This window comes from Delphinus delphis, chromosome 14 (assembly GCF_949987515.2).
Source record: "Delphinus delphis chromosome 14, mDelDel1.2, whole genome shotgun sequence".
Classification (NCBI taxonomy): domain Eukaryota; kingdom Metazoa; phylum Chordata; class Mammalia; order Artiodactyla; family Delphinidae; genus Delphinus; species Delphinus delphis.
Window position 1 is genome coordinate 8104889 of NC_082696.1, and position 144179 is coordinate 8249067.

The 144179-nt window shown below is 43.9% G+C and overlaps 1 protein-coding gene and 1 long non-coding RNA gene across 2 annotated transcripts; both read left to right on the forward strand.

The window, feature by feature from the left end:
• Nucleotides 1-4698: 4698 nt before the first annotated feature.
• Nucleotides 4699-15616, forward strand: SOD2 (superoxide dismutase 2). The gene is made up of 5 exons (XM_060029695.1): nucleotides 4699-4938; nucleotides 5356-5558; nucleotides 8797-8913; nucleotides 10805-10984; nucleotides 12714-15616. Exons 1-5 carry the CDS (start codon nucleotides 4916-4918, stop codon nucleotides 12857-12859), a joined length of 669 nt encoding a protein of 222 aa, XP_059885678.1. The 5' UTR covers nucleotides 4699-4915; the 3' UTR covers nucleotides 12860-15616.
• Nucleotides 15617-16764: 1148 nt separating this feature from the next.
• On the forward strand, nucleotides 16765-66096 carry LOC138414262 (uncharacterized). Its single transcript, XR_011246714.1, has 3 exons — nucleotides 16765-16958; nucleotides 19806-19945; nucleotides 66003-66096. It is a non-coding gene; the product is annotated as an uncharacterized lncRNA (long non-coding RNA).
• Nucleotides 66097-144179: the final 78083 nt, after the last annotated feature.

Genomic DNA, 144179 nt, shown 5'->3' on the forward strand with positions numbered 1-144179 from the left:
GGCCAGTGCAGATGAAAGCCAGCGCCAGAGTTAGGTGATGCAGGCCAGGATGGGGAGTGTGCTGGGACGTGCCTGAGATGGACCAAGTGCTGGCATGAACCTCTGTGGTATGTGAGGCCGTGCATCCTGCATACCTCCTCTGCATCCCTCAGGGTGGGGATGCAGCCCCTGGCGTATGCTGGCCAGAAGACGTAGCTGGCCTGAGCTCCTTGTGCTTGGTCATTGCCCTCAGTGGTCAGTGTCAGTTCATCTTGGGTAGCTCTTGAGAGTTATTCTTAGAACTGTGCCCGTGAATTCAACCTCACTCCATGATAAATCCTGGGCTATTAATTGGAATTCTGTGGTATAATGACTAACAAATCTCCCCACCCCTTACACAGAATGCCTTGCCCATGTTGTGTTTTACCTGGTGTGATGGTTAGTTTAAGGTGTCAACTTGGAGGATGTTTTGGATGAGATTAGCATTTAAGTCAGTGAATTTCTGGGTAAAGTAGATTGTCCTCTCAAATGTGGGTGGGCCTCATCCAATCAGTTGAAGGCCTAGATAGAACAAAAACTGACCTCCCTCAAGCGAGAGGGAATTCTCCATCAGATTGCCTTCACACTGGCTGCACCACTGGCTCTCCTGAGTCTCCAGCCTGCTGGGCCTCACTACAGATTTCGGTTGTGCCAGCCTCCGTAATTGCATGAGCCAATTCCTTATGATACATCTTTCTCTTGATATATACACCCAACCTAGCCGTTCTGTTTCTCTGGAGAACCCTGACTGACACGCCTGGAGTGATGATGATGGTGGGTTGTTCATCCCCCTGAAGGGGCGGACATTGCCTCGTTTTTATGGAGGGATCTTATGGAGGCACTTCCTGGACTCTAACTAGGAGACCACCTTTCTTTTCACCCTTCGTCCATTCTGTTCTGGTTTCTCAGGTTCATGGCCAGCCAGTCTAATTCTCTCCATAGACAAGGGTGGGAAAGTCAGTCAGGTGGGATGGTGCCAAGGGAAGCTCCAGGAAGCAGGGTCTTCCCTGAGGCTAAGAAGCAAATGTGATTGAAGGGGTGAATGACCCAAGGGAGAACAGAGGACCAGTTCAAGCCTCAGGGCCAAGAGCTAGGACCTGAATCATTTGCAAGAGATGAGGCCGGAGATGAATCAGGAGTTGAGAAGACAGGAATAAGCTGGGAAACAGCATAGGATGGGGAAGTTTCAAACACTGAGCTGCAAACAAGACAGGGTTGAGTTCAACTTTATTGGGTGCAAGGGATGTGGCAGAGGGTGTGGCAGCTGTTTAAAGGCACAGTGATGTCAGTGTTAATAGAGCAGTCCATTTGAAGCCCAGCTCTACTACCTACTGGCTCTGTGTGTGACCTTGGTCAAGTCACTATCTTTGTGCAAAAGAGGAATAATAAGCCACTCTACAGAGATGCTGTGTGAATTACGAGATGATGTGGAGCATTAGAACCGGTACCCAGCACACACTAAGGATCTACTCAATTACATCAGTTCCCTTCGCCCTTTGTGGATACCATCAACTGACCACCCATCTTGTTCAATAAAACACTTCCATTCTGAGCCAAGCTTCCCCTTTCCGTTCTAGTAGTTAATGTGTTCTTTGAGGATGCAATCTAATTATAATTAGCCCGATGATGTGGGGGAAAAGCTCACTTTGAAACCTTTGCTAATGATACTATATCTCTACCATCATTTTCTGTTTTAGCCTAGATCACTGAGTTCATTTTGGCAATTTAAGTACTACTCTTGGTACTATTAGCAATCCCAGTTACGCAAAGGGAAGTTGGTCCGGCAGTTCTCACTTAGATTCCTGCCTGCGTAAGATTTGTGATACAAGGGACGAAAAGGAAAAGAGAGAAAAAAGAGAGAGTGTAGCTAAAGTCATTCCATGAATGGTCAGAGCTCATAACCAAGCATGTGAAAATATGTCTTGTAGAAGGATATGTGGCAGAGACTATTTTCCAATCCACTATTCATTTTCCCTTTAGTTAAGGAATTCCACATTTTTTTTCCTTTTTTTTAAAAAAAATTGATTATTTTTTGGCTGCTTTGGGTCTTTGTTGCTGCGCGCGGGCTTTCTCTAGTTGCGGCAAGCGGGGGCTCCTCTTCCTTGCAGTGCGCGGGCTTCTCATTGCGGTGGCTTCTCTTTGTGGCGGAGCACGGACTCTAGGCTCGCGGTCTTCAGTAGTTGTGGCTCGCGGGCTCTAGAGCGCAGGCTCAGTAGTTGTGGTGCACGGGCTTAGTTGCTCCACAGCATGTGGGATCTTCCCAGACCTGGGCTTGAACCCGTGTCCCCTGCATTGTGAGGCGGATTCTTAACCACTGTGCCACCAGGGAAGTCCTCCACATTTTTTCAGACTGGAAATGTCCACAGCTAAATGACTATGTTTTCCAGCCTCCTCTGTAGTTAGGTGCAGCCTTCTACCTAAATTCTGATTGGAATTTGTTGGGTGACTCTACAGGGACAAAAGGGAGGCCCACCTTTTGTCCTTCCCTCTTCATGGAAAGAAGGTGAGATGGCTGGTGCTCTAGAAGCTTTAATGGATCATGAGGCAAATTGAGGACAGAGGAAACTGGTTCCTTGATGACTTCACGGCACTTTCATCCCAGCCCTGGACTACCTACTCCAGATCTCTTTTACGAGGGAATACGCTCTTCTGTGTTTGAGACACTGCAGCTGGATCTGTTATTAGAATACGAATGCAATTAATAACTGGCTCAGAATGAATTCCTCTCAACCCACATTTTTCCTCCTCCAGCCAATGTGTTGATCCAGACTGTGGTGGGTCTGAAGGTGGCTGTGAAGTAGTCTTGGGAAGTTTATTGAAGGGAAATCCATGATTATGGTGCCCAGATGTGGCAGATGACATCCTGAGCTGGCCAGAGGAATTTGGGACAGACTCCAGTCAACAGTAATTTAACACCTTGGGCCAACTGAATGAGTACTTCTTATAGTGGTCAACTACAAAAGAAAAAGAGGCCTGTTTGCTGAGTGTAAGAAATTTCTCAATACCTCCTGTAACCCCCAAACCCTTGGTCACAATCCTGGTTACTCTTGCAATTGGGGTCGTCTTCTGGAAGGTGTAGCTGATGAGAGATATGATGTTAGAGACACTTTTACTTGACTGCTAATGTCACCTCCCCACACCCCAGTCTTTGTTGCATGCTCAGAAGGGCATGTGGGGGGAGCGTGGTCAATTTAAATCTCGAGGTGTCATCATTAGTACAAACAAGAAGTACATCGATGCGGCCTGACTGGGCTCAGTGTCCTAATAGTGATATTTTGTTCTCACTGGAACAAGCCCTTTTATTAGTGACTGACCTGTCACTGAATTCTGTTGTCCCATCCTTCAGAATGCTTTCCTTCCAGTTCCCACAGCTATTACCCTAAAACCGGCTCTTAGAACCTCATGCTAGGATTCATGCAACAGTTTTCTAACTAGCCTGCCCCTCAAATCAATGCCAGACTTGCTCGCCTGAAAAACTGCTTTCAATGTGCTTCACTTCAGCTAAAGTGCTTTTCGGTTTCCTGTTACCAATCACATGTTTGAGTTTTAAGGACATCCATCAGCTGGTCCCAACTTGAATTTCCTCCTGCATCTGGTGACATGCTCTTACATTCACCTGTCAGGAAGCCCCGCCCTTTCTGTGAAGCCCTGCTCCGTGGTTCCCCTTTCTGTCTCCCTTGTCCTCCCAAAGCTTAGTCATCCTTGGGGCAGGGGTGGGGTGAGGGTTGTGAAGGGGGTGGAGGAAAGTAACTGAAACTCTATTCGGCACCTATTATATGCTTCCTTTCATTTTATTCTATTCAGTAAAGGCCCAACTCAGGCCAGTAACAGTGTAAAGCTTTCCTAACTTCTTTACAGGGAGGATTTACACAATTCAGGATTGTTTTGTTAATTGTTGAGAAAGCGTTTGATACTTACAGCTCATTAGATATAGGACACTGCAGGAAAGAATCCTCTGTTGTACTTCTTTTATATTCTCCCAACAAGCACTGAAGACTTGACTGCTAAGGCCTGGTGATCAAGAAAGTATGAACTTTGGGTTCTAACCCTGACTCTTTCACTTATTAACAGTGTGACCAGGGCAACGTGCTCATCAAGCTCCTTGAGCTCATTAACCGTCACCTGGAATAAATGATACTTCTCCTGGGGCGAAATAAAGATAAATGTATGTAAACCCTGCAGCGCAGTCCCTGACACGTCGTGAGCGCACGGTAACACTATTATCAGGCCTGGCGGAGATCCCAAGGTCAGTTCACTGGGAAAGAAAGGTCACTCCGGGCAGTGGTTGGAGGGACACTGGCCCTACAACCATACCAGCGCCAGGGCCCGCCTTCCTGGGGGACCTCACAGGCCCGCTGGGGCGCTCCGAGGCCTCTCAGGGAAACACGAGTCTTCCTTCCGGGGGTGGGGGCGGTCACCGGACCCCGAGGCTGCGCCTCCGCAACCGCAGGGAAGCTGCGAGGACTCTGCTCCCAACAATTCCCTCGCACGCAGGCGCAAGCTGAGTCTCCACCTGCGGGCAGCGCTGGGAGGTACCTTCGTGGGGCGGAGCCTGGGGCCGGACCATCTCACACGGCGTGGGGACGGCGGCCTTTCCTTTGGCGATACGCCCAGAAGCGCGCAGGGAGGCACCGCGGTTCGTCTGGCCGCTGCGGAAAGTGCCGGGTCTCCCTTCCTCGCGTTCCCTGGGCCCAGAGCGCGGGCTCGGGGCCCTTCGCCCCCTGTGCCCCCGAGTTGGAAGCGGCGAGCGCAGGGGGCGGGGTCGAGGCGGGCGCAGGGGGCGGGGCCGCGGGGGGCGGTGGTGTACTTGCTGCGCAGCTCGCAGCTGAAGCCCGTCCTCGGCTCTCAGCGCGGCTCTGCGGTTCGAGCTCCAAGAGGCCTGCCGGCTGCGTCCACCATGTTGTGCCGGGCGGCGTGCAGGTGAGGCGCCGGGCGGCGTGCGCAGCGGGGACGCGGCCCCGGCCCCACGAGCGAAGAGGCGCGGGCGGTGGCCTCGGCGGGTCGGCGCGGTGGCCGCCGCTGTCCCCCACCGCCTCCCGCTCTGCCTAACTTCTCGCGCCGGCCCCGCGGGGTCCAGGGCACCTTCGGGGACCCGGCGTCGCAGGGCGTGGCGAGAGGCCGGGCCTGAGGGCAGGTGTCCGCTGAGCGCGTCCAGGTGCCGCCGAGGCGCTGGACCGCAGCGTTAGTTTAATGGCAAAGACTGGACAGCGAGGGGGCCAACGACTGGAAGGCCCCCCAGGGGTGCGGGTCCTTCTAGCCGGGTCTGCGGAGCCGGGCACGCGGCTTAACGGTTGCTGCCCGCGTCAGCTGATCGGGCTGTGTTTGCTGTCTTTCCAACGCAAGCAGGAAGCTGGTGCCGGGCCTGGGGCCTCTGGGCTCCCGGCGGAAGCATAGCCTCCCCGACCTGCCGTACGACTATGGCGCCCTGGAGCCCCACATCAACGCGCAGATCATGCAGCTGCATCACAGCAAGCACCACGCGGCCTACGTGAACAACCTGAACATCGCCGAGGAGAAATATCGGGAGGCGCTGGAGAAGGGTGGGTGACGGGCGGCCGTACTTCGAGAAACCGGTTACAGGGAACCGTGGAGGCGAGGCGGGTCTGCGTAAAGCCCCACCCCTGCTTTCAGTAGGACCGCTGCACGTGTTCGCGCGTTGACTTAGGGAGCAGAATTCACAAGGAGAAGAGCCGTTTCGCGGGGGAACTGAGACAGGCTTGTATTTATTTGCTAATCTTTGGAATTAAGTGAAAGTATAATACGGAGTTGGTATTTGTTTTTTAAAGGAGCTCAGGTGACAAAACCAGTCGTGCGTGGACTTTTTTTGTGTTTTTCATCTGGGGGCGTGTATGGGAGTCTTAACTTTTCTGTACAAAATAGCATTACACTTCGAATCTGTTAAGGTTAGTAATGGTAGTGGTTTGCACGAGGGAAATAATTGACAGGCGTGTTTCCAGGCTATATGTATGGCTGAAACTGCTCAGGTAAAAGTGTATTTTTTTTCTTAAATATGTTTTTATCGAATTTCAGTCCTGTGAAATTTGTTGAGCGAATTTTAGACTGACATCTTGTTGAGTGGGGACATCTAGTGGAAAAATGTAGTATTTCAGTCTGTGTGTGAGGTAATAGGTAAACAAAAAGAAGAGGAAGTTACCACATTCTCCAAGATTTACTTGTGATCATCAGAGGGACCGCAAGTACGGTAAAGGAAAAGGTTCTGAGTACGGGAAGAGGTTCTGTGATTTAGGACAAAACAAATGCGGGAAGAATGTGGTAATGGGGAGAGGCTGGGATAATTCCCAGTTGTGAAACTGTTTCCTGCATGACAACATCTGACATCCGTGAACCCTTCTCTTCAATATTTTAAAAACAGCTTAATTTCAGTCCTTGTGCAATCAAAGCTTTGCTTGTTTAATGAAAGCCAATGGAAAAAAGGCTTTACTATTTTATATTGTACTGTATTGCCTATAAGTTAATGAATGTCTGTAGAGCTTTCTTTTATTTAAAAAATAATTTTAAAAATCATTAAGGAGTTAAATTTTCATGTTTGAAAATTTGGGAAAAATAACATCATCAATCTTACCGCATTTAAGTAAGGAAAATAACATCATCAATCTTACCGCATTTAAGTATGTAGATACTTTTCAAACAAAAGTACTTAACTTTTATTGTATTCAACAGAGAAAACTGGCCGTGAAGCCAGTGAAAATGTTGAGCTTCAGAAAAGTGTTCTTAAAAGCAGATATTAACCCCCCCAAAATTTCTATTAAAATTTGAAAAATGATTAAGTAAACTTTAAGAGATTGTGATTAAACTAGTTCTCAAGAAACATGTTTCTTTCCCATTAGAAATATTTAGTTATTGTTGACTTATTAAAAAACAATATAAAGCCTACATTTATTTTTAGGGTGATTCTCCAAGAAAAATCAGTAAGGGAAACACTGATCTGTCAGAAAGTTATTTTATAAACATAACAACGACAACAAAAGTTGACATCTTAAACAGAACTCTCAGAGATTATCTGTGTATTCAGATATCATTGGTCCTCTCCGCCTTTCTGAATTGCTAAAAACTGGAGGTTTTATTGTTTCAGAAAGCGACATTTCTTTTTTTTTTTAGAAAGCGACATTTCTTACGTGTGTTCTTGGCATGTGTCCCAACAACAGAAATAGGGAACTTGTATTGCTATTATGTAAGCCGCCCAAGGGCAGAGATCTCAGTGGTTCTCTGTGCCCTTCACTTTGCCTCTTGGTATCTTGTGAGTCATAAGAACTTAATACTTAACTGAATAAGGGAATTCCCATTTTTCCTAATAGTTCCGTTAGTCTGTAGCTTCTTGAAGGCATCAAGAAAAATATTTTGTTTTGCCTCCATGTTTAGCAAGGTAGTAAAAACAGCTTCCAATATGACATTCTTTTTAAGTATAGAGGTCAGAATTATCTTTCTGTGGAGCTCCGTTCGGCATCCACGAGTGCCTGCTGCACGTGAGGCAGCCCGTTGGCCCTCAGGGACGCGGCAGTGCACAAAAGTCCTGTCCTCGCTGGAGCCTCCCTCCTAGCGGAGACACGTGAACAAGTCAATGTGGAGCGTGCGGGGCTGAAGTCCTACCGAGAAAAACAAAGTAGGGGAAGTGGTCTGGACGTGGGGCGGGGATTGCCCATCTTACATTGTGGTTAGAGAAGCCTTCTGATGAGGTTGACATTTCAGTGGAGACTTGAAGGAGAAATGAGGGAGTGAACCATGAGACTGTTTCCAGGAAGTGTTCCAGCAAAGGCCTCAGTGGTCAGTGGAAGCCCTAAGCCGGGAGCATGCCAGGCCTGTTGCCTAAGCGCCAGGAGGCCGTGGTGGCCGGAGCTGGGCCAGCGAGGAGGTGCAGAGGGTCGGATGACGTGCACCTCTGTACCGATCGTATGGACTTGGGGTTCACTCTGAGAAGCGCAGCCTGCAGAGGGGTTTGACCAGACGTGTGCCGTGATCAGTGGGGGTCTAGAGGAGCCCTCTGGCCACTGTGTTGAGAATAGACTGTAGCGACAGGAGTGGAAGCAGGGGACCAGTGAGAGACAGGGGCACGAGTGCGGGGCGGAGGTGCTGCTGGTGGCACCATGGGCAGGAAGAAGGGGTGAAGTTCTGGGTGTTTTCCAGAGCTGGCTTTGCTGGTGGGTGTGCTGGTGGGCTGATGTGGGGTGTGAGAGGACTAGCGTGAAGAATGACCGCGTCATCAAAGATGTCCTGAGAAAACAGCTGGCACTCACTCAGGTGGGGAAGGCCTTTGGATGAGTAAGTTTGGGGTTGAAGATCAGGGGTTCAGTTTTGAACAAGTTGAGTTTTCTGTTAATGTAACGTTGAAGTATTTCCCGGTGGATGGTTGTCTATCTAGAAAATGGGAGTTGAGCATTTTCCATGTGGTCTGTATACGGAACCATCTATTTTATAGCATTCCACTATTTTCTGTCTTTTTATTTCATTTACTGAAATCTTTTCTACCCAAGAAACCCGAGTTCTTTGAAGCCCAGGAGTGAATTTTCTACTAGCTTTGTCACCCCTGCTGGCTTCTCACTAGTTGTTTGGTACATTATTAACTGAACTGAAAATCCACTGGGACAAATATTTTGGGGAAGGTTTTTTTTTGGGTAGAGTCTTGAAATTGTGAAATTTTGGGACCAATAGGGGTGTTACAATGGTCCAATTATCTAATATTTTACAAAGAAAAAAAATAGTGTATAGAATGGTCAAAAAAGTAAGAATTTAAAAAAATGTGTTTTTATTTTAACCTTTCAGGTGATGTTACAGCTCAGGTAGCTCTACAGCCTGCAATAAAGTTCAACGGCGGAGGCCACATCAATCATAGCATTTTCTGGACAAATCTGAGCCCTAACGGTGGTGGAGAACCCAAAGGTTGGTTTAGATTGGTGCAACGTTAGCTACGTCTTGTGCACGATAGGATTGACTTGATTTTCTTAAGTTACCTTTAATTCTCCCTGAGGTGTCATAATGGCATGTGTTTCACAGCAAGCAGTACGACAAAGTTGTAACTTTCAAAGGGACACGTGCAAGAGTGGAGAATACATTCAGGGAATTATATCGTCAGATTTTATACACACGCACAGTATCACATACAGTGTCACCTTTCTGTTGAAATGTACTGTACATTAGGGAAAGACTGAGAAACTTTGTTTTTAGAAAAGGTGAGCTTTCACTTACTAGCTCTAGGCCCTGGAACAAGATGTTAGCCATTCTGTACCTTACCTTCTTCATCTGTATGCTATGGGGATAATAATAGGGCTGTTTCAAAAATTAAGTGTTATTATAGAATAGTGCCTTTTGCTGTTGTTTACTACTCTTTCTAACTGATAAAAAGTCAGTTGTCCCGGAAAATCAGGTTTTCCAGGACAACTGCAGGTAACAAGGGAGTACGGAGCCGGTGATCTTGTCCACTGCTTGTTTACTTGACCTCCTGTGGAGCACGCAGAGACCCAGAACTTTAATTATCCTCCCCACCCCAGGGAAGGTGTGGGGTGTAAATATAGCTCTCCTCCTTTGTTTCTGCTCTTCTGGCAAGTACCTTAAGTTTCTGTGGCATTTTTTTGTTTTTAATCATGTTCTAGAAGGCATCTTGTGCACTTGAAATAAGCAGTTTCATTTAGAAGTAAAGATGAATGGGGGAATAAGTATGGGAAGCTGGACAATTCATTTTTTCTGAGTTAGGTCTTCAGACCGTGACTTAATGCTTTTGAAGTGTTGTGAGTTACCAGAATACCAGATACACCTGTATTCAGCCAACAGGTTTTGGTACTCTGCCATTTTGTGTTATCCGGTACCACTTTATTCCATCATTTGTGCTTATAACAGATGATTACTTTTAAGCCAGTACAGTAAGAGAAGTGATATTTTGGGCCTAGTTGACTTAGTTGATGTGCTCAGTCTCGAATTGTATTCTGTATTGCTGCAGAATAAAAAGGGTGGTAACTCTTAAAGTGCACCCTTAGTTCATTAATAGGCAACATCACTTTTTTTTTTTTTAAGATGTTGAGGGTAGGAGTTTATTAATTAATTAATTTATTTTTGCTGTGTTGGGTCTTCGTTTCTGTGCGAGGGCTTTTTCTAGTGGCAAGCGGGGGCCACTCTTCATCGCGGTACGCGGGCCTCTCACTGTCGCGGCCTCTCTTGTTGCGGAGCACAGGCTCCAGACGCGCAGGCTCAGTAGTTGTGGCTCACGGGCCCAGTTGCTCCGTGGCATGTGGGATCCTCCCAGACCAGGGCTCGAACCCGTGTCCCCTGCATTAGCAGGCAGACTCTCAACCACTGCGCCACCAGGGAAGCCCCAACATCACTCTTTTTAAAATGATATAATTGAGATAGGAAAGATCTAGGCTGCCTTGGAGAAGAAGCAAATCTCACCCATAACATTTTATTCCCAAATTGAAACATAGAGTAGGTAGGGTAGAAGTCAAAGTAAAATCTTCTGTTGATGGGAAAAAAGAAAGCTAATGAAAAATATTATTTCTTTCCTTATGGAAACAGCACTGTGAGTGAAGAAATCCCTTTAACATGTTTCAGCAACAAACATGTAAATTAAAATTGTGAGATGTTATGACCCTGGTGTCAGGACAGGAATAACACTGTTTTGTAGGCTCACTGGGTCATGTAGTGTTTTCCATGTGTTTCTAGTTGTGTCTGGGGCCATATGACAAGAATATTGGGATATATTTTATATAATAAAAGATTTTATTGTAATTGTTGCCATCTGTTCATTTGTGAGTGGTTTTGGGGTTTTTTTTTTTAATAGGGGAGTTGCTGGAAGCCATCAAACATGACTTTGGTTCCTTCAAGAACTTTAAGGAGAAGTTGACCGCCGTATCTGTTGGTGTCCAAGGCTCAGGCTGGGGCTGGCTCGGTTTCAGTAAGGAACAGGGACGCTTACAGATTGCTGCTTGTTCTAACCAGGATCCCCTGCAAGGGACAACAGGTTAGGCTTAAGAATTATTACACGTTTATTCGGGAGAGATGGTTCACTATAAAGCATTTACCGTGAAATATGGAAGACTAGCAGTGTTTAAACCTACCCTGAGCACGTACTAAATTGAACAGATCTTAGTAGATGATACCCAGAGTCTTGTGGGAGCAAAAATCTTTCCAAGTCCTTGATATTTTATAAAATGAGCACGTGTAGTTTTACAGATATGTTAACAAAACATGTTTTAAACATAAACTCTGCTTCATTTGACAGAGAATTCGTATCAGCCTACATAATAATTATATGCACTAGAATAAAAAACTAAAATTAGATAAACAACATGAAGGAGGAAAAGACACATAGTCTGAGTCTGACTTCAGAGCTTGGACTCTCAACTCCTCTGCTGAGCACCTGTGGTCAAACTGCGACCAGAGCTCAGGTTTCCAGACATCTACCTTCCTGAGGATTTTTTGGCGTAGGAAAAGATTGGGCTTAGAAGCTGCAGGCTGGGTTCACCAAATCCTTTTTTATGTTGAGCCAGATGGAAGTAGAAGCTCTTTAGGAAATAGTCATAAGGATCCAGCAGTTTGCTGGAACTTTGATGTGAGGTGATACCTTAGCATCAGTCAGCAGTAGGTCTCAGCCATGTTTTCTACCTCTATACATGTCCGGAGACTTGCTTACGTGACTCACTAACCTGGATATGTTCAGATTAGCCAGAATCTAAACAGCTCTTTAGGGAAAGTGAGATGCCACAGAATTTGGAAAAGCAACCAAAGATGTGTGAGCCCTGAGTGCTCTAAGAGCCAGGTACCTGACCGAGGAGGCTGTGATTGGCAGGTCAGTCCTAGCAACACCTTCTTCTCTCCTGCTTGAAGAAAGCCCATTGGAATAAAGATAAATGAAAGTTATGGTGATTTATCTAGGGGGAAAATCATGTATAAATTTTGTTCCCTTAATTATAAGTTATTAGTGACGCACCTCACAGTTGATTTAGACATGCTGGTTGGTGCTTGTTTTCCTAGTGGAGCGCTTTCAGTTGGAGAGGTTTCTTAAATGAATGTTTTATAGATTTAACTACTTCTTCACACACTTTTCAGAAACTAAATAATGTATGTTTTTCTTAAGCCTTACTCAGTTTTCCTTGTTAACTTAATTTTTATTATGTCTCATAAACGCTCTTTATTTATTTATTTGCAGTAGAGTTGCTTTACAGTGTTGTGTTAATTTCTGCTCTACAGCAGAGTGACTCAGCTATACGTGTGTATAATCGTAAACGCTTTGTATTCTCTGTGACTAACATCAGCCCAGGAGAGCAGAGCAGGTTTTCCATAGACTCCCCCAAATGCTCAACACCTTTGGAAGGTCCTCAGCCACACCCACAAAGAGAACACACCCTTCCTGAGACCCCTAGGGAGGACCACTGAGAATTGGCTCTTGGATAAATCTGTTGATATTTTAAGAATAGCAGTTAAAATACTGTGGTTAGTTGATTTTTCCAAGTCTGTTTTAATTATTTTTACTATTTATCACATTTTCTTCCAAAGAGTAAAGTTTAAAATCTTTTTCTAGGATATTTATTCTTATGCAAATTTCCTATTTACGTAAGAAACTGAAAAATGGATGAGAATGTTGTAAAGGGTAGTTTTGTGTGCATAGGAGAATTAAAGTTTAAAGCGAGAAGATGCAGTGTTGTAGAGTGAAATTCATAGCTTTTGTTTCTTTCCCTTCTTTCCAATAGGTCTTATTCCACTGCTGGGAATTGATGTGTGGGAGCATGCTTATTACCTTCAGTATAAAAATGTCAGGCCTGATTATCTGAAAGCCATTTGGAATGTAATCAGCTGGGAGAATGTAGCTGCGAGATACACGGCCTGCAAAAAGTGAAACGTCAGCCTTACCCTGAGTGCATCTGGCTCTTTATGACTATGTTTGTAGTAGTGCAGAGAACCACGCATACCAGTAAGCTGCTCCACTGTAGTGTTTCTGAGTGTGGCTTATTCAAATAGTTGATAAATATAATTTACTGCTGTGAATAATCTCTTTTAAAAGCTTGTTATTAGGCAACTGTTTGAAAATGTTAAATGCTTTGTATAATTTAATCTTTTGATTGAACATTTTCTTCAGAGAGCTACAATAGTTAGGAGATTATAATTTTCATCATAAAACCATGAAGGATGTTTCATCCCTGTACTGTTGGGGTGTCTAAGGAAGCCTTTCTAATCCTGTTCTATTGCAGTTACAGAAAATCTGGTCTTTTGCCCCATTTGTTTAATAATAAAATATTAAATTTATTTCCCAAGGGAAATATTCAGTTTTCTATTGAAAATTGCTCTTTTTGTAGGTAATCCTCTGTCCAGTATTACTTCGGGTGGGCATCACCCAGTGGTCTTTAGTTACTTATGATCACAGGTTCTGCAGGGTTAACACTAACCATTTTGTCATTAAAAATATATATAACTTGATTGCTAATTGCGAATTGCTTTATTATGAGAAGGAAATAGTAGTGCCTCTGAATTTTTCTGTGGACAGAAAAAGACTTTTGTGAAATTTTGTCCTCAAACATAGAAATGTGTGTTGTCTAAGTGCTCAAAGTGGACAAATTAGGGCCTAGTTAATAAAGTCAATGATAGGGAAGGGCCACAAATCTGCCAGCCAGACGCTTGCCCCTCTTCTTTTGGGCCTGCTCGTGAAGCATCCCTCTCAAGAGAACCAGACCTGGGTCAGGGCCTGCGTTGCCAAGTAATGAAAGACACGTTGGTTTCAGGATGCAGTCAGGAGCACGCCTCTATGAGGAACATTTGTTTTCAAAGATTTGTTTTTGAGTTATTTCATCCATTTTGATGTTTTTTGTTTCTTCTAGAAAATGTACAATCGCTATAGAAGCTTTATATTGTTTTATTGGTTTTTCCAGTAAAGGGAAAACCGTATCCCTAATAGAGTGACAGGGCAGTCAAGTTCCATTCCTGTTGGGTTTTTGCGAATGGAGCTGTTCAGTGCAGCAGGGTTCTTTCTGTACTTGGCTTCACAGTGTTGGGTGTTCCGTGTTCTTCATCATCTTCTCTCCTTTTTTATCAACTGGACATTTCCTAATATACTTTACAGTTCTGTCACTGAAGATTTCATTTGTTTCTAATCTGACGATTACAGGTAATGCTATTCTGATACCCCACACAGGTTTTACCTTCTATTGGAATATTTTCTCTATGTAGGTTTTTTCTTAAACCTATTTTAGTAACAGGGTGTTTTCTCAAGTTTATTTTTTCATTTAAAAAAATTTCCCCCTAACTTTATTATCCTATTTTTTTTTCATGGAAAAATGGAGTGACTTAGCAGTTTCAATATTAAAGACTGAAGTTTTAAAAAAAATTTAAATTCAAGGCACATTTCTTTTAGAATTCAATTAGAAAAGTATTTAGGCTTTCTGAATTGTCGACAGCGTTGATGAGACTAGTGTTAACTGTGTATGTGTGTGTGCTTGTGGATTGAAAACACTTCAGAGACTATGATTGCCATCCTTTCTATACCACAGTAAAATGGCTTTAATGGGGCACAACTGAGAGCCGTGTGACTGCTACTTACATATACCCTATACACGCATATATATGCCTGTGCATATAAACAAGGCAGCTGTGTGGCCGCTGCTTACGTATATCCTATACACGCATAGATATACGCCTCTATGTTATAAACAAGGCAGTGAACTCTGTAAACAGACCATTGAGAAAATAGGACCTTTTTGAAAGATGGGCTTTTGAATACAAGTAGTCTTCTAGATCATGAACTACCAAAGATATGCAGAGACTACTGACTTATATAAAGCTTTTGGACTCTCATTAAGCTTTAAGATAAAAAAAAAAAATCAATGTTGAAATTTCTGTGGGGCTCTAATTTTGCTTTGATTGTATCATGTGAGAACAAGGGAAAGCATACTGTCCTCCACTGCACTTTTGGATTTTAAGAGACTAAGATAACATACAGAGTAGAGATTTTAATCATCCAGCAGAAAATGAGACTCTATAAGATTCTGTTTAGCCCTGTTTTTCATAATAGAAAAGAAACAGAAAAGGTAAAACAACCGTTTCTTCTGGAAAGAGCAAGTACTGTTCACCCAGGAAGGATTTTTTGACTGAATCAGCAGTGCCTGCTGTAGTCATAGACGTGCTTCAAAAATCGTAGCATGATTGGTGCTGCAGGGGAACAGGATGCAGAACAAATACTGTCTGTGAAATAGTATCTGTTGCTCGAACTGTTGTGTAATAATTAAACTTTGATATTGAGAAGTTACAATTTTATTACACACCTCAGGTTCATGATTCTACAATGAGGTTTGAATTTTTGTGGAGTGCCTTTAAAAAGTAACATCAAAATCATAAAATTAAGATTGATGTGTGTTGTCAGTCATATCTAAAACTAGGTATAAATACAAATTTTGTTTCTTGTTTTAATTTCAGGGGAACTACTGTTTGGGAAAGCTGTTCGGTAACTGTTTTATAAATTACTGTCTCTCTTTTTCAGTCACACCCTAATGATCCCAGCAAGCTAATGCCCTCTGTTCTAAGGTACGCATGGTACATACTAAAAATCCTGTGAGGTCCTGGAGAGTTTTCACTTAATTATTCATTAAAGAAGCATTTATTTTCATATTGTAAGTGTGAAACTTTTTGATTATTAATAAAAGAATCTGTTAACCATCAAAGGAGGTCTGTGTTAAGTGTGTGTGTCAAAAACATTTATAATCTTGCAATGCTTTATCATTTTTACTGTAGGAAAGGAATAATAAATAATAGGTAGTTGAAATTTTACTCTAAAAACCCAGAAGGCTTACGAATTCTACCTCTGGGAGGAATTCTTTTGTGCGTGGTTCTCATGACTGTGGCTCCACCTTCTGGAGACTGTAATTTGGAGGGTCTCCATGGTTCATCTAGGGGAGGTGATGGGCAGTTTCCTCTACTTGGAGAATGCATAGCTTTCAAGGCCTGATTTCTACCAGTACAAGTTTGAGAGGTCTGAAGGTTATTTAAAAACTCAAACGGCGAAAAACTTTTTTAGTTTGATTCCATTGTTTCTTTGGCAATACATTGGCCTTAAAAACTTTGTGGGTTTCTAACCCATTTGCAGCCAGTTTTATATGCCAATATCCACAATAAACATCCACAATGAAAATTTTTTACTAGATATCCTAGATGTGAGTAAGTTTTTTTCTAACATCTTTATTGGAGTATAATTGCTTTACAGTGGTGTGTTAGTTTCTGCTTTATAACAAAGTGAATCAGCTATACATATACATATATCCCCATATCTCCTCCCTCTTGTGTCTCCCTCCCACCCTCCCTATCCCCCCTCTAGGTGGTCACAAAGCACCGAGCTGATCTCCCTGTGCAATGTGGCTGCTTCCCACTAGCTATCTGTTTTACGTTTGGCAGTGTATATATAAGTCCATGCCACTCTCTCGCTTCATCCCAGCTTACCCTTCCCCCTACCCGTGTCCTTAAGTCCATTCTCTACGTCTGTGTCTTTATTCCTGTCCTGCCCCTAGGTTCTTCAGAACCATTTTTTTTTTTTAAGATTTCATATATATGTGTTAGCATACGGTATTTGTTTTTCTCTTTCTGACTTTCTTCACTCTATGACAGACTCTAGGTCCATCCACGTAGATGTGAGTAATTTTTATCCTTGCTTCCTTACCCCGTCAGCGTAAGAGCAGCTACCTTGAGCTAAAGGTAGTTAAAACAATAAGCTCGTGGGGGAAGCCCACGTCCTTCATCTTTGCTTTGGGGCTGAGACTTGAGCATTTGCTCAAAGCCTTTTTCAGTCTTAACATCTTTTACTGTTTGGGATTTAGAAGTAGTCAGCTTTCCCAGGCTTTCAGGACCCAAATTTCTGAACTGTATTTCCTTTCATTTCTGCTTGCAGATCGGCCAGTTCTTTCCTGAAGGCACCAATGACATCTTGCTAAAGGGGGAGATAAAAGCCAACACACAGGGTCAGTCTGGTTCTTCTCGAACATTCTAGAGCTGCAGTGGCTGTGCCTTTCACATTACCGCGGGAAGCAGGTTTACCGCATGATCTGCCACTGGGAAACACGGCTTTCCAACTTTTCAGCTCCCGATACCAATGTTCTCACTGGCCACTAAGCCAATGCCACATAGTTTGAATTTATTTATTTATTTATTTTTCGGTACGCGGGTCTCCCACTGCCGTGCCCCCCAAACCCCCGTTGCGGAGCACAGGCTCTGGACGCGCAGGCCCAGCGGCCATGGCTCATGGGCCCAGCCGCTCCGCTGCACGTGGGATCCTCCCGGACCGGGGCACGAACCCACGTCCCCTGCATCGGCAGGCGGACCCTCAACCGCTGTGCCACCAGGGAAGCCCTGAATTTTTTTTTTTTTTTGGCTGGGACTACCCACTTCAAGGTCCTAGTATTTGAATTAATTTGGGTAACAAACAAACTGCTGCTTTGACAACAAACTCCAAATATATAATGGCTCAAATACAATAGATTTTTTTCACTCAGGAAAGTGTATATGTGTTTCTGGTTGGCGCCGGAGCTTTCCTCCTCGCAGTGATTCGGGGGTCCAGGCTCTTTAGCTTTTACTGCTTTGCCGTCCCAGTAAGTGCCGTCTGAGGAGCTCATGTCACCGTCATTGAGCCTGTGGAGTGCAAACCAGCATGCGGGTCACGTGTATGAAGTTTTATGGGCCAGGCCTGGAGGTGGCGCCTGTGTGTATGCTGTTTTACTGGTGACCACGGTGCACCTAAACACAAGGAAGGCTGGGAAGAGAGCTTAGCTCTGCTCCTGTGCCCAGAAAGGACAAGAAACAGCCAGTCTCTCTACTGCTCCGGGATTCTGAGCAATCTGTTTGACCTCTCTGTGTGCCTCAGCTTCTCAGCTGACCATAACGGGTTTCTGTGAGTTTACGGGGTCTGGCATGAAGTGAGCACTGTTAAGTATAGCTATCATAGAAGTTGTTTTACATGGCTTCTCAATTTTTATCTTGTCTGATTCAGCCACCCTGCAGGGAAGGCAGAGGGGATACAGACTCAGGGACAGATTCGTACCTGGGACTCTAGCGGCCTGTTCTGGGGTCCTCTACCTGCTTTAGTGTGCTTTCCACAACAGTGCGTTATATTCTGAAAGAATACCTTGATGTGTACGTTCTAAGTCGGGGCCGGGGGAAGTGTCTTCATTTAGGAAAAAGCTGAAATACCCAGATCTGTTAAATCAATTCCACCAATGTTTTTATTTACTTCTCCATCTACATGTTTTAATTACACCCTTTCATTTCCTCCCCAGTACCAAAACATAAAACTGCTTACAAAGCAATTTTTTCCTAAAAAGCCTATTTTTATTTGGTTAAGCCTTTCTGTGAGAATGCCTGGGAGAAGCCAAAAGTGAGATTCCCCCCATCCCCTACCCCAAAAAAACAAACCAAACCAAAAAAAAAAAAAAAAATCAGATGGGAAAGGATGTGTGGCTTTAATTTCTAATTTTGGCCTCTCACTGTTGTGGCCTCTCCCGTTGCGGAGCACGGGCTCCAGACACGCAGCGGCCATGGCTCACGGGCCCAGCTGCTCCGCGGCATGTGGGATCTTCCCAGACCCGGGCACGAACCCGTGTCCCTTGCATCGGCAGGCGGACTCTCAACCACTGCGCCACCAGGGAAGCTCCCCATTTCTTCTTTTTCCTAGAAAATTCATCTTCTCCAAGTTTGCTGGGATGGGGAGTGAAAAATTTTGTGTCTCTATTGTACCCCTTGAATGTATCCCTTCCTCTTAAACTCCCCATTCGCCCAGGACACATCTGAAACCCAGAGAGCCATCTGTCATCTGCTCTGAGTCTCAGGTTTAATTCTAACGCAGGCCTCAAGGTTAAAGGGCCTGTTTGCCTCGGTCTCCAACAGCCTTTAAAAGTCAATCCCCATAAAAAGTTTTATTCTTCCCCTGTCCAGAGGAAGCCTCAGGATTTTTTTTCTTTTACCCTAAATATATTTGCTCTACACCAGTAGGTGGCAGTATTTCTATGCTTTTCTCCCCTCCATGCTCTGCTATAAACAGGACTTATGGGAAAGCAGAGTGGGTTGGAACAGTATTAAGGGTTCCCCTCCCCACCCCAAAGGAGCCCATTACCTTGTTAGTTTTGTTCATTTGAGAACAGATAATCTTTCACTTTTTAAAGTTTTAAACTTTAAAATTCTTTTTATTTTGAAACCATCTCAAATTTACCTAAAAGTTGCAATTATAGTACAAGGCCCTTAGCTTTTTCAGAATATTTTGAGTTAGTTGCTGTTGTGAGGCGCCAGCACCGCCGAGTACTTTGTGTTTCCTGCAGACAAGGGCACCTCCTCCATGCTCTAGATGGCCTTCAAAGTCAGAACGTTGGCAATTGTGCGTCACTATCGCGTAACCCTCAGATACCGTTCAAGTTTCACTTTTTGTTCCGGTGATGCCCTCTACGGCAGACGGACCCAGTCCAGAATGACCACTGCATTGAGTAATCATGTTCCCTCCCTTAGAAGCTGCCACGGTGTAGTTAGAAGTTCCCTGCATCACAGAGCCTGTGGAAATGGTGATTCAGGGAAGAACACTCCTTTCTTTGTTCGCGAATCTGATCCATATGGATAGAGTATTTAGCCTACATGCAGAGTCTTGTAGAGGCTCCAGACAGGAAGCCTCTAAATTAGCCAGCAGCGAGTTTTTAAGGTATGCCGATTTCAATCAGTTAGCAGTTCTCTTTCTTACTCACAACAAAATAATTCCCTTTAGGCAAGAGCTCAGACTTCATTTTCCTTTTTTTTTTTTTTCCCCAAATCCTTTGTTCTGATTTATTTAGGTTACCGGGATGCCATATTCAGTTTTCAGACATTTTCACCAACTGCAGTTGAGGACAACCGTGCGTGGGTGTCAACCATGATGTTGCTTTTCGATTTGACTCCCTCTACTTCCTGCCAAGGAGTTTCTTTCTACGAGAAGGTAATCAGATTTGTGCAGGTTCTATGTCTCAGTTCTTTTTTCTTTAAATATTTCACTTGTTCCCTCCATCTATTTCTCTTGGGAAAATCCACTATTCTCTAAGATTTAGTGTAATGGTGCCTTCTTTTGACACCTTAGGCCAAATTGGTCATTCCCCTGCCCTCTATCTGCCCCTCTCTCGGTCCTGGTACTCGCTGGTCTATATTGTAACAATTTGCTTCTAGATCTCTTCTCTCCACAAGGCTTGGGGTTTATCCAGGGTGGCAATCGGTCTCTATTCATTTTGTATCACTAATGCCTACGACAGGGCTTGACATCTAGCAATGGTCAACTTCAACCGCTCTTTCCTTTAGATATTTCTTCTCATATTTTAGTCTAACATTTTTCTCAACTTAGATGTCACATGTTTTTAGTTGTGGAAAGTGGAATAGAAAGCATTATCCCATAGGCTGATGGCATGGTTTTATTATCAATAACTAGGAGCTGTCTTAATAGACATCTAATTATTGTCAGAGAACATAAGATAGTCTCTTTGAAAATCTAAACTGTCATTTTATTTTTTTAAATTTTATTTTAAATTTAATTAATTAATTAATTTATTTATTTTGGGTGCGCTGGGTCGTAGTTGCAGCAGGCAGGCTTCTTAGTTGCAGCTCACGAACTCTTAGTTGTGGCATGCATGTGGGATCTAGTTCCCTGACCAGGGATCGAACCCAGGCCCCCTGCATCGGGAGCGCAGAGTCTTAACCACTGTGTCACCAGGGAAGTCCCTAAACTGTCATTTTCAAGGCTTGTTGCTAGCGACTCTACATAGCTCAATTGCTTTAAACTTCTTGAAAGTTAAAATGTTTCAAGACATTTCTAGCTCTTTACTAAGATTTTAAAAAATGGCTACAAACAGTGTTTGGTAAGATTCATTAAAGACACTTGCCTGGTGAGAATTATCGCGGGTGTTCACGGCCTACGACTTGACTCTAAGGGTCCATTAGTCTGCAGGCTGAAGCAGACCTAGCACTGCCCTCTGGGGAAGACCATGTCTCCTGCTGCCTCCAGGGCTGCCTCCTTGTAGAGTGAACGGCCTTCTGCTTGTGCACCTTGTAGTTTATTCTCTAAACCTACCCCCCACAAGCCAACTGACAAAGTGAAGGGGTGTGGACCTGCCTGTACTTTGTAATATGTAATCTGCACTTCAGATAGTTCTCAGAGTAAAACCCCAAACTCTCTGCTGACCAATATTTATAAAAACCAAGAAGTAATATTTATAGGAGTATGTCTGAAGCATGATGCTCGGTACCTCCCATGGAAATCATAAGTGGAAGGTTTTGTGCTCTCACTGTCATTCTCATCTGCTTCCTCCTCCTTGTTATTATTACGATAAAGGTGACGCAATGCACCTGTTCCCTAGGTTTTGCCAGATCCCCTAGCAGTCATTCTTGGACTGGGTGGCCCGCTGATGTGCCGTCCACACACACCGCATTCGTTTGGTGTTTCCTAGATGGGCGAGCCGTATAAGACAGTGGTTGAGAGCTTGACCTTCGGAGACAGGTGTTCCTGATTTGAATCCTTGCTCTAATCCTGGGCATTCCCCTTGCCGCCTGTGTGACCGCTGGCAAGTTACCTGATCTCTCTAAGTCTCCGCTTCCCCTTCTGCAGCACAGGGTGAGAACACCCTTGACAGGGTGTCGGCACCGATTAAACAAATAATTCATGCGCAGCATTTGGCACAGTGCCTGACCCCTAGTAAGTACTCGATATATTTTCAAAAACTATTTTAACGTCGTTATTAACTGCACATTGGTGTGCCGTCATTGGCCCACGTGGGGGTAACATTGAAAGACAGAGGTCCCCTGTGGTGTTGCAGTCGGGATTTGCGGGGGGAGCGGATATCCAGGGGAAGATCACTCGCTGAAAGCCTTGGGGTCGTGTGGGCTCCTGGTGGCTTCCAGGAATAGCCAGGAGACCAGCGTGGCTGGAGAGCGAGGGGCTGGGGGCTGGGGGAGTAGTTCACTTAGGCCTGTGGCCTCTGGAAGGATACTGGCTTTCACTCTTCCTGAGATGGGAGCCGATGGAGAGTGTGGGTGTGGAAGATGCTGTTCATTGCATCGCACAGTTTTCTCCTCCTCCTTTCCTTCTTCCTTCCTTCCTTCCTTCCTTCTTTCTTTCTTTCTCCCTCCCTCCCTCCCTTTTTCTTTCTCTCTCTCTTCCTTCCTCCCTCCCTCCCTTCCTTCCTTCTTTCTTCTTTCCTTCCTTCCCTCTTTCTCTCTCTCTTTCTTTTTCTTTCTCCCTCCCTCCCTCTCTCTCCCTCCTTCTTTCTCTCTTCCTTCCTCCCTTCCTTCCTTCCTTTCTTTCTCTCTCCTTCCCTCCCTCCCTCTTTCTTTCTTTTTTCTTTTAAATAAATTTATTTATTTATATTTTTGGCTGCGTTTTGTGTCTTCATTGCTGCACGCGGGCTTTCTCTAGTTGTGGCGAGTGGGGGCTACTCTTCGTTGCGGTGCGCGGGCTTGTCATTGCGGTGGCTTCTCTTGTTGCGGAGCACGGGCTCTAGGCATTTGGGCTTCACTAGTTGTGGCATGTGGGCTCAGTAGTTGTGGCTCACAGGCTCTAGAACGCAGGCTCAGTAGTTGTGGCGCAAGGGCTTAGTTGCTCTGTGGCATGTGGGATCTTCCCGGACCAGGGCTTGAACCCGTGTCCCCTGCATTGGCAGGCAGACTCCCAATCACTGTGCCACCAGGGAAGCCTCTTTCTTTCTTTCTTTCTTTCTTTCTCCCTTCCTTCCTTCCTTCTCCCTTTTCTCTCCTTCTCCTTCTCTTTCCTCTTCCTCCTCAATGGGAAACTTTTGTTCAAGTTGCAGTATCAGGTCAACTAAGTCCCTGGACAACTGGTGGGTCTTCAGAACAACTATGGGAAGTGTGACTTGTGTGACTTTTCAGGTTGTGTTCTTTGTGTTGACAGCCAGAAATCTAGTCTACATCAACTTTCTGATCAGAGCAAAGGCCCCTTTTTGGCAGTAGAATATCAGGTTGATGGCCTGTCTTGGTTATCTGTGCAACGTCCTCGCAGCAGTAGGTGACTTCAGAACTCATACCATAGTTGGTTATTACTTTGTAGGCTGCGTGATTGTGTGGTTACGAATGATTTTCTCCACTAGACCATAAGCTCCATGAAGGCAGAGGCCATGGTGCTGCTTTAAAATTCAGCACTGCATCTCCAGAACCCACTACACTGTCCTGTATACTTAATAAATAATGCTTGAATGAATGAATACATTAAATCAGTATGATAATTTTTATTTTCTTTACTGCTGTAATGCTGGAGCCAAACATTATGAAACCTTTGTTCAGAGAGCCATAAGCAATTATATTGTTGGATAAAAATCTATATATTTAAGAATACATTGCAAGACTGTATTTTCTGCCAGCAAATGTGGGCCAGGGGTCCCAGCTTTGGTCATGATTTAGCAATTGTCTGAAATGTCCCTGCTCTGCCAATCTGTTGGAAAGGCAGATAAGAAGGTTTCAGAGGAATGGTAAGATTTGATAAGAAAACCCATTTTTCTGTGTGTAAATAAAAGAATTCAGGAGACTCAGTTAAGTTTTTTTTGCGGTACGTGGGCCTCTCACTGTTTTGGCCCCTCCTGTTGCGGAGCACGGAGTCCGGACGCGCAGGCTCAGTGGCCATGGCTCACATGCCCAGCTGCTGCGCGGCATGTGGGATCTTCCTGGAGCGGGGCATGAACCCATGTCCCCTGCATCGGCAGGCAAACTCTCAACCACTGCGCCACCAGGGAAGCCCTCAGTTAAGTTTTTTTATATTAAAATTTTTTAATATTTAATATGAATATGTAAAAATATAAACCTATATAGAAATCTCATTTTTTGCAGATCTTATACAACTATAAAATCAAATAAACATATCATTTAGTGCCAACACAATTATGAAGCCAATGCCATTCCAGTGGACAGCATCAGTGAACCTGGGTCATGCCTCCCCTTGTGAACATCTCACTGCCTGCTCCGTGCTCCTGTCTTTCGCTTGGCAGGTTCCACATCATTCTCTGAGTTAATCCAATTCCCTGAGTGTCGCCCAACACTCTCCTTTTCTCAAAATATTGCAAAATATATATTCCTTCTGCCATCTGCAATGCAATTTACCTTTTACCTTTACTGGCTTAAAAATGCTTTTTTGGTGGCTTCCCTGGTGGCGCAGTGGTTGAGAGTCCGCCCGCCGATGCAGGGGACACGGCTTCGTGCCCCGGTCCGGGAAGATCCCACATGCTGCGGAGCGGCTGGGTCCGTGAGCCATGGCTGCTGAGCCTGCGCGTCCAGAGCCTGTGCTCCACAGCGGGAGAGGCCACGACTGTGAGAGGCCCGCGTACCGCAAAAAAAAAGGCTTTTTTATCTCTTAAGTCCATTTCTGCTAAGCTCACCAAACAGTAAGTTCTGTTACCCGTTGACCGTGTGATCAATAAACATTATGGCAAATAAAATCATCTTGCATCCTCAGACATATAGCAGACATCCCAATAGCCCAGAAAGCACTTACATTAAAATTTTCTGCATTACTACTGAAATGAAAAAATTTTTTACTAATTGTATAGAAAAACTTGAGCGTATCCAAAAATGTATCAGAGGACAGTAACTTAAAAACATTAGGCTAAATAGTTATTTACTGCCTGTTTATTTAGACCCCAAAATCGATTTGGTATGTTTTCTTTTTGTGTGTGTTGGAAGAGGTGGGGTGTGTGTGTGTGTGAGATGGAGAGTGAGAGAGATCGAGAGAGAGAGAGAGAGAGATAGAGAGAGAGAGAGAGAGAGAGAGAAGAGTTACTCGTTAAGCATTGGGTTGGTTGACCAAAACGTTCATTCGGGTTTTCCGGTAAGATGTTTTGGAAAAACCGGAATGAACTTTTTGGCCAACCCAATATAATTGTTTAAGCTGGTCTTTAAATTTTGATGGGTACATAATCTCTTATAGAGATCTTTGAGGAGAAGCAGGCAGAATGTTTGCCTCTGGTTATTTTCAAGATTTTTAACATTAAGTTGGAATTCTTGAGATGAAAGTTACTATGTAAAATAAATAAAGAGTTGAGAATGCATGTCCTGGGCAAATGCCCGGACTATTGTTTTTTATTTTCCACTTAAGTCAAATATTTAAAAATTTTGTTTGGAGATGGTGTTTATCATCTTGATATATTCTAGACTATTCATCAGATAGTTTTGTTTGGAGATGGTGTTTATCATTTTGATATATTCTAGACTATTCATCAGATAGTTTTGTTTGGAGATGGTGTTTATCATTTTGATATATTCTAGACTATTCATCAGATAGTTTATCTAAAACTTATTGGTGTTTATTTAGATTATAATAAACAGGTTAGTTATCTGTTTTTTGGTCTTTTGTAATAGTCATGAAGCAGACTTCAGTTACAGTGTCAAGTTAACTTTTTTCTTGACTTTACACAAACATTTTCTGAAGGGTTCTGTGAATTCTTCAAAAATACAATATACACTTTACTACTGCCAGAGAATGTGTGTCTTAAATTTGAGTATTTGAACTCTCACATCTGTGAACATTTGAAATGCATTTATGTTTCAAAATCAGATTTTGAAATTAACATGGAATCTGTATCTTGAAAATGTATGAGAGTCTCAATATTTAAATGCCCATGTTAACAAAAAGTGTAGGGACTTCAAATTCAATTTTGTGTTTTATTTTCTAGTTCTATTTATAGAGCAATTCTAGTGGTTTACAAATAAAATATGTTAGCTTTTAAGTAGCCAAATACACAGATGTTAAAATTTGGTTTTTAAATTTAATTCTGACTTTGATAAAGAGCAAAGCTGTATTACAGAAAGACCATGAAATAGAGAACTTAAAATGTGAAATCTTATTTCATATTCCAAATCCATGACTACTTGGAGACACCCATTTTTATTTGATTACTTTTAGTTTTCAACCAGATGTTTGGTGTTATGTATGCCTGGCTGTAGTGCAGCATAGCTAATAGGCCTATTTACTTATATGGAGTGTTTGCCATTGTGATATCCTCAGTGTAATGCCTGTTTATCGCAAGTTTTGCTCATGATTTTTTATTAGGTCCTAATGGTTATTACAATAGCCTTTAAAATCTTATCCTAAACCTTAACCCCAAAGCATTTAAGTTTCATTGCCACAGGGAGATACTGTTAAAGTAATTTTGGTAAAGTGTTGTCATTCCCCAAACAGTGATTTTTTTCCTTCTAGTTAAGATTATGGTAAGTAGGCTGTGTGTGTGCACTTGCAGTTATACAATGTTTATTGTGAATATCACTATTTAATTTGTTGACATATTGTAGAGTACAAAAATATAAGCTCAAAATGTTGTTATTTGGGAGGGATCAAGATGGAGGAGTAGGAAGACCCTGAGCTCACCTCCTGCCATGAACACATCAAAACTGCAGCTACAGGACTTCACTGGTGGCGCAGTGGTTAAGAATCAGCCTGCTAATGCAGGGGACATGGGTTCGAACCCTGGTCCGGGAAGATCCCACATGCCGCGGAGCAACTAAGCCTGTGTACCACAACTACTGAGCCTGTGCTCTAGAGCCCACGAGCCACAGCTACTGAAGCCCGCGCACCTAGAGCCTATGCTCTGCAAGAGAAACCACTGCAATGAGAAGCCCGCACACCGCAACGAAGAGTAGCCCATGCTCACTGCAACTAGAGAAAGCCTGTGTGCAGCAACAAAGACCCAATGCAGCCAAAATTAAAATATAAATAAATAAATAACCCCCCAAAACACAGCTACATATTGAGCAACTCTTGCTGAGAATCACCTGAAGACTAGCAGATGGCTTTTCTACAACCAAGGCTGTAAAGAAAGAACCACATGGAGTCTGGTAGGAGGGGAGGAGAAGCAGTCTATTCAGGACCCACACCCCTAGTGGGTGACCCAGAAGAGGAGGGGGATATCACAGGCTCGGGGATCCTCCCTAAGGAGTGAGGAGCTCGAACCTCTAGTCAGCTTGGAGACCTGGAGCCAGCTCAGAAGTGTGGCTTCAACCCCTCAGGACCCCAAGCATGCCCCCAACCCAGGTGGAGACTGCCATCACACCAGGGAGAAGCCCAACTCCATTAGGGCTCCTGCTCTAGCCCCTTGGGCCCCAGCCCCACCCTGCAATAGGAGAAGCCCAGGCTCACACCTGGCTCCAGTTCTAGCCCCTCCAACTCCAGCCTTACCTCCCACCAACGTGGAGGCTGGCAGCACACGCAGGGAGAAGATGTAGCCTGTGCTCATTTCAGCTCCAGCACTCCCATCAAAGCCACTGGGCACACATAGACTCCATACAGATGCTCCCACACAAGGACACACCTTTCAAACCAGGATATGTAACTGTTTTGCCTAATTTCATAGAGACAAACATAGAAAGTTAAACAAAATGAGAAGAGGGAAGGTTATATTTCAAACAAGACTATGTTTCAAACAGTCAGAGCTGAAGAATATAATAACTGAAATGAAAAATACATTAGAAGGGATTAACACCAGATTAGGTGATACAGAAAAACACATAGTGACCTGCAAGATAGATTAGTGGAAATCACCCAATCAGAAAAGTAAAAAGAAAAACAAATTTAAAAAATGAGAATAGTTTAAGGGACCTCTGGGACAATATCAAGTGTACTAACATTTGCAGTATAGGCATCCCAGAAGGAGAAGAGAGAGTGAAAGACACAGAAAATGTATTTGATGAGATTATGGCTGTAAACTTCCCTAACCTGAAGAAGGAAACAGTTACTTAGGTCCAGAAAGCACACCAAATAAAATGAACCCGAAGAGACCCCTACCAAGATATATCATAATTAAAATGGCAAAAGTTAAGGTACAGAGAAAATTTTGAAGGCAGCAAGAGAAAAACAAAGAGTCACATACCAGGGAACCCCCCCATAAGGCTATCAGCTGATTTCCCAGCAGAAACTTTGCAGGCCAGAAGGGAGTGGCATGATATGTTTAAAGTGCTGACAGGGAAAACCTACAACCTAAGATACTCTACCCAGTAAGATTATCATGCAGAATTGAAGGAGAGATAAAGAGTTTCCCAGACAAGCAAAAACGTAAAGAGTTCATCACCACTAAACTGACCTTACAAGAAATGTTAGAAGGTCTTCATCATGTGAAAAAGAAAAAACTCTAACAAGAAATAAGAAAAAAATAGAAAGGGAAAAAAATCTCACTGGTAAAGGCAAATATACAGTAAAGGTAGTGGATCAACCACTTAAATAAGTAAGTACGAAAGTTATAAGACAAACTTTGTAAAGTCGATAACTACAATGAACATTTAAGGGTAGACATGAAAATGTAAAATATGACATCAAAAACACAAAATGTGAGGGAGGGAGCGTAAAAATGTAGATCTTTTAGAATGTGTTTGAACTTAAATGACTATCAGCTTAAAACAAGTAAATACAGTGTAGGTCAACATACATAAACTTCATGGTAAACACAAGTCAAAAATCTACAATAGATTCACAAGAATTAAAAAGAAAGGAGCCAAACATAACACTAAAGAAAATCATCAAACCACAAGGGAACAGACTAAAAGAAGAAGAAAAGAACAGGGAAGAACTACAAAAAAAAACAACCAGAAAACAAGTAGTAAAATGGCAATATTACATATCTATCAATAATTATTGTAAATGTCAATGAACTAAATGCTCCAATCAAAAGACATAGGGTGACCAGAAGGTAGACAGCAGAAGCAAGAAGAACTACAATCCTGCAGCCTGCGGAACAAAAACCACATTCACAGAAAGATAGACAAGATGAAAAGGCAGAGGGCTATGTACCAGATGAAGGAACAAGCTAAAACCCCAGAAAAACAACTAAATGAAGTGGAGATAGGAAACCTTCCAGAAAAAGAATTCAGAATAATGATAGTGAAGATGGTCCAGGACCTCAGAAAAAGAATGGAGGCAAAGATCGAGAAAATGCAAGAAATGTTTAGCAAAGACCTAGAAGAATTAAAGAACAAACAAACAGAGATGAACAATACAATAACTGAAATGAAAACTACACTAGAAGGAATCAATAGCAGAATAACTGAGGCAGAAGAATGGATAAGTGACCTGGAAGACAGAATGGTGGAATTCACTGCTGTGGAACAGAATAAAGAAAAAAGAATGAAGAGAAATGAAGACAGCCTAAGAGACCTCTGGGACAACATTAAATGCAACAACATTCGCATTATAGGGGTCTCAGAAGGAGAAGAGAGAGAGAAAGGGCCAGGGAAATATTTGAAGAGATTATAGTTGAAAACTTCTGTAACATGGGAAAGGAAATAGCCACCCAAGTCCAGGAAGCGCAGCGAGTCCCATACAGGATAAACCCAAGGAGAAACACACCGATACACATAGTAATCAAATTGGCAAAAATTAAAGACAAAGAAAAATTCTTGAAAGCAGCAAGGGAAAAACGACAAATGACATACAACGGAGCTCCCATAAGGTTAACAGCTGATTTCTCAGCAGAAACTCTTCAAGCCAGAAGGGAGTGGCATGATATACTTAAAGTGATGAAAGGGAAGAACCTACAACCAAGATTACTCTACCCAGCAAGGATCTCATTCAGATTCGATGGAGAAATCAAAAGCTTTACAGACAAGCAAAAGCTAAGAGAAGTCAGCCCCACAAAACCAGCTCTACAACAAATGCTAAAGGAACTTCTCTAAGTGGGAAACACAAAAGAAGAAAAGGACCTACAAAAACAAACCCGAAACAATTAAGAAAATTGTCATAGGAACATACATATCAATAATTACCTTAAATGGGAATGGATTAAATGCTCCAACCAAAAGACACAGGCTTGCTGAATGGATACAAAAACAACACCCATACATATGCTGTCTACATGAGACCCACTTCAGACCTAGGGACACATACAGACTGAAAGTGAGGGGATGGAAAAATATATCCTATGCAAATGGAAATCAAAAGAAAGCTGGAGTAGCAATACTCATATCAGATAAAATAGACTTTAAAATAAAGAATGTTACAAGAGACAAGGAAGGACACTACATAATGATCAAGGGATCAATCCAAGAAGAAGATGTAACAATTATAAATATATATGCACCCAACATAGGTGCATGCACCTCAATACATAAGGCGACTGCTAACAGCTATAGAAGAGGAAATCGACAGTAACACAATAATAGTGGGGAACTTTAACACCTTACTTACACCAATGGACAGATCATCCAAAATGAAAATAAATAAGGAAACAGAAGCTTTAAATGACACAATAGACCATATAGATTTAATAGATATTTATAGGACATTCCATTCAAAAACAGCAGATTACACTTTCTTCTCAAGTGCACACGGAACCTTCTCCAGGATAGATCACAACTTGGGTCACAAATCAAGCCTCAGTAAATTTAAGAAAATTGAAATCATATCAAGCATCTTTTCTGACAACAATGCTATGAGATTAGAAATCAATTACAGGGAAAATAACGTAAAAAACACAAAAACATGGAGGCTAAACATATGTTACTAAATAGCCAAGAGATCACTGAAGAAATCAAAAAATACCTACAGACAAATGACAATGAAAACACGACGATTCAAAACCTATGGGATGCAGCAAAAGCAGTTCTAAGAGGGAAGTTTATAGCTATACAAGCCCACCTCAAGAAAGAAGAAAAAATCTCAAATAAACAATCTAACCTTACACCTAAAGGAACTAGAGAAAGAAGAACAAACAAAACCCAAAGTTAGCAGAAGGAAAGAAATCATAAAGATCAGAGCAGAAATAAATGAAATAGAAACAAAAAAAAAACAATAACAAAGATCAATAAAACTAAAAGCTGGTTCTTTGAGAAGATAAACAAAGTTGATAAACCATTAGCCAGACTCATCAACAAAAAGAGAGAGAGGACTCAAATCAATAAAATTAGAAATGAAAAAGGAGAAGTTACAACAGACACCACAGAAATACAAAGCATCCTAAGAGACTACTACAAGCAACTCTATGCCAATAAAATGGACAACCTGGAAGAAATGGACAAATTCTTAGAAAGCTGTAACCTTCCAAGACTGTATCAGGAAGAAATAGAGAATATGAACAGACCAATCACAAGTAATGAAATTGAAACTGTGATTAAAAATCTTCCAACAAACAAAAGCCAGGACCAGATGGCTTCACAGGTGAATTCTATAAAACCTTTAGAGAAGAGCTAGCACCCATCCTTCTCAAATTCTTGCAAAAAATTGCAGAAGAAGGAAACCCCCAAACTCATTCTATGAGGCCACCATCACCCTGATACCAAAACCAGACAAAGATACTACAAAAAAAGAAAATTACCAACATCACTCATGAATATAGATGCAAAAATCCTCAACAAACTACTAGCAAACAGAATCCAACAACACATTAAAAGGATCATACATCATGAGCAAGTGGGATTTATCCCAGGGATGCAAGGATTCTTCAATATACACAAGTCAATCAATGTGATACACCATATTAACAAATTGAAGAATAAAAACCATATGATCATCTCAATAGATGCAGAAAAAGCTTCTGACAAAATTCAACACCCATTTATGATAAAAAAACTCTCCAAAAAGTGGGCATAGAGAGAACCTACCTCAACATAATGAAGGCCATCTGTGACAAACCCACAGCAGACATCATTCTCTCAACAGTGAAAAACTGAAAGCATTTCCTCTAAGATCAGGAAGAAGACAAGGATGTCCATTCTCTCCACTAATATTCAACATAGTTTTGGAAGTCCTAGCCACGGCAATCAAAGAAGAAAAAAGAAATAAAAGGAATCCATATCGGAAAAGAAGAAGTAAAACTGTCATTGTTTGCAGATGACATGATACTATACATAGAGAATCCTAAAAATGCCACCAGAAATCTACTAGAGCTAATCAATGAATTTGGTAAAGTTGCAGGATACAAAATTAATGCACAGAAATCTCTTGCATTCCTATACACTAACGATGAAAAATATGAAAGAGAAATTAAGGAAACACTCCCATTTACCATTGCAACAAAATGAATAAAATACCTAGGAATTAACCTACCTAGAGAGACAAAAGACATGTATGCAGAAAACTATAAGACACTGATGAAAGAAATTAAAGATGATACCAACAGATGGAGAGATATACCATGTTCTTGGATTGGAAGAATCAATATTGTCAAAATGACTGCACTACCCAAAGCAATCTACAGATTTAATGCAATCCCTATCAGATTACCAATGGCATTTTTTACAGAACTAGAACAAAAAATCTTAAAATTTTTATGGAGACACAAAAGATCCCGAATAGCCAAAGCAGTCTTGAGGGAAAAAAATGGAGCTGGAGGAATCAGGCTCCCTGACTTCAGACTATACTACAAAGCTACAGTAATCAAGACAAAATGGTACTAGCACAAAAACAGAAACATAGATCAATGGAAGAAGATAGAAAGCCCAGAGATAAACCCACGCACCTATGGTCAACTAATCAATGACAAAGGAGGCAAGGATATACAATGGAGAAAAGACAGTCTCTTCAATAAGTGGTGCTGTGAACACTGGACAGCTACACGTAAAAGAATGAAATTAGAACACTTCCTAACACCATACACAAAAATAAACTCAAAATGGATTCGAGACCTAAATGTAAGGCTAGACACTATAAAACTCTTAGAGGAAAACATAGGAAGAACTCTTTGACATAAATCACAGCAAGATCTTTTTTGATCCACCTCCTAGAGTAATGGAAATAAAAACAAAAATAAACAAATGGGACCTAATGAAACTTCAAAGCTTTTGCACAGCAAAGGAAACCATAAACAAGATGAAAAGACAACCCTCAGAATGGGAGAAAATATTTGCAAATGAATCAACAGACAAAGGATTAATCTCCAAAATATATCAACAGCTCATGCAGCTCAATATTGAAGAAACAAACAACCCAATCCAAAAATGGGCAGAAGACCTAAATAGACATTTCTCCAAAGAAGACGTGCAGATGGCCAAGAAGCACATGAAAAGCTGCTCAACATCACTAATTATTAGAGAAATGCAAATGAAAACTACAGTGAGGTATATCACCTCACACCAGTTAAAATGGGCATCAAAAGAAAATCTACAAACAACAAATGCTGGAGAGGGTGTGGAGAAAAGGGAACCCTCTTGCACTGTTGGTGGGAATGTAAATTGATACAGCCACTATGGAGAACAGTATGGAGGTTACTTAAAAAACTAAAAATAGAATTACCATATGATCCAGCAATCCCACTACTGGGCATATACCCAGAGAAAACCATAATTCAGAAAGACACATGCACCCGAATGTTCATTGCAGCACTATTTACAATAGCCAGGTCATGGAAACAACCTAGATGCCCATCGACAGATGAATGGATAAAGAAGCTGTGGTACATATATGCAATGGAATACTACTCAGCCATAAAAAGGAACGAAATTGGGTCATTTGTTGAGACGTGGATGGATCTAGAGAGTGTCATGCAGAGTGAAGTAAGTCAGAAAGAGAAAAACAAGTATCGTATATTAACGCATGTATGTGGAACCTAGAAAAGTGGTACAGATGAACTGGTTTGCAAGGCAGAAGTTGAGACACAAATGTAGAGAACAAATGTATGGACACCAAGGGGGGAAAAGCAGCGGGGGTGGGGTGGAGGTGTGATGAATTGGGAGATTGGCATTGACATGTATACACTGATGTGTATAAAATTGATGACCAATAAGAGCCTGCTTTATAAAAAAATAAAATTCAAAAATTCAAAAGAAAAGAAAGACATAGGGTGGCTGATTGGATTAAAAAAAGACCCATCTATTTGCTGTCTACAAGAGACTCACTTCAGAGCTATAGACATACACTGACTGAAAGTGAGAGGATGGAAAAAATATTCTATGCAAATGGAAATGAAAAGAAAGCTGGGGTAGGAATGCTCTCAGACAAAGTAGACTTTAAGAGTCTATAATAAAATACAAAGAAGGGCTCTGGTTTCCTTGCACTCACCCTGCACTCAGCATACTGGACTCTGGTGCAGTTTCCCAAACTTAGCAGTCAGGCTCCGTCTGTCCCCCCAGTCTTTGCGCAGGTATCCCTCCAACTGTCTAAACCAGGTCATGTTTGCTCCTCGAGACCTGGTCAAGCACCAGGTCCTCTGGAAGTCACTCTGCATCCCCAACCCCCATGTCCTGTGCTTAAGGGCTACATCTTGTTCATTCTGCTCACAGAACCATCTCCTTATGTTTGTTGATTGATTAACCGAACCAACAAATAAGTGAATGAATAAATATACTACTTTATCAACTTGCCAACTTAAAGGCTTAGGAGGTTTTGCTTCATGAAGTATTCAAAGATTATGAGATTTCCTTGCGAGCTGAATCTCTCTCTCCTGCACACCAGGAAACAGCCTGCGGGAGTAGAAGGAAACCAGGGGAAGCGTGGAGGTTAGTGAAGGCAGAAGGAGCATGGGAAGTGGGCATGGAGCGTGGGTTGAGGGGCCAGGGACAGTGCCCTGTCCAGGGCAGCCAAGCAGGGAGTGTGCCTGGGACTAGTGTGAGGAGCCGGTCACTTTAGTTCTGTTGATGACTTGGGTCTCCCTCCCTGTGCACAGGTGGATTCCTCTGGCGATAGAGGACAGACTCTACTGTAGTAACTAACAGTTACTACATGCACTCTCAATGGGGGGAAATCACAAAAACTTGTTCGTGGGAAATAAAAAATCTTAGATTATTACAATGGTTTATGGCCTTCCGAAGGGCTTCAGTCCACGAGTAGAGGTACAGTATTTATGAGGTATTAAAATTTTATGGGAGGGGGGCAATTCGGGGAAAAAAAAGGTCTAAAAAGGCTTCTTGGGAGAAGGGTGGTAATGATAAGATAAGAAACACTGGGCTAGTAGATGGTCTTGAGGTGAAAGAAGAGGGATTCTGGCCAGAGATACCGTGGAAAACTATGACCTTTTCTGCACAGGCTGAAGGTTCGTGGCTGAGGAGGTGAGCTGGGCTGAGATCAGCCTTTCGGTGGGTCCAGACCTGAGCCTTGTGTACCTGCAGGAGCACCCTTTTAAATTTGCACATGGCAACTTCTATGCTCCTGGAGGCCCTCGTTCTGGCAGTCCTGCCTGCTCATGCTTGAGTCTGAGCTGGTGAGGTTGGAAGGTTCAGACTGAAATAAGAGCTGATTTATGGGTAGGTGAGCCAGGCAGGAATCTGATTCACAGAGCACCCTGCACCACCGCTGGAATAAATCAGCAATGGGAGTCATTCCAAGGACGTGTGGGTCCTTCCGTCACTGGACACACATAGGTCCTGCTCCCCCAGGTGGAGAGTGCCTGGAAGGAGGTGGTGGTGTGGGGCAGAGGCAACACCCCCATGACACCAACCGTCCCTGTGTTTTTGTGATGTGAGGGTGTCCTAAGTCAAGGCCAGTGGAAACTGCTGCACACATTGTTCTATTTACTGAGAACTGGTTGTATTATCCTAAATCAAATCGCTTCTGTTTGCCTTCTGGAATCTTCTAAATCTGAAAGTCCCCAAAGAAACCTAAAGAGAGAAAAAGAACTGCAGAAAAGTGGGAAACTTGCCAATTTCCCCCCGCAAAACACTGACTCTATGTTGGTCTGTGGAAATGAACTAGTCACAAACCTGTTTACACGTACACTTACAATGATAGAAGATCAATCAATGAATATTGGCCTCAATAAATAAATGTCAAACAAACACTTAAAGACAATCTGTTTGATGGTGATGGATGCCCACAGACATTTGTAACTTTGTGTTGTAATTACAGGATGATGACGTGTTGACATCCCTCTCCTTGAAATAGTGGGATGTCTGGAGCTGGTGGGCTCTGGGGACCGTGGAGGGCACGGGTGAGGTCAGGGCTGTGGGCTCTGCTCCATCCCACACCCACATCAAGCCACACCAGGGGCCAGCGGGTGACAAGCGTGGCTACGCTGGCACCGCCCCCCCCCCTCCCTAATGAGGAAACCTCTCCAACTTTCAGCTGTGATGAGGGTGGGTCAGTGAGGTAATTTTCACAGGAGACCAGCATACTTGATACCACAGACTGAGAAAGCTGTCTTTGCTCTTTTCTACAAATGGAAAAAGTTGGATTGTTTATTTTCTTGTGGTAAAGCTATTTAGTTCTGCTGGTGAGGGTGGAAACTCTCTCCCCTCGTTTCGCCCATTCAGGCGTGACGCTCAGGCCGATGGTTGTCCGATGGCTGAGAAGGATTGTGGCCACAGTCATGTACATGGAATGAAGCCTGCCTCATTGTGGGGAGGGGCAGCGTATGGCAGGAAAAGAGGATCTCCTGTGTCAATATTCCAAAGAGGCAGCGTGGAAAAGCAAAGAGCAGAAATTAGAGCAATAACGAAATGGTCCTTTCATTTTCATCTTCTGGGCAACCTCATTCTGGTCCCATCTCCTTCCTCAGCTTGGTGGGAAGATGAGTTACCTGTAACTGAGAGCTTATGGAGACAGTCTAGACCTTTCCGAGAACACAGATGGTGCCAACGTACTGGACTGTCATTGTCACCACCATCCCCCACCCCACCTCACCCAAATAAAATAACTGGGTTGGAGGATAAACATATTTTCAGTTTTATTAGATGGTGCCAACTCCCTCTCCAGTGCAGTTGTTCAAAATTTACCCTCAGGATGGGATGAGAATTTTTATTTGGCCATATCCTTTCCAACTCTAGCTATTTTTGCTTCTTAAATTTTTGCTAGTTTCATGGTGAGGTGCTATGTCCTAGGTTTGATTTGGACTCTTGTAATTACCGGTGGAGTTGAGCTTTTTTTTTTTTCTTTGTTTATTGGAGGTTTGGAAGGATCCTTGTTGGAAGGATCCTCTAGGGATTGCCTAGTCATTGCCTTTGCATGTTTTTATTGGGTGTTTGCTTTTTTCTTACTGATTCGTAAGCTCTTTTTTAAATTGAAGTAAAGTTGATGTACAATATTCTATAAGTTACAGGTATACAACATAGTGATTCACAGTTTTTAAAAGTTATGCTCCATTTATAGTTATTATAGAATATTGGCTATAGTCCCTGTATTGTACAATGTATCATTGTGGCTTATTTTATAGATAATAGTTTGGGATCCTCTACCTTTATTGTCCCTCCCCCCTTCCCTCTCCCCACTGGTAACCAACCACTAGTTTGTTCTCTATATCTGTGAGTCTGCTTCTTTTTTGTCATATTCACTAGTTTGTTGTATTTTTTTAGATTCCATATATAAGTGATGTCATACAGTATTTGTCTTTGTCTGACTCATTTCAAATGGCATAATACCCTACAATTCTATCCATGTTGCTGCAAATGGCAAAACTTCATTCTTCTTTTATGGCTGAGTAGTAATCCACTGTGTGTGTGTGTGTGTGTGTGTGTGTGTGTGTGTGTGCGCCACTTCTTTATCTGTTCATCTGTTGATAGACACTGAGGTTGATTCCATATCTTGGCTATTGTAAATAATGCTACTAAGAACATTAGGGTACGTGTATCTTTTCGAATTAGTATTTTTGTTTTTTCTCGGATACATACCCAGGAGTGGAATTGCTGGGTCATATTTGAGAAATGTAAGTTTTAAAGAAGCATAGATTGGATATTAATCCTCAGTTTTTTCTATGTAGGACAAAGACTTTTTCCCAGTCTGTGACTTCTCTTTTGATTCTATTTATGGTATCTCCTGAAGAATTGAAGTTTTACATTTGATGGAGTCAAACATCGATATTCTCCTTTATTGCTTATGCTTTTTATGTCTTATTTAAGAGATTCCTGCCTATCCCAAAGTCATAAATATATTCTTTTATACTTTTTACTAATAATTTTAAGCCATTTTCTTCTTGTTGTATTTGACTCTTAGATCAATCCGGTATAGGTTTTAGGCATATGCATCTAATTTAACTTTTCAGTATGGAAAGTCTACTGCCCTATTACTATTTATTGGGTGGTTCATCAGTTCTCCACTGGTTGGTAATGGCATCTTTATTATATACCAAGTTCCCATATAAATACAGGTCAATTTCTGGGCTCTCTATTCTGATTCATTGATCTTTTTATCAATTCTTGCACCAGCACCAAACTGTTTTTTAAATGGGTTTTATTGAGGTGGGATTAACATACAGTACACTGCATGCGTTTAGTTTTTAAGTTCAAAAGTCTGACCTATACACTCATGAAGCCATCGCTGCGCTCAAGACAATGGTCATACAATCCCCGCAAAAGTTTCACTGTGGCCCTTGACAATCCTTCCTTTGTCCCTCTCTGACTCCGCATCCACAGGCCACGACTGATCTGCTCTCCATCACTATAGATTAGTTTGCATTTTCTAGAAACTTGTATCAACGAACCACACAGCATGTACTCTTTTGTGTAATTTATTCCACTTGGCATAATCATTTTGAGATTCCTCCACGCGGCTGTGCGTATCAAGCGTTCGCTCATTTTTATTACTGAGCACTATCGCATGGTACAGATATGCCACAGTTTGTTGATCTATTCAGTGATTTCCATTTGGATTGTTTCCAGGTTTTCGCTGTCACAAAGAATGCTGATATCAATATTTGCATGCAAGTTTGTATGGACATGTTTCCATTTCTCTTGGGTAAATAAATACCTAGGAGTGGACGGTCTGGGTCTTATTGTAGATGTGTGTTCAACTCTTAAAGAAATGTCCCACCAGCAGCTGCTTCACACATCACCAGCACCTGACATGGTCAAGCATTTTAACTTAGTGTATAGTGGCATCTCTTTTGATTTTAATTAGCCTTTACCTAATGACTCAAGTTGTTGACCATAATCATGATGTGGAGTGATAAGAGGGATGACAGAAGTAAGTGCAGAGTGCTATGGAAATAAAAGAGAGGAAGTGGCTAATTTATTGGGTGGGGTAAAACAGACAGGAAGTTGGGGACGGCTTCACAGAGGAGCAGACATGTGAACTTGGCCTTGAGGGAAAGACTGCATTCTTTTTTATTTCTTTCTTTTAGCTTTTTAAAATTGAAGTATAGTTGATTTACAATATTGTGTTAATTTCAGGTATACAGCAAAGTGATTCAGTTATACATATATATATATTTTTCAGATTCTTTTGCATTATAGATTGTTATAAGAAATTGAATATAGTTCCCTGTGCTATACAGCTAAAAGGAGTTAGGTTTTAAAAATAATAGATGTTCTGGTCATAAAAATATCCTGATTTTAGATGATTTTAAAAAATAAACAAAGACAAAAAGACAACCATTAACAACCATTTCTAAGATATTTTTAGGTGAGATATTTCTAGTTGTTTTTTTCTCCAACAAATGTGTTACATATTTGGGAACATAATGCTTTTTTACTTAGTGGTTTATGTTGACCATTTCCCCATGGCATTCAAATTCTTGAAAACCCCATTTATTACCATTACTTAATATCCCATCATGTATTTATAACCATTGGTCTATTATTAGAAATCTAGGCTGTTTCTAACTTTTCCTCAGGTAATACATGAGTAAACGACTCTGCATTCCTTTTTTTTTTTTTTAACTCTTTATTAGAGTATAATTGCTTTACAATGGTGTGTTAGTTTCTGCTTTATAGCAGAGTGAATCGGCTATACATATACATATACCCCATATCTCCTCCCTCTGGCGTCTTCCTCCCACCTTCCCCAGCCCACCCCTCTAGGTGGTCACAAAGCACCGAGCTGGACTCTGCATTCTTGATACCTAAAAACTGACTCTGGCTTGGCCTGTGCTTTCTCAGGAATCTTCATTCAAACTACCATGTAGTGATTTAAAAACTTAAAAAAATTGTAACTGGTAAAGAAAACAGAAGAGAGGAACCTGATATATTCTGGAAGCCAAAAAACATCTGGGTGAGTGGGAACCGACCTGCAGAGAGACACAGCTGAAACCTAAGCAGGCAGAGAAGGAAGGCCAGGGGTCCTCTGTGCAGCAGGGCCCCTGAAAGGCTCAGGATCTGGAGACCAGGAACTTCTGAGGATGCAGGTGGAGCTGGGATGGGAGGGCTGTTTGAACATCTGCAGGGGTATTTAGGTTCCTCCAACCCGTGCCATCGCAGAAGACGTTGGATCACACGCGCTCTGGACTCAGGACACAGTTAAGGCTGGGGGTTACATGCTAGATAGTGAGATGCCTTAGAACCTTCTCCACCCATGTTCAGGATGCTGGCAACCAAGCTTATATGCCCTAAACAGGGTATTGGAGGAGTTCTCTCTGGGGAAACTAAGCAGCCCAAGAGAAAACATGTTCATATACTGACAACCATATGTGTCAAATTAAAACTACACTCCAGCTTCTCTGTTGTGGAGTGCCCTGTCCACGAGTCCTGCCCATACACAGATATTCCAACCACTTCATTTGAGATTTACTCTTAAATAGGAAGAGGAGACAAAGATTACAAGACTTAGGGGAAAGTTTCCAACATTAAAGACATATCAGTAACAAACAAATGACAAACACATAAACAGAAAAAAGGAACTTGGGGGAAATAGAGACACTATATGAAGAGCAGAAAACTCCCCCTTCCCCCAAGCCTTAATAACTGATACTTTTGAGAACACTAAAGAAGACACAGGCAGAAGTTCTTGCAGAGGATATCCCTTTCCAAATAAAAGGCAAAGCCTTACTAGGAAAGAGTTCTTTGTTCTTCCCCATTCTTTTTTTCCTGGAATGTGGACACAATGGTTGGAGGTACAGCAGCCATCTTTTGACCATGTAGATGAAAGTCACCAGCAAGGATGGTGAAATGGAGAGGTGGGAGCCTGGTTTCTGAAGAACCTTTTGAGATTATTCCTGCCTTGGAATGTCTAACACCTGGGCTTCTTTTTGCGTGAATTAAATTCCTTACTTGTTTATCACTGTAGAAAGGTTTTCTGTTATGTGAAAATGAACATAATCCTAATCCATTTAACAAACATACTGTTTAGAAATATGGAGAAGACAGTTAAAAGAGTTGAAAGTATTTAAGACTTGGGTTGGGGAAAAATGGGGTAGGGGACTGCTGTTTTTCTTTATTGTAAGCTTTATAGAACTATTTTTTTTAAAAAATTACATACAGGTCTAACTTTGAGAAAAATAAAAATTAATTAAAAAAGAAGGAAAAGTTGAGGGGGGGGAGGGCATTCTGGGCTAATGGCATGAACACAAGAGGCCACAGGAAGTTGGTGACACATAGGGAAGATTAAGGGATGAGAAAAGAAAGGGAAGCTGGAGGTAGACTTAAAAGTTTGGTGCACCAAGCTAGAAAATTTGGATAAAAAAATCTCCTAAATGTTAATGAGTTAAATAGTAGGCTGGTGGCCTGGAGAAGCTAATGTATCTAAGTGGTTTATCTGCAAGGGAACTACCTGTTCCCTTGGCATAGCAGAGGTACAGCCAATCCGATTTAATCAGTAAATCCAAAGCGGGTGACATTTGTACTATGTTTATGATTTTGGGGGGGTATGATCTATTTCTTCTGTTTCAGAAAAGAGATAAGTAGGGAATTTGATGATCACTAAACATGGACAAAAAGAATGTGAAATTTTATTATTAAGTTTAAGTGCCGAGAGCAAATGCATTAGATCTGCTATGGGCCCAGCACTATTAGCTGTGTGACACTGGGCAAGTTACTTAACTTGTCTGTGCTTCAGTTTCTTCATCTGTGAAATGTAATAATAATACCTAATTTAGAGGGTTGTCAGGGGATTTGATGAGTTAACAAATGTAAAGTCCTTAGAACAGTGCCTGGAACATATAATAAGTGCTATTTTAGAGTTTGCTAGTATTATGGGGCATTACTTGAATGTTAAGCGATAAGAATACCTGGAAAAAACTATTTAGGATTCAAATAATATGGCAAATAACAATATTTTATATATTTATTTGGCCGTGCTGCACAGCATGTGGGATCTTTGTTCCTTGACCAGGGATTGAACCCACCTCCCCTGCAGTGGAAACGTGGATTTTTAACCACTGGACCGCCGGTGGAGTCCCAACAGTATTTTAATATGTAGAAGAGGAATGAAAAATATATTACCTATGTTGGCAAATAGGAGAAAACATTTGAAAACAATCTAAGGAGAGTTAATAAAGAACAATTGGGTAAATTATCTGTGAACAATGGCCCAATATAATATGCCATTATAGATAACTGGCTTTGGATGGAAGATTCGCAGAGAGAAAGAAAGTGGAGTGTGGGCTAAGCTACGGAACTTGAGTCAATGATATGATCTAAGTATTATAAAAGGCAAAAGCCACATTTGGACCTGGTAACAAACCCGGGCTGACTAGAAGAACATGCTTCATTATCCCATTTCCTTCTGGGCTGCTCTGGGCTGCAGCTAAAGAAGGCTATTCAGACTTTGTTTTTTGTTACATTTCCAAAAATCACATATTGCAGAAAGGAGGGCAGCAATCTCGACCTAAAGTTTGGAAAAAAGAGGAATGTGGAAAGCTGATGATGAGGACCCAAACCAGATTGATGCTGATTTAACGACCTGGGGCTCATGTTTGGAAGAGAGAGGCTTCGATTATTCTAATTAGTCCTGAACAGCGGAATAAGAAATCTCAGTGTAAAACCGCCAGCAGGGCGAATAGATATTAGACACCAGGAATAATCCAACCACAAGAATGAATGGGTCAGTGGGATGGTGGCCGGTGGAGACTATGATGCTGGGAATATTACGGGTTCAGACAACCACCCCTCCGGTCAGCTATAGCACAGACATGAGCTCAAAGCTGCCCTGGGGGGCTTCCCTGGTGGCGCAGTGGTTGGGAGTCCGCCTGCCGATGCAAGGGACATGGGTTCGTGCCCCGGTCCGGGAAGATCCCACATGCCGCGGAGCGGCTGGGCCGGTGAGCCATGGCCGCTGAGCCTGCGCGTCCGGAGCCTGTGCTCCGCAACGGGAGAGGCCACAACAGTGAGAGGCCCGCTTACCGCAAAAAAAAAAAAAAAAAAGCTGCGCTGGGAAAGGACTGTGGTCATAAGTCCTGCGAGCCCCTGCCTGTCCTCGGCATTCCACCGGGTGCAGACTTCATTTACTCTCCCTAAGCCGAGGGCTGCCGAGGAGCGTGGTGATGAAAGCCACACTCCTTGGTGGTGATAATTCCAACCTCCCTGGTCGTCCCAAATGTGCAATGAAAACCTTTTCCTCTTCATCTGTATTCATTCGATTTCGTGAGAAAACCATCGCGGGGTCACTGCCACTGCCCTTAACATGTGTGATCTATGCACACTGGGAGGAAACAGGAAAAGCTGGTGTAGGGCTGGAAACAAAGTTAACTTGACCTGTGAAAGGGGCTTGTCACCCTGGCCAGTGTCTGTCCTGCAGTCAGATCAGACGTCGCCTTCTCAGAGACGTCTTTCCTGCGCTCTCTTACTGAAGTAGACTCTTGGTTCACGGTAGTCCGCATGATATGTTTGATTCCTTATTCATCTCTGAATGTAAGTAAGACTCAGTGAGTCAGGTGATGGTCCTGACTCTTTAAAAGCCGCACCACTCAACACTTCAAGGGATGCCTGGCATTTAATAACTGTTTTTTTGAATGAACAAGAGGCAGCCCTCTGAGGTGGGATGGTTTTGAACTACCTGCCTCCTTTTGGTTAGAAAACATGCCTCCCTGAATCTCTGTGGAGTAAGGGTGCAGGTGGAAAGGTCAAAAATCTTTGTATATTGGTTTATTATTTTGGATTTTCTCGTTTTGGCAGGGTTCATCAAAGTGTCTGTGAAAGCCTGGATTTTGTTCTGGGTGATTAAAGATGTATCTGAAAGAGCAATAGCATGTGATGGGATGAAAACCCGATTAGAACAAAAGGCTAAAGTTAGAAACACAAGCGTTCTTTCCCATGACTCGCAGACTTATAGGGTGATCAGATGTACCAGTTTGCCTGGGACAGTCCTGGCTTATACCTGATGTCCTGGCGTAATTCTGACAGTGCTTCTTTAAATCCTCAGCAGTTTCCTGATTTGGGTGATAAATTTTACAGTCATCCTATTTAGAAGGTTCTGTCCACTTCCTTACACCTGCCAGTCATACTAGACCCACAGTGTACACTGAGATGAGGGTAAAATATGTGTAAGAAGGGGTAAGAAGTTATTGTAATTTTGGAGTTCATAAATTATGTAGGAAAGTCTCAAATATTTCTTTCTTTCTTTCTTTTTTTTTTTTTTTGCGGTACGCGGGCCTCTCACTGTTGTGGCCTCTCCCTTGCAGAGCACAGTCTCCGGACGCTCAGGCTCAGCGGCCATGGCTCATGGGCCCAGCCACTCTGCGGCATGTGGGATCTTCCCAGACCGGGGCGCGAACCCGTGTCCCCTGCATCGGCAGGCAGACTCTCAACCACTGCGCCACCAGGGAAGCCCTCAAATATTTCTTGATGCTCATAATATGATTCTCCTAAGGTTCTGTCAGTCAAATGGTCTTTGTTTCTTAATTTTCATTACCCAAGGGTGTTTGGGGCCGTAGCTATATGGTCTCGGTGGCATTATAGTCAGGCTACACCACGCTGCATAATTTTAAGATAGCACAGCTGTGTCGCAGTGTCTTCCCAGGATTGTTATAAATCTCGGTCAGTTTTATTCACAGCCCTGCTCTCTCTAGGATGCAGGAAATCTTGCTGTTGGAGAGCTTTTCTGGGGACAACCAGAGAGATAAACTGTCTTCAGAAGAGTTTAGCCCAAAAGAGATTTTTAGCCCAAAAGAGTTTAGCCCAAAAGAGTTTTTCTTGGACCAAGCTTCTAAACACTGATACCTTTGTTCTTCTCTTTTTTTAAAAAAAAAAATTATTTTCATTTATTTATTTGGCTGCTTCGGATCTTAGTTGCAGCACGCGGGATCTTTGTTGCGCCGTGTGGGCTTCTCTCTAGTTGTGCTGTGCGGGCTCTAGAGCGTGCGGGCTTAGTTGCCCCGCAGCATGTGGGATCTTAGTTCCCCGACCAGCGATCAAACCCACATCCCCTGCATTGGAAGGTGGATTCTTAACCACTGGACCACCAGTGAAGTCCCTGATTCCTTTCTTCTTAAAGATGAGTCATTTTCCAGGAGGCTTTTGGTACTTTTGGTCAGTACTTGAAGAGTGTTCAAGCCGTGTCCAGATATGTCAGAATCCTTGGGTCCATAGACAGAGTGCCCATAAAGTCTGCTTACATAGGCAACTGCCTGACATATTTGACTACTTTTAAGTGACCGATAATTAATGCCTGCACTTGAAGGGCTGGGGAGGATCACTGAGTGAGAACACGTCACCCCATTACTCCAGAGTGGTTAGCAGATTCATTTCCCAAACCAGAGTGGATGATGTGGCCAGTGGGAGAAGGCTACATGCTTGCTAGGTCTGAACACCCTTGATCGCTTCTTCTGGGATCTGCTAAAAGCACAAGTTTAGTTAGTGAAAATTGGAGGCACAGATCATCACAGATGCAGGCACAGGGGCTGGAGGAAATGCTGCCTCAATGCACTGTGTCCATCGCAACTTTCCTGTGCACTGCCCTGAGAGGAAGACATTGAATATAACATGTGATGTCATTTCATACATCACACATTGTAATGTAATGTTAATAAATCATTTCCTATGATCATTTGCCTATGGATCCAGACCTTATGGCCACCCTGTAGCTCAAGATGTGAGGTGCCCTGGGCTTCCCTGGTGGCGCAGTGGGTGAGAGTCCGCCTGCCGATGCAGGGGACATGGGTTCGTGCCCTGGTCTGGGAAGATCCCACATGCCGCAGAGCGGCTGTGGGCCTGTGAGCCATGGCCGCTGAGCCTGCGCGTCCGGAGCCTGTGCTCCCCAACGGGAGAGGCCACAACAGTGAGAGGCCCGCGTACAGGAAAAAAAAAAAAAAAAAGAAAAAGAAAGATGTGAGGTGCCCTGATTTTTCCATTTTCCGTAATCTTCATGATTTAAAATGTCTTCGTAGTAGTCTGTTGGGTTGGGATACCATAATTTAAGCATTCTTCAACTTTTGGGTATTCAGGTTGTTTCATTTTTCTATTGTAAACACTGTAAAGTTGGAGGTATGCATGCACATCTTTCATATTTTGGGTTAATTGCTGTGAATATGTACGAAGAGGAGAAAGAGGACTGTTTGAAGAGGCAGCAGGAGGCAGAGGCTCTGAGCAGCAGTGACGTGATGTCCAAGGTGCTTCCTTGTCTATGCTACACTCCTCACGGTGTTCTGTTATCGGCTTGCAAGATGTCCCGATGCCCTTTGGAATGTAGAGTAGTAAACTGCCCACGCCAGGCTGGTGGAGACCTTGACAATCTGATGGTAAATTACCTTGGGGACCTTAAATAGAAAATATTGCACCCCAAATCGGGTCAGTGGGGAGGAAGTGGTGTCACAATATTGTTTTATCTATACCTAATGATGCATTTTTTGGTATGAGAGTATGAAATATTTGCATTTCCGTGTTATATATCTTGTTTCAACTTATACATTATTGTTTTCTTTCCTTTATCATCCTTTCAAAACATGTTAATGGCCCGTGGGAGAAAATATTTCCATGGGTAAATAGGTAGAATAAACTTGTGCAGAAGAAATTTCACGGCACGTCTTTCAAGTGTCTTCCCTGGGTAGTTTTATATTCCCTCGCAGTCTCTTGAGTCCTGAGTCACTGCATTTGTTTGCATGTTCTTTTTTTTCCCCTCAAATCAATACCTATGGGCAAATTTGCTCTGTCAAAGCTAAATTAGCCTCCATCATTTAAAATTCCAACCAACGACTGAGCTAACAAACTCACTCCCCCCGCAAATGAACAACCAACCCAGCTCCCCTCAAATCTAACCAAAAACCTCTCCAAATAATTCAGGTCCTCCTTTTGGATCAAAAAGTCAGACAACCGTAATTCGCCTCGCTCCAAATGCCAAATGGAAATTCAGATATGAGCAACTGTTTCAAAATTCTTGTTCTTTAAATATCCATTGTTCTCCAGTACTTTATTAAATATAATTCTTATTAGAAAGTGCACCTTGGAAACTGCATGGGGAAGGAGAGAGTGTTTGGGAGAGAACGGCTTTCCTGCTTCCCTGCTGTTCATGGCAGGACATTAGGCTGGAGGTGCTGAGGGTCCTGGTGTGAATCTCTGAGGAATTGAGATGTTCCCCTAAATCTATCACTGGAGTTGGACAGGCCCCACTGAAGCCTGTCTGGTGGGGGGAATCCTTGGAGGCAGAGATGCCAGGATTTCATACGGGAGGGTCTAAGATAGGCATCAAGCTACAAGGGCATAAGGCCAGGGACTTGCCTTACGGCTGCATTTGCAGAGTATTTTATACAAGATTGAGTTGATATTTCTTTTACTTATCAGAGACTATGGAAGAGGGCTGCTGCGCTGATTGTGGGGTGGGGAAGGAAGGTCGATCCTTTCAGCCCCTTCTTGGAAGCCCCACCCATGAGGAGGCTCCTGAGGTCTGAATGGTGACCATGCTGGAGTTTGGGCTTGTTGGCAAACAGATGATGGGAGAGGTGGAGGCGAGTGTGTTTGCCCGTCTGTGGAGGGGCCGGGCAGGGTCGGAAAGTCTCCGTCACTGGAGGGGAGACGTACTTCCAGGTTTCACCATGGAATCTCTCCAGTAATCTCACCCACATGCAACTCAAGTGGGTGATGAGGCATCCTGCTTTCTTTTGCCTCAGAACAGCTTGGGCACCAGGAGAGCCCAACTGCAGCTGGGGCAGGGTCCCGCAGCTCATGGTGGAGATGGAGGGGGTGGAAGAAATACCGAGGCTGAGGGGTGAGGGGGACTGAAGATGGGGGGCATGGGGCAGGGCTGGAGGACTAGGGGTCTCAAATCGGCAAAGACAGGCCAGAACCAGTGCAGTAATTCTTACAATCGATGTGACCTCGTCTGTCCCCATAGATGGGGAAGCTTTGAGGAACCTAGGGTTTTACCCATATTCTAACTATGCCAGCTGTACACTCTGTGTCTAGATGCGTTTTTAGTCCAGATGAGGAGCAGGCCCTGCCCCTCACCTCGCTGCCTGTGAGTGTGTGCAGGTGTTGATTACATGGGCTTCGGACCAGCTTTTCATAACGTTCCCCAAGCTTGGTTCTCTGCCCAGACAATTGCCCCAGCCTTGCTGCGCTTTGGAGGGACATTCCACTGGACACCCCACTCTGCCTATTACACAAATGTGCTATTCCAATCACATGCCCTGGGGGTTTTCTCAAGCCAAAGCCGTTAGATAACAAAATCATCAAGCTTAGAACCCTGTGGATAAAACTCAGACGTGACATGTAACGTGTGTATCTTCAAATATGATTGGGTAAGCCAAAGTCAGTTTACCAAAATGTGTTAGGGCTTCAATGCCGGTCAGTTCAGTAAACATGTTTGAGAGCCTCCTGTGTGTTAGACACTGACCTAAATCTTACAAGAAGGTCTTTGATTACGTTCTTTAGACACTAGTCATTCTTCAGAAAGGTATAGAAATTCTTGATTCTTTATTCTGAAGTACTTACCATTGTTGATACTTTCCTAGTGGAATGTCTTTTTCCCTTTTATTATATACATTTTTGCTGGTGTATGGGAAAAAACATTTTCTCGCTTCTGATCACTTCACTGAAAACCTTCATCAATTCTAATTCTTTAATCTGAAATTTTACTCCTCATGATATAGGGTTGTGTTGTTTGCAAATGATGTTTTTCCTCATTATTTACAATATTTATTTCTCTCAGTAAAATTCATAAGCATTTTGTAACCCAGTGAAGACTTTTTTTGTTTTGTTTTTGTGGTACGCAGGCCTCTCACTGTTGTGGCCTCTCCCATAGGCGGAGCACAGGCTCCAGACGCGCAGGCTCAGCGGCCATGGCTCACGGGCATGTGGGATCTTCCCGGACCGGGACACGAACCCGTGTCCCCTGCATCGGCAGGCGGACTCTCAACCACTGTGCCACCAGGGAAGCCCTTTAATTCCAAATTATAAAATGTGCCCATATTTACTTTCTTTCCATCAGAGCTAATCTGATACACCGGGCAGGCCGGTGTATAATTTGTAACAGTGAAGCATGTTCTTTGTAGATGGCTGCAGCTGTTCAACATAATTAATTTTTATTTCTTGTCAGAGAAGCGTATATTCCAGCACGTGAACTACTTTGGGAAGTTCTGTTATATATGCAACTGTACCAAAAAAGAGGTTTAATAAAAATTTCACGGAAAATTTGATTAGGTGATATATATATGAATTTTTTTAGTCTTTGCCTTTTAATCCGCAAATAGACTTTGCAGTAAGTGTAATCCTCACATCGGAGATTTGTTAAAGGTGTCAGGTTCTTGGGCCTTAGGTAACAAGGATGGACCCTGGGGGAAGGGTGAGACACGGACTGGGTCCTGGAAAAGAAAACAGGAGTCTCTGCTCCAGGTCCTTTTGGAAGGTGGGGAACTGTGGTCCATAGAGCTGACATCTACCAGAGGTGGAATCCTGGTCTTAGAAACAGGTAACAAATGGAAGGCAACTTACTATCGTTTAGTGTTGATCATGAGTTCCCAATCATTGTGAACATGAGGTCTTGTAACATAAACATTTTCAGCACTCTTCATATGTGTGCCAGTTGTCTCTTTATTGCTACTCAGTGCTAAATTCACACTTCATTGCTTGCTCTGTGAACATGGAGCTGGGCCTTGTAAGCACCTCCCCCTTCATGGCTGGCACATCGCTAAGCTCTGTCAGTAGAGTGCTAGCCTGACCGTAAAGGAGGATGGGCAGCACATCCTTGTTCTGGTGTGATTCCTTTTTTAAATCACACTGTGGCAGTAAGTTGGCACAAGGAGGGAATCCAGGTGCTCCCCTCCATTGAGTTTCAGTGGCATCCCTGCTGGTAGGTCTAGCAGGCAGCCTAGTGGTTGGCTTCTTAGCCTCGAGGCTCCTTCATCTGGTGGGGTGTTTCCTGCTTGCCAGTCCAGCTGCAGTTCCTAGTCTGTAGCTTAGTACACCAGCACCCCACTGGGAGGCTCCCAGCTTGCCAATCCCAGGCCATGTTACCCTGTCTTCTAACTTTTGCCCAGCCCCTGCGGGTCAACTCTGGCTCAGAGGAAGCCCAGAGAATCTCTCCACCATTCAGTGGGCTGCAAACTCACTTTTTCCAATGAGATCTGAATCCCAGCCTTCGGGAGGCGGGTGCTCTCCTTTTCAAGTCGTTCTTTCATTAGGCGTTCTCCTCCATCCCTTTATAGCTAATCTTCTGTTATAGTCAATAGTTCTTTATAATAAAGTCTTCCTGTTAAAATTAGTGTGGTTTCTGTCTTCTAGTTAGATGCTGATGCAAGATGATAGTAGAGTAATTGATAGAAATGTCTTCTAGTTAGATGCTGATACAAGGTGATAGTAGAATAATTGATAGAGATGTCTTCTAGTTAGATGCTGATACAAGATGATAGTAGAATAATTGATAGAAATGTCTTCTAGTTAGATGCTGATACAAGGTGATAGTAGAATAATTGCTAGAAATGTCTTCTAGTTAGATGCTGATACAAGGTGATAGTAGAATAATTGATAGAAATATTGTTTGTTCTGCTACATATTTTACTTCTTGTTTGAGGCCCAGAGCGGAGAGATGTCTGGGGTCCTGGTCCTGACAGGTGCCAGCCCTCAGCAGCTGTGAGCTGTACCCAGTGGGACTGGATCCCAAGCACCTGGTGGTACCTAAACTCACTGAAGATTTACACACTTAACAAAATCACCGTGGAGAATGGATGAGAATTGACGACATAGCACTAGTGCTGCTTGTGGGTGAGGGGGACCCGGAGAATAATAGCTTGAATTTCCTGCCTATCCAAGAGCGATGGGAACTCAGAATCGAAATTAAGTTGATTAAAAGAAAAGAAAGAAATCTGACATTTCCAGTTAATCTGCTTTATGGCAGTTATGTGTATTTTTTATGTCAAATCAGTGCAAAGCTGATATGAATTTAGTAATGTTTCTACAAGCTTGCATTTTATTATTTATAAAGCACGGGCAAACATTAGAAAAAGTGGTACATATATCTATTTATTTATTATTTAGTCTATAGACATGAGGATTTCCTGCCTGAAGGTAATAACTCCACAACCCCACTGGGATCAGAGGCTCACAGGTCTGGGGCTGTCTTTATATTATAAGAATGGAAATAATACTGATTGCTATGTGATTGCTAATACGTAATCTTGAGAGCATAGCATCTTTTAAAAACTCTTAACAAAAGATGCAGAAACCTGGCTTTCATTTGCAAAGCATCCATCTCCACCCTGTATTTTTCTTTGTCCACATTTTGAAAGGATAAAAAGTCATTGTTTGTTTATTTGTTTTGTTTTGTTTTTTGCACTGAGACATTATTCCTGAGAGAAGATGCTACTCTGGACGAAATGCACTGGCCCTGCCTGGGTGGATAAAGGATCCCATTGAGCAGTTGGCTGCTTGACCCTGGAAGGGAGGATGCAGGGAAAACAAAACGCCCTAGAGCTATCTCTCATCCCTGAATTTCCCTCTGGAGCTAGTGCTCTCGGGAAAGCTTTTCTCCTTCTCTACCTTTCATATTTTAATATTAAGATGCTAATATTTATGAAGATGGGAACTAATATTTAACATTTTCTGGCATCCAATCGAGAATTGAAATATCAATAGGAAAAAAGAAATGAAGAAACCAAATGCAACATTAGCTCTAGAAGCATTTTATTTAGCGAAATCAGGAAATAAATAATATTTCCTAAGTTTGATGGGATAGAATCAAGTGCTAATACTTTGGTTCCTTGAATTTCACTTCCTCTGCTCTGCCCTCTGACCATGAACAATGCTCACCTGTGTCCCCTTTGTGACTTAATACCTGTGCACCTGAGAGCCCGGGGTCAATGAGAACGTTCAACTTTCCTTCTGCCAATTTTCAACTTCTTTCCTTCAGTTCTCTCCAGTCCCTGAGACTCACTCCTTCACCTTGTGAGCCTACTGGTGGGCTGAACTGGAGAAGGGACCTCCATATGGTATTGGAAAGAATTTCTCGACAAAATTCACTTTCGAGATCCAGGAAACAAGGATTCAGGCCTTCACATATGTGACTTATGGGGCAATTAGGCATCCTGGCTGCCCTTTTGGACCAGTATGGATATCTGGAAATTATATGTCAATTCCCACCCTCATTCTGAAGCTGGAAGTCTCCTGCCTGCCCCACTGGGAGCTATGGTGATTAAATAATCATTGAAGAAAGACAAAAAGAAGGAAAACAAATGATTTCATGAAATGGGAGAATAAAGGAAAAATGGAACTTTACATCGATATATTTTCTCTCTTGGACTTTCACCAAAAACTTAGTTTCCTTACTGCCAAAGTTTCCATAATTCTATGTAATGATTTGAGAAAGTCACCCTACATGACTGTTCTCTTGTTAAACACAGACATCTATACTGCACTCCCAGAAGTAGGTGCTGGTGTGTTTGTGTCCAGTCCTGGATGGAGAAACTAAGATCACAGAGGGCGAATTTAACAGGAGTCAAGGCTGTAAACTTTCCTCAGTCATCTTTTATAATTATGAGAACACGAACAACCTTAAACACAAGTTGAATTTGGTGATTAGACGAGGTTTGGGAAAGGCATACATCTGGGGCTTTTCTTCGCTTATAGCCTCTGCCTTCTAGCCACTGTCACCCTGGCAGTGGTCACCGTCTGGGTCTCTGTCCTTCAGCTTATCCTGGGCTCTTATGTATTCGCTCCTCCTCTTGACCTACCTCACGTGCACGTTATGTCTTCTTCTTGGTGAACGGGGAGTGTCTGCTACAGTTGGTCTGAAAATATGTACAGAATTAACTGAGGTTGGGTCAGATGGAAAATGTTCAAAAGAAACCTGCATGTTTGGCAAAAAGGAATGCAAAGTGAGAAATGTTGATTTTGTTTTCAAAAGGAAAGCCACGCAGGACTTTCTGGTTGTGGAATAAGAGTTTTAGGAACTGGTTCCAAATACAAGTTCTTGACCGTGTCCCTGAGCATCGCAGGGCATTCTCCCAACTCAGCCAACACCTGTCCAGGGACCACCTGTGATAAACAGCTGTGAAGCTCAGGGCTCACGACAGACAATGGTGAGGCCAGCTCCCCGGGCTCCTCCTAACATCTAGGTTTCCCTTCTGGGTCTCCACACTTCCCATAGGGACTTAAGACTCTGCCAAGTGTATAATCAGGGCATTCCAAGCTGGTCCTGGTTTTGAATATTCAGTGTAAATATTCCCCAAAGCATATTTGAATGTGTTTGGTCAGGATTTCTAGCTTTAGATTTGAGGAACAGGGGTATAGGGCTTCCGGTGGGGTCCCATTGCCCTGAGGTGTCCCATTGCCTTTAGACCCTGAGCGTGGCTTTTTGCTTAGCCCAGTTACCTAAGGTGCTGTAGTCGAGAATGGTTTATTGTGTCCGCTTGCAGGAGGATTCACGTTTCTCAGTTTCTCAGCTGAAGGGTAACCAAGTGTTTTTGTGTTTCCGATTGTGTGCTCCATACATGAGCAGAAATCCAAATGCATGAAAACTTTTAAAACATTTTCTTTGTTAGAATGATGATTGGAGGGGGGTTTGAGTATTAGATGTGACTTGAGTATTAGTCAGATGGGTTGAGTCTTTTGTCAGATCCTCTTTCTGGGTGTCAGTAATCCTTCCTAAGTTTAATGATTGAAGCTTAGTGATTAAAATGGGAAAAGCTCAAAATGACATGATGAATTGAAGATTCAATATGAACTTGCCGATGTGAGCCTAGTAGCAGTTTCGCAATAGAAGCAGCCTGATGTGTCTGTCTGGATTCCTGTAACTAAATTCAGGAAGCAAATAGCACTAGATAGCAAGGGATAGTTATATTAGGTCATGTGTGCTACTTATTAAAAAAACATTTTTTAAGAGGGGAGGTTGCCCAAATGGTATATATCCTGAAGCAGTGGTTTTCAAACTCTTTATCCATCAGATTTTTCCTTAAATGAAATGTTACTCAAAGTAGGCTAATATTAAAACAGAGCTGCCGGGACTCCCCTGGTGGTTCAGTGGCTAAGGCTCCACGCTTCCAATGCAGGGGGCCTGGGTTCAATCCCTGGTCAGGGAACTAGATCCCACATGCTGTAACTAAAAAAGATCCTGCGTGCTGCAACGAAGACCCCACGTGCCGCGACTAAGACCTGGCGCAGCCAAAACCCCCCCAAAACCCCAGAGCTGCCCTAGTTGAAGCCTGGGTTGGGAACTGAGTCCTTACTCTTGGTTTTTCCTTCTTGAAGCAGCGCAGGAGAACTTCTGTGGAACTGCCAGCCTCTTAAAGAATGGCTGGGAAGTCATTGAAACCAGTGACCCTTTGGAGTCTACCTGGTACATGCTAATTTGACTCCTCTCGAGCTTGTCAAGTATCCTTTGAGTCTAGTGTTGGCCTCTGGAATCCTCCAGCCTATAATACATTCAAAGAAATAATACATTTGGCCATAAAATAACACTGTGCCATCTTTAACTCAGGAAAGACACTCACTCAACTTGGATAGGTGTTAAAAGCAGACCATCTCTCTAAGCCAACACATGTATAAAAACAAAGTTGTACTCTAATTGGCTTTCCTGTTTCAAAAGATGGTAGAAAGGCAGGCTGGTGCTTCTGAGATGCCATGTGCGGGAGAAATGAAGTGGCTGCATCTCATGTCCTGAGTTAATTCTCTGCTGTATGAGCTTGAGGGCTGGATAATACATATTTTCCTCTTTTCGTCAAAGGTTTGGGTTTGGCCAGATGACACTTGGAAGCTGACCTCAGAAGGCTCTGTTTGGAAGACTGGTTTGTATCAGACGATGAAAGTTGTGGGGATGATCACAGGCCAGTTGTTCACTGTGCCAAGCTGGGTCTCCATAGCTTCAAATTCATTCCACTATAATTGAAAACATGCGCTAAAATACGCATTTTCTTAAGGTTCAAAATTTGCTTGTGATGTGTTTTCCATACCGTTTTCATTTCAAAGCAGAGGATGACAATGCTGTGGCCAAACACTTGTGTGTCCGTATATAAGTGTTTTAAAAGAAATCTTTAAAGAATAAAAATCTTGAAGAAGAAAGAAAAGGACAAAAGACAGACCATAGTTCTGAGAATTGAAGCAGGTGAGGCGCCCAGAGGAAAAGCCTAAAAGTAGTACTTCTTGATGCTAAATTATGAGTTTTGTCTTTAGTTTATAATTTAGTATGACTGCTCTGTGCCCTTGCTCCCTTAAAAAAGAGTCTTACATCTGGACATTATATTTGTGACACCCACAAAGAGAAGAAAAAAGCGTCTGCTTATGTTTATCCTGTACAAGATTCCACCTGTGGCAGAGGTAGCGATCTCCAATGCCTATGGGGACCAAACAGGTAAATTACATGAGTGAAGCCAGCAGGTGGAGAATGTGACCACCCGGACATAAGTGCTTATTTAAAGGAAGTTGTCATTGACATAGGTCAATCCATTGTTGCCATAACTTTTAATTTTTCAAGATAGGTTGCAAATTAATATTTTAATGTAAAAACCTCCTAACAGGACTTCCCTGCTCGTGCAGGGAATCCGCCTGCCAATGCAGGGGACATGGGTTCGAGCCCTGGTCCGGGAAGATCCCACATGCTGCAGAGCAACTAAGCCCGTGCGCCACAACTACTGAGCCTGCGCTCTAGAGCCCACGAGCCACAACTACTGAGCCCACGTGCCACAACTACTGAAACCCGCGGGCCTAGAGCCCGTGCTCCTCAACAAGAGAAGCCACCGCAATAAGAAGCTTGTGCACCACAGCGAAGAGTAGCCCCCACTCGCCGCAACTAGAGAAAAGCCAGTGCACAGCAATGACGACCCAACGCAGACAAAAATAAATAAATTTATAAAAAAAACCAAAAAACAAACAAAAACCCTCCTGACATTTAAAGGTTTGGAAATTAAAGATGTAAATACAGTATGTGGTCCAGTAAATACCTCTGAAGACCAGACCTGGCCTGGGGCTACCAGTCTGATCTCTGGTCTGCAGGGGGTGATGCTGGTCTGAAAGCTAGTTGTCAGCAGAGCCTTACTAAGGCCATGCCAAAGGCTGGGACAAGTACTCTTGTTGGGGTCGAGTGGGTTGGGCGGGTAGGGTTGGTTCCACCTCTATTTCCGCTAGTTTGTTTGGTGACAGTGAGAGTGAGCGCCCACTTCAAGATGAAGTCAAGGCTGTGGCCGTACAGATGTGCGTAGAAGTAGATGCAGCAGAAAGTTAGCCTCAGTGGGAGGAGGGAGGTCTGGGGCCACGGCCAGCAGGGCACTTGTGTCCCCACAGGTTGATGAGTATCTGGGGAGGGCCCCAGGAGAAGGGTCGGCTAATGGCAATACGGAAGAGTGTCTACTTCTGGATGGTACTTCTAGCTTCTTTGAGATCGAAAGATAAGTGTCTGTTGTTATTAACTCACTGTCTCAGGGGCACCTTGGTCCCTCTCTCTCTCTCTCTCTCTCTCTCTTTCTTTTTTAAGTTTTTAAAAATTGATGGCGGTGCCGCGCAGCTTAGGGATCTTAGTTCCCTGACCAGGGATGGAACCCATGGCCTCGGCAGTGAGAGCACGGAGTCCTAACCACTGGACCGCCAGGGAGTTCCCCCTCTGTCTTCTCCACCAGCCTCTTGACCTCACTGAGCTCCACTCCCTTTCTCATGTTGGATCCGAAGCAGGGGCCATTTAGACATGGCTCCACTCACAGACGAACCAATCTCAGGATCATCAGTCAGCTTCCAGGAAGGGGGCCCCACCCCACTCCCGACCTCACCGTTGGGTACTGCCCAGTTAGGCACGCCACCATCATCGCTTGGGAGAGTGAAACAAGAGTGAGAGCAAACAAGGAACTGAGAGGGGTTTGTCCAGCTGAAGGTGAGGACCCAGAAGCAAATAGGATAGAGGGTGGGGTGGGGTTCATAGGTCAAATGGTCTAACTGTGGCAGGAGAAGTTCTGTCAACTTATGGGGTGATACCAGACATGCCAGGCCAACAGATACAAAGCTTCATGAGGCTGGGAAGAGTCTGAGGGGTCTCCTGCCTTCACACTATCCCATGTAGCTAAGGCCAGGGATGGGTGATACCTGAGATCAGGAAAGAACTGTCTGAAGGGATTAGAGGAAATAGTACGCAGTGTCCACATGGGGCCAAGAATAATGCCTCTTCCCTCTGGCCAGACTGAAAAAGCTCATAACTCATGGAGAATTGGATAGAGTACTCTGAAGGATTTGATTACAATAGTGGGGAATAATTAATTCTAGACTAAACACTGTTCTGGTCCTGCCTGACAAAGCTTAAATGCAAGACCCAAAAGGATCAAGCAGATTCTAAGAAACTTAACTGCGTCCCAGAACAAACTTCAAGAATATTTATGGGCATGCAAAAATATACATTACCTAACAGATCAGAACTCAAAATATGTGACACCTAATTAAAATGTGACACCTAATTATCAGGCATGCAAAGAAAAAGGGAAACACAACTCATGATGAAAAGTCAGTCAATTAAAAATAACCCAGAAATGGGGCTTCCCTGGTGGCGCAGTGGTTGAGAGTCCGCCTGCCGATGCAGGGGACGCGGGTTTGTGCTCTGGTCCGGGAAGATCCCACATGCCGCGGAGTGGCTGGGCCCGTGAGCCATGGCCGCTGAGCCTGCGCGTCCGGAGCCTGTGCTCTGCAACGGGAGCGGCCACAACAGTGAGAGGCCCACATACCGCAAGAAAAAAAAACCAAAAAACCCAGAACTGACTATAGTCAGATTAGAATGAACAAACACATTAAAAGATAAATATTATTAATACTACTGTTTTCTATATAGATGTTTGAAAGTTAGAGACATGGAAGTTATAAAAAAGACTACAGTAGAGCTTCTAGAGATGAAAACTACAATGTCTCAGATGAAAAATATATTGGATGGGACTGACAACAAACTAGACGTTACAGAAGAACAGTTTAGTGAAAAGATTGAAGGCACAGAAATAGAAACCATGCAAAATTAAACAATAGATCCTTCCCTCACAGCCTTCAGAAAGAGCCCACCTTGTCTGAGACCTTGATTTTGAATTGCTAGCCTTCAAAATTGTAAGACGGTAAATTGCTGTTGTTTAAGCCACCTGCTTTGTGGTTCTTTGTCACAGCAGCCCTAGCAAACTGATACATACTTCAATTAAGTAGAATAGATTGTTGGATTGGATAAAACATGAGACACAACTTTACGCTATCTGCAAGAAACACACTTTAATTATAAATTTACAAATAGGTTAAAAGTAAAGCTATGAAGAAAGATATATCATGCTAACACCAATCAAAAGAAAGCTGGGGTGACTACATTAATATCAGACAAAGTAGATTTCAGAATAAAGTAAATTAAAAAAAAGAAGGTCATTTCATAATGATATAGATGTCAGTTCATCAAGAGGTCATTATAATCATAAACGTTTATGCACCTAATAACAGAGCTTAAATATGTATAGTGCAAACCTGGTAGAGCTGCAAAGATCAGTAGCCAAGCTACAATCATGTCAGAGATTTCAATGTCCTTCTCTCAATAATGAATAGAACAAGTAGACAAAAAAGTTGGCAAGGATATAGAAGAGGACCTGAACAGCACTGTTAACCAACTTGACCTAACTGACATTTCACATAACCACAACAGGGTAGACATTCTTTTCAAGTGCACATAGAACAATTACTAAGATCAACCATATATGGGGCCATAAAGAAGTCTCAATACATTGAAGAGAATTCTAATTATACAACATATGCCATCTGATCGTAATGGAATTATATTAGATATCAAGAACAGAAAGAGCTCTGGAAAATTCCCAGATGTTTGGCAATTAAACAACACACTTATAAAAAAAAAACTCAGGGATCAAAGAAGAATTCAAAAGAGAAATTTGGAAAGTGCTTTCTGCTAAACTAAAATTAAAATGCAGCATATAAAAATTTGTGACATGCCAGTAATTCAGTACTTAGTGGGAAATTTAGGGCACTAAATACCTATATTAGTAAAGAAGAAAGGTCTCAAATCAATGATTTCAGCTTCCTACTTAGGAAACAAACAAATAATCAAAAGAGCAAACTAAACTTAAAGTAAGAAGAAGAAATGAAACAATATAGAAATTAATGAGATTAACTTGAAGATTAATAGAGAATATTAATAAGTCAAAACCTTCTTCTTTGAGAAAACCAATAAAATTGATAAACCTTAGCTATACTGATCAGGAAGAAAAGAGAGCAGACACAAATTGCCAATATAAAAAAATGAAAGATGTGGCATCATTACAGACCCTACAGATATTAAAAGATAATAAAGGCCTATTCTGAACAATCTTATTCCAATAAATTTGACAACTTAGATGAAATGGATACAGTCCTTGAAAAATACAAGCTACCAAAGCTCACTCAAAAAGAGATAGATGACCTAGATAGTCCTAAGTCTAGTAAAGAAATTGAATTTGTAGTTATAAACCTTCCCACAAAGAAAACTACAGGCCCAGATGCTTTACTGATCAATCATAACAAACATTTGCAGAAAAAATATCAGTTCTACCTAAACTCTTCCAGACAATTGAAGTAAAGGGAATCCTTCATAAGTCACCTTATGAGGCTAACCTTACCTTTTTAAAAAAGTTTCTTTAAACAATTTTATTGAAGTATAGTTGATTTACAATGTTATTTAACATTACCTTTTAATAAATAGTAAACAGTAATAAAATGACAAAAAGACACTATAAGGAAAGAATATTATCATGAGAATAGTTGTAAAAAGTCTTGACAAAATTTTAGCAAACGGTATCATAAAACATATAAACAGAACTATATATTATGGCCAGGAATATAATAATTTATTCCAGGAATGCAAAGTTGTTATAAAATTTGGAAATCAATCTATGTAATTCACCATGTTAACAAACTAAAAAATCACATATACACACAAAAACAAAACATAGTTTCATCTCAGTAGACTGAGAGAAAGCATTTGATCAATTCAATGTCCATTTATGATAAAATCTGTCAATTAACTAGGAAGAGAAGGAAACTTCTTCAGTCTGATAAAGGTGTCTATTAAAAAACCTCTTCTGTTTTCATTTGCCTTGTAGTCAAGTACCACACAGGGCAATGGATCTGGGGAAATAGCACAAGTTTCTGGGTCAGAAGCATGAGTTCAAATCATAGCCTTCCTACTGCTGTGACCATGCGCACGTTTAATAGCCTCTCTGAGCCTGCATGTTCTCATGTGTAACACAGAGATAATAAACAAACAAGTTACACTATGCTACTGCCCAGCACTGCTTGCACACATTAAAATTAGTACCCTTTCCCTTCCCTTTTTCTTCACCTGGTTCTGATGAGGCTGAGATTAGTCCAGGGCAGCAGTTTTCAGCATCTTTCTTAGCCACAAATATTCTGCAGACCTGAGATGCAAAAGGCATCAGAAGGCTTGCTCTGTTGGACTGTAAGAGCTTTCATTTCCTCCTTTTTGGAAGGATCTGGTGGAGTAGAATGGGGAAGAAGCTAGGAGGCAATCAGAGGAAGATAAGGCATCCCCAAATCTGCAAATTGGCTCTTTCTGGAAAACCCAACCAGGTTTTTGGAAATAGATTATCATTCTGGGCTTGCAGGGCAATGGGTGTCTAAACTGAGGTTTCTAGCTAAGATGACATTTGAGTGTGGAACACGGGGGACATTAATCCAGTGAGACAAGCTCTTTATAATTCAACAGCAAGGACAGTCTCTAAGTTCTGAAGTGTTCCAGCTAGAAAGCACCTCGTGTTCTTCAGGGCTCAGCTGCACAAGGTCGCAGTTACACTGAGACCACTTAGTCATTTACAGGCAGTTAGTTTCATCCCTTGCCAGTGGGATTGTTACACCATACTTATTAATAGGGAACTATTTGGAGTTAGTTTTGCCAGAGGCTGATATTTCATGCATGGTCTTTAATGACTCTGAGAACAATGTCGGGCTTCCAAGGAGGCTTATTAGCCACGTGAAAGAGGAGAGCACTTGATGCGCAGGACCAGCAGTGCCCCAGCCAATGAGCACTTTTGTCAAGCGCTAGATTTCACAATACACATCAGAGCATTAAACACTCTGAGAGCCAGCCTGGCAGTAGATGCAGAGGCATGTCCTCAAGATGCCAGCATAGCAGCCGTGAGGACCAGAACAGGCATTTTCATCAACTGAACACACACACACACACACACGCACACGCACACGCGCACACACACACGCACGCACACGCACACATACACGCACACGCACACACGCACGCACACGCACACGCACACGCACACGCACACGGTCATGAAGTCAGGCCTGAGATACCCCTGGGGAGAAGCTGAGGAGAAATAGGGTGTGAGGAAGGACTTGGAAAGGGGTAGTATAATGTGAAACAGACTGAATCTTACACCAGAGAGGACCAAGGTACCCTGTTTGACAGGATCAGGTGTGTACCATCACGGGTGATCGGGATTGGAAAGCCAGATGAGCTCTGACAGAAGGAAGAAAATGAGTAACATTTGAAATATTCAAAACACTTACGTCGGGCTTCCCTGGTGGCGCAGTGGTTGAGAGTCAGCCTGCCGATGCAGGGGATGCGGGTTCGTGCCCCGGTCCGGGAGGATCCCACATGCCGCGGAGCGGCTGGGCGCGTGAGCCATGGCCGCTGAGCCTGCGCGTCCGGAGCCTGTGCTCCGCAACGGGAGAGGCCACGACAGTGAGAGGCCCGCGTACCGCAAAAACAAACAAAGAAAAACCACTTATGTCAATTTTAACCCTAGTACTACAGCACAGAACTTAAAAGTCACGTCAGACCTTTTAAAAAATTTTATTAAAGTATAGTTGATTTACAATGTTGTTAGTTTCTGGTGTACAGCAACGTGTTTCAGTTATACACCTATATATTCTTTTCCACATTCTTTTCCATTATGGTTTATCTCAGGATATTGAATCTAGTTCCTTGTGCTGTGCAGTAGGAGGTTGTTGTTTATCCACCCTCTATACAGTATTTTGCACCTGCTAATCCCAAACTCTCAATCCTTCCCTCCCCCTGAGCCTCCCCTCTACCCTTGGCAAGTCCATTCTCTATGTCTGTGAGTCTGTTTCTGTTTCTGAGGTATGTTCATTTGTGTCATATTTTATTTATTTATTTATTATTTAATTTATTTATTGGCTGTGCTGCATGGCTTGCAGGATCTTAGTTCCCTGACCAGGGATTGAACCTTAGACAGTGAAAGCGCCAAGTCCTAAGTCCTGGACCTCCAGGGAATTCGCATTTGTATCGTATTTTATTTTATTTTTCACTAATTCACATGCCTAAATGGTATTGTTCACCAATTTTTTTGTTCTTGGGATTTTAGGGATACATTTTCCTATGACCAGTATTTTCCTAGAAAATTTGTAGTCCAAATATGACGAATACCCAGTCACTCTATCCATCTTTTTGAATGGAAATGCACTGACATCTATCAGAGGGGACTTGTGGATGTGGATGTCAGGGCTGGGGAAAGAGGAGCAGCAAAGAGGGGACCAAGGTGAAGAATCCGGGACCAGAGAGGAGAATGGCCAGCACAGTACCTGGCAACGCCCAGGACAAGCGGGAGTAACTGTCGTTATTTGTCGAAAGTCCTGATGCTGTCGTTCATGTGCACATCATGGGCTTGTTCTCCTGAGTGCTGTGTGTGAGAGTGTGTGTGTGTGTGTGTGTGTGCAGGGGGGCAGTGTTTCTGGACTAGGAACTTCTCATCAGAGGTGGCCTGCTAACCATGGGCTCTTCTTAAGCCAGAGGGACATCTCTTACTCTTAATCCTAGTTCCCCAAAGACTGAATGCACCCTCCATATTTGATTGGCTCTTTGAATTATGTAAATAGGATGAGGGCAACACTAATCCTGTGGGTGTATCTTGTAATCGAAAGTGAAAGTCCTCTTTCTTTTGGCCAGGCAGGATGTCCCTCAGCTTCGCAGGCCCGCCACCCTCTCCATGTGGATGAAGACCTTCGTAGACAAGAGGAGGGGTAAAAGGGCTTAAAAACGGTCGGGAAGATCTCTCCATTTTTCAGGGAAGAGGGAGGAGCTAATTCCATCACCATATATCCATCACGAGGAGGAAGATCACGGCTCGTGATTTGGCACAAGAGGGAAAAAGCCATAATGTCAGGAGGCAAAGCCTGACTCTATTTCCTGGTATAACTGGATGCAGCTTAGATGTAAATTAGTGGTGACTTTTGCAGTCTTACCTTGAGTCAATAGGACCTAGCTCAGTTCACCTTCACCACGGAGCAGCCACATTTGTCTTGGTTTTTCTGGGGTCCTGGAGGAGAAGGAGTGACCTGAGGCGGGGATTCGAGCGGAGGCGAGAGCAGGGCATTTGCTAGAGTGTTTTCCACGAATGGTTTCGTAGCTAGAAACAGATGTGCCAGGCGGCTGGCTGGTCAACAGCGTGATGTAGAAAATATTAAAATATAGATTCTTCAGGGCATCCTGAGCTTGACCCCTTGGTTCTCAGGAGCTTCTCTCATGCCTTCAGAACGGAGAGCAAACAAGCCTTTTCCCGGCCCACATTCTGTGGGTTAAGTCAGCTTTGGCTACGGTTGCTCTGTGCGTTGGGGCTGGCCTCACTGCATCCCTCCTCTGGTTGGGTCTCCTCGAGAGCAGCCACTTGCAGCTACAGAGAGGGGCTCCTGCGGAGAAACCCCGTACAACATCTGCAGGAGCTGGAAGGGCTGAGCTATTTCCCGTTCACCTCATGACTGGTGTGGTTTCCAAAGGGGTGTGAGGCAGAGATGGGAGGCTGGTACCCATCGACTCCAGCCCCGGAAATAACAGGGGCTGCTGGTCCCCCAGGACTTACTGGGGGACCTTGTAGGGTCTGAGACTTGGAACCTCACTGAGATGGATTCACAAGTTAAAAAAAAAGAGTCGTGCTCGAAGGGGATTGAATCTGGCCACATCTCCCCTCTTTGTAATTTTTTAAGCCTGATGCTTTTGGCTTAGAGACCATGAATTACGGAACTGTAGTGATTTCAGACCTTAGAGACCATCCACTTGAACCTCATTGCTTTCTGGAGGAGAAATTGAGGAAGTGAGATGTTGAATGAGTTTCCTAAGGTCAGTTATGGAAAAGCAGGGCTGGAACTCAGCTCTCTCATCCTTCCTACAGCATAACTCAAAGTTCCTTGATTGCCCCTCCCCCCTTTTTTGCACCAGCACAAGGGCTGTGTTTTCTCATGTCTTCCGTGGAGACCTTTCTACCAGACCCCCTCTCCCCACCCCTGGCCTGGATGAGCCTTCCTGTAATCTGGTGCATATTTCCTCCAAACGAGTACAAAAAGCAGGGTGTGAGATCAAGATATCACACATGTTTAGAGATTACTGATTCCGAGAAAGCTTAGCCTGAAAACTGTAAGTGGTTTAGGAAAAACATTATTTAAACCACAGCGACAGATGCTTTCCAGGTAGTAAAATCATTCGTCTTATTCCACAAGTGGGAGGATGTGATTTTTTACCTCATACTCTGTGCTTCATAACCCCGTCTCCATCTCTTGGGCCTCCCCACCCATCCTCTGGCCCCCAAACACGTAAGGCAAATTTCTATAATTTACTAACATTTCTCTTTCAAATTTACATTTTGATTTGTAGAATTGGAACACGGCTAGCTACCAGCCAGCTCTTAATCCGAGCTTTGCTGGTGCGGCTCTGCGCTCCCTCTGCAAAGGGGGTCGGGGTCTGAGTGGTCCCAGGCTTGTGGGGTTCCTGTCTTGTGGATTCAGCTATTTTATTGGACACTGTTTCATTAGTGTTCCCAGCTGCTTTCTGTCTTTTCTATTGGAGTGCTAAATGTTTCTTTTCTTCTCTAAACAATAGTTTATGATTGATTCCTGGGTTTTGTTTTAGCCACTTGGAACAAGTGAGATGGACTCCCTCCCACCCAAAACTTTTGATGTTGAGACTGACGATGTCTCAACATGTTGAGTCTCATCCGTTGAGACTGATGATGCCAGACTCACACCAGGAGGGTGTATGAAAAGTTTATTACCCACAGAACGAGGCTTTTGGGGAGGGCGGAATAGGCTTCCCAAGCTGGTCCAAAAATGTCTTGAGAGAGAAAGGAAGAGAGACAGGCTTGGTTCTGGGCATGGAAGAAGGCTTCCGTGGTCTGACTCTCCCTCTGGACCAAAAGAGGGAGCACTCGGGCTTTTTTATTCGATCTGGGTGGAAGGGGCAGCAGGAGGGATGAGGCTTAAAAGCTGCTAGTAGTTGGGCTTCCCTGGTGGCGCAGTGGTTGAGAGTCCGCCTGCTGTTGCAGGAGACATGGGTTTGTGCCCCGGTCTGGGAAGATCCCACATGCCACGGAGCGGCTGGGCCCGTGAGCCATGGCCGCTGAGCCTGCGCGTCTGGAGCCTGTGCTCCGCAACGAGAGAGGCCACAACAGTGAGAGGCCCATGTACTGCAAAAAAAAAAAAAAAAAAAGAACTGTCAGCAGTCAAACATCAAAACACAGAGCTGGATCCTTTCTTATAGGATTATTTTGGATTTTTGAAAAATGTTTGTTTGTTTATTTATTTTTGGCTGTATTGGGTCTTCGTTGCTGTGCGCGGGCTTTCTCTAGTTGCGGCGAGCGGAGGCTACTCTTCGTTGTCATGCGTGGGCTTCTCATTACGGTGGCTGCTCTTGTTGCGGAGCACAGGGTCTAGGTGCACGGGCTTCAGTAGTTGTGGCTCATGAGCTCTAGAGCGCAGGCTCAGTGGTTGTGGCTCGTGGGCTCTAGAGTGCAGGTTCAGTGGTTGTGGCTCGTGGGCTCTAATCCTGACTTCTCCCCTGAGATCCGGACAAGTAGATTCAAGTGCTTCTTTGACAGGTCCATGGGCGCATCTAAAGGGCCTCTCAAGTTGAACATGCTTCAAATACAGCTATTGATTTGTTCTCCAAACTTGATCCTTCTCTTAACTTTTTCATCTCATAAATGGCCCCCCTGTCTTCCTAGTTGTGTAATCCAAAATTCTAGAAGGCACTCCTGATTGCTCTTTGCCCTCACACTCCACTAGTCTTGTGGGTAGACTTACAAAAGGTAACTTGTATCTTACCTCTTTTTCCCCTCTTCATTCCCCAGGCATCGCAGCTGCTCTCCTCCTACCTGTACACTGCAGGAGCCCCGGACAGTTCCCTGCTTCTTACTGTGCCCCTGCCATGGGTTGAACTGCATCGCCCTAAAAGGTATGTTGAAGTCCTACCCCCTGGAAATTTTAAATGTGACCTTATTTAGAAATAGGTTTTTGCAGGTGCAGTTAATTGAAGATGAAATCTTTAGGGTGAGCCCTAATCCAATCTGACTGGTGTTCTTATAAGGAGAAGAGACATGGAAACACACACACACAGGGAAGACAGCCATGTGAGGATGGAGGCGGAGAGTGGAGCGATGCTGCCACAAGCCCAGGGCTGCCTGGGGACACCAAGAGCTGGAAAAGGCAAGGAATCCTCCTCCCCTAGAGACTTTGGAGGGAGCGAGACCTTTGATCTTTTTTCTTTTTTCGGCCACACAGCATGTGGGATTTTAGTTCCCTGACCAGGGATTGAACCTGTGTCCCCTGCAGTGGAAGCACGGAGCCCTAACCACTGGACTGCCAGGGAATTCCCTCAACACCTTGATTTTGGACTTCTAGCCTCCAGAACTGTGAGACAATAAATTTCTGTCGTTTTAAGCCGCCCAGTTTGTGGTACTTTACTATGGCAGGCTGAAGAAGCTAATACACGTCCTATAATCACTTTTTATGCACAACGGCCAGAGGAACCTTTGCAACTTAAGTCAGATTGTGCCCTTTCTCTGCATAAAAACCTCTTTTGATTTTCCTCTGAATTTATGATGAAATCCAAGCTCTTTGCCAGGCGCAATGAGGCCTTACACATCTGGCCCTGATGATTTCTGGTCTCACCTCCTACCCCCACCTCTGTTCCTCCTGTTTGTTTCTGGAACAAGGTTGCTGACTCTTTCCACTCACTGGGCCTATGACCCTGAAGGAATGAGTTGGAGTCACTAACCTCACCCCGAGTATTGCTTCATTTCCTCCAGATCACATATCCCGACGTGGCATTTCTGTACTAGCTCGTCATTGGTCCCAGTCCCTCTATGGTGAAGGTCGTGAGGTCTGAGCTCACCACGTTGCCATGTCCTGTGTCCAGAACAGTGCTGGGCACAGCTAGAGTGGGAGCTTCATATATATTTGGTGAGTGAATGTATGATATATGCAAATGTTGAAAAAGTGTTTTGCTTTAAATATGGACACCAGTAAGCGAAAATAAACTTTATATGTACTGAATTTATTGACATTTTCTCAAATACATTTGCGTAAGTACGATTCACGCTTCTCCTCAATTAATCTCCCCTGTTTCTTTATCCAGAATGAGCAGTCAAGCCTCACCCAAGGAGAGGCCCAAAGACATCTCAACACACCTGACGACTGAGAGGTCACATTTTGGCATCAGAGTGTCCTGGTCTGTGTGAGGTTCTTGTCACCCTTCTCAAGGGTCATCCCGTGTGCCTCTAATGTTAAATTCTGCTTGATCAAGCAAATATGACAAAGTGTTAATGGTTGGTGCCTCTAGGTGAAGGGGGTATGGGTATTCATTGTACCATTCTGTCATCTTACTCTACGTTTGAAATTTTTCAAAATAAAAAGTTGGGGGAAAAAATCAGCCAAAGAGAATACTGTATGATTTCAAATTGCCTTAAGAAAACTTTGTGTTGTAGGCCTGAAGGACTAACAGCCTGATTGTATCAGATAATTGACAGTAAAGTATTTGGTTCATTTGGGAATATAATGAATCTGATGGCCAACATGTCTATTTTATGTATTTTTAAGGTCAGTCAGAGGTCTTTGCAACAAAACAGGGCAAGATTAGCATGCCACATATGTTTTAGTTCTGCTGTGGAAACCTGAGATGTAGTTTTCATGGGTGAATGGCATTCTGTGTTGTCCCCCTGGGACCCTCACCCCTCTGAGGCTTTCACAGAGGGATCGTCCTCTGTAGAACTTCAGGTGTGTTTCCAGATGCTCCTCCTGGAACTGTGTCAGGTGATCCCAAACCCAAGAACCAAGACTTTTCTGTTTGTGTTTAAGCCCTGTCCCACTTTCAAGAAGCTACTGGGCCTCTGGTTCTCTCTGGACAACTGAAACAAAGAGTGAAATTCTAGAATTCTCTTATGGAATGCAGCAAAAGCAGTTCTAAGAGGGAAGTTCATCAGACTTGTGGTTGTCGAGGGTTGGGGGAAAGGAGAGGGTTGGATTGGGAGTTTGGGGATTAGCAAATGCAAACGATTATGTATAGGATGGATAAACAACAAGGTCCTACCGTATAGCACAAGGAACTATATTCAATATCCTGTGATAAACTATAACTGAAAAGAATATTAAAAAGAATGTATATATATATATATATATATATGTATAACTGAATCACTTTGCTGTATAGCAGAAATTAACACAACATGGTAAAGCAACTATACTTCAATAAAATAAATTTAAAAAATAAAAGAAAGAGGGAAGTTCATAACAATAAGTGCTTCCATCAGGAAACAAGACAAATCTTCAATAACAACGTAACTTTACACCTCAAGGAATAGAAGAGGAAGAACAAAGTCCAGAGTTAGTAGAAGGAAGGAAATAACAAAAACTAAGGCGGAAATAAAAGAAATAGAGACTAAAAAGAATCAATGAAATGATATTTAGAGCTGGTTCATTGAAAAGATAAACAAAATTGACAAATCTTTAGCTAGAATCACTCAGAATGTTCTCAGGTGTGGTGAATAAAAATTAACAGAATTTCTTTTGGAAGGTATGAAATGATCTAAAAATTAAGCAATGCACCAATAATGGAAGGATATGACAGAAGGAGCTCAAAAAGATTGATACTCATGTCTCTTAAGGACTTTTCGTTGCAAATATGATAGTTGACCATTTTTCCTGGTAGACTAAATAAAAGGAGGGGTGCAAAAATGGGAAAATTCTTAAAGTTACATAAACTACCACAGGAAGACCTGAGGTTTAAAGTTATTTTGGGCTTTGCACATTGAATCACTTGATGATGAATGAAAGGATTTGATTTTGTTCATCACCTCTTAACTGGTAGATGGTTTTTCTAAAGAGTGACAGGATGGGGTCAGCCAGGCTGAGAGAGTCACTGTCCTGGTGGTCTCTGGGGTGGAGGGGAATAACTAGAACTCATCACCTATGTTGTCATTCAAAGCATAACTTGACCCTTCACAATTGCCTGACTGTCCTGCAATTTCTTCTCCTGGGCTTTTAGCTGCCTGCACCCAGCCTCTTGGGGCCTGGGTCCTGCCCCACTCCCCCTTCCCCACACCTCTGCCTGGGATCCCTGCTGCCCTCTGCCCTGGGGCGTTGGTGGGGGAGGTCCATGCTCCATTTCCGCTGCCATTTCCTACTCCTGGCGGGGCCAGTTTGTAGGTGCAGGAGGATCAGAGTCAAGTGCAGGCCCCGTGGCATCTGGGACAGGGCAAGGCAGTGGCCTCTCACCGACTCCTGGTCCAGGTACACAGCATGTCCCACACAGAGGTTGCAATCCCTTGGGGGTCTCCCATTTTTTGTGTGTTGGGGAGGTGGGCCCGAGGGAAGGGGAGGTTCACTTCCCCACCCCACTGGGGTGTGCATTTTCATTTTGCATTGGGTTCTGCACATTATGTAGCTGGCCCCGCGTGCCAGGACCTGGGGCAGCAGCAAAGCAGCAGAGGAGGGGAGGTAGGGATACATCCTCCCTATTAATTCCATCCCTGGTTGGTTCTGGTATCAGGCTACAAAACTTTCCTTTACGAAACTTTATCAACGCTGCTCAGACTTCTTGCCTTTATTCACATAATTTTTCTGTTCTGGAATGTCTTCTTCTAGCCTCTCTGATTTTCCAACTTCTCCTTATTTTTAAAGGCCCAAATCAATATTCATCTCTCTCACAAGACTTCCGGCCCACTCCAGGCATCATTGCTGATTCTCTGCACTGAAATCAGGCTGTATCTTAGTACTATTTCCGAATTAAACATAGATTTCTCATTGTACATGCAGTGTTCGTTGTTTAGCCTTGTTATTGAACTTGTCATGTGCTAGTGTCTTGTTTACATGACTCTGTTCTTGCCTCGGTCTCCTAGGAAATGTTCTAGATGCGAGCATACATATTTGTTGCTTGAATGATACGTTGGATATGTGATGGCGTTTTTGGAAAATAAGGGAATGATGAAGACCGTACTTCCTTTAGAAGTTGTTGATTGGTCAAAATCAAACTTCTGATTTAAGTGATTTTGAATGATAAATTCGAGAAGAAGTAATGATGAATTAGAAACCGACCATGAAAAAACGAATATTTCAGCTGGAAGATAGCGGTTTCAGCAGGAGTAGTTTCGCTTGATTTGAACCCTGTTTTTAGCAATCGCGAGGTTACTGTAGCTCTGAATGGAATTCTCACTGTGACGTGAGCATGTGTCTTTTTCCAGACCCACAAATTATGCTCTGTACCCCAAACAGGAGGGTAAGGAAAGTTCTGGGAACTCAGGCAATGCTGCCTCAGCCCTGCTCAGCTTTTGAAAGCCCCCCCAGCCTGGAGCTAATGTACTTGGGCCACACTTCACCTTCGTCTTCGCTGGAGTTTCCTCCTGACTTTGGTGATTTCCTGGGTCTCTTCAGTTACCACAGCTCTTGCTGCAGGACCCACCACAGCAGGGCTCCCATACTGCGAAACACCCAAGGCTCAAAGGATTTCATTTCAATGAAAGAGGCTCCTTTTCTGTTTTCGTCCAGTGACCAAGGTGAACACATGGGCTGTTAGCTCCATTTTCGGAGGAGTTTTCAGATCATGCTTTAAAAATCACGAATGAAGTCAGCGCCTCCATGGTACCTGGAAGCTTGCGTCCAGCAGCGTTCTTGTTTTCTCACTTGGATGGGAAAGAGCTGTGGAGGTACCGTCCTCCCGGGAGTTCCGGAGTCTGAAAACAGAGGCCTTGGGTTGTATGAAAAGGTCTCTATTCTTTCTTTAAATATTCACAGAGTCCCATGCCAGAAAACAAAACAAGATTGCTTTATCAGTCACCCAACAGTGAGAGAGGAAAGCCGCCCACTTCTCCCCCGCGTCCTTTCAAAGTGACCTCAGCAACCCTGACGGATTCATGGAATTAATTAGAAACAGCAGTAAAAGGATGCCGTGGGATGGGCGATTTTGTCACTAGACAACGTTTCGGAACTTCCCTGAGGAGCCTCTGCTGCCTCCGACCCACCTCACTGCCCACGCACCCACCCTGTGATGCAGACCCTCCCGGGAGGGGCTCAGACCACCTTCTCCTGTGTTGCCGCCTTCCACGTGGGCCCTCCTGGGTCCCACAAACCCACCCGACAGGCTGCCGCTCCACTCAGGCATCTGTAGGGGTCTGAGCTTAGTCAAGCCCTGCGGCCCCCTAAGCTCTCGCCCTGACTGCAGACCCTCACTAGGTTAAGGGTGGTCGACCAGCTCAAGACTCAGTTCCCCACAGAGGCCACGTCCTGTGAGGAAAAGGAAGAGATGGAAACATAGCTCTCGAGGGTCTGCTCAGGGCCAGGCACTGTGCTGGGAGGAATCTTACTCCTGTGTGATCTCATTTCATCATGTAAGTGGCCCTTCAGTTACATAGAAGGAGAAACAGAGGCAGAAAGATTAAAAAACGTATTGACGGTTGCATTGCATTCCAGTGGTCTCCAGGGTAGGGTGGGTCCGCTCTAGGGAAGGTGGCAAATTAAATCTCATTGATTAACCACTAACCACGTGAGTGCTATCTAACTGGCCAGCTTCTAGATTAAATTGTGGCAGGTAAGTTATTTGGAAAAAAATAGTTGATTTCCACATGACCACATTGTCTCTGTGAATTAATGACGGAAGAAAGTTCTGTATGTTCACATAGGATTCCAAGGTTATTTCAAGAATTCTTCACATATGGGAATAGTTTCACCTTCAGAACACAAACTCTCAGCTTTTGGAATATGGGCATCTTATATGGCCCACCAAGAACTCCATTGAAAACATAAATATCATTCAAGTTCCCGTCTCAATTCCTGGCTCTTTTTCCCTTAGGAAAGATCTTCCAAAATATATAGTGTTTGGGATATGTATGTTATTTTTTGTTGGCAAATAACCATAATAGTCGCTAATATCTATATGGCTCTTACGGCGTGCCAGGCATTGCCTTCAGTACTTTACATATACTTCCTCATTTAATCACCATAACAATCCGGTGAGGTAGATATCATTCCTATCTCCATCTCACATGTAAGGAAATTGAGGCCCAGAGGGAGGCCCAGAGAGGTTAAGAACTTGCCTGAGGACAAACAGCTGGTAGGTGGTAGAGCCAAGGCTTGCAGCCAGGCAGTCTGGGTTTAAAGTATGCTCAGTCTGTGGATTGTGAGACAGATGGTGGGATCATTGGGTTGTATTACAGCATGTCCAAAGTGAAAGGTAAGTGCACCATTACGTAAAAATAATAGGTTACGGAGAACTGACTATATACCAGGCTCTACAGTAACCTCTTTAGTTGTATTTGATATTCATAACAGTCCCAGACCTTTCTGACTACGAAGCCTGTAATTTTGACACCACCCTTCACTATAGAGCCTTGGCTCAGAGCCGCTTTGCTTTGAGTTTCTTAGCTATTTGTGAGGCTGATTATTTCTACACGGGTTAGTTTAATATCTGCGTTAGGTGATGTTTATAGTCAATAATAGATAAGCAATCTGAACAAGTCTAACCAAATGAGAAGAGATAATTTCATTTGTTTTGAGCACTTATAAAATCCACAGCCAGGCATAGCACAGGGAGATCAGCTCAGTGCTTTGTGATGACCTAGAGGGTGGGATAGGGAGGGTGGGAGGGAGGCTCAAGAGGGAGGGGATAGGGCGATCTATGTGTACGTATAGCTGATGCACTTTGCTGTACAGCAGAAACTAACGCAACATTGTAAAGCAATTATACTCCAGTAAAGATGTAAAAAAATAAAATAAAAGTAAAATCCATAGCCAGAGGGATCTTAGCGATCATCTATCAGAAAAAAAGTCTCTCTTGTTGAACTGGTATGCATTCGCTTTTCAGTTATTTCAAATTACAGAGCCCACCATGTATACATATATATGTATGTATGCAATTATTTATTTATTTATTTAAATTTTTTTTTTTTGACAAAGTTACCAGAAAGCTCATAGTGAATTTGAAAACTCACGTAAAGTGAGCATATTAACTCAGGTTTTTGGTGTACTGATTTTTCTCTTTTCCTTTGCTTCCTGTTTCTGTCTTAATGGTATTATTATATCTATATTTCATTATATGCAACCCTGGCTTGTATAAATTTTAAAACAGAGAAGATGCGTGTTACTGCTCTTGTGGCCCAGATGGGGAAGAGCCCCCCTTACTTGGAAGGTGAAGGAGTCACCTGGGACAGTGAGGGGCAGTCCAGGCCTGGAGCCCCAAGGGCCTCTTGCCCAGCTGCTCTCATCCCAACACCCACACTGCTTCTGATTTTTTTTTTTTTTATTTTGCGGTACGTGGGCCTCTCGCTGTTGTGGCCTCTCCCGTTGCGGAGCACAGGCTCCGGACGCGCAGGCTCCGCGGCCATGGCTCACGGGCCCAGCCGCTCCGCGGCATGTGGGATCTTCCCGGACCGGAACACGAACCCGTGTCCCCTGCATCGGCAGGCGGACTCTCAACCACTGCGCCACCAGGGAAGCCCTTCTGATTTTAATGAGCAATTGAAACTTGATTTAATCCCAACTGAAAATGATTAGGAGAAGATAATTTGCTGTTGTAAAACAAAACGGGAAAACAGACCCTGCTGGAATCATGTGTTATCTTTTTTTCTGAGCTGTCCACAGCCTAAAAGGGCTCAGATTCATTAAGTTGGAGGTGAGGGGATTACCTAATTCCCACAGCGCCAGCCCCAGCAGACCTGGCAGCTCGCTCCTTTGGATGGTCCCGTAGGCTGTACTTAAAAGCGCAGATACGGGAGTCGTAGAAGCCCAGATGAGAACAAGCTGTATCACGGAGTTGACTTGGGAAAGTTGATTAACCTCTATGTGCCATGTATGCTCGTCCGTAAAATGAGTACATTAATAAAAATTTACCCTCTAAGGGTATGGTAAGAGTTAACTAAGATTATGTTTGTAAAGCAGCTAATTAACACAGTGGATGGCACAAATGACTCAAACAAGGTACTAGTATCAGCAGAAACACTTATTCCATTTTATTACAGTGTTATTAGAAAGGAAGCGAAAGCAACATAGATGGACCTAGAGATTATCATACTAAGTGAAGTATGTCAGAAAGAGAAGGACAAATACCATATGATATCACTTATATGTGGAATCTAAAATATGACACATGAACTTATCTACGAAACAGACTCACAGAGAAGAGACTTGTGGTTGCCAAGGGGGGAGAGGGGCTAGGGGAGGGATGGATTGGGAGTTTGGGGTTAGCAGATGCAAACTGTTATACATAGAATGGATAAACAACAAGGTGCTACTGTATAGCACAGGAACTATATTCAATATCCTATAATAAATCATAATGGAAAAGAATATGAATAAGAATGTATATATATGTATAACTGAGTCACTTTGCTGTACAGTAGAAATTAATATAACATTGTAAATCAACTATACTTCAATAAAATAAATTTTAAAAAGGAAGAAAAAAAAACCCTTTTATAAACCTGTTTCTCAAGAGGAATATCAGGTAAACTCTAAGTCCCAGAGCCCTCTACCCAAGTGGGTCACCCTAAGTAAACTCCAGGCCTTAAGCACTCATGCGGCATTTAAAAGTAATTGGTCATATACGTGACCATAAAAGAAATCTCAGAAAAACCAAAGAGGGGCTTCCCTGGTGGCGCAGTGGTTGAGAGTCCGCCTGCCGATGCAGGGGACACGGGTTCGTGCCCCGGTCCGGGAAGATCCCACATGCCGCGGAGCGGATGGGCCCGTGAGCCATGGCCGCTGAGCCTGCGCATCCGGAGCCTGCGCTCTGCAATGGGAGAGGCCACAGCAGTGAGAGGCCTGCGTACCACAAAAAATAAAAATAAAATTAAAAAAACCCAAAGAATCAGTAATAAAAAGTCTGACCAAAATACAGCAGAATTTTGAGAGCAACAACTAAAAAGATATCCAAAAAAAGTTTTTGTGATGTAAGTATTTTAAAAATTAAACAGGTACTTCTAAATGATTCCTAGGTCGAAGAAAATATCATAATGGGGAATTTAAATATTTTGAACTGAATAATACCAAAAACATTACCCCAGTTTGTGGGATGTAGCTAAGGCAATATATGGAGGGCAACTTTTGGCTTTAAATGTCCCTAAAAATGTTTAATAAGTCAGTGAGCTGAATTTCAACTTAAGAAGTGAGGAAAAGAGCAATTGAGCAAATTCGAAAAAGATAAGAACAGAAATAATAAAGATTACAGTGGGAATAATAAAATAGCATTTAAAAAAAACCACAGGGGAATCACAGGGGAGTAAAACAGAACTAAATCAAAGAAAACCGTTCTTCCTCTGTAGAAAGGGGTGCTGAGGTCGTCTTCAAAGTGAAGCTGTGAAGGTCACACGTTATACTCTGTACCAAAGCACTTTGTAAACCGCAGAGAACTATTCAGATGTGCGTTTCATCTTTATTTCATGTATTCAGCACATCTTGACCAGTTACCTCTTCTGTGCCTGGTGGTGGGAGTATAATGCCTTCTTGTAACTCACTCTCTGTAGGGATGGTAGATATTCATCATGTCAACGCAACAGGGCCCAAATCAGTGTCTGCGGCAAAAAGACACGCACTGCGTCGTGAGAGCATAGGACTGGGGGGCAGGGTTAGCGTGCGCAGAGCTGTTAGGAAGGTTCTGCAGGAAAGTGAGGCTCAAGCAGAGATGGTGGTGGTGGGGGGATGTGGGAGGTGTGATTTCTGGAACAAACCGAAGACGAGGAGATGGGGTAATGTTTAACGCACAGGTGAGGGGGGGCCTTGGCAATACAATTCCTTGTCTTAGTGCACATTAAAAAAAAATTATAAAACATGTGCTCATGATAAGAAGGTTGAATAATTGCAAAAAGTAGTTAGAAAATAAGTCCCACATAATCCTGACATATTTCTTTCCTAATAAAGATCACAGAACTAGTGTATAGAATACTGTGTAAATGGAAATATCCTGGTTACTGTAAAATACTGCTAAAGCATGGTTGTATCTGTTTAGACCTAGGCTGTGGTTCTGAAAGAAAAGGACATTGGGAACCCTGGGAGTCGGGCTTGGAGGAAGGAATGAAGGAATGAGGCATCAGGCAGGCATCGCCTTCCTCACTCCAGGCCAGCTCAACAAGGGGACAGTGCTGTAGCAGTGTTTTAATCAGGGGCACAGAATGGGTCGCAAGAAGAAAGAATAATTGTAGGGGGCTATTTAGCAGGCCAGTGTAGGGACCAGGACAGAGGTGAGATGATGGTGGCTTGCACTAAGATCATAGAGGCAGGGATGAGGAGAGGTGGGTGGATCCGAGAGATATTTTGAAGATAAAATCTAAACGCACAGCCTAGAGCTGAGGGATATGGGTTTGGAGAGCCTGCTGACTCCACTGGACAGGATGATCTGAGGGGTGCCTCATGGCGTGCAGTACTTGGATGTGGACCTACTGGCTTATCTACAAGAAAAGGGCCCTGAAAGGCTATCATGATACAACAAAATACCATCAACAACAAAGGGAGAACAGTGTGTGCCACCCGACGGCTGGAGGACTTCCTGAAGCTGCTCCTGCCTAGACTTGTATTTGAAGTCATGGTTTGTCTAAGGGTTCATGCTGGGACCCTGGGAAGTCACCCCAGTGAACACAGCTCCCCTCCCCTCTGCCCCCGCTCTAGCTTCTTTGCACTTCCTCTGAGGCAAGCAACTGCTGGGCTTAGTGGAGAGCTGGGTGCAAGGGGACTTTGGGTTCTGTGGGATTCTCTGGGGGAAGGTTGATGTGAGTTCTCTGTGAGCGGGCCTGGGCTCCCTGGACCTGAAGAGGCCAAGAGGCGACCAAATGGGTGGATTGGGTCTTTCCTGCCCTTGAAGCTGGACATGGACTGAAAGCCTCTGCTTCTGTGACCTTGACCACACAGGCGAGAGTCCTCTGCCTTTGCGGCAGCTGCCATCGTGGTTGTGTGAAACCAGGAGCCACTGAAGAAAAGCAAGCGCTCCCTAAAGACCTTGCACTAGAGAGAGGAAGATGAGGCAAGAGAAACAGAGCTCTTGGAAGAGACAAAACAATTTGAATGAAAAAAAAAGGCATGGAAGGAGATTTAAATATAGCACAAAAAAGCCATCCCGGAGCTGAAAATCGTAACTTCCTAACTAAATACAATTCAGTAGGTTAATTGAAGGAGAGGAGAGTCACCGTGGAGATCTGAATTAGCATCCCGGAAAATCAAAGGTAAGAAATGTCTTGATATATTAGGGCAAAGAGAAAAAGAGATAGACAGCAAATGGTAAGAAACTTGGAGGATAGATTCTAAAACCTTGAATTGTGAATAGTAGGGGCAGAAAGAGAAAAAAGAGAGGCAACTATTATACTAACAATAAAAGAAAACTTCCCTGAACTGAAGCAAACTGAACTTTTCTTTTTTTTTTTAATTTAATAGATTTTATTTTTTAGAGTAGTGTTAGATTCACAGAAAAATTGAGCAGAATGCATAGTTTCCCATATACCCAACTGCCCCCCAACTCAGAACTTCCCCAACTATCACCACTCCCCAGCCCCCCAGTGGTATGCGTGTTACAATCGACACCTTATCATTAACCGAAGTCCATAGTTTACATTGGGCTTCGCTCTTGGTGTTGTATACGTTCTACAGGTTGTGACAAATGTATAATGACACGTATCCACCATTACAGCATCGTGTAGTGTAGTTCCTCTGTGCTCTGCCTGTTCAGCCTCCACCAATCCCTGGCAACCACTGACCCTTACCTTGTTTCCAGCGTTTTGCCTTTTTCTGAACATCATATAGTTAGGTAGCATTTTCAGTTGCCTTTTTTCACGTAGTCATATGCTTTGAAGTTTCTTCTCTGTCTTTTCATGGCTTAATGGCTCATTTCTTTTCAGTACTGAATAATATTCCATTGCCTGGATATACCACAGTTTGTTTATCCATTCACCTACTGAGGGGCATTTTGGTTGCTTCCAAGCTTTGACAATTATGCATAAAGTTGCTATGAACATATAAGTGCAGGTTTTTATATGGAGATAAGTTTTTAGTTCATTTGGGTAAATATTTAAAAGTGCAATTGCTGGATTGTATGGTAAGCGTATGTTTAGTTTTCTAAGAAATGACCAAACTGTCTTCCAAAGTGCCTTGACTAGAGGGTGGGGCTGATTTCCGGGGAGGGGAGAGGGACTAGAGGTTGAATCAGTCACCAAGGGTCAATAAGTTCATCAATCATGCCTATGTAATGAAGCCTCCATAAAACCCCCAAAAGAAGGGGGTTCAGCAAACTTCCAGACTGGGGAAACAGAATGCTTCCAAGTACTACCAGGCTAGGATCTAAGCTCTACAATGACAGAAGCACCTTTGTTCAGGACCTTGTCCTACGTATCTCTTCATCTGCCTTTTGATTCATATCCTTTAATACCCTTTGTAATAAACAGGTAATCTAGGGAGTAAATAGGTTTCCTGAGTTTCCTGAGCTACTCTAGCCAAGTAATAGAACCCAAAAAGTGGGTCATGGGAACCTCTGACTTATAGCGAGTTGTTCAGAAGTATAGGTAACAACTTGGACTTGGATTGGCAACCTGAGTTAGAGGGGATCGTTCGAACCTCCAGTTTGTAACCAGTCAGTCAGAGGCACGGGTAGCAACCTGGGCTAGTGCTTGGCATCTGGAGTGGAGGGCAGTTTTGTAGGACTGAACCCTTTACCTGTGGAATCTGATGCTCTCTCCAGGTAGATGGTGTCAGAATGGAGCTGAATTGTAGGACACCCAGTTGGTGTTACGGAGCATCGCTTGGCAGTGTGGGGAAACCCCACCCTCCATGTTGGAGATGTGGGTGCAGAGCTCTTAATTTCCCTATGTCATTTCTTCTTTTTTTTTTTTTTCGCCGCAGCACGTGGGATCTTAGTTCCCCGGCCAGGGATCGAACTTGTGTCCCCTGCCTTGGAAACGCCGAGTCTTAACCACTGGACTACCGGGGAAGTCCCCATCCCTTACGCCATTTCATTTCTCTATCCTTAAAACTGACTTCCCTTTCTCACCTCCGGGAAACCCCACTGAATTTAGGTTGGAGTCAGGGGACTTCTACTGAAATGAATGAGGGACTCTTTCCTGTTGTCTCCTGCCAAAAAACACACCCACTTCCAAGGGAGCTTCTTACTCAAGGGGAATGACCTCAGAACAGGATGAATGTACTTGCTGGGAGAGGTTCAGCCCTTTGTTTTTATTGAGAGTCATTAGGGTAGGACAAATTGGTAACAGAGTTAAATTATACATTCTTAAAGCATTTGAAACCCTCTTGTTTTGGGCTTCAATCTGGTGGCTTCCCAGGGCAGATGAGACTTTCATTGTTCTGAAGATTCTGCATCTCTGCTTTGCCTGTGGGTCTATTGGTTTTCCAAGTCCATGGCTTTACTGATCATATAAGTACTTGGTAACATCCTTTAGGGTCTCTTAGTGAAATGTTTCTACTAGGACGTTGTTCAGCCTGTAGATAGAAAAATCGAATAAAATGTTTTAAACGGCACAGTTTATCCGTTTACATAACGAGAGATCATGGGTGAGCTGTTTGTGTTCCTGCCTAAATCTCACTCTTCCAAATTGTGCACTGGTGCTCCCCCATCATGTCTATCTAAAGATTTCACTTGTGTCTTTTTCACTCTTCCCTTTCTTCAAAGTCATATTTCCACTCTACTGAATGATACACACAAAGAAGCACATACAAAAGCCCTGAAACAGTGACTTGCCCGGTGGTTCAGTGGATAAGACTCCATGCTCCCAATGCAGGGGCCCCGGGTTTGATCCCTGGTCAGGGAACTAGATCCCACATGCATGCTGCAACTAAGAGTTTGCATGCCACAACTATGGAGCTGTCGAGCTGCAACTAAGGAGCCCACCTGCCACAACTAAGACCCAGTGCAAATAAATAAATATTTTTTTAAAAGCCCTGAAACCTCTACCCTAAAAGAATTGTTTCTCTTATTTTTTTAAAAAATTCAATTGAGTTTTAAAAAATAGATTTACTTATTTTATTTATTTATTTTTGCTTGCGTTGGTCTTCATTGCTGCACGCGGACTTTCTCTAGTTGCAGCGAGTGGGGGCTACTCTTGGCTGTGGTGCGCGAGCTTCTCATTGCGGTGGCTTCTCTTGTTGCGGAGCACGGGCTCTAGGCGTGCGGACTTCAGTAGCTGTGGCGCACGGGCGTAGTTGCTCTGCAGCATGCGGGATCTTACCGGACCAGAGCTCGAACCCCTGCATTGGCAGGAGGATTCTTAACCACTGCGCCACCAGGGAAGTCCTCTTTTTTTTTTTTTTTATAGAAAAACTCCTTCAAATGGTTACCCCGACTCACTAACTCTCTTTCTATTCTTTCAATTTTCTTTTTGAATCTTCCCCAATCAGGTTTTAAAAAATACTGAGCTAAAAAAAAAAAAAAAAAAAAAAAAAAATACTGAGCTATAACTGACATTTAATATCATATTAGTATCAGGTGTACAACATGATTCGATATTTGTATATATTGATAAATGATCACCACAATAAATTTCGTTAACCTCTGTCATCACACATAGCTACGAATATTTTTCTTGTGATGAGAACTTCTAAGATTTACTCTCTAACAATTTTCAAGTGTACAATACAGTATTATTAACTGTAGTCACCATGCTGGACATTATATCCCCGTGACATTTATTTTATAACTGGAAGCTTGTACTCTTTGATTCCCTTCACCCATTTCGCTCACCCCCTCACCCCCGCCTCTGGCAGCCGCCAATCTGTTCTGTCTATGAGCTTGGGCTTTTCTTTGTTTTGTTTTGTCTTAGGTTCCACACATAAATGAGATCATCCGCTATTTGTCTTTCTCTGTCTGACTTACGTCACTTAGCATAGCACCCTCAAGGTCCAACCATTTTGTTGCAAATGGCAAGATTTTCTTCTTTTTTATGGCTAATATTGCATTGTATATATATACCACATATAAAAACACTCCATTCATGCACGGATGGACACTTAGGTTGCTTCCGTGTCTTGGCTGTTGTAAATAGTGCTTCAATGAACATGGGGGGGGCGGCGCATGTATCTTTTTGTTTTTTCTTAAGTTACGTTAGATATTTTTTTGGTCACTAACAGTTTTTTAAATTGGAGTATAGTTGTGTTACAATATTGTGTTAGTTTATACTGTACAGCAAAGTGAATCAGCTATATGTATACATATATCCCCTCTTTTTTGGATTTCCTTCTCATTTAGGTCACCACAGAGCACTGAGTAGAGTTCCCTGTGCTCTACAGTAGGTTCTTGGTGCATGTATCTTTTTGAGTTAGTGTTTTTGTTTTCTTTGGGTAAATGCCCAGGAGTGGAATTGCTGGGTCATATGATAGTTTTCTTTTTAATTTTTTGAGAAACCTCCATACTGTTTTCCACAGTGGCGGCACCAATTTACATACCAACCGACAGTGCACAAGGGTCCTCTTTTATCCACCTCCTCGCCGACATTTATTATTTCTTGTCTTTTTGATAATAGCCATTCTAACAGGTATGAGGTGATATCTCACTGTGGTTTTGAGCTTCATTTTCCTGATGCTGAGCACAATCAGACTTCCTGCCCTTTACTCCACGGAAACTACTTTTATCAAGCTTCCTGATGTGCTGACAGACCCAGTGGATAATTTTCCTTTCTTCACTCATCAGCAGCATTTGATGTACTTGATCAGTCCTTTTGCCCTGAAACACTTTTTTCTTGGCTTCGCCTGTTCCGCTCCTGTAGCACTGACATTGATTCTCAGTCTCTCTTTGGGATTCTTCTGGTTTTCTGGACTTCAAATATTGAAATACCCTGGGGCCAGTCCTCAAACCTTTCTTCTCTGTTTGTTGTCTTTCTTGTGATCTCATCCTGTCTCACGGCTTTGAACATCATTCATGTGCTAATGACTCCCCCATTAGACCTCCACGTTGGACCTCTCCACCGAGCTCCAGACTCATAGGTCCACCTTGTAAATCCGCAAATCCAGCTTGATTATGGAATGTCTGACTGGCACCTCAAACTTAATGCATCAAAAGTGAGTTCTTGATATCTTCTTTGCCCCAAACCTGCCCTTCCTCTAGTTGTCTATTCTCAGTAAATGGCAACTCCATTCTTTCACTTCTTCTACCCACAAATCTTGGGCTTCTCCTCCACTCTTTCTCTGATATCTCCCAAGCACTAACAATCTTCAAAATATATCTGGATTCTGACAGCTTCTCATCACCCCAGTTCAAGCTATGATCAGTTCTCACCTGGGATATTGCCTAGCTAGAGAGCTTCCTAATTGGTCTCTGATTGTACTCTGCCCCGCTCAGTCCTGCCCCACTTCAGTAATGAGAGTGTTAAAAGGTATCACACATCATACCATTTATCTTCTCAGAACCCTCGAGTGGCTTCTCATCTTGCTCAGATTGAAAGCCAGCATCCTGGGACTTCCCTGGTGGTCCAGTGGGTAAAACTAGGCGCTCCCAATGCAGGGGGCCTGGGTTCGATCCCTGGTTGGGGAACTAGATCCCGCATGAAGAAACGAAGACCTGGTGCAGCCTAAATAAATAAATAATAATAAAAGCCAGCATCTCTACAGCAGCCTGGAAGGCCCTACCTCATTCAGACCCCATCTCTCCTACTTCAGCCCTTATGCTTTCCCTTCATTTATTTCTTTCAGATGACAGCAGCCTTCCTGATACTCCTCAGACTCCCACCACCCCAGAAGTCCCACCTTCGATCTTTGCACTTGGTTTTCCCTCGACTTCAGATGTTTATCCCAGAATTCCCATGGCTCATTCCTCACTTCCTTCTGTGTCTGCTCGAAGTTTGTTCTGACCGCCCCGAGGCAGCACCCTCCTCACCGCATCACTCTTATCCATGTGCTTTGTTTTCATTTCTTTATTGACCTTATATTTATAGTTTTATAGGATTCCATTTATAATTAAAAATTGATTACATATTGAAAAGATAATATTTTGAATATATTGGGCTAGTTAAAACAGATTATAAAAATTAATTGTTTCTATTATATTACTTCTTTCAGTGTGCCTGCTAGAAAATTTAAAATGACATATGTGGCTTGCATTTGTGGCTCACGTTCATTTCTCTTGGACAGCGCTGGCTTAGACCAATGATACTTTACCTGAATCATGGGGCGAAGGGGTACTGGCTCATATAAAATTAGTATACAATTGGGGTTCTGCAAGTATTAAAGAGGTGGGTCATGGCAGTTGGAGGGCAATTAGCAGTGTCGGCTACCTGGGAGTAGGTGTTTGGAATGTGCGTTTTGGAGCTGAACAAGCGATCACAACCTAGTTCCACTATTTATCAGTAGATGACAGCTCTGACCCTCAGTTTCCTCATCTATAAAATGAGGATAACAATATTTACCACATTAGGTCCTTGTGAGAATTAATATTTATACAATTCTTAACACAGCATGTAGTGAGCACAAATAAATGGTAGTTACCATCCTCATTTCTCAAGTCTCTGCCAGTCCCACCTCTGGGCAGACTGTTCTTGGCTGGCATTCCCAGGTGCTGTTGGTATACGTTCTGAAGTTCCAGTTTTCTAAACCACAGTGCTGGAAGCACTTGGTCATCATGGAAAGTTCAGGTTTGAGGTATGTTATTCCCACGATTCAGAATTTACCAAAATTACAGACCCATGGAGGTGATGTCATTTTAGTAAAAGGATCCTTGGCACTACAAAGGATGTCGCAGCGTGTAGTTGGCGGGATTCATTCAACAGATAATTTCGCCAGACACTAAATGTCAGTCTCTGAGTCTATCAACGGTCAATAATCACACTCTCACCCACCCTCCAGGCGCTTCAGATCCTGTCCAGCTTTCTCAGGTTCAAGGACATCCTTAGGACCAAAGCTCCCCGTCAGACTCTATGGTCTGATGCTGGAGGTGGAGCCTGTCTCCAAGAACCTTGCCGATTCACATTGAAGCCAACAGCTTCACCCTCATGGCAGGAGGCTTTCTGGGTGACGTTGATGAGACATGCCCAAAGTGGGGCTCTGCCAGCCTGTCGACACTCATCATGCCCACTACGAACTCAGGATTCTGCTGGGGTCATGAAACATACTTGCTGGAGGAGCGATGCCTGGTCAGTACTCGCTTTTGCTTCACTTACTGGTCCAGCCAGGGCTGGTGGGGAGATGACATGCAGCTGATTGCCAGTTTGAATGCAGCAGCCTGTTGATCTGAAATAATCATGGTAATCAGTGGTAAAACAGGACCCAAATCAAGGAGCGTCACAGAGATTCTCAGAAACACCCCTACTGTGTGATTCCCAGTGTTCCCAGTGATTCCCAGTGTTCCCAGTGATTCCCAGTGTTTTGGAAGAGGAAGATGTTGTTGCTTGTGTGATTTGTCCTTGTTGCTCTCCACCTTTCTTTCAATGAAATATATATACTTTTTAATCGACTTTGAAAGATACACAATATTTTTAAAAGCAATACGTATTTTCAGAATTTTATGACTCCACTGTACTTCCAACAGACTCCCCTCCCTTGAGGATGATGGGAAACACCTTGGTGTATAAAATAAGATCCAATTCTGTTCCTTGTGTTCCTCCTGCCTTTAAATATGTTTCATAGTAATGTGGTCCTGCCATTTCAAGTACTGGCATCTTGTTGAATAAAGTGAGAATTAGAATAAAGGTAAATGTCATAGCTCCTGGACCTTCCTTGGAAAGAATAGTTCTGTCTTCCTCTTCCAGTACTTACTCATAAATGAAGGTATGATTATTTTTAAACTGTTGAAAATTATTATGTAAATTTTCATTTGTATATGTCACCCTTCAATCATATGGTATGTTCCCGAAGGGATATTAATTTCTTTGGGTTTCAAGGGATGGGAATTCAACTCCTTGTGGCTTAAGTAAGAGTTGAGATTTACTGACTCCTGTAAGGGGGAAAGACAGGGCTGCAATGAGGAGATCAAACTATGTTGTCAGGGCTTGCTCTCACTCTCTGTATCTCATCTCATCTTCCCTCTTTGTGTTGGTTTTATTCTGTCTTATTACAGGAGTTTTCCTCTGTGTGGTAGATGACAGGCGTGGGCAGAGGGAATGAGTGGAAAGCAGGTGACCTGGTAGCAGCAGCTACAGACTTTTATCATCCCAGCTGTTGTATGATGAATTTGGCTGGCCTTTGTCCCTGGTTCCTGGAAGAAAGTCTCAAAACTCTTGGAATTTCCTGAGTGATAGGAGTGTCTTTGTAATTCATCTGTAGGTTCTTGGACCACACCTGAGTTTATACTAATGAAGTGACTCATGGTTGGCCCCTAGACAGTTTTAAGATGGGGGCTGGCTGTGCCAGAAGGGCCAACCATGAGATTAGAGGGTTGGAGCTATGAGCCAGGTGATATCAGCCCAACTTCCCGTGGGGGAAAGAGGGTGGAGATTGAGTTCTATCGTATAGCCAATGACCCCATCACATACCTATACAATGAAACCCCAATAAAAACTCTGGTAAGCATGTCAATGTCCTGGAAGACTGACACATCCCAAGGACACAAGAGATTTGCATTTGAAACCTTCCAAGATAACGCCCTATGTGTCTCATCATTTGGCTGGCCTTGGTTGGTATCCTTTTGCTATAATAAAGCTGTATAGTGTTTTCCTGAGTTCTATGAGTTGTCCTAGTGAATTATCGAACCTGAGGAGGTGGTGGGAACCCTGTATTTGTAGCAGAGGGTCAGAAGTATGGGTGGCTTGGGGACCCCCAACTTGCAGCTGGTGCCTGAAGTGGGGGTGATCTGTAGAGGACTGTGCCTTTAATCTATGAAATTTGACCTACCTCTGGGCACTTAGTGTCAAAATTGCATTGTACCAACTTTAGTGCAACTTCCAACATGGAAATGGAAAATTCCACACTAAGACTTTGGTTGGACAGACTGGGTAATGTTGCCACCTTTGAAACCGGAACCACATGGCATAAGGAGGAGCAGTTCTGCAAAGGAGGGGGTTGCTGTAGCAGAGGGAGCAGTGAACTGTGTTGGGTGACAGAAGCAGTAGTTGTCTCCCACGGCACAAATTCTGTGTAATTTTCTGACCTCAGCATGTTGCAAAGACCGTTAGCACCCACCAAATATCCATTTGCCCCCTTACATATGTCAGTGGAACCGAAAGTGGGGTCTGCCTGCTCACCTCTCAAAAGCCAGTAAAGAGGCAAGGTTGGTACAAAGGAAAGTTTGCTTTATTTTGGAAGTTGGCAACTGGGTGGGGGGAGGGCAGACGCCTGTCCAGAGGCTGACTCCCCCCTACCCTGACAATCATGGGCCAAGAGCTTTTATAGGCAGAAGGAGGGGGCTACATGCAGAAACAGCACAGTCAGCACAGTCATCTTGAAATTGGTCATGTGGCGCTCTGAAGGGCGTCATCTTGATTGTTTTAAGTACAGTTAGTCTTCAGTTCCAGGGTCGGTTTTTTCCCATTTTCTTGAGGCCAATTTTTGGAATTGTGGCAGCTTATGTCACGGCTACAGCCTGGTCATCATGTAGTTAACTTCTTCCACCTGGTGGGCGTTTCAGTATCTACAAGACAGCTCACAGGATGTGGCTCAGAATATTATCTATAGCCCTTGAGGAGGAATTAATGGTCCTTGACTCTGCTTAATGACTAAACGATTATTATGTAGTCTTGTTGGACTGTTTTCCTTTGTTACTGCATTTTCTCATTTCTCTGATTAAACTTGGCTAAAGTTTTTCCACAGACAAAAGGCAGGCGGAGCACATGGGGGCGGGGGTGGGGAAGGCCCATAAGGTCCTGCTCCGTTTCAGCAGCGTTCCTTACAGTTAAGTTGGGGCCTTATGACTAGTTCTGGCCAATGGACTGTGAGTGGAATTGATGTGAGTCAATTTCAGGTGAAGGTAATTAAAAGCCTGGAATCCTTTCTTATCTCTTTTCTTTCCTTGCTGCTATGACCTTGGCAGCCAAGTGTCCCAGCTGGCATACCACAAGATGGAGGAAGGTACTTATCCACCTTGGTCTTTGCTGTGTTAAGCCAATGAGATTTGGGAGCTATGGTAGACAGATTAATTGCCGCCCCTCCCCCGCCCCCAAGATATTAGGTCCTAATCCCTGAACCTGTAAATGGAAAAAGGGTCTTTGCAGGTGTGATTGATTAAGAATCTTGAGATGAGGACATTGTCTTGGATTATCTGGGTGAGTCTTAAATGCCATCGTAAGTGTACTCGTAAGAGAGGGGCAGAGGAAGATTAGACATCCACACAGAGAAGATGATGTGACAATGAGGCAGAGACTGGAGTGATGTGGCCACAAGCCAAGGGAATTGATTCTCTCACAGGTCTGGGGTCAGAAGTCTGAAATCAGTATCACTGGGCCAAAATCAAGATATCTGCAGGGCCACATTCCCTGTGACCTCTAGGGGGGATTTCTTCCTTGCCCCTTAGCTTCTGGTGGTTCCAAGCATTCCTTAACTTGTGGCAGCATGACTCCAGTCTCCACCACCATCTTCCCACCAGCTTCTCCTCTGTGTATTCTCCCTCGCGTCTGTGTCTTCTTCTCCTCTCATAAGGCTACATCATTGGAGTGAGGACCCATCCAGATAACTGGTGATTGTCTCTTCAGCTTGAGATCTTTCATTTAATCACATCTGCAAGGAAACTTTTACCAAATAAGGTCACATTCACAGGTTCTGGGTGGACATCTCTTTGGGGGGCCATCCTTCATCCCACTACAGACATCAATGTCTTAGATAGCAAGTCTGGGACAAATAGTGTCTCCAAAATATAAATTCAGTGAAAGATTTTATTCAATGAGCAATTGCCCTTTATCTAGAGAACATATTTTTTTAAGAATCATGAAAGCTATCTTTCTGTTAGTACAGGTATGGACCAATTATTGCTTTATGGAAAATGTACAAGATCCAGTGTGTTATTTGAGAATGTTCTACATTAGGTTGAGCATGTGTCCTATCTAGAAACTGCTTTCTTGGCTTTCTGTTATTGGCCTAGAATGTCCTCAGTATATCCAACATACTGATCCCATCTTTACCATGATGGTTAGCGTGATGCTTGTTATAAGGATGACATGCTGGGTGAATGTTTATGGCTACAAATCCCAGGCTCCAAACACGTCAAAGGAGAGGACAGGCGTGAAATGTTTGCTTATGATGCTAAACTCAAACCAGAAATTGACCTGAAATCAGTTCCAGTTTTCTCAAAAGTCTGAAATCCTTTGGTTCAGTTGAATAGGGTTAGGATAGGCATGCTTCACATTTTGATGGCTTAAATTCTAAAGTAGTCTATTATTTGCTCCAAAGAAGTAGAGAACTTTAGAAAGGTACACAGAGGTTTGAATTATTTTTAGGTATCTCCATTTAAAAGGAAAACATTTGGAACCAAATTTGAAATAGGTTCAACCAAACACTGTAGAGAGTCTAGGGATCTACCATGTTGAGGTAGAAGGATCCTGCACCTTCTGGAGACCCTTGCACCATTCCTGCCTCTGCGACTGCATTGCTGTGTAAGTGTGTGCTAGTGACTTAATGTCTCTGGGCCTCATCTTTTCCTCAATAAAAGCAGTGTGTTGGAGTAGTTGATCTCGAAGATTCCTTCCAGCTCTAAAAGTCTGTGATTCTCTAAAAGGGGACCTACTTTATGACAGACCACCCAGGTGGAAAGTTAACTCTCGAGGACAGACCTCATCCTTGCGCCCAGAAGAGCAGCAGTAGGTCATTGCAATACGATCACGACCAAGGGCAGACCACAAAGCAAAACAATTGAAACAGGACCTTGGAACTGATGTTGATTTATCTCTAAGATGTGCTTTTCCATTTTCTCTGGCAAGTTTGCTCTCAAGTAGAATTAGCTGAAAAAGTACGAGCTGGCAGGATGCACGCAGGCCCTCCTGCTCGAGGAAGGCTTCGGAGTCCTGGCCCCTCTTGAGAGCACCTTGTATTCATCCCTTTCACCAACGGCTCTTCTGAAGGTTGCCAGCTGGGGCTGTAGACCTACTGCATCTTGGGGCACAGACGGAGGCTTCTTCATCAGGGGCCAGTCACCTCGACACCTTTCTGCTCCATCAGGAGCACCCCTCCCCCTCCCAGGAGAAGAACGTTTCGGCAGAGAATGTCCAGGGCAAGGGGAGCGATTCTAAGGCGAAGGCGTGCTTACAATGAACTGGAGGAGGGGAGGCATTGGATGGTTTCCTAAGGGTGAGAGCAGACAGCCAGTTGCTTTTTGCCAAAACAATATTCCATAGCTCAAGGAATGACACGCCCTTCGAAGCCAGGCGCCTAACATGCTCAGGCCCAGATGACTTCATGTGGGCAGTGACAACTGGCTTTGTCATAGTACATAACTCTTAGCAAAAGGTCTGGCAGACTCTGCGTTTTCCCTGCTTTATAGGTTGGAGGTATGGAAACAAGAAACAGGAGGCTTCCTTTCCTTTGAGGAATGTGTTTCAAACTTGATAATTTTGAGAGCATTTAAAGTTCTTTTTTCTTAGATTCTTTTCCTTATAATAATTGACACCCATTGGAGGGAAAGAACGAACTATCTTTATCTTGTGATCTTCCATCTTTGAAAATCTTGCGAGAAGATTGGTAGGTCTGTCCCTGTGAGAGCCATGATAAATCAGTGACATCTGAAAGCAGTCTTCCACGGGAAGTGTGGCATGGGCACTGCTTAGTACCTTCAGGCATTTCCAAGATCACATGCCCTCGGTGACGTGATGCCCAAAATCTCCAGGATTCAGTAGAAAATCACTCATCATACCAAGAAAAAGGAAAATCTCCAGTCGAATGAGAAAAAATATCCACAGATGACACGAACGTGGAAACAACCTCAGGCCAAGGGCGGTGGGTGACCTCACCCCGATTCTGCTCAGAGCGGTCTCCAGGAAATCACCCCTGTGAGGGGGCCAGTGATCTGGGGCAAGGCAATGCTCTGGATGGTGCGGACCAGGTGGCTACCGGGAGAAGGGAGCTCAGTTAGAGATGACATCACAGCCCCCACCTGGGAAGGGGCTGACTAAAGTGAGAACAGAAGAAACTTTGACAGTCAGGTATTTTGAGGGGTTTTCCTACGAGCTAGAATACAAAAATCTTGGGGTGTGTGTGTGTGTGTGTGTGTGTGTGTGTGTGTGTGGTGTCAGGTTTTATAGCTTGTGTCTCAGTTGCCTCATCTGCAAAAAATAGTAGCACCTAATTGATTGAATTGTGAAGATTTATATATCCACACGCATAGCGCTTAGAACGAGGCCTGGTAGGAAGTATTTGATACTTACAGGTTAGCTTTTATTATTCATTTGAATTCAGATGCACAGTATATATCAGTTGATTACCATTTATCAAATTCAGAAATTGTTTACCCAGAGTATTGTCATCTGGAAAAGAAGAAACCATTGGCATTTGAAAGCATGTAATGCTGTGGTGAAAACCGATTAAGAGATGCTTGCAAGGAAAATCTTGTTAGCCTGCGGTTGAGTTCGTGAGCACAAAGACATCCGCCTTTGAGGATTTTGGTCTAACATGCTCTAGTGACAGTGGGAATGTAAATTGACACAAGCCTTTGAAGGGCATTTTTGCCACGTTTATCGGTGTTTTTAAAGAAAAGGCTTACATCCTTTGGCCCGGCAATTTTACCTCTAGGAATGCATCCAAATGGAATATCAAGGGTACAAGCCATATTTCTTTACAAGGATGATCACTGAAGCATTACACACAATAAGCAGAAATAAGAAACAAAGCAAATATCTAACAATAAGGGCTTGTTTTGTCAAAATGAGGTTATGTACGTGTACAGATGACTAAGCCACCATTACAAGTAAGATTGAATATTCTTTAATGATAATATTCTTTACAAGTAAGATTGAATATTCTTAAACAGTGCACTTTAAGGGGAACAAAGTCTACACAACTCTGTTTAGTGTGACTTTTGTGGAGTCCGTCCTTTGCCCACTTGCCTTCCCAGGCTTCCTTCACAGTGACGGGATGGAGATGTTCCCGTCTCAAGCATTCGAACAGCACGCCCTCCCCAGTCGCCCCATCACAACCAGCAGGAGGGCACAATTGCCCCGTGGCTCCCACACCACTGATTTCAATAAATATTTGCGATTGAAGTGTGATAGCAAATGAATGCCTGGACTGTGTCCATAAGAAATGAAACAGTTTTATTTTTCTCTTCATCCTTTGATGCACTAGGAGGATGGAACACAAAAATTTCTCTTCTCCCTCCTAGGGGATTTAAAAAAATTAAATTCTCTTTGTCCTTGAGGTTAAGGTAACTTGCGTTTTTGGTAGGATTGGTTAAGAAACTGCATGTAGCAGGCCATTAATATCTACCATAGCAAGAACAAGAGAGAGGAAAAGGGTTGAGGAAAGAAGTAGTTTATTTTGGAGAAGTAGGAGTAGGCAGGACAGGTATTCTGAGCCTTGTTAAAAAAATGACTGTGTCCCAAATATGACACCAAGAGCCAGGGGGCCATATGTAGGGGAAAAGCAGATGTCTTAGTGATAACTTGAGTGGAACAGAGGACCCTCCAACTTTCCAGTCCCCCTTGGAATTGCATACATTTGCATCCGATTTTAGGGTTTGAAATTTCTTGCTGAAATCACTGCTGAGGGAGGACAACAGGTACAGCTACAGTTTCAAATACTCCAGTTTGTTCAATAAGCACAGTTTATAAAGGATCTTTATTTCCTACTCTTTCTTCCTTCCTTCCTTCCTTCCTCCCTCCCTCCCTCCCTCCCTCCCTCCCTCTCTCTCTCTCTCTCTCTCTTTCTTTCTTTATAGTGGATATACAATATTATATAAGTTACAGGTGCACAGTATAGTGATTCACAATTTTTAAAGATTATAATTCATTTATAGTTATTATAAAATATTGGCTAGGGACGTCGCTGTCACTGGTGGTGCAGTAGTGGGACTCTGCGCTCCCAATGCAGGAGGCCCGGGTTTGATCCCTGGTCGGGGAACTAGATCCTGCATGCATGCCACAACTAAGAAGTCCACATGCTGCAACTATGAGTCTGCATGCCACAACTAAGACCTGGTGCAGCCAAAATAAATAAATAAATATTAAAAAAAATAAAATATTGGCTATATTTCCTGTGTTGTACAATATGTCCTTGTAGCTTATTTTATACGTAATAGTTTGTACCTCTTAATCCCCTACCCCTAGTGTGCCCCTCCCCTTTCCATCTCTCTACTGGTAACCACTAGTGTGTTCTCTGTATCTGTGACAGACACCTTATTCTTTTTATTTTTTTCCACATCTTTATTGGAGTATAAATGCTTTACAATGTTGTGTTAGTTTCTGCTGTACAACAAAGTGAATCAGCTATATGTACACATATATCCCCATATCCCCTCCCTCTTGAGCCTCCCTCCCACCCTCCCTATCCCACCTCTCTAGGTGGTCACAAAGCACCGAGCCGATCTCCCTGTGCTATGCAGCAGCTTCCCACTAGCTATCTATTTTACATTTGGTAGTGTATATATGTCCATGCCACTCTCTCACTTCATCCCGGCTTACCCTTACCCCTCCCCGTGTCCTCAAGTCCATTCTCCACGTCTGCATCTTTATTCCTGCCCGGCCACTAGGTTCATCAGTACTGCTTTTTAAAATTCCATATATATGCGTTAGCATATGTTATTTGTTTTTCTCTTTCTGACTTACTTCACTCTCTATGACAGATTCTAGGTCCATCCACCTCACTACAAATAACTCAGTTTCGTTCCTTTTTATGGCTGAGTAATATTCCATTGTGTATACGTGCCACATCTTCTTTATCCATTCATCTGTCGATGGACACTTAGGTTGCTTCCATGTCCTGGCTATTGTAAATAGTGCTGCAATGAACATTGTGGTACGTGACTCTTTTTGAATTATGGTTTTCTCAGGGTATATGCCCAGTAGTGGGATTGCTGGGTCATATGGTAGTTCTATTTTCAGTTTTTTAAGGAACATCCAGACTGTTCTCCATAGTGGCTGTATCAATTTGCATTCCCACCAAAAGTGCAAGAGGGTTCCCTTTTCTTCACACCCTCTCCAGCATTTGTTGTTTGTAGATTTTCTGATGATGCCCATTCTGACCGGTGTGAGGTGATACCTCACTGTAGTTTTGATTTGCATTTCTCTAATAATTAGTGATGTTGAGCATCTTTTCATGCATTTGTTGGCCACCTGTAAGGCACCTTATTCTTAATCACACTCTATATTGTTAATCTTCTCTCACTCTTTTTTCTCCCTCTCTCTTTCATCTATCTGTGTTATACTGACCTCACAAAATGACTTAGGAGGCATTCCCTTATTTTCTGAATTCTAGAATAGTTTGTACAAAAGTGTAAATTATCTGTTCCTGGAAACAGCTGTTGATTAATGCTTAGAATTTCATTAATGCTTACTAGATTATTAAGGTTTTTCATTTTTTCTTAACTCTGTTTTTTTAAGTTATATTTTTCTAGAAATTTGACTATTTCATTTATGTTATACATCTTATTTGTACAACTTTGTTCCTAAACTTTCTTCCTAATATTCTGTTACGTGTTTTATGTCCTGATTGTGTTTGTAATTTCTGTTTTTTTCTTTATCTGTTGTATTCAAAGTTTGCCATTTTATTAGTCTTTCCAAAGGACTTACTTTGTTCTTCTCTCTTGTATATTTCTTTTTAGTTTCATAATTTTTCTTCTTATCTTTGTTTTCTTCTTTCTACTGAATTTGAATTTATTTTGCAGTTCTTTTTCTAGCTTCTGGAGATGTATGCTTATATCATTAATTTTGGGCTTTTCTTTTTCACTAATCTAAATGTTTAAGGCCATGAATTTCCATTTAAGTTCTGCTTTAGCTGCATCCTGAAAGCTTTGATATGAAGTATTTTCATTACCATTCAGTTAAAATATTTTCAGTTTTCATTCTGATTATTTTTGATCTATAAATTACTTAGAAGTGTTTCTTAATTTCAAGTATATGGCAGTTTTAGTGATGTCCTTGTTAGTAACTTTTTTTTTTTTTTGCGGTATGCGGGCCTCTCACTGCTGTGGCCTCTCCCGTTGCGGAGCACAGGCTCCAGACACGCAGGCTCAGCGGCCATGGCTCACAGGCCCAGCCGCTCTGCGGCATGTGGGATCTTCCCGGACCGGGGCATGAACCCGTGTCCCCTGCATCAGCAGGCGGACTCTCAACCGCTGCGCCACCAGGGAAGCCCCTTGTTAGTAATTTTTATTGATAGCATTGTTATAAAATGTGTTCTGTATGATACCAATTCTTTTAAATGTGTTGAAACTTGCATAATGCAACACTATATGGTCAGTTTTTATAAATACTCTCAGTAGCTATTAGGTACAATATTCTATCCGTTTAGTAGGTTAAACTTTTTAATTGTTTTATTTTCACATCTTCTATGTCTTTGCTGATTTTTTGAATGCTTGGACTCATAATTTCTGAGAGTATGATATGAAAATCTATTGCAATGGTGGTAGAGTTATCTATTTTTATATTTTCTGTCAACTTTTGCTTTATGTATTTGAGGCCTTGTGATTAGGTGCATAATAGTTTAGAATTATTTTAACTTACTATCAAATTAAATCTTTTATCATTAAGTAGTGTCCCGATACCTATAGCAATGCTGTTTGCTTTAAAGTCCATTTTTTTCCTAAAATTTCCATAACCACAATAGTTTTCTTTTGACTGGTATTCATCTGCATATATATTTTTACCCTTTTCCTTTTAATGTTTCTGTATCCACTTTTTTTTTTTTTTTTTGGCAGTATGTGGGCCTCTCACTGTTGTGGCCTCTCCCGTTGCGGAGCACAGGCTCCGGACGCGCAGGCTCAGCGGCCATGGCTCACGGGCCCAGCCGCTCTGCGGCATGCGGGATCTTCCCGGACCGGGGCACGAACCCGTGTCCCCTGCATCGGCAGGCGGACTCTCAACCACTGCGCCACCAGGGAAGCCCTCCATTTGTTTTTAATGTGTTTCTTTTTAAAAAGTCTGTTAATTATTGTCTTTAACTGGAGAAATTAATCTGCTCACACTTATTGTGATTACTGAAATTTTGTGTTATAACGCCCATATTTTATATTATTTTGTAATTTCTACTTGTTCTATCATTTCCATGTTCCTTTCTCTCTCCTTTCTTATTTTGGATTGATCGGTTAGTTTTTCTCATTTCATTGTTTTCTATGGTAGTTTAAGAGTTATGCATTCTATTTCTATTCTTTTCATGACTACTATAGAAACTTAATATACATAATTTATCAAAATGTAAAGTTAATCAACACTAAACCCTCTTTCCAGATAACATGAAGCCCTTAAAATACTTCAGTTTCAATCACTCCTTCTAACATTGTGGTGTTGTTATTGTGTATTTTATTTCTATTTTTTAAATTACTTCCCAAGAACATTATTATTATTATCTCATTCTTCTTATTTTATATATCAATGTTTTTCCAGATTTACCCACATATGTTCCCCTTTCTTTGTTTTTCTTTCTGTATCTCATTCTTTCTATCTGGAATAATATCCTTTTTTCCTGAAATAGATGCTTAAGGATTTCCTTTAGTAAGGCTCTGCTGCTAGCAAACTCTCTCAGGGTTTGTTTTTCTTAAAAGATCTTTATTTTATCCTGGTCCTTGAAAGACACGTGTGATGGATACAATCTTCTTTTCTTATGCAGTTATTTGTCTTTCCGTTAGTTAAAGTGGTCTGTAACAGATGAGTATTTAGAATCCACCTATCAGTGTGGCTGTCCGCACTTGGAAACAAGTTGCACCTTTACCTAGATGGTGGGTTTAGAGAAAACTGGAACCACCATTCCCCTTCCTTTGGAATAAAAAAAAGGCTCTCTTGCCCAAGTACCACAGAGGTGGAAGTGCCCACCTCTTGATTAAAACACGTGGCTCTAAATGTCTTCTATTAAAATGCAACTTCTCATCAGTAGGAAGGAATAGTATTAGTCATTATTCACTGTCAGCTTCACATGGTGAATTAATTCATGGAGTGCTAGGTAATGTTGTCAGCTTGGAGGAGGGCCACATAGGGATGAACAGGAAAATTACTTTTTGGTAGAAGGAAGGGAGGAGGACAGCTAACAAGTGAGGAGCACTGCCCCAAGAAGTCTGTCCAGGAGACAAGGTAGGACAATCTAGATCAGAAGCTGCTGGCAGGAAGGCACTAATTCTTGGTGGTGGGTGCGTGGTAGAGTGCTGATCACGTGTTTCCATGTTCTTGTCAATTCCCAGCTCTGAACTCTTCAGCCCATGCCTTCCCGTTTCTTCCTCAGACACAGCCTTGAGAAAATAAAGTATCAGACGAGAACATTCTCCACTAAGCTGAATTGCTGCTCTCCCACCTCCCTCACAATTTTGCTTCACAAACTTCTTCTTCCCCACTTTTTCTTCTTACCACTTTCTCTTCGATCTTTGCTTTTAATCATGCTTGAGTCACTAAAAATCAAAACCCAAAACCTGTTACTGGCACCAATGTAATACAGTAGTCACTGTAGAAAACTTGGAAAATATAGAAAAGTCCAAAGAAGGAAAATAAAACCCACGAATCAACTTACCACTAGAAGATAGTCACCTTTAACATTTTTGTATATTATTGTTTGACTTTTTTTGTATGTGTGCCCTTTCTCACTCTCTTTATCCACCCTTTTCCCCACATACAAAATTGGGATGATAATGCAGATCAATCTTCCAGTTTACTTCGTCTTCCCACTAAAATACCTTTCTCCGTACTACGTTCCTTCTGTCTTCCTTTCCTCATAAACATCAAGAATCTACACTCCCCGTCTACACTCTGTCTTCTCCTTCAGTTCTCAACTCTTGAAGGCTGTATTCTACACCCCAAGCCCCCACTCCCCAGCCCCCACCAGAAGTTGGCAATGCTGTCAAAGACCTTGGCACTGGCAAATCTAACAGACCCTTTTTCCCCCTCATTTTATTCAACCTTCAGTGAAAGTTGTCACTATTGATTACTGTCTCCTGGAAACTCTCTCCTTCCTTCATTTCCATGAAAAGTTCACCTTGTTCTTCTTTTTCTCTTTCCTTCTTAGAATACATCTCTGGCTTTTTGGGGTAGCCTTACTTATTAAGTGCTGGTGGTCTTCTGGAGGTACCATTCTCCAGCCTCTGGACAATCACATCTCTGTCAATGATTTGATCTCAAGTTCAGACTTTTCTCCTGAACTCCAACCACACAGCTCTGGATGTCTCACTGGCACCTCAAACTCAACAAGACTGAAGCAGAACTCATATTGCATTGGGAGGATTTCATGGGCCAGAATGGGATAGCGTCCATCATTCTGCCCACATCCTTTGCCTGGAACTCAGTCACATGGGTGCCCCTAATGCTGGGAAATGGAGTAGCTGGATGCCCAGGAGGGAAGGGGACGCAGCTGGAAGATCAACCAGCCAGTCTCCATCACAGCTACCCGTGAGGAGCATGACATGGAAAAACTCACCAAAGGGGTGACTTCAGCAGAGTCTACTGATAGACAATCGGAATGGCAAAATGAGAGCTCCCCAGAAATAGTCTTTCAGGGAAGTTTGGAACTGACATCATTCTGGAGGTTATGCAAGAGAAGCTAGAAAACAAGGACAGATATTAAAAGCAGCACATGAAAGATGACTTGCTTATTCATGAAGCCGTCCAAGATGAGCTCAGTGAAGGAGCATGAGGTCATTAGGGACGCCTCCAAAGCGCCCAGATGCGGCTTTTCTCTCAGCACAGAGACTTTCAATGCTGTTTCGGGAGGACACCAAGACAGCTGAGGCAATGCTTTGAGCACGCTTTCATTTCTTACTGTTCATTTTTTTTTTCCATTTCAGTTGCAACTTTGAAAATGTCTTATGCTTTGAGATTTCTGGTCTTTATCAAAGATAGCTGAAGTATTTCAGTTCTGTTTTCAGTCTTGATGCCTCTCCTAAACTCTCCCGATCTTTATTCTTCTATTTTTTATTGCCAAGTATCTTCTAGAAAGCGTGGCTTCCGAAGATGAAGGAGGATCAGCACAAGCACAGCCTGGATGCCTGTCCTCCCTGCGATCTCTTTGCTTTGAGCCATTACCTATTAGCTCTCTGTGAAGTGTAAGGCATCAGTCCCATGAGACCAAATGATGGGCTTGACAGATGGAAGGAACATCCTTATAACATCTGTGAATACTTCCTTACCTGCAAAGCAAGGATGAAAGTAAACATGAGTCATTCCTACCAACCATCCTTCTCCCTATAAAGACGCTTAGTGAAAGATGTCTTTGAATTACCTGGCCAGTAGGTTTCCACATATACTAAACAATAGTCTTTAAAAGTCTACATTGATTTGATCGTAATCAGGTCTTCTTTCTCTACCTTTTCATTCTCCCTAATGAAAAGCTAATCTTTACAGCTAATGTTACACTGATCTTTACACTTCCATGAAATGAAATTCCCTCATGTATAAAGTGAGTAGAGAATACATTCTCTACCTTTTTTTCCTCAGAGTAACTAAGATGCTTAAACGATATCGGTGACGTGAACATTTTGTGAGAAGAATAATAAGCTTTGCAAATATACGAAAGATCATCATTATTATGATAGATAGGATTGAATGGAAAGAACATGCCCGAGACTTTGATTTGTTACAGACACGATCAGTACCAGCTTGAGTGTCTACTATGTTTTATGCATAGTCTCATTTAATTTTTACAGACTTTGAGTCAAGGCTCAGAGAGGTTTAGGAACTTGCCCAAGTTCCTGTGGTTGGTTGGCAATAGACTCATAGACTAAGGCTACGAATTGAATCCAGATCCCTCTGGCTCTGGAACCTGGGTTCTTCACGGTGACTTCCTGCTTCCAGACACCACGAGTGATGTCAGTAGTGTGAGTGCATGAAATCTGGAGCAGATCTCAGGAGCAGAGGCTTTTAATCATGGGTAGCATCTGACTCATCTGAGGAGGCATCTCCAGAACACAGTTACCCAAATGCAGCCCCAGAGATTGGATCTATTAGGTCCTGGGAAGGGCCAAGGTCTCTGCATTTTGAAAAATTTCCCCAGAAGATCCAACCATTCATCCCTGTTTAAAAACCCCTATACTTAAACGTTAATTAGTTGAGTACAAGCAATGTGCCAGTCTTTATGTAGGCCCTGGGGCACAGACATAAAGAAGTCTGACTCTCATTCTTAATATCTTATATTTTAGAAGAGAATTGATTATGTAGACTTTGCAACAGAGAGCACTACGTGCTCATGACACGTGCAGTGCTATGGGATTGTGGAGAAGCAAATGCCAGACTTTGCCTGAGAACCCAAGAAGGCTTCTCAGAGGAGGTTAACACTTGAGCTGATAAGTGCTTGAAGAGCACTGGTAAGTGATAAGTGCTCGATGAGCAAGCACTTACCAGTTGGAGAAAGATGGCGTTTGTCAAACATGCGATGTCTGGTCTGTTGGACCAGCTCAGGTCTGTATGGAAGATGGTGGTCACTGCAGGCTGACTCAGACCTTGATGTCAAGCCACCAGACATTAAGACACTGGCCAACAGTTCAGACAGGACCTCCAGGGCAGGGAATAAGGCTTATCCTCTTCCTGAGGCATCAACATACTCCCAGAGTTGGTCACCTAAAGGGAGCCTGACTGCACTCTCAAGAGGCAGATTAGAAACCAGGAAGCTGAAATTGCCATTTACGGTGAGAAATAATACTGCCTTTTCCTGCCGTCAGCAAACATGCAGGAGAATCCACCGGGAAGCAGAGGATCGCCAGACGCGCACAGACACAGGAAGGACTGCCCTCCTCTGCTTCGGCAGCCACCGAGGAGGACACGCTCCTGGACACCCCCTCCAAAGGCTACAGGCCCTGCTGCATCCACACGTCAGGAATAGCACCCCAGGTAAGTTGAAACATACATCCTAATTCACAGGCAGCTTTCCACCACAGCACTGTTGGCAGGAAGGAATGGCCTAATCCCTGCAAAAGACAGAAATTATTACCTTTCATTTGGTCCATCTGTACCAGGAGATTTGCCTTCTGCTGATGCCTTATTCAGCTTAATATCCAAAATTAGCATACACAATATGGGGACGCAAAGCTCGATAACAGGGATGAATAATAAATGAGAATGTTGTTGGGTGGAAGGAGGGGGAGCCAGCGATGGATCCTGAGCCCCCAAGAGTTCAGCTGAGTGTCAGCAATTTACCAAGGGGCTAACCCACAACTGGATGGTACAGAAATGTGGCTTTATTTACACAGCAAGACCCGAGAACCGGCTTTCCCAACATGGTCAAAACCCTGCTGAAATCCGCCTACCCAGGCTGGGGAGGCGTCCAGTCATCTCAATAAACAGTAACCCAAATAAGGCCTTATTGCAGCCGGGTGTTCTCATCCCAGTGCAAGATGTCTTGAAGCACATGGTTCCCAGGGCAGAAGATCAGAGAGAGCGCTGTAAATTACCCAGCAATAAGAACGATCATTTCCTTGGGCTGTTTTTAATTGACAGCAGCTGTCCACCCACCCCGGGTCTATCTAGGATTTCACAACTCGGTGTCGCCACTTGGCACCCCAGGGTCACAGTCAGCCTCCACACAGACCCCCTGGAGGGATGGAGGGATTCGTGTGTGTCCTGCTTTCAGTCGTGTCTAACAGTCTCTCCAGTGAGACCCCCTCCTGGGCCCTGCTGTGTCTTGGTCACACTGAGCAGACTATTAAAATCTGAAAATCTCGGAGCTCTCTGAGTTTCTACTACCCATCTGCCTTCTTAAAAGATAATGCAAATAAAATAGGAACGAAAGGCTTATCATAAATTTGTCTGCTCAGAATAAAACCACCTTAATCAACCATTTTTACATAAAACTATGTGGAATATTAGTGCCACTAATGAAACTTTTTTTCCCATAGATCACGTAAGTTGAGAAAGGTATAAATGCTATACTGAACTGATAACAATGCAGTTTTGTTTTCTTTTTTTTTTTTTGCCTCTGGTGCTGCCCTGTACTGCCATTCACTTTTGCCTTCATGAAATACTCACTGAAACAGAAGAAAATCTGCTTATGGGGGAGTATGAGGATTCAACAGGAAAATGTACACGAAAATGCCTATTTCGAGCCTTGCACACAGGGTACTCAGTAAATATGTGTTGAGTTGAAATGATTTTGAAAATAGAATTTCTATTTCATAAATGTGACACTGCCTCTAAGTACATTTTTCACCCAAGGATTCAGCAACCGTATTTTGGGATTCCTTGAATTTAACTGACTCAGGATCAGTGGATACTGAATATGTGTCTTATGACAAGAAGCATCAGGGTAGCTGGTGAGAATCCTAGTAAGAAAACCCACTTAGCAAATTCATTTCCAGAGCAGAAGCCACATTTCTTCAGCTCAGCTGTAAAATGTTCGTCGTGGGAGTTGTTTCCCTGTCACTGGGGCCGGGTGATGTGGCCCCTCGTTAGCGTCTATACCTGAGATGACTTATAGGCCCCCCTGCCTCTCGAGGACCAATGAGCTGTCAGAAGGGAGGCTGCGGTTCACGAGGGAAGGTGAGGGGAAAGCTCTTGGTATAAGTCATTACGAGCTTTGGGATCACAAAAGTCAGTTTTAGATGAGGCTCTGTTGAGTATCCAAAGGGCTGGAATAAGAAAAATATAGGAAAGGAAAGGGAAGGATGCTTTACACCAGATTTATGGAACTAGTGTGTGAAACACAACCCAAGTCTGAGGGCCTGCTCTGGAAAGGGAATTAGGCTGAATGGACTCTTATAGATGGTAGTGTTTTCAGCTTAACTGAGAAAACTCTAGGCAAGATGGCTTTGGACCCATCTAATAATACTTCCAAGATTACTCAGCTTCCGTGAGCCCCGCTGGTGAATGATAGCAGCTCATACTGTTTGCTTCCTGTGTACCAGGCACTGTGCTAAGAGAGTTACACATACTTTCTCCATTACTCTTTGCAAAGAGCCCTGTGAGTTACGTTTAACTGTCCTCCTTCGTCTAGACTCCACTGGGTCCGCAAGAGGTTAAGTAACTTGTCAGGCTGCACAGGCGTGGAAGGGTCTGGAGGCAGCATAATCTCTGAACCTGCCTCTCTGGAGAGGATTAAGGGAGTGATGAGGGTCTCTGCGGCACTCAGAAAGGACCAGCGACCAGCCTGGTCTCCAGTATGTTCTAGTCAGTGGTGGCGAGCTGTCCCTTTCAGGCGGGTCCCCTCACAAACACGTGCATGTTTTCTCCTCTCTCGCCCAGCTGCCAGGATTTGGGAACTAAGGTGAGGAGAAGAAAGGAGTGATTCTTTGGGCCAGTGAGAGATTCTCTAGGGCCTAGTGGACCCAGCTCAGGGAAACTCCTCCGAGAATGTCAGGGGCCCCAGCTCTGCAAAAAATGGAATCAGAGACTCTTACGATGTTAAAGTTAAAGGGATGTTTGCATTCAGTTACTCCAACCCATGAGTCCATCTGAAAGCAGTGGGTAGCTGCCTGAGGCCAGAGACGGCAGGAGATCAGGTCTCTCCAGAGCTCTGGGGCGGCTGATGGAGGAGCTCTGAATGCCACGGGCGGACCGCTTTCTGCTCCCGTCGTCCAGGCTGCGTGGAGTCAGGCACTGTCATCATCCTGCGGTGAGGTCGTGCCCGTGAAAGCAGAGCAGGGGCCTGTCAGGAGGCACCTGGGAAACGCAGTCTGGATTCATGTTGAGTATCAAGACCCCGGGTAACCAGAAGTCCAGATGCCTCTTTCTCCCTGACATGAAAGCGTGGGTGTGAAAGTCTTCTTGGTATCTCCAGATTCACTTTCACTGCCTTCACCGAACGGACAGGAGATTCAGTCACTGGGAAATAAGCTCAAGAGAAGAATGAGAATTATAGCCTATTCTTTATTTTCCAGTGTTAGGTTATTCTGTTAGTGGATGACCTCCGTCTTTTCCTTCTCTATCACAGTATATGATTTCTTTTTGTGTGTTTTTGCATTTTGGATACTGCCCTTACATTATATGATAGTGAAGGGAAGGAGAACGGGAGAAGGCCCAATCAGCTGGTCCCGGTCCATGATGGTAGGGGAGGAGGTTCGGTGTCAAGTGGTAGGGGATGTGTTAGTGCAGTGAGGGTTGAAGACCACCAGTGCAGGTAGGGGATGTGTTAGTGCAGTGGGCCGTCCACCCAACAGTGTAATATTGGTAGGGATCGCTCCTTGTTCAGGGTAGCCAGGCACAGAAAAGGGCAGAGGGAAGGAGACCAGAATGGTGCTGAAGGGGTAAGTGAGGTAAGCCCAGAGGACAAACTGCAGAGGGCCGATTCTGGGCAATCAGGAGAGAGCTTGGGGCCCCGGAACCTGGTTGAAAGAAAGCAAACATTGCAAAAAGAGGCAGGGCAGCCAATACCACGTTTGCTCCTTGAACTAGCTTTGTCAATGGTTAAAGCAAGTACACATGGATTTCACTTTACTCTTCACGAAAGCAATATTTTGTGATGACAGGAAAAACTTTAGACTGAGTGGTCCTGGAGAACGAGCTTCTAGTCCTGATTCCATTAAGTATTTGTGTGACCCTGGGGACACTACTTAACCCCTTTGAGACTCATTTTTTTAACTGAGGTAACGCTGATTTATAACATTATATGTTTCATGTGTACAACATTATAGTTCTACTTCTGTGTATCCTACAACGTGTGCACCGCCACTAATTTACTTTCCATCCATCACCGTAAAGTTGATCCCGTTTACCCATTTTGACACCCCCAGCCTGACTACCCCTTCCCCTCTGGTAACCACTACTCTGTTCTCTAGATCAATGTGTTTGCTTTCGTTTGGCTTGGTTTGTTCATTTATTTTGTTTTTGTTTATTAGTGTTTTAGATTCCACATTTGAATGAAATCATACGGTATTTGTCTCTCTCCATCTGACTAATTTCCCTTAGCATAATGCCCTCAGGGTGCTTCCATGTTGTCCCAAATGGCAAGATTTCATCCTTTTTATGGCTAAGTAGTATTCCATTGCATGTACAGACCACATCTTCTTTTCCCATTTATCTGCTGATGGGCACTTATGTTGCTTCTGTATCTTGGCTATTGTAAATAGGGCTGCAATGAACATAGGGGTGCCTATATCTTTTTGGATTAACGTTTTCGTATTCTTTGGATAAATATCCAGAAGTGGGAGAGCTGGATTTCATGGCAGTTCTAGCTTTAGTTTTTTGAGGAACCTCCATACTGTTTTGCATAGTGTCTGCACCAATTTACATTCTTACCAACAGTGCACAAGGGTTCGCTTTTCTCCACATCCTTAACAACACTTGTTATGTCTTGTCTTTTTGATGATAGCCATTCTGACAGGTGTGAGGTGATGTCTCATTGTGGTTTTGATTTGCATGTCTCTAGTAATTAGTGATGTTGAGCATCTTTTCATGTGCCTGTTGGCCATCTGTACATCTTCTTTGGAAAAACAAGGGTCATTTTTTTTGCCATCTGTAAAATGAGACAATTGCATTGGATGTGCCTGGGGATTTATTTCAGCTCCAAATTAGGATAATCGTGACCATTGAAGTCAGCACAATTTATGATGCATCCGTGCCTAAGGAGTCTTTCCTCAGGGCCTCCATCTGGTGATGCTGCAGGTGTATTTTTGGTGTGAAAGCAGATGTCAGCTCGGAGAATTAGATATGCCTTTTACACATCTTAGCTGATACATGTCACGCAAACCCCTGGGTGGCCCAAAACAGACAGTGGAGTGAATCAGGGGCTGGGCTGACTTGCAAAGCTGACCTGGAACGTCCACCTGCCCAGACGTTTCTGTGTCCTCAGTGCTTTAAAAATCTGGGTGAGCAGAACGGGTGTTTGTTATATTATCCTTTCTACTTTTCTGTATGTTTAAGATACTTCATGACAAAACTGATCTGTATTTACTTAAGAAGATGTGAGACGAGCACCCTGGTGTGGTGAGACAGCCGACCGTATTTTGGAATCTGTCAGGCAGGCAGGCTGAGCAGAATTAAGAGTTTTTGGGGGCTCAGGACTCATGGTAGTCCCACCCTGCCCACTCCCAATACAGGTTAGACCTCCCTGACTTTCCTTCTCTGCCTCTCTCCTCCGGTGGGACGTGGGCGGGCTGTAGCCCAGGGTGCTGAGGAGATAAAGCCTGAGCTCTAGGAGCGCCCCACTGTATCCCACTTCTGGGCCTTGGGCCGGGACTGGAATTTTCTCTGGTACAGTGGAGCTGTGCTCAGTTACGGATTTCCTGCAGTCCTGAAGCTGCTCAGGAGAGAAGGAAATGGAGGTGATGATGCAAATGGGAAGAGACGAAAGGCCGAGGGCCGCTCATACTTCCTATGGAGCTATAAGCGGTTGCTTTTCCAGAACACAAATATTTATAGCAGACACAATAGCGTGAAGACAACAAGCATTCCAGACCACATACGGAAATGGAATTTATGGATTTATGTGTCTGTTGAAGACCTTGGCGTTGTGGGGCGGGAACTGGGGAGATCACTTTCATACAACAGAGGGGCCCTTTGCTCCCAGTAACATGTCTTTAAGCATCTTCTCATGGAACTTGGCAACAGCACTGAAAGCTGAAGATGAAAAATTTAATAAAAAGGATAAACCAGTGACTTCAACTGCTGAGAATAAATCCACAGTCACTCCTGCCTGGAGACCTCCCCGCTTTATAGAAATCAATTTCTTGACAATTTCAGTCCATTTTCCACATATGTAATAAGAATCTTAGAGATGTTCAGCGAGGCTAACCCTCCTTCTTTCCTTTCCTTTAAACAGAGAAGGCGCATATTAGAAAGCAAATGTCCTTTCCTTTCCCTTAAGTATCGGTATTGGAGGAAGTTGGCGATTCTAGAAACTGAAGTATGAGTTTAAAAGGATGTAGCTAAGGCACTGCTGGCATAAGAAATGTGAAGTGGGAATTTTCTGCTGCCAAACTTTATTTTATATATTAAATTACAAACTATTTCCCCCAATTATCCAGATTATTACTTAAATTCTTTTTGGTTGTATTGTTCCTGCCTAAATTCAGGGTAGTTAAACTTTGGACTCTATGTCTTAAGCTCTAGTTTAGACCTTAATAAAACACTTAATTCTTTTAAAATGAAATTAGGATTTAAATGCTTCTTAGCTTGGTCCTGAAACTTGGCATGCTACTCTCTTAAGGGACTTAAAGTTAAAAGACTTCCAAAAACCCAACTCTCTCTCTTTTCCAAATTAGACAAACTATTTCCCTCACTGCCTTCATTCCGTGGATCCAGAGTAAAATTAATTGAATTGCATTTTTAGGTAACTGGTAAATGGTAATAATTTCTAATGTATTTGTCAGAGATGTCTTATTTGATTTAATTGAATTTATTTTTTTAGAGATATCCTATTTTAGACTGTAGTGGAAAGACAGGCTGTGAAGTCACACAACCCTGGATTTGAATGCCGACTTTAGCACATGCTATGATCTTGGTAAATTTTCCTATCCACTCAAAGCCCCAGTTTTTTGTTTTTTGTTTTTTGGGTTTTTTTTTGCGGTACGCGGGCCTCTCACTGTTGTGGCCTTTCCCGTTGCGGAGCACAGGCTCCGGACGCGCAGGCTCAGCGGCCATGGCTCACGGGCCCAGTCGCTCCGCGGCATGTGGGATCCTCCCAGACCAGCGCACGAACCCGCGTGCCCTGCATCGGCAGGCGGACTCTCAACCACTGCGCCACCAGGGAAGCCCCCAATTCGTAATTTTTGATGGCAAAAGTAATGTGTGTTCATTGTAGATAATTCAGAAAATATAGAAAAACATAAACATAAAAAAATTCACTTGTTATTGCACCACCCAGATATAACCCCTGAGAAAACTTTGTGGTATTGCTTTCAGATTGATTTATAAATTACATATGTTGAGAATGTACCAGAATACACAAATAAATCTATCATGAACTTTTCCCACTTTTCAAGTCTTTTATGATGTTATCTTAGTAGTTAAGCAGTTGTTATAGCATGGATTTACCAATATATATTTAATTTATTACCTATTATCCAATTAATATTATTTTCTAGTTTTACATAATTCAGTGGACGCATATAAGAATAGCCTTGTAAACAACTATCATTTGTTAAGCATTTATTATTTTTTAGTTACTATGCTAAACATAGGACATGCATTGCTTTGATTATTTTTAAATAATTTATTTTATTGAAGTATAGTTGATTTACAATGTTGTGTTAATTTCTGCTGTACAACAAAGTGATTCAGTTATACATAGGTACATACCTTGATTATCTCAACCCAATTTTTGATTTGATATTTTTAGTCCATTTAATGGATCAAGAAAATCCATCAGGCTCAGAGATATCCAGTGTCACAGAACCATTAAATAAAGGAGTGGGAATTACAACTCAGCCTTTGTGATAAAGTCCTGCACATGGAATTTTGGGGTCAGGGATATGAATATTTACAAGGCTTTTGAGACATGTAATAAGCAAATTGCTCTCCAGATGTGAATTTACATGAGCAGTAAACCAAGTGCTTTTATTTTTAACAGTTTCCAGGGAAGGAACTTCTGCAGCATCTCTTCTTGACTGTCTCTTGACTATCTATTTTGATAACTCTTCCAGGCAACAGGCTCTTCTCTGTAGACCAGCTGAACTCCACCGCTCCTGGCTTCAGTAATTCTTTTAAAAAGTGAAGGACAAACCAGTTTCCTTAATACTTATTCTTTGAACACTGTAAAACAGTAGTTTAAGACATTATGTTCATTTATTGATAGGTTCACATGATATCTTTTTCCAGAAAATTGTGGGATGGTCGTGATAACCCTCAAACATTTTTGCTCTATTCTTTACCTTTCCTATGTAGGGTATATTTCCCATCTCCTTTCATTTTTTTGCTTATTCCTGGGTCTTCTAAGCTCAATTAAAAGAGCAAAGATCTAAGTTAGACATAATACTATCTCTATTCTGAGACCAAAACTGATGGTAATGGAAAAGTCATTTTCTGACTTTTGAAAGCAACTGTCTTTTCATAGTTGCATTTCTTCGTCCTGAGCTCTACCTGTCGAATCTTTATCCTCTGTGCATATGTGGTGCTATTTTTTAATTTCATTCCTGGTGAACTTCATCTTGTTTTTTGTTTTTTCGGGTTTTTCCCCCTTCGAAACATTTGTTTAACTCATCCTAGTGACTGAATTCCGCATCTCTCTTCCAAGATGTTAACTTCCCTGCCTCACTTGGCAGCATCCGTCAAGTTAGACGGGTGTGTCCTCCATTCTTTCTTCCAGGTCAGTGACAAAGAAATGCAACCACACTAACTGTGGGGATGACCCCTGGCAGACGTCACTGGCCGCGGTCTCTGGCGAGTGATCGGTCATGAGCCGTGCGTGGCTAACTCAGCTTTGGACGCAGAGATATAAGGTTATCAGCCAACTACAACCCCATGAAACTTGCCACTGGCAGTTCAGATGCTTATTTTCAGAAGCACAAGAATGAAAACTTGAACAGCAGTTCTCTCCTGGAGGAAAAAGAGCTCTGCCTGCCACTCCCTTACTCTGTGACCTTGGGCAGCCCAGATCCTTACTGTGCGTTAGATCCTTCCAACCCTTGAAGGGCTTGGATGGCTTCACTCTAAAGTTCTACTTGGTTCTAAAACTCCCCAGTTCTGGGAAAGGGATGGACTGGGAGTTTGGGGTTGGTAGATGCAAACGATTACATTTAGCATGGATAAACAACAAGGTCCTAATGTATAGCACAGGGAACTATGTTCAATATCCTGTGATAAACCATAGTGGAAAAGAATATAAAAAAAGAATGTATATATATGTATAACTGAGTCACTTTACTGTACAGCAGAGATTGACACAACATTGTAAATCAACTATATGTCAATAAAAAATAAATAAAATAAAAAAAAAAACCCTCCCCAGTTCCCATTGAAAACCGACCTATTTGTCTAAAAAAGACAAACAATAGACAACATATCCATGAAAAGGTGCTCAACGCCAATAATCATGAAGGAAATGCAAATCAACACCACAGTGAGATATCGCCTCACACCTGTTAGGATAGCTTGTTAAAAAAACAAAAGACAGCAAGCGTTGTCAAGGATGAGGAGAAACTGGAACCCTTGAGCACTGTCGGTGGGATTCGTAAACTGATGCAGCCACTGTGGAAAACAGAATGGAGGTTCCTTAAAACTTTAAAAATAGAACCACCATATTATCCAGCCATCTCACATCTGAGTATTTATCCAAAAGAATTGATCTGGATCTCGAAGAGATACCTGCACTCCCGTGTTGATTGCAGTGGTATTCATAATAGCCAAGATAGAGAAACAACCCAAGTGTCCACTGAAAGATGAATGGATAAAGAAAGTGCAGTCTATATGTACACGGGAATATTATTCTGCCTCAGAAAAGAAAGAAATCTTGCTATTTGCAACAATGTGGGTAGACGTGGAGGACATTATATCAATACTAAGTGAAATGAGCCAGACACAGAAAGACAAATACTGTATGATCTCACTTATATGTGGGATCTACAAAAGCTGAACTCGTAGAAGCAGAGAGTGGAGTGGTGGTTACCAGGGACTGGGGTAGGGGAAATGGAAGATTCTGGTCAAGGGTATCGAGTTTCATTTATGCAGGATGAATGGGTTCTGGAGATCTAATGTAAAGCATGGTGACCATAGGGTACAACAGTGTCCTGTATAATTGAAATTTGCAAAGAGGGTAGATCCTAAGTGTTCTTACTACACACATACACACACACACACACACACACACACACACACAGTTACCATGTGAGGGAATGGATGTGTTCATTAGCTTGATTGTAGTGACTGTTTCACAATGTACACATATATCACATTGTCAATTTACACACTTTAAGTATATATAAAAGAAAAACGAAAAAGAAAACTGACCTATGTCACAAAGGTCACTGTCTCCTCAGAGGCCCATGTCTTCGGGCTTCACCCTCCTTCCAGTGTTTGCAGGTCCTTCTCCCTCTCTCACTGTCCCCTCGCAGGTGTGAACACACTCAAGCTCCTTGGGCTTTGCTCCATCTCTGGCTACCACTGTCTCTCTTTCTTTCTCACCTCACATTCTCCACATGGGGATTTACACTCACCACTGGTCTGAATGTTTGCATCCCCCCAAATTCATATATTGAAACCTAATCCCCAATATCATGGTATTAGGAGGTGGGGCCTGGGGGAGGTGATTAAGTCATGAGGGTGGAGCCCTCACGAATGGGATTAGTGCCCTTCTAAAGAGACCCCAGAGAGCTCCCTCACTCTTTCCCTCATGTAGGACACAGTGAGAAGTCGGCAGTCTGCAGTCTGGAAGTGGGCTCTCACCAGATGCCGAATCTGTTGGCACCTTGACTTTGGGCTTCCAGCCTCCAGAACTGTGAGAAGTAAATTTGTGTTTATAAGTCACCTGGTCCATGGTATTTTGTTACAGCAGCCCGAATGGACCAAGACACTAGCTGTTTCTTCTTCATTACTTTTCAAACATTGAAAACCCATAACCATTTTTCTTCCATCTAAATCAAGACAGAGGAATTGTTCCAGCTAAGGGTGGGGCTCCACCCTCTTCCAGTGCAGTCTTTTCTGATTCCTGGAGGCCCAATACTTATGTCTCTGTTCATTCGCGGGAGGGAACGGGTGGTGGCTCTTGCCTGGGCAGGAACTATATAAAAGCAGGGCCCGTGTTTGGCGGGGCCACTCGTGTTTGGGTACCCTCAAATAAATCCCATCTTATGGCCTCGATTTCCCAGTTCTGTCACTGACGAGCCAAGTCACCTCCCTACTCTGCCTTTCAAGCATCTTTACGTGCAAGTAGCCTAGCAAGGGTGATCCTCCACCAATCTTGGAAGGTGGCCGAGATGTCCCAGTGAGACAGCAGGCAAGACGATGCTTAGTGGTCTGCACATCCTTCCCCTGGCGGTAGGTGAGGTTCTTGTCATTATTATTACCCCTGGCAGTAGGTGTGTCCAGGTGGGTAACAGAATGATGAGGAAGCCAGGTACCCTTCTAGAATCCTGCCTCTACACCGCCCCCTGCCCCAGAAAATGGTACCCTGGGATAAAGTGAGATTTTCCTTTCCCCTGAAGCACATGTGTAACTGCCCCTTATTTTGCTCCAACTCTGTTCTATAACTTTTCATTTGGCAGACTGGGAAAAGGCTCAGGAAGTTGAAGGAATTTGTTGAAGTTCATTTGTTCATGGTTGGTATGTGGAAGAGCAAGACTTCAGACCCACTTCTGTTTGACTGCAAAGCCCTCCTGCTGCTTGCCGCTCAGACTCCAGGATACCGTGCTCAGGGGGAGAAAGTTGGATGGTTCTCCAACAGCCTTGGAACATTCGGTGTGACAGACACACACACCTCTGCCTCAGGACCTTTGCACTGGCTGTTCCCTCTGCCTAGAATACTCTTGCTGCTGTTATTTGCATGGCTCACTCTCTCCTTTACTCAAGAGACCCCTTCTGAGTGAAGCCTTTCCAGGCTATTTATAATTGCAGCCCCACCCCTACCCTGCATTGCCCTTACCCTACTCTGCTTTGCATCTCTTTATCATCACACTCCACACAAGCGTTCCTCAGCGTCTGACTGACATTCTTCGAACATAGGAACTCGGTTCCGATTTGGAGAGCAAGGGGGTATATTTTACTTAGGTATTTTCTTTGTTATCTGTCCTCTGCTGTCGCCACGAAGTCAGTTATTCTCCTGTTTTGTTCACTGCAGTATTGCCAGCGCCTGGACCAGTGCCTGGAACCTGATAGGTGTTGATAAATGTCTGTGAGTGAAGGCCTGTGCGTGTCCACAGCAGCGGATGCTGTGGTCCGGAGGGTGGGTTGGAAGCAAGAGCTCAGCAACAGGGTAAGGAGAGAAAGTTCCAGCTGCTAAGGGGGCCAGGCCTAGCAGCTCCTTGGGGGCAACGAGGTGTCCAGGGCTGCGGCCTTAAACGATACTTGTTCTAGACGACGCATCCCCTCTGCTGCACCAGGAAGAAAGCTGTGGAGGCACTGAACCCACCCACAGGTGCAGTGGCCACGTTGAGGCTTATGTCCACACAGCACACAGACTGGAGGCCACTTTTCATTGGCTCACCACTCCATGTCTTAAGTTGGTCTTGAAGCCCTGGGCACATCTGAGATGTCGTCATGATGGCTCTGGGGCTCAAAGACCAGTGAGAGAAACTGGGGACATCGTTTCTTCAGTGCAGAGGACCCCAGGTAAAGTTGGCCCGCCTGTGGCCCACGGTCCCCTGAGTCCACCTCTAGGAGGTCACCCAGCCTGCTGCCCCGCACTAATGACCTACGGTTGTGTCCTGGTCCTGCTGCTGGATCGTGAGGCCTTATTACAGTGCAGGAGCTCTGCCATCAGAATTCCTGGGTCAGGTCGCGGCGCCAGCACCGAGTCACACTGTGACATTGGCCACGTTACTTAAAGTGGTCTGTGCCTCTATTGGCTCTTCTGTAAAATGGGAACATTGATGTCTTCTTCATAGGACTGTTGTGAGGATTACAGAAATGAGGATATGTCAGGTCCCTGGAGTTGAGCCTCGTGTGTTGTCGAGTTTTACTACACGTTGTCCAGGCATCCCCAGTGCACAGCAGGACGGCTGGTGCAGTGGGTGCTCAATACAAGTCTGCTGGGGACACGAAGGGAGTGAGACGATGCACGCACAGCTTGTGACGAGTTAGCTCGGCCTCTGAACCAGGCAATGGCTGTGTGCTGGGGGAGCAGCCCTCCCTGTGCAGCTCTAAGACAGGAGCACCTCTGTCAGCCTCATCTCAAAGCCGTGTCCGGGACGTAAACCGACAGGGTTTCTAGTGATTGAAATAGGGGAGGGAAGGACTGAGTTTATAAATATAACTACAAACACATGCTTGGTAACTAAGCAATTTGGTAAAGATCCCCACTCTAGAGAGGGAATTTTCCCTTTGAAAATGAGCATACTAGCAATGGTTTCATGCAGGCCTTTGGGTTGTGTGTCCGAGAGTGGCCATCTTTTTACTGATGGCTGCAAAGCCCCGAAGGTCAGGTGAGGAGTAAATGCAGGTCTCCAGTCCCCTGTGGACACAGTGGAAGGTCACTCCAGACCGGATGTCTCCACTTGGTCCTTCCATGGCAATCGCTGTGTTTGCCCATCGGCTCCCATCAAGGCCTTCGTCCCTGCATTCTCTGCAAGGCTTGCACCAATAGCTGAGGTTTCTCTCAATTCAGTTTATGATCCAGGCATTGAAGTGAGTTTGCATGCTTGTCCCTCTGCGCTTCCCCTGCACTGGAGGTGACTGGGGTCAGAGAAGCAGAAGGAGGTGGAGGAAACACGCAGTTGGGTGCACCAGCACCAGAAGCACGACGCTTGATTTCTTGACCTCCCAGACCGAAGGCAGGAGCCCCATCTCCCCCACCAAGCCTCACCGACCGGGGTGATGCGAAGCTGATCTTCTTATTCCTCTGGTCTCCAAAAGGAAATGCCCGCTCCCGGGGAAATAACAACTCATCACCATCATGTTATCTTGCTCTCGAGGGAAATCACTTGTTTTTCTGTTTCTTCTTCAATCAACCAACCATCCTCTTCTCCGCATGTCATCACCGTCCATAAGTTGACTTCACAGAACTTGAATCGCTCAGCCTGGACTGGTTAGGATACCCAAATTCAAAAACAATCACACCCCTCTTTTTTTAGGATGAAGAAATATCCTATTAGTTTGTGGATGGCTAATCTATGTTTTCTTTCAGTAAGTTGCATTTGAGATCATATTGGGCAGGGTTGATATTACAACATTCATCTAGTCAATCCCCTTACCGAGAATTTTATCAATTCCCAGAGCAGCTCTGTCTGTTTATAAAATTGATGAGGTTTGAGGACACATTCTCTCAGAAAGAATTTCCCATTCTAAGAACTGAAGATTCTAATGTTATCTGAGCCATATTTTATAGAGACAGAGCTAGTCCTCCTGGGGTTGACAAGACTCCAATCTTCTTGTTTTACGTGAACTGTAAACCCCAGAATTTGGGGCGCAAGGCAGGATGCTTGGTAGGGCTGTTCGTTTTGTGTATAAGCCAAGTACATAGTGCTGTTTCTGGATCCAAGAACTCCTGGTACACACACACACACACACACACACACGCACACACACACACAGATCACTGGGAAATAACTCTTGTTTCAGGGCAAGTGTGACCCCATAGGTGTGTGGAGGGTACCGTGACAGTGGCTTGGTGTCTGTTGTTCATTGCAGTGGCCAGGCCTGGCTGTCTGCAGGTATGAGCTCTGACCTCCTGTTGGAGGAGATAATTGGAAGGACATGACTGTCGTTGACTTGAAAGTTGGGCCTGGGCAAAAAAAATACTGCTCACCCCCCTCCCCTGCCCTTGGAATGTAGGCTCTGCACACTATTCCCACAGCTAGAGCCATTTTCAAGGGTGCAGCCTTGAGAGATCAGTGTGTTTTGAGACCATCTGGAGGGTATATGTAACTGAACCCTGTTAAGGTCTCTAAACTTTCAAGATCCTGGCGGGCAGTGGCAGAGATCTTCTCGTCTTGAGGCCGCCCAAGACAAACCTGGTATGTGAGTTCCCTTGCTTATTAAGGCTGTCACCTACCAGTCTAGAGTGGTCTGCTTCTTCCTTTGGTCTCTCCTTGCCCTTCATGTATGAGGCCAGCTCCATATTTCACCCAGGAATTTCCCAAGGTTGTGAACCAACACCTCCATGCATTCTGAAAAGCACAACATAGAAAAAGAATGCAAAACACAATATCTAACCCTTGCAGTCCAACTCCTCTGCTTAGCATGCCCATGACGCAAGGGCCTAGCTTCTCCAGGATCGTCCCCACCCTTGGAAGGAGTTGGACATTACCTTGTGTTGGCATTTGACAGGTAACGCAGGGTTCCATCTGCACACAGCTTTTCCTGAGAATTGTTCTACCAAGTGCTGGGGAAAAGAACCACTGGAAAGGAGCAGAAGGAACAAACGCCAGAGATCACACAGGCGTAGGACTAATTTGTGTTCCCTTCAGCCAGAGACGAAAAGCCTTGGAGTTCATGGGACATTGGGCAGAGAACACAAATGAGTTTTGTTTTTTTTTAAGAAGATGTTGGGGGTAGGAGTTTACTAATTTTATTTATTTATTTTTGCTGTGTTGGGTCTTCGTTTCTGTGCGAGGGCTTTCTCTAGTTGTGGCAAGCGGGGGCCACTCTTCATCGCGGTGGGCGGGCCTCTCACTATCGCGGCCTCGCTCGTCGCGGAGCACAGGCTCCAGACGCTCAGACTCAGCAGTTGTGGCTCACGGGCCCAGTTGCTCCGCGGCACGTGGGATCTTCCCCGACCAGGGCACGAACCCGTGTCCCCTGCGTCAGCAGGCGGACTCTCAACCACTGCGCCACCAGGGAAGCCCCACGAATGAGTTTTGACTCAGCAGTGGCAGGGAGGTGGGGGTGGGGGGAATTTGCCTGAGACTAAAGGCTGTTCTGGTCTCCCTTAACAAAGCTTGAAAGCAAGTCTCAAAATGAGTAAACTGTTTCAAAGTAATTTAACTGCATCCCAGAATAAAGCTCTAGACTATTTACAGAAATTCAAAAATATTTAGGGCTTCCCTGGTGACAATAATATTATTTAATTAAAAACTTTATTCAGATTTTACCAATGGTCCAACATCGTCCTTTGTAGAAAAAGGAAACCCAAGGCCTTGCATTCCATCGCCATGTCTTGTTAGCCTTTCTTAATCTGGAATGGCTCCCGAGGCTTTATTTGTTTTTCATGACATTGGCACTTTTGAAGAGTACAGGTCAGTGACTGTGCAACACGTCCCTCATTTTGGGTGTATCTGCTGATTCCTCGTGATTGGGCTCGGGCTGTACCCTCTGGGCCGTCCGTCATACCACAGGAGTGACAGTGTGTCTTTCTCTGTACATCAAGTCCAGAGGCCCTGCAGTTGATCAGTTCCACTCCTGGAAACGGTAACTTTGGTGATTGTTAAGATGGTCCCTGACAGGTTTCTCCTCTGAAAACTGATTTTACATCTTGTAATTAATAAGGGTTTTGTGGAGAGAGATTTTGAGACAACATTAGTCCCTGTAATCTCAACCACTTTCACCCACTGGCTTTGGCATTCATTGATTCACTCTCTACTTTTAATAGGCCTCCAGGGGATTCTGGTGTGCGCTGCTTGGCCTGGTCTGAGGACCAGTGCTTGGGAACTTCTGCACTTAGTGGACAGTGACCTCTCCAGACCTCTCCAGGGTGGTCCCAGCATGTGGCCTGGTGTCTGGTTCACAACAGGTGTCCCATGAGTGGTAGAAAGGAAGCCAGAGGCAACTGTGTGTTCTCTCTGGGCTGTGGGCCATCATCAGTAAAATGAGGACGATAAGTATTTGTTACTGTGATGTTTTATGATTGTTTAAGTTTCCTCTTCCCCCATGAGAGGATAATTCCATTATACAATGCTTTCTTCAACATGGGAGCCTGGGGTTGTGTGTGTTGTGGAAAGACAAGAAACCAAGATGCTCTACAGCTCAATACATGCCACAGGAAATGAAGGTTGGAATTAGTTTATCCATTCATTCAACCAATATTTATTGCACACCTTCTGTGTGCCAAGCCCTGCTACCAAGCAGTATGCAGTGGTAACAAGATAGGCATGGGTCCCGCCCATGGAATGTGTCATCTTGTGATGCTAAGAAGTACCATGTTTCTCTGCTCTAGTCCAGCATTTGGTGATGAGCAAGGGCAGACTTCCAGAAACAATGCTCTCCTCCCTCTCAGGTTATTCCCGAAGCACCTCTCAGGAGAGTTGGGCAAAGCTGTGCATACAATGTATAAAAAGGAGCTCTTGTTTGAAAGAAGCCTGTTACTTCAGAGCTGCCTATGAGATTCTTCATCTAAACTTTCTACCTATTTGTGTTGTGGAAAACACACTTTGCATTGTTCTTAAAGGAATGGATCTGAATCTGATCAGGGTCCATTTTCTTTCTCAAACCAGCCTGTAGAGTGAAAGCCAAGATAACTCTCGATACTTTCTGATTCATAAGCAAAGTCAAGCCACTTATACAGATGAACTTTCCAGAAGAAAATTAGTGAGGTCATGATAGTGAGTTAATTGGCATGGTGCTGACATGCACATTATAATTTGGATGAGTAAACTAATGTTGTACAATAAACTTCTCATAACAAATACAATTTTCTAAAACAAACAAAAGAGTGAGGAATGCAGTTCTCCATAACAACCCTGCAAAGCAAACACAGCCTAGAGATTAAAGGTTACATTACAGATAAGATAATAATAAGGCCTTTGGAGTTTACAAACAGAATGTCACAGGAGAATTTCTTTCTTTCTTTTTTTTTAAAGGAATCTTTATTTTTTTAATACGTTTATTTATTTATTTTTGGGCTGCATTGGGTCTTTGTTGCTGCACGTGGGCTTTCTCTAGTTGCAGCGAGCGGGGCTACTCTTCGTCGCTGTGCACAGGCTTCCCATTTCGGTGGCTTCTCTTGTTGTGGAGCACAGGCTCTAGGCACACGGGCTTCAGTAGCTGTGGCACGTGGGCTCAGTAGTTGTGGCGCACGGGCTTAGTTGCTCCATGGCATGTGGGATCTTCCCGGACCAGGGCTTGAACCCGTGTCCCCTGCATTGACAGGCGGATTCTTAACCACTGTGCCCCCAGGGAAGTCCCCACAGGAGAATTTCTTGCAAACAAATTGGCCTAGACTCAGTTGGACAATATACAATATAAGAATTTGTCAAACTGGTTTGCATGTATATCCTTGAGTGTTTTTGAGGGGTTTGACATATTCCCAACCTTCTGCCGTAACTTTGTAATAAGATGTGACCGTGAGTTCAATGCCATGGATTCTCAAAATAACCTTTGTCAACCGCTTTCTCAATCTGTCAAGGTCTGTTGAAACTTGTGGCCCCTGCTTTCAACTATATTCTTAACCAAAGCTGAATATAAGAAGGTAGAGCTTGTTGTTTTCTGTTTTCATGCATCGTATTTATTGATATGTGGATATTCTAGTTTTTAAGCCCCCAGTACTCTGCTGTTCACTGGATCTGGTTACTGGACCTATTAAACTATTCATCATAGTTCACACCAAGGTGATAGGACTTAACAGAAGTCACTTCCCTCGGGGTCCTTGTTTATGTCTACTCCCTGCCTCCGTCCACTATTTCTTCACCTTCTCTGTCTGATTCAGTCTGACCTTCTTTGTCTGATTCAATCTGACCCTTCCCACTTCCTCTTCCTCAGCTACTCCAGGTAGAACTAACCTTTCCAATTGCTCACCTCCCGCTAGGACAACACTATGTGCTCGCACGTTTGTCTCTTCAGCTGTAATATTTGTCCCATGATAACAATGATCTGTCTTCCTCATTTTTGTGTCCATAGTCCAAAGCACAATTCACGGCACTTAGGAAGTGCTTGGGAAAAGTTACTTGGATGAATGAAGAACAGGGGTTCCAGGGGAAAATGCCTGCCTGAGTCAGGGAGGAGGGAGCCATTGGTCAGCCATGCATGACTAGTTTGCAGAGTGGCGGCGCTGGTGGGGCGGGCAGGGGACGCTGAGGCCCTTGGTCTCCCTTGCCGAATGCTGCTTCTTGCCTTAGAGGTGAGGTCGTCTTGACTGTGTTGTCTGAAACAGGACTTTTCCAGAGCCATCCTCTCCGGGGTGAGAGAGTGCAGTTGGTTCTTCAATATTTCCTGAGATCGCTCTCACTTTTACCAGCAGAAATTCCCTGAAAATTCACAGAATAATCAAACCTACATCAGGGACTAGAAATCGGGGCTGACACGACAGCGTGATATTTACCCCAATATGGCAGGTGAGCTACATGAATGTCCCCCCGTCCTACTGGAACCCTTCAAAAAGGACAGGACAAACCTACAGCGCTTTAAGTACAAAGAATGCCGCAAGGAGAGGACACTAGGCAAGAGGTTTACCCGCAACTTCAGAAGTGAGGGGGTGGGGTTAGCAGAGGAGAGGCGTTTATAAGAGTCCCTGCAGGGTTCGAGCCGGGAGAAGCTGGTCAGCTGTGCCGCAGGCCCCGGTTGAGGGCACTGAGAACGTATGAAGCACCTGCCAACTACGAGCCCAGGTAGCTTGTGTTCTAAGGTGATTGTCTCGACTGACTCTTTTTAGGAAACAAATGACCCAGCTGCCCGTGCCTACCCTGTCTGGTCCGCTTGATATTACGTCGGTAGCCTGCGTGGCCTGCATTAGTGTTTCAAAGTTCTCTCACACGTGTAACCATCTTCCCGCTATCACTGTGTAGCTTTTGTCTGACCCTGCAGACCTCACTCTGGAGAAGGCAGCGAGGTGAGGAAATAGACTCAGAAAGGTTAATCTTTCTGGTCCATCTGGCCCAAGAGCTCTCATTTTTAATCCTTTGAAGGACAGGCAGTAATTGACTTGTCCCCTGCAAGGATTCTTGAAACTCACCATTGGCCTCCTCTGGCTGTCGGGTGGGGATCTGCGCTCAGAGTCTGTGTCCCAGGACAGGAGCAGTGAGCCGTGTGCTGGCCCAACAAGACCTGTTCCCGTCTGAAGAGCCGTCCTCTGATGGAGCGTCCTCTAGGCCACCCAGCAGAGGCTTCCTCTGGTAGGGGAGCCAGCCGTGTTGGCGGAGGGGACGGCAGCCTGCCGGAGGCTGAGTGGGCGGCCGGTGGCAGAACCGTGATTAGTTTTGAGCCCCTGAGGACAATCTCTGTCTGGACCCCATCTCCGCTCATTTCCTTGTCCACCTATGATTGGCCCTATAGACAAAGACACCCCTTCTTAGCTGAGTGTCCTCAGAATGTTTGGACCATCATGGCCTCCTACTTCCCACCTACCCCCCTCGGGCCATGTTCCAGCAACTCCTGATCTCTCACCGTTCTTCACGGGCACAGTACAAAGAACATCATAATCAACTGACCTGATCTTATTTCTCCATACTTGGAGCGTGATTTTCTGTCTGGTCTCTGTAGAACCCCTCTGTCGCAGCTCACAGTGGACACCAGAAGGGAAGGAGCTTCTCTGTCCTGCTGGGCCAGTGATGAGTTCCAAAACCAAGGGTTTGTTGGGAATGCGCATGACCTTTCAGTGTCTGCTGACCCCCAGCTCTCTTCCCACTTCAAGGCGTGGGCACTTCAGCTCCTCAGGGTCTGGTTGGGGAGAAGCTCTGGTCTTAAGTCAATTGGTGCAGCAGGGCAGAGCTCTGATTGGTTGCTGCAGGAAGTGCGCAAAATAACGCCTACGGGCAAGCGTATTTCTGCATCGGATGAGCAGGTTCTTAAACCACGGTGCTGTGTCCTTCACTCCCAAACCCCAAGCACACGTGGTGCTGTGGGCCACATAACGAGGCGAAGCCAGGAGGGGCACCAAAGAGTCCACACATCAGTCTGGCAGTCAGATGGCAACGTTCTGATGGGCATCTCTTTAAGAGAATTTGAAACGCAAATATCTTCCAAACACACCCATTCTTAACTTGTTTGTTTAGGAAAGCATCAATAGTTGCGATGGTTAAATTTTATGTATCAATTTAGCTAAACCGTGGTGCCCAGTTGTTTTGCCAACCATTATTCTAGATGTTGCTGTGAAGTTATGTTGTAGATGTGACTTTAAGTAAAGAAGATTACCCTTCACAGTGTGGGTGGGCCTCACCCAATCAGTTGAAGGCCTTAAGAGTTTAAGAGCAAAAACTGAAGTTCCTTAAGACGAAGGAATTCTGTCTCAAGATTTTAACATGGAAACCTCAGCTGGGTTGCCAGCCTGCTGGTCTGCCCTACAAATTTCAGGCTTGTCAGCCCCCGTAACTGCACCAGCCAATTGCTTAAATAAATCTCTTAACACATATATCCTATTGCTCTTGTATCTGGAGAAGCCTGATTAAGACAGTATTTTGTGAAAACACAAGGGGAGAGTGTTTCAGTGGGGACAGTGGTGCAGTGACTCTGGCCAAATCCTCTCTATGCCTGGGGCTCTGATGTCACACGCTCGCTGGGTAGCATGGCCTGCAGACAAGAAAAACAGGGTGAATACTTAGCTATTTCAAAAATTCACCTGCCACAGACACATAATTTCAGCATATCCAAAGGGAGTGTTGCCTCTGAGGATGGTGGACCCATGGAAATATCCTCATTGGCTATAAAGTCTGGGTGGGGATGTTCTGATGCACCTGGGTTCCATGAGGGAAAACCCCTTCCAGTCCTGGGATGTGGGTAAAATGATGATAACTACAGTAGCTAATATGCTAGGCACTCTGCTAATGCTTCAAGCTTATTACCTCATTTAATTTTTAAGAAATAGACTTTATAGGGCTTCCCTGGTGGCGCAGTGGTTGAGAGTCTGCCTGCCGATGCAGGCGACGCGGGTTCGTGTCCCGGTCTGGGAGGATCCCACATGCTGCGGAGCGGCTGGGCCCGTGAGCCATGTCCGCTGAGCCTGCGCGTCCGGAGCCTGTGCTCCGCAACGGGAGAGGCCACAAGAGTGATAGGCCCGCATACCGCAAAAAAAAAAAAAAAAAAAAAGAAAGAAAAATAGTATAAAGTCCGTATTACCTGGGATCCAACTTTGTAGAGGGAGGGGTCTGAGCACTGTTGGTGCAGCTCCACCTCCTACTCTCTCCAGGACTGTTTCCCTGGATAACTCAGCTTGATTGAGCCCATAGAATCAGTTTCCCTCCTTTGTCATATTTTTAGCATGTCTTGAACTATAATTACACACTGATGATATATAAATGGATACTGTAGATGAAGAAAGGCACTTTCAAAAAGCCTGTTCTATTAAAACTGCTCTGTAAATGTCACAGAGTAAGACTTGAAAAGTTTTCAAGGCAATGAAACCAGAAATAGTATGTACTGCTTGGTTCATTTTTGTGCCCACTTCCTTCTAGGGCAGATTTTAGACTGTCCTGAGGCCATACTTTTTTTAAATTCTAAAGTATCCCATGTTGGAACTAACCATAGAAAGTTAATACTGAGAATTAGATTTCTAACCCAATAGTCTAGCAAGAGAAGGCCTGTTTAAGCATAAACGCTGTGAGGAAAATGTGACTAGTCCATTCTTTAAACATGTGGCAATAAAAATAGTCTGTCTCTTCCTAAACCTTTTGTCTGACACTCTGAAGTGTTAAGAACAGGCCAGGGGGAGCAGATTATTAGTAGCAATGCCTGGTGTTACTAAAAGCCAATGAAAAGAAAAAGCAAAGTAAAGTTAACATATGGAAGAGGATGAAATTTTTAGCAATACCACAGCTTCTTTCCTGTTAGCAAAGGGTCTTCCAGTTCCTTACACAGTGATTGTTCTTAGCTTGAAAACTTGGTAAATACAAGTCTCACGAATGTAATAGGGAAGAATAAATCTGACTCCGTGTTAGATCTATTTCTTTTTTTTTTCCGTTGAGTGCTTTACCTGCAGCTCATGGATTTTATTTATTTATTTATTTACAAAAAAATCTTTATTGGAGTATAATTGCTTCACGATACTGTGTTAGTTTCTGTTGCACAGCAAAGCGAATCAGCCATATGCACACACATGTCCCCATATCCCCTCCCTCTTGAGCCTCCCTCCCACCCTCCCTATCCCACCCCTCTAGGTCGTCCCAAAGCATTGAGCCGATCTCCCTGTGCTATGTTGCTGCTTCCCACCAGCCAACTATTTTACATTCGGTAGCGTGTATATGTCCATGCCACTCTCACTTCGCCCCAACCCTGTGTCCTGAAGTCCATTCTCCTTGTCTACGTCTTTATTCCTGCTCTGCCACTAGGTTCATCAGTACCATTTTTTTTTTTTTTTAGATTCCATATACGTTAGCATACAGTATTTGTTTTTCTCTTTCTGACTTACTCCGCTCTGTATGACAGACTAGGTCCATCCAGATCTCTTTCTTTTATTTTCTCCTTTGTGCTCTGCTGCCTGTGCTTAGTCATGCTGGCTCTACAACTTTTGTAAAAGAACGTTGCCTATAGCCTGAAGGATACAGGAGAGCCCAGTTTCAAGGCTCTGACCCTTAAAGGTATAACATTCTTCCATTCAGATAGAGATAAAAAGTTGCAGAACAGAGAATAACATGTCTTGCTGGAGGTTTACAGGAGCATAGTGACCTGACCTACGTAGACAGCTGCAAGAACAAAGGATGCTGACACCAAGAAGTTTGCAACAACGAGCCACACTTCTCCGCTTTTAGTATAAAAGAAGCCTGAATTCTAACTCAGGGAAGATGGTTTTTTCAGACCCTCCCATCTTCTCAGTCGGCTGGCTTTCCAAAAAGAGGCACTCTTCTTCGCCCCCGCAGCTCATCCCCGGGTTTGCTGGCCTGTTGTCCACTACAAGTTTGCATTTGGTAACAGTAACACAAGTGTCGCCTGGAACAAAAAGTATCAAAGACAACATCCTGGGCTTCCCTGGTGGCGCAGTGGTTGAGAATCTGCCTGCCAATGCAGGGGACATGGGTTCGAGCCCTGGTCTGGGAAGATCCCACACGCCGCGGAGCAACTAAGCCCATGAGCCACAACCACTGAGCCTGCGCGTCTGGAGCCTGTGCTCCACAACGGGAGAGGCCGAGATAGTGAGAGGCCTGCGCACCGCGATGAAGAGTGGCCCCCGCTCACCGCAACTAGAGAAAGCCCTCGCACAGAAACGAAGGCCCAACACAGCCAAAAATAAATAAATAAAATTTATTTTTTTTTAAAAAAGAATCCTTTGCGGTTTTATTCCACAAAAAGTTTTCCTGAACTCTTCAGTTGGTCCCTACAAGGACAATTCTGACATGTTATGACAAGTTTCTTCCACTGGGTCAAGTGAAGCATGAGGAGACATTTAACGCTGGACTGCAGTCATATCTATTTTTCCTTCAAAGTCCTGCTCAAAAATGATCTTCCCGAAGCTTTCCTCGGCTTCCCTTGGCCAAACTAATCACTGCTTTGCTTGTGTTTTCATTCCTCTTCTGCCTGCCTGTATGTACACCACACATCACAATGCTGGAAGTGCTCATTTAGCTGCGTCCCTCTCCCACTGGACCCTGAACCTCTGAGCATGGGCAACAGGTAATCTTTCTGTCTCCCATGTGGCATGGAGTAGAGCATAGACCAGAGCCCAGCCACCACTGCCTGGTGCGTTCGAGTCCACAGAAGCCCCCAGGTACTGTGGGTCACTAGCAAATGAATAATCCCACTGGGACAAGCCATCCCACAGTTCTCAGCCCAAGTTGCATCACCTGACTTCTGATGCAGCCTCTGATCTAGTTTTCAGGGTGAATGGCTAAAAGTGTGCCTGTGCCTTACTACTCAAAGAGGCCTCAGCTGTTAATACTTTAATAACACAAAAAAATTGCACTTAAATATTTTTCTATGCAATAAGTTAAGTATTCTAACTTATAAGAATATATGTATTTATAGACATTTGTAATTGGACTCAAGATAGTTTAATTTTATAAAAAGCATATAAACACAATGTTTAAATGCCTTTTTTTCCTGAGTGACCTGCATGCAAAAATGATTCCTCACCCCTGGCGTACACTGCTTCTGTGAGAATATCTTTACTGTCATCTAGGGCTGGGGGCGCCAGTACCCGCCTTCTTCAGATCCTCTCATGGTTAAGAACTTGCAGATCAGTTTTACATACTTTTTTGAGCCCTTTGGGGTGACGGTCAGCACATAATCATTAGGTTCTGACCTGTAAGATGGGGAGAGCATAGGGCGTAGAGGGGATTAATCCTCTGCCCTCACGTGGTGGCAGGTGTGGCCATCATGAGCTACTGTACTTGCAAGTCCACCCCCCAAATCACAGCACTCCCTGAGTGCCTGCAGTATGGTGCAGGTCTGTAAGACTGAGTTTCTTTTCCAATTTCCTTAGAATTCCAGGACCCAGCATTTTGTCACACTCCCCAAAGCAAATTCCATTCCGTCAAGCGTTTGTTTCATAAAGCGCTTGTGAGTCGTGTCCGTTGTTTTCTTCCACGAGACAGTTTCAGGTGTTATGCTGAGTGTGGTCCAGACCGGAAGTCCAAGTGTGCAGATTCTACTGAGACTTCTCGAGAAGATGAAAGAGAGGATCCTTCACGAGTAGCGCAGCAAAGCCGTCACAGCCGGTTTGGTATCTGCTTCCCATCCCATCCCCCATTTTCTCTTTGGTGTCCCTTAGCCTCACATCCCTTTCTTCCTGCCCTCACCCCCGTCCCGCCTGTGCAGCCTCCCTGCTCTCAGCCCTTGCTCCCTCCCGGATTTACTCCTTGTTCTTTTCCCTCTTATGTCCCAGAGCAGCTGGGGTTTCTCAGCATCTTCGATCTTGAGTCCTCGCACCCATCCCTCTGCCTGTGAAAGATCCGCCCTTCTTAACAGGCAGTGGGGTCCTCAGCAACAGACACCACGCTTTAGCCCGTGTCTGGAACGTGCCTGACAAAAGCCCTGGCACCGGGCAGTGCCGAATAAATGGTGGCCACTGTGGCTATGATGGCCGTGCGGCTTGCCTCGTTGGACCCTTGCATCCCAGCCTTACTAACTGGTGCATGTGGTGGCCATCTGGAAGATGCTTCTGGAAGGTGTCCCATGACAGAGAGTGTGAGGGGAAGGCCCGGCTACGGCAGGTGGAGTCCATCGCTGTGTCAAGGCCTTGCCTCCCCTTGGCTGCCCCCAGTGACTGAGTGGAGGGGGGATGCTAACGCAGACCCTTTTCTGGGAGACATGGACTTTGTCACCCGCCTTGGACACAAGGTCTCCCCGATGACTTTGCAAGGTGTCCTTAGATCCTGCACCCAAGCTTCCCTGCCTCTCTCCCTCACTGGGGTCAAGCTTGCATTGTGGCCTGGTGGCTCTCGCAGGCTTCCTAACTTCTTGTTTCTTTCATGCAGTCCCTAAATCAAAATCCTGCAAATTTAATCCCATCTTGGCATATGATTCTCAGAGGACCTGGACTAACACAGCACCTAATACTGGGTCTGGGTCCTTTCACTCCTTATCCCTGTGCTGCTGGGGGCCAGTTGAACATCTCTTCTGGACCAAATACACTTATTAGCCCCATGATGCCTCCTCCCACCCCCGTGACCTGGAGCATCTTTCTCTGCAAAGTTGCAATGCCGATGCTGCCTGGATCAAACCTGTATCCATTTTTGTCTCTGTGTTTCTTCTTTCCCTCCTTTCTCCTTCTCTCTCCTATTTTCTCCCTCCCTTTGTCCCTTCACTGCCCTTTCCCTCTCTCACTTTGCTCCAGACATAACATCCAGTAATACAATACATATTAAAAATAGGTGATAACAGATTTCTACGTAAACCAAGAGGTTTGAACATTGTGTTCATCTTTTCTTCCTCTGAATTCCCACCAAAATGATAGTAAAGGAATAACACGTCACAAAGCCACAAGAATTAAAAGAAGAGGAGGGGAGATTTTTGTGTCTAGAACTTAGTACTTTGGAAACTGGAAAGAAGAATAAAGAAAAGAAATAGCTTATGTCCCAGAGACTCCCTAAGCCTCTGGATGCCAAGTGGGGGGAAATAGCTAGCTCTTCCTTGTCACAGAACCCTGGAAAAACTCAGGAATCAGAGCATTATGTTGGGATGCAGGTGGGTTGAAAACAGGAATATTGATGCAAGTCTTTAAAGGAGAATTAGGGCTTCCATGGTTTCTTTCACCTGTATAACAAGGTAATCATGCTGTCCTCATTCTGGAAGAAGGTGGGAAGTTTACTTTCTGGGGATATCGAACTAGACAGCCTCTGGACTGGGAGACCTTGAGAATAGCTGAGGGATGTGGGTATGAAATTACACTGGAAAAAAAAGGGATAAAGTGAAAATCAACAAACCGAGTCTATAAAACCCCCAACCCACTTAGCTCCCCAAACTGAGAGTCAGGCTTATACACCCCAGGCAGGAGATTTGAGGATCCTTTATGAGGACTCTGGCTCAATATGACGTATTTTAAATACTGGCACTTAGGGCCCCAGTGAAACAGCCAGTTCTTCTATAACGAAGCCACATCTGTGAGCTCTGCTCTCACTTAGGATGGTTCCAATTCTCTTCTTAGGGTCTCATCTATAAATGTGAGCAGACAGTGAAGAATAACCGAGAATTTATGTATAAAACCTTTCACTGAGTGACAGGTTCAAACGGGAAGAAAGGACAATGGAGGAAACGGACAAGTGGGTGCAGAACAGATCTAAACCAAAATGTAACGAACGAACAACTTCAGAGAGATGAGATGTTACATTCACAGAGCGAGTATTAAATGCTATAGAAAGGAAACAAGCAGAATCAAAGAAAGGGACTTAGAAACTTGAACATACGGCAGCAGAAAATAAAAAATTAGATGATGAAGTGGACAAATATCCAAAATGTAAAACAGAAAGACAAGGAGAGGAGAAATGAGGGGTGAAAAAGAGGAAATAATAGGGGGTCAGGTCAGAAGACCCATATAACGGCTGTTTCAGAAAGAAAGAACAGATTAAGTGGAAGGAGGCAGTCATCCAATTTTAAAAAATCAAGAAAGAATTTCCAGAACTGAAGGACGTGACTGTCAGATTAAAGGTGTACCCAGAGTGCCCAACATAATGAAAGAAAAAAGGCCGCACCTAGACACACTTTTCTGAAAGTCTCAGAACAGCAGGAACACGTAATCTTTTAGAGAGAGAGAGAGGAAAAAAAAAAAAACTCAGTGGAAAATTGCCCTTGAAATTTAGGGGAGAAAAGAACCCGTATCACTCTTTGAAACGATAGGAGACAGTGAAGGAAGCAAAAGAAGAGAAGATAAACTGGCCTTTACCACGGCCCCTGGGACCCAAGAGTGTGGGCTGCATGTCCACTCTGCCCCTCTGGGGACAGGATGAGGGGATTAGACCCTGACCTCGGGACTGCCCCCCTGCTTCCCCTGGCCCACCCCAGTGACAAGTGTTAGAGCATCAGGTTCACAACCATGGTTGGAGTCTTGGGTGACGTCAGTCTTGCTGTCCTAAGTACACAGTGGTATAAAGCTTCCCAAACGGACTACTTTAAGTTGTTTGGATGAATGAATTCTGTTCCTTTTTTGTTTTATTACTTTATAGTCACAGTAGAGTAAGTCAGCAGCAGAGCTGAATTCAGAACTGAATTCTCTTGACAGGAAAATGGATTTATATGAGGTTAGAGACGAACAGACAGACGGCCGTGTCTGATGACTGGAATGGGCGTTGTGGTAGGTGTTCTCTGTGTCGCATCTGGTACTGTGACTTTGCACCTTGCTGGTCTGTAGAACCCTTGAGTGTGTGGACTCTGTGTTCTGGAGATACAAGCTCAGGTACTTGTTGGAGGCTGTGCCCCCCGGGGCAGCTCAGGAAATGCCCATGGCTGGCTTGGTGTCATGATTTGGGATGAACGGCCACTCAGAGTTAAGGTCTAAAGGTGGGGCCAGGCGTCCTCTTCTGTCCCCATGTCCTGAAGTTCAGTTTCACTCTGGACCACTTTATTTTGGCTTTCATGTTCCATAAATGTAACTGATTTGCTCAAGAAAGAATTCAAAGTATTAGTCATAATTTCCTTTTCATAGGGGATAGGTGAAGTAATTTATTTTCTGGAAAAAAGACATGCTGTTATGACCTGTATTGAATTCTGTTGAAAACATGGAGTACTCAGAAATGGTCCTCTCCAAATGCTCCCCTTTGGGATAAAAAGGAAAGAGTTAATGCAAAATTCTATTTTTCTCTAAAATTGAAATAGGCTTCAGATTTATTTGGCAAGACTGTATACAACCTGGCCCATTCTTTGGAGAAGGTGAGAACATTGATTCTATTAACCTTCTCAAGAAAAACACAGAAGTTTTGCAACAATGCTGTCACATGACTAAACATTGTGTATGTACACAGTTTTCTCACAGCCATGACGTTCTTGTAAATGACTTGCCTGACGTAACGAGGGGACCAGCCCCGGTTGTCAGCTCTCAGTCTTATGTATGTTTATCATCTTCAGTTGAAAAGGATAAAAGTGAAGAGCTATACTGAACCTGGAGAAGAGGACCAGCTTCGTTTTTTGAAAATCTGAATTAGACAAGGAAACAATCCAAATGTCCATCGATAGATGAATGGTTAAAGAAAGCACGGCATATACACACAATGGAAAGTTATTCAGCCTAAACAAAGAAGGAAATCCTGCCATCTGTGACGACATGGATGAACCTGGAGAATGTTACGCTAGGTGAAATACAGCAGACACAGAATGACAAATACTGCATGATTTCACTTATATGAGGAATCTAAACTAGTCAAACATATAAAAGCGGCAAGTAGAATAGAGATTGCCAGGGGCTGGGGAAGGGGGAAATGGACAGTTGCTGTTCAATGGATACAAAGCTTCAGTTACACTAGAGGAAAAAGTTTTAGAGATCTACAGTACAACACAGCGCCTGTAGTTAACAATACTGGACTGTGCGCTAAAAAATTTGTTAAGAGGGTAAATCTCACGTTAAGTGTTCTTACCACAAACAAAAACAAAAACCACAGAGTGACACAAGGAAACTTTTGGAGGTGCTGGATATGTTTATTACCTTGATTGTGGTGATTGTATCATGGGTGTATGCATATGTCAAACTCACTGTACACATTAAACATGCAGTTTTTATTTTATATCAATTATACTTCAATAAAACTGTTAAAAGAAGAAAAAAATCTAAATTGTGGATGCTGTAAAGAAGAAAAATATTCAGCTCTTACAATTAATTGCTTTGTAAGAGTTAAATGATGGGATAATAATTGATTAGATTAGTTTAGAATGGAAACAATTTTCTGCATTTTATTTAAAGCCATGTGACTTCACATGATTTATACAGTTTCTGTTCTTGGTTGAAATGCTCATTTTCTACTCTGTGTGAATATCCCAGTAATATAGAATTATAGAAATGTGATTTTGGTCAATGATGGATTAATTTCTTTATGCAATGCCGTACAATGTCCTGGATTAAGAACATAAACATTCTCACAAATCTCAGGGCAACTGAAGATGTAAATCTGTGTCTTGATCTTTGATCTTCTCCTACCTGAATTACTCCATCTTTTAGGTACCCATTTCTGTCAATGATTCCATCCTTAAGATTTTTTTGTGTGTATTTTTTTTTTGGCTGCATTGGGTCTTCATTGCTGCTTGTGGGCTTTCTCTAGTTGCAGCAAGTAGGCGCTACTCCTTGTTGCGGTGCATGGGCTTCTAACTGCCGTGGCTTCTCTTGTTGCAGAGCACAGGCTCTAGGCACGTGGGCTTCAGTAGTTGCAGCATGAGGGCTCGGTAGTTGCAGCGTGCAGGCTCAGGAGTTGTGGCACACAGGCTTAGTTGCTCCACAGCATGTGGGATCTTCCCAGACCAGGGATCGAACCCATGTCCCCTGCATTGGCAGGTGGATTCTTAATCACTGTGCCACCAGGGAAGTCCCCACCCTTATGATTTCTTAGGTTGGAAAGCCTCAAGTCATCTTTCATTTGCCTTCATTCTCTAAATCTGTTATTTTACCAAGATTTCTTTACATAAATTTCTCTGATTTCTCCCCCGGGGATCCAGTCATCACTCTTGTGTAAATGAATGTGATGTCTTCCTATGAGTTCTGTCTGACTCCAGTTTCTCCAATCTACTTGCACACTGCTTTCAGATTAATCTTCCCAAACCCGGGCTCTCATTATGGCATTTTTCTGACCCCAGATCTATATTGGCTCCCTATTGCCTCTCATATAAACTCTACTCTTTTGTTGGCTGTTGCGGAATCACCATAATCTGCTTAATTCTATTTATCTAATCTTTTCTCTATTATTCTTAAACCTGGAATTTCTGTACTAAGCTGGGAAAACCAAAATGTGGATACTTAAACAGAATTTAGATGAGCTATACTAAGCACCCAGCTTAAGAGGCAAAATATGAAAAAACGGAACAGACCGATTTGCCTTGCATCTGTGTTTCCCTCCAAGTTGAAGCCTTAGTGATTTATAAGAGCTTCTTCAATAGACTGCAGCTTCTGTCTAGAGCTAGGGGTTTCTGATGGCTTTCTGCATTTCCTTTTGTGGCTTCCTTTTGTGATTAGACAGATAGCTATAGATATGATTCTTTGCCTTTCTTCTATTTGCTTCTAAGAGTTAATTTCTTTGATGAGTGTATGCTGGGTTTTGGTAAAAGAACAGAGTTAGGTTTCATACTTATTTCTAAGAGTGTGTGTGTACAAGTGTTCACTGAGGATTGTCACATTGCAAGCTGGTAGGTACTATCCTTCTCAAGACCTCTGAGAGGAGATAAGTATTTGAAGAGAAACATAGAAAACCACCCCCCTTTTACCTCTCTTGATAAATGTTCTAACTATTGTGGGTCCTAACAACTTGTAATATGTTGTTGCAATGACTGGAATGTGCGCAACTGGGAGGAGATTGAAACATATGTTCAGAGTTCCACATATGTTGGAAATCTTGCTGCCTCATTTTATTAAGTAGATAAGCATAATGACATATTATTTTCAGTAGTCTATGAGTCAGATTAAACTCTATTTTTTATTCTACTGTGTACCCCAGGGATGCCAAATCTACTCAACAGATGTTTAGGGAATGAGAGTCCTGGTAGCACAAACACTCCAAGTGGGTTTCTTCGTTATCTCCTGTGAATGTCACCCTCTGAGTCACTGTCCCTGCCACCCCCATGCCTTCCTCACAACCTATCCAACTCCTGCCCCTTCTTTTTTTTTTTTTTTTGGTACGCGGGCCTCTCACTGCTGTGGCATCTCCCGTTGCGGAGCACAGGCTCCGGACGTGCAGGCTCAGCGGCCATGGCTCACGGGCCCAGCCGCTCCGCGGCATGTGGGATCTTCCTAGACCTGGGCACGAACCCGTGTCCCCTGCATCGGCAGGCGGACTCTCAACCACTGCGCCACCAGGGAAGCCCCTCCTGCCCCTTCTTGAAGACCAAGTTTGATCCAGCTTTTCTATGACATCTTCTCAACTCTTTCATGCCCTTTTCCAAACTCTCTTTTCATTTACAATTAGTCCCTCACGGTTTAGTGTGTAGATTGTCTCCAAAGATGGATACCATCTTTCCTGGTTCTCTCCCCTTCTTAGCACAGGGTAGGATTTCACTCACCTGCCCACTTAGAGTGAGGTGTGGCCGCGTGACTCACTCTGGCCAGTGAGATGTGAGTGGACTCAACATGTGTCATTTCTGGGTGGAAGCATTAAGAGACGTCTTCTCCCCCTGGCACTGCAGTCAGCGATTGGAGATGGCAGTGCTATTAGCCTAGGCCAATGAGTGACTGTAGCGAGTGGTGCCCCCTGCTGGCCATTAGACATGGAACATGGACAAGAAATGAACCTTTGTTTAAGCCCCTAAAGTTGTTGGGTCTTTTGTGTCGGCAGAGCCTATCCTGACTGATCCAAGTTATTCCCCATCCCTCATAATGCAGTATGTCTATATTTTGAAGTTGAACGCTGGGAGGCCAAAGAACTAACTTATTTACTCCTGCTGTAGATCGAATTCTTCTTGTCAGTCATTCACATTTTCTTTGGAGGTCCTGGAATTACTGATGGATAATGAGATCAAATACCATGGACTGATAGGATTCTGTGTAAACCTTCCTTTCCTCTAAAAGAAGGCCCTGGAGGAATCATTGTGCCAAGAGACTCCCTCTTCTATTTCTGATAATTAAGGCCAGGGATCTTAGTTAAAGGAAAGTGTGGTGCAAGGAAAGTGTGTGAGATCACTCCTTTATATATTTCCCCAAAGCTTAGCATCAGCCCAGATCACAGGTGAAGGATCCGCAAATATTTGGCTAGGTGGTTAGAAAACACAGGCTAGTCTAATGAGCTGTGATGTTTCTCCGGACTTGGACACATTTTTGGCTCTGGTTGCCATGGCGACCCTCCAGGACTTAACTCTCAGTTGATCAGCTTTCCCTGGATACCAGATGCTTCAGCTGCGGTCCAGGGCCTCCGGGGTACAGACCCTGGTGCTTCCTGTGTAGTCACAGCTGCCCTTTCATTTGGAGAGAGTAGGACTTGCTGGTGAATTGGTCGCTGAATTGCTTAATTTCCGTTTTGGAAAGTCTGGGTAAATCTCTTCTTTGGGTTAAGTTATAGCTCCCCTGAGTCTCAATTAATGCCTCTGGCTTTCTGACATGTTTTGTGGTTGAGTCCTGTCCTAGGAGCTACTGGGTTAGTACCGGGGCTGTTATACCCATCATTGCTATAAAAATGCTGCAGTCTACGAAGGTGTCACAGGCAAACGTTGCTATGGTGAGCGCTCCACATGCCGGGAAACTCTCTACTCCATCATCACTTCCTACAGCATGGTCCCCTCCAATGCCGTTTGAATATGCTCATTCCCATTGAATGACCAGAGCCATGGTCAAGATCTCCATCTCATCAAGCCCGTACTACTTGTACAAGCTTCCTGGCCAGTCGTTTTGCTGCCACTGGGCTCTTTCCTCTTTTCTTCTCCAGGGACTCATATAGACTGCGCTAGACAGAGCCCCTTTGGCTGTAAGGAACACCTGCCTTTAGAAGGTGGCATGTCCGAAACCTAGGGACAGGAAAATGGCTGTGTCTCAGGATTTACTGGAACCCAGGGACTTAGAAGCCACCAAGAATCTCTCTTCCTCCTTTCTGCTCATCATGCAACACTCTTCTCTGCTCAGCAAGCCACGGTATCAGCATCCACATTGTAGGAACGATGGCCACCCAGCGTCAGTGATTCACATCTAACAGCTGCCGCACCAGGGCTGGGTCATAGAAAACATTGTTGCCCATGGAAACCATGTGGATGGAGGTGGATGGTGGAAAAAGGTTCCCAGAAGAAAGGGGCTGCTTGTCTGACAAACAAGAGTGCCTGTTACCCCCAAGCAACAGGAAGAATCTTCCTTGAGTGCCTTCCACACCTGCTGCACGTGAGTCACCAACCCTCAGACAACCTGCCTGTTTCCATCTCTGAGTTTTATGGATATCGTTGGTTCACCATCTCGAAATACCCCTGCTCTTTGGAAAGCTGTCTTCCTTTTCTCCTACAAACCTCACCTTCTGCACAAATATTTTCGACCACCTCTACTGTATCCAGAAATCCTTCCCACTCTTGCTTGTTGTAGAGTTGGCTGTGGGCAAATGAATATGTGTATACAAATATAAATGTCAGCTGTGGCTTCACGTCTCCTGCAGATCTTTGTACAAAGAATTGGAGCCCCCAGTTCTCCTGGCTTTGGAAGCTCACAGCCCTCCCGAGCTCGTTACGATTCTCCAAGGGGGGTCAGGTGCCTCTCACACAATCTCTACAGAGTTGACTCTGGCTTAAACCCCCCCCCCCGCCCCGTGTGTTCTAACAAACCAGCCCAAACCCAACCTGTGCATAAGCACTTGCACAAAGTGTACGTGGGCCCAGCAGACTTTACCACAGCTGTGTGCAGAGACGGAAGGGGGAGGGGCTGCCTCTCAGCAGCACACAAAACTCAGAAGGCAGAGAATTCTCTGCCATTAACCAGCCTCTGCTGCTCCACCATCGACCCTGGCCCATCAGGCATCGTGTTGGAGCCTTTCTACTGCTCTTCCCTCTTGCCCTATTCCTCATCTCTTCCCCCTTCTCGGAAGCAAAACCGATCGATTGCCCCCTTTTCAGGTCATCTTGCTGTTCTCCGTGTGAAACCGAAGTGGCGGCCAGAAACTAGATCCGAGCCCCATCAGGGGTGCCTGGCTGCCCAGGGTCCAGCTCATGGGAGTTGCTTTCTGCTCAGGTACTAATCCCTGGTCCAATAGGCTGTGACTGGGGAGCAGAGCTGGTCATCTGTATAACACAGAGCACGGGGCACTGCCGCTCATGCAGGAGAGGGTGGGTTGGGACCATGCTCCCAGAACGGGGCTGCTTCCCAGAGGGGGGTATGGACACCTCCACAGTGGGTGGGTGACTCTGGGCAGCGGGTAGATGTAAGGAAATAGCACGTGGATGGGCGGGAGTATTAATTTTTGTTTCCTTACTTACAGACAGCCATGAGGGATATACCCGAGCAAGATACAGCGTTTCACCATGCACTGGAGCTAAGTATAAATTTTTGAGGAGGGACTGTGGTGAGTCTGCCGGGGAGAAGTCCCAGGCTGAGGCAGACGGGCCAGGGAGGGGGCGGGCCCGGGATGGGAGGCTAGCAGAGCTCTCTGTGGACCCCGTACACAGATGGAGTGGAGGAGCCGTGGGACCAGCTCAGCAGAAGGGCTTCCGTTGCAAGCTCAGGAGGACATGGAAAGGAGAGAAGGGGATTAGGATTGAGGAGACAGAGAGCTCTGATGGACGCCGGCAGCCTGGCTCAGAGAGGCTAAGCCGGGAAGGACGGTGCCAGGAGAAAGGCTTGTTCGAGATGCCCTGGGGCAGAGCCCAGGCGACACTCTCTAAAGTGGCAACTGGAATGATGGCCAAAGCCAAGGTTCTCCCTGAAGTTCAAAAGGTGGGAACCAGACCGGAGCCCAGCTGGGAAAAGACCCTGCTCCTCAAGGGACCTCGAAGACTGAGAGAAGATGCAGGACTGGACGGCAGAAGAGGGAAAGGACGGGGGACCCAGGGGAAAGGCGAGAGGAGGACCTCAGAGGAGTGAGCCCCAGACCTGACCGCCGAGAAAGCTCCACGGGGGGCAGGGATCGCGCGGGGCTTGTTTCGCGCTCGGTACAGTGCCCGGCACGTCGTAGGTGCTCAATGTACATCTGCTGATCCAAGCGTGAGTGTGCTCTAAGAGGACACATCATACAGTTGATGCCGGTGCCAAATGCATTTGAGGCAAGCTCCAATAATGCACTTGTCTTCAGGAAATATTCAGGTCACACTAGCAAGCTTAAAGCTCCGAGGAATCCTGAAGGAAAGAAACCTGTCTAACTTGCCTTAAGCCAATTGTTGCCATACTTATATGGGCAGAGCGTTCCCCCGGCCCAGCTCCCGTGACGCCTGTCAACACCTGGAGGAGCCCAGGTTCCTTGGAAGGGACTGAGAGAGACCCAGGAAGGAGCTGGCAGCTGTGCCAAGACCTGAGCTGTTGGTGCTGGGAGGAGGAGAGGGGGGTGGGCAGGCTGCGGTGACAGAGAGGGTAAGTGTGGAGCCAGAGGGGACAAGGGGACGTCCTGCCTCCCCTTGGGCGGGTTTGCCAAGAGAAGTGGGGACAGAGCCTCCCAGACTGGGGCACGAACCCGTGTCCCCTGCATCGGCAGGCGGACTCTCAACCACTGCGCCACCAGGGAAGCCCGCTGTCAACCTTTTATATAATTTCTTTCTTCTTTCTTTCCTCCCTCCCTCCCTCTCCCTCCCTCCATCCCTTCCTTTTCCTTAGGAGGCGGGTATTTGTGTCTCTTTTCCCAGTAATGTGGAGACCATGAGAGAAGCATCCTTCCTCCTCATCCTCTGACTCTGGATGTATCCTCGTTCTTTCATTCAGTATCTGGAGTGCCATTGAGTGGGGTGGGGGAATATAGCCCTCAAGTCTTAGGTGAGTAGCTTCAACCTAGCAATCATTAAATAATAATAAAAAAGAACAAGACAATCTAATTAAATTCCAAAGTAGAAAGTCTACGCCAGTGATTTTTCATACTTGATCATTTAGAATCACTAGGGAAATTAAAAAAACAAACAAACATGCTCCTGAGTTCCATGCCTGAATCAGAATCTCTGACTTTTAACTTTTGACATTCTAACAGCTTCCCAGAAAATACTTACAGCGCTTGCCCGGCTTGGCAAGGTGAATCGGTGTTTGCAAAATGCTGTAGATGACAGACCAGCTCTTTGAAGTCAAGGACGGAACATCTGACCAGCTGGGTTATCACGCTTGTCCCATTTGCTAATGAGGAAGGTGCCAGAGAGGGATCTGGCCCTGGGGACCAGCCAGTCCTCTGCTGCACAGAGACCTGTTCACGTGTCCTAAAACTCTAGACCCACACGCTGCGTTTCTGCTCTCCATGCCATGAAAGGGTGCAGGTGACCTGTACCTGTATCCTTGGTGCCAGGGGCTACCATGAAGCGTCAGGCTCCAGACTTGCCTGTTAAAGTCCCATCTGTTTCCTCTTTTACCCAAATTCACTGTGTGGGGCAATGATATGAAAGACTTTCCTGAAAGCTGTGAAAGATCATTGAAAACTATTGGGAAAATAACTCAATAATAATAACAACAATAATTCTATTTCAAACCCTACGTTCCCTAAGCATGCTTTTTACCCCCAGAGTGTTTTCAAAGCATCTGTGATTGCTCTGGGGCTGGCTTTTACTGTGAGCATCTTCCTAACTGACACTTCATCTGAGGCCCCATTCACTTTTTCATAAGTTTAGTCATACGTAGAGATCCTACAGCCATAGCAACTCACTCCAAATAACTCATTTAGGGTAATTACACAGAGAGAGTCTGTACCAGGTATTTTAATAATATCACTCTATTATTTAATACTATCTCACTGAACTGCATTTGAACAGTTCAGTGAGATCCCTGAGCTATTCCTTCTCAAACCACGTAGTACACATTTTGGAAACTTTATTAAAATACTACATATCCTTCTCCCCCCACACACCTTTTAGTCTTTATTTATTGCTTTAGTTCACTCCTGGACTCTCTTCTCTAGCTGCGGGTAAGGAGAACCATGGATAAATTCATGCTTTGCTTTAAAGCGACAGAACTAGAAATGTCTGATTTCTCTCTGTTTGGAAAAATTGAGTAGCCGCAGAAAATCCTTAGGACAGTGTTTACACGAGGGAGATTCCCCCTGCTCATCCTTCCTTCCCTTCTTCCTTCTTTCTTTCCTCCTTCCCTCCGTTCCTTCCTTCCACACTTACTAAATAACCGTACTGTGTCAGACAGTGTTCTAGATTCTGAGTCAGACACAAAGGTAAACAGAATACAGTCTGTGAAGTTATCTGAAGATGCCACAGCAGGCCTTGGGGATGCTTTTCTGCCTCATGGTTTCTTTTTCTGCAGACTGCTCTGTTCAAGGTACAAAACTCCCGGGTCAGAGACGTAGGATTTTATTACTCACAGCAACAGATGATCAGAATTTCTTTTGCAGTAGCTTTGAGCTACAGTTCCCACAGGGCAACCCGAACAGGGCCAGATGACACCCATGACTGCAGGGGCTTTTATTATAGGAGAGGATTTCTGAGTTTAGAGAACCCAAAACTTTTACAGTGGGCAGCACGCCTGCCCTTTTCTCCAAAAGAAGGTCTTATCTCTGTCTTCTGAGGCTGTCCGACACCCTTCTTTACGTCCAAAGAAAAAGAGAGCAGCTGACAAATCTGAAGTGAGGTGTAAGGGGATTTTCCCTCTCTGGGTTAAGGACCCAGATACTGTCCCTGCTCTGCTCTGTCTTCTCCATCTGACCCTCCACCTAGTTCCATATTCTGCTTAAACCAGGAATACAAACCTTAGCCCTAAGTCCTGGGCACCAGTTTTAGATCCATTTATCAAGAGCCGGGGTTGGCCAACTACAGTCCACCAGCCAAATCTAGCTTGCGGTCTGTTTTTGTACATCTCTGGAGTTAGGAATGACTTTAAATTTTAAAAAGGCTGTGAAAAAGAGAGAGGGAAGCAAGCAGGGAGGAATATCAGACGGGGGCAGCCCACAAAACCTAAAATATTTACCATCTCGACCTTTATAGGAAACATTTGCCAACTCCTATTCTAGAAATTGAGTCACATGATAGGAGAAAGGCGACCTATCGGAAAATAGCGGCTACACCATCCCCAGGGTGGATGGGATGCTGGAGGCCTGCGATGACCTGCTGCCTTTTCATTCTTTGAGGAGACCTGCTCCCCTCCCTGGTAGAAAGTGGACCGTGCGACCCTCTGACCCTCCTCCTGTCTTAGAAGATGCAGATTTCTTAGGTTATAAAATTATACTCTCTGTGTGTGAATGAAATCAGAAAAGTGAAGAAGAGAATGTGAATTATTGTTCCGATTACGATATGTGATTTAAACAAATGAGGAGCCTCGACTCAGCTGCCTCTCCCGGTCAGGTGCAGCTACAGCATCAATTAGGACTTAGATGATGTTCTCAGATCCAGGGAATGAGTTGCCGAGAGCCAGGAAAATAATACTAAAGTGTCTGAGCATGCAGGGAGCTAGTGGGACAGCTGCTCCAATGGATTTCCCTTGTGTCGTCAACCATCCGAGCTCTGTAAAAATCCCCTCTTTTCAAAATCATCTTGGAGTCCCTGAGCCTTCAGATTCCTGCAGTATCTCATTTTTTTAACCTCTCCATTGACATAAAGATCTAAGATGTTTGCTCATACCTCCCATACATTGAAACATGCTCTCAAAAATATGGAAAATTGAAAAATATGCTTGAGAATATTGATGCTTATCTTATAATGACTGTGGGGTACTTTCTTCCTCCAGGCCCTTTCTGAGGTTCACTCCAGCCTCTAACCTTGGCCTTGGAATGTGGCAGGCAGTGGAGTGATGTAGGCCACAGGAGACGTGACTTAAAGTCAGATTTTGACTAAATCAAGAGCGTTATTAAAAGAAGTGGAAATTTGAATGATGGTGTTTGCTACCTTGAAGCAAAATAGTAGTTTTAAATCAGAATATTCTATCATCTTAGAAATAGATGGTAATAAAATGTGGCATTTGAATGACATTTCAGAGGATTGGGATTATACTGAATATTTTTCTAATATTTATCTAATTCTCACTGGCTGACTACAGAGTATAGAAAGACAACTGGTATGCTCTAAGGGCTGTGTATGTGTTAACTTAATTCCCACATGCCATGAGGAAGATGCTACTGTGATCCTCATTTGACAGGAGAGGAAACTGAGGCACAGAGAGCAAATGGCTTCGCTCACACGCAAAGCCTGATGATTTATTTCCAGAGCTCGTAGCCTTTCTTGACCAACACCTCAAGTTCTCAGAATTCCTAGTTATGTGCTGGAAGAGTGATTCCCATCAATGGTCATAAATTAGAATCACCTGGGAAATGTTAAGGAAAACAATGTGGACTGGCTCTCACTCAGACTTGCCTATTGGTGTTGCTGCTACACTTAGGGACACCTCCTAACATGCGATGTGGATGGAGAATCACTCCTCTAAGGGGTTGTCTTAAGGTTCAAGTACATGCAATTGACACTTGGATTCTTATTTCATTGGTCAGGGTAGGAACCCAGGTGTTGGTAATATTTAAAAGCGCTCACATTATTCTCATGCATGCCTATGGTTGAATATTAGAAACTCACTGCTCTTTGTCGGGCAACATTGAAGAGACATAGTTAATGTCATGTTCCATCTAAACATCCTTAAAGACCATTTCATCAGGCAGCTCTTAACCTAAAGGAGTTTTCATGCTTCACACCAGTGTTTAAATCTGACTCAAAACAAAGACCTCTTTTAAAAGGAAATATTCTGTTTCACCAAATTTATACGTAATGTCACTCACCCACAGAAGTTAATTTTTAAAAATCAATATAATGCCCTGGGTGTTCAGTAAAGGGTAAATAAAAAGAAAATAATTTATAATAAAATATTACAGCTTTAATGTTCAATATGTAAGTGCTCAGGCACAACTACATAAAGGGATGTAGTCGGGCTGTCACCCACACCATCTTGAATGTGGCCGCTAGGAACACACACTGCCTTGGGAGTGTCGCAGCGACTGCCATCCTTGAGCTGTGTTGCTGTGGGTGTTGTGATCTTTTGAAATCATGAACGACTCTTGGTAAAATTTTGAAGACACAACGTACAATTTTCTCTTTGACTTACATGATGGTTGCATTCTTGGAAAAGTCAGTATCTACTAAAACTGTTCAAAAATACTTTCTAGTTGGATATAAAAGTGGAGTGGGGTTCCGGGATCAGAAAGCTATAAACAAGTTTCTCACCTACGTAACTGTCTGGTGGGACATTGAAAAGTTGTACAAAACTGTCTTCTGTGTTCCTGGCCTCCATCCCTCAGTGCAGGAACACCCAACCTTCACAGTTAGCAAAAAAAAGGCCCTACACATTTCCCAAACGTTCCCTAGGGGGCGGTAGCCCTCCACTGAGAACTGCTGGTTAGACTTGATGACTTGGAAATGACTTTTTTCCAGGCTAAATCCACACGGGTAAGTGTGTTATTGGCAAGCAAATGTCTACCGTCCTCTATGTATAAAGAAGCACGCGTGCTATGGAAGGAGCCAAGCTAAGGGAAGCCGGCCTTTGTCTGGACTCGTACGAGGCTGCCCCCGCACAATGGCACAGAGAGAGGAGACTTGAAGGGTTGCTCTGCCGCTTTGGCCGTCCGTGATATTGGTGACTCAGTTCTAAGGACACACGCTGATGATATCTGACCTGAGTCTGCTAGAATCCAATATCTTAGAAGTGGATCTGCCAGAAAATACAGAAGATGAATTTTTTGGAAGCTCTGTTGGAAACTGTGATCTACTACGTTAAGCGAGCTACGCTTTCCAATATCTCCATCAAGACAGGCTTCCCTGGAGCCTGCGTACATGGGGACATTCTTAGACTTTCGCGTGGAGCCAGACCTTCCCACTTCCTTTCATTCTCTGGCTAAATGAGAAAATGGGTGCTTCTGGGGGTGAAATGCCTCCCAACTACTAGGAACTTGTGATGGTGACTTGGTAGTTCATGAATCATGGAGGATTACCGTGGGAACTCACAAAGACCCAGAGAGGCACACCAAATACAGACACTAAAAGTACATCAGTGGTGTTGAGAGAAGTACCTTATTTTCCATTTTGAACAGTCTCTGTTTTAAAGCTATGAATAATGTCTCCTGCTCTTTCCAAATCATTTTCTTCTAGGCAGCCTTCATATTATAACACATATGTACATCGTCTATTTTCTTTAAATGCCATTTGCTATGGGAGAGAGTTGATTCTTTTTTGGGGGGGGCTCTTTCTTTTTTCTAATTAATTAATTTATTTATTTTAAATTTTTGGCTGCGTTGGGTCTTTGTTGCTGCATGTGGGCTTTCTCTAGTTGTGGTGAGCGGGGGCTACTCTTTGTTGCGGTGCACGGGCTTCTCATTGTGGTGGTTTCTCTTTGTGGCAGGGCACGGGCTCTAGACATGCAGGCTTCAGTAGTTGTGGCACACGGGCTCAGTAGTTGTGGCGCACGGGCTTAGCTGCTCCGCAGCATGTGGAATCTTCCCGGACCAGGGCTCGAACCTGTGTCCCTTGCATTGGCAGGTGGATTCTTAACCACTGCGCCACCAGGGAAGTCCCGAGAGTTGCTTCTTAACTCGTGTTACTCTCACATATTCTGGTGAGAGATCGGTGGCATGGCTTCTCTCTGGGGAAAGGAGTCACAGGTAGTTGCTTGCTGGTTCTCTTGGTGAAGCTCCTGGAAGAGCCAAGCCTGCCACTCTGGACTCAGAAGTTCTCGTGTGTACCTTATGCTGCTTCATTTGGTTCCAAAGGGAGGATTCTTGGGAAGTTTTGAACTGGGTGACAGCAGCATTTTAGACTGTTATTAATTCATGATTCAGAGCCAAAATCAGAGAAAATACATTATGATGACATCCACCATGTCAGAACTACCAATATTTAAAAATCTTTCATGAATACATTTGGGAAATATAATTGCTGGTATAAAATATTCTGGTTTAACCACCCACCATGAAAGGAAAAAACTTGAACTGAAAATCCTGATTTTGGAAGAGAGAATATAAATTTTAAAAGACAGTGGTCTGCTTTGTTGGAAAACACACGAGATTCAGGATCCAGGAGGCCTGTGTTAACATCTTGACTCCCTTTATTTACCAGCCGAGGGACCTAATAAGTTACTTAATGCTCTGAGTCTCAGGTTCTTTTTTTTTTTTTTTTTTGCGGTACGTGGGCCTCTCACTGTTGTGGCCTCTCCCGCTGCGGAGCACAGGCTCCGGCCACACAGGCTCAGCGGCCATGGCTCACGGGCCCAGCCACGCGGCAGCATGTGGGATATTCCCGGGCCGGGGCATGAACCCGCGTCCCCTGCATCGGCAGGCGGACTCTCAACAACTGCGCCACCAGGGAAGCCCTCTTTTTTTTTTTAAATAAATTTATTTATTTATTTATTTTTGGCTGTGCTGGGTCTTCGTTGCAGTGTGTGGGCTTCTCATTGCGGTGGCTTCTCTTCTTGCGGAGCATGGGTTCTAGGCGCACGGGCTCAGTAGTTGTGGCACATGGGCTTAGTTGCTCCTTGGCATGTGGTATCTTCCTGGACCAGAGCTCGAGCCAGCGTCCCCTGCACTGGCAGGTGGATTCTTAACCACTGTGCCACCAGGGAAGTCCAAGTCTGAGGTTCTTTACCTGAAAAATATGATTCAAAATATCTATTTTGCAAAGTGATGTTTTGCACAAGGCTAAATGTGAGAGAGACAGACAGACAGAATAGTCAAAGACCAAACTGTTAATCCTATCACCAGCCAGGAATAACAATTGGGAAATTAATTTATGACACCCTGTTTTATGGTTAACCAAACTAAATGTTTATTTAGCTAGGATATTGTGTCTTGATAATGGTACTCCCCAAAAGAGAAAGTATTAATGAGGTAGATATACTCTGTTACCACAAAGTTTGCATTGCACACTGGGGAGTTAAGTTTGGTTGTCACCCCTTCAGGTTTTAACACTTTTGACTGTGTCAAAAATCAATGGTTCTCAGTAATTTGGGGAGAAACATTCCTTTGAGAATCTAATGAGAGCTCACCAAAAAAACCCCAAGTGTCTTCATACACCCACAAAAGTTTGCATATGATTTTAGGGGCCTCACAGACCACAGAATTCCATACAAGGATCTCTCCGGGGGTCTGTGAACCTTGTATTTGAAATCCCAGAACACACGCTTATTAAGAGAGAGCTTTTATTTTGGGGGTTCTCAATTTTGATAACCATTGCCAGAATTTTATTTTATTTTAAGCTAACATATACAACAAATTGCTTGTTAAAAGAGAACAGAGGTCATGGAAAAAATAAATCTGCTCCCAAATTGTGTATAATCCGTGTTTGTTCTCTGCAAATGCTTGGTGAGGAAAAAGGGAAATATTTGAGAGAGGTGTTTATGACACTGGGCATTTGTAATGAACTGTGGTTTGAACATCCCTGAAGCAGCTCACTTTGTCTCATTGCTTAGAATGATTTCTTCCAGGGTCCGGCCTCTCGCAAAGGAGAAAGGGGAGGGGATGGGGATGGGTTTGAACTACTGAACAAGGTGGACTGGGGACTTGGCTTCCTGGAGGCTTCCTGTTGTTAGGTGGTTGCTCT

What these genes read in the sequence shown, in the direction of transcription:
- SOD2 (XM_060029695.1), top strand. Translation starts at nt 4,916, where the DNA reads ATGTTGTGCCGGGCGGCGTGCAG. An exon ending in TTGTGCCGGGCGGCGTGCAG is followed by an intron (nt 4,939 to 5,355) that starts GTGAGGCGCCGG and finishes CTGTCTTTCCAA; the next exon opens with CGCAAGCAGGAAGCTGGTGC. An exon ending in TCGGGAGGCGCTGGAGAAGG is followed by an intron (nt 5,559 to 8,796) that starts GTGGGTGACGGG and finishes TTAACCTTTCAG; the next exon opens with GTGATGTTACAGCTCAGGTA.